The sequence below is a fragment of the Eretmochelys imbricata genome, chromosome 5, assembly GCF_965152235.1.
Source record: "Eretmochelys imbricata isolate rEreImb1 chromosome 5, rEreImb1.hap1, whole genome shotgun sequence".
NCBI classification, from domain to species: Eukaryota; Metazoa; Chordata; order Testudines; family Cheloniidae; genus Eretmochelys; species Eretmochelys imbricata.
The window spans coordinates 65,118,896-65,263,074 of NC_135576.1; the positions used below are offsets into that span (position 1 = coordinate 65,118,896).

The following is a 144,179-nucleotide window of genomic DNA, read 5'->3' on the forward strand; positions in this document are numbered from 1 at the left end:
TCACACAATGAGTATTCACAAATACATTTTCTTGTAAATAACTCCCACTTAGGTTTCTTAACATTCCAGGTGGGCATAGCAGGCTTCGCTCAGGGGCAGGCAGACCATAGCCAAACACTCTCCTCAAACCCTGAGGTGGCTCTTTGAGCAGCCCAGGGGCCTGGAAGGCAAGCCACAGTTCATTCCCCCATTTGGCTCTCAGGAGGCTGGAGAAGAGGGAACGGATAGTGAGACCTCAGCTCTCGCTCTCCACCAGCTCCTGCCCCAGGGCCCAAGGGGAGAAAAGTGAGAGGTAGTTCATTCACTGCTGGATACCACTTCAGATCAGACTCCCCTGGGCCACTTCCTATCTTCCCTGTTTCCCCTTCAGTTTGGGACATGGTCCCAGCCCTCTGTTTACATGGTCTCAATAGTTCAGGGCTTCAACTAAAGGTGTGGGGAGGTTTCCCAACTCACCTCAGAGTTTCCTTGTCCCTCTTTAGTCAGAGGGCTTCCAGCCAGGCCTTATTCATAGTCCTAGTCTTTTCCCTGTAGATTGCTCTGCCTCCGCAGCTGAAGCCTGTCTGCTTTCTTGCAGCTAGTCTCTCCTGCCAGAGCTTACTTTTAAGTAGGTGCTCCATGGGGAGCATGTCTAGTAGCTGCTAAGGGGTGGTGGTCTTCTTGTCCAAATAGTGTTTCTCTACTTCTTTTACCTTACTGTAGAGTCTGTAAACCCCATCACAGCAAGCAATTTTCCATTGCCTTAAAATAAGTTGCTAGCTACCAAAGGATTTAACTGAACTGATGGGCTTAATATATGGAGTGCTCTTAGAATTGACCCATGATGAGATAACCCAAAGCATAGGAGAAGCTAAAGTGTTAGCACATAGCAATTAATCAGCAGTGCTGTTGAAGGCTTGCTTTCTCTCCTCATTTACTAATTAAAGTTAAGGGAGGGACTCGACCTGAGAAAGTAACACTAGGGTTTCAGATATTCAAAACCAAGCCATATATCCTCTTCCCCTAAGGTGTAAAGTGCCAACACTATGGGCACATAACAACTGGGTTTTTTTCTGTTTGATTTTTTTTTTTGGCAAATAATTAAAATGTAAGAATTTCCCCCCATGCTGTAGATATTGCAACCATTTAAAATTCCTGATGGTGGTGCCCTATCCCACAAATTGAACAAGAGACTTTACAAATACTTCTAAATTTATTTCTCAGTTTTATTGTCCCTTCAAGTGTAACTTTGGATGCCAAACGAACACCATAAAAATGGAACATATTATTGTGGACACCAGCTGGATATTTTTTTAAATATTAAGTAATTTCAACAGGTACCAAGTTGCATTTTTGCAATACATTAAGTTCTATCTATTGTACAAAACAGTTTAGATTGGCTTTTGCAAGACTGAAAGGGTTTTTTTAAGTGATAAGGAGCCATAACAGGTAAAATCTCCACTGATTTTAATGAGGTTTTTCTTGAGCTAAGAGTGCAGAATTGTATGCTGTGAAGTACAAATTTATTTTCTGCTTTAGGGAAAGGAAGAACATTCCTTGTCCAAGACAGTGCTTACTTCACCAGAAAATACTATATGCCCCAAGAACTATTTCAAATGGTCTGTGCAGAATTTTAAGGTTTCAGTTTGGAGAAATTATAGCCACAGATTTAAGCAAATTTTGGACAATTTTTGAGAGCCCCTAAAAACATATCTACAGATAGTATAGATTTTTATTTCATTAAGAAATCTTATGTCAAGAACCCATATATCAAAAATTACGGGACTTTGAAGTTCCAGATACCAAAAAAAAGTAGTTGTTTTTGGCAGATTTCACCTTTCTCGGGGATCAAAGCAGCTTAACAAAAAGCACGATACATCAAGCAGCTTTTACAAGCCACACAACTGTGTCAATTGTCATATGGTATGATTAGGGAGTTCTGGCTGTACCACTTCTAAATTGTGGATGATTTGATGAAATTGAATAATGAAATTACTGTCATGGAAAGCATATATGTATGTAGATCCACCATGCATTTGCAGAGTTGTCCTATTTCTGCCAGGCCATTGACAAGGGTGAGTGAACAGTACTTGTCAATCCTCTCTCCATTCAAAGTAAAACACCTGAGGACAATGGGTTCACTCTAGATGGGAGAAGACACTTCCTCCTCTTGTCTGAAGGAGATGGGAGGAGTAATGCGAAGTTACCTAGAGCAGAAGAGAAGAAGCAGGTGACCACAGCAGACTCTATAAAGTGACTCCTAGGGAGGAACTGGGGAAGAGTGCCCTTTGCACCAGATTATGGTAAGTGTAGTAGCAGGGTAGGAAAGGGGGTGGAGGACTTTACTTGCCTGGCTGATGGAACACAGAGGGTTCCCCCAAGGACTCACAAGTGAAGGGTGAGCTAATGAGGAACTTTATGCTTAGGATGTTTTGTATAGCTTTGTGTGATCTGTAATTTCCTGTGCTTTACATGATTAAAACAACAGAGCATTAAGATGTTAGATGGGAAAAGTGCATGGGTGTTGATTGCTTCAGAACTACTGCATGCCTCGGAGAGCTAAACTGTAAACCAGAAGCCTCACACTTCTGGGATAGTGTTCTGGGAGAGGGATGTGTTTGTAGGGAATCTGAAGGGAGTGCTGAAGGGTCAGCACTGCGCCAAGTGGGGCTATGCAGTTTGACAGCAAGCTCCAACACTCAGAGGGTGGGGATGCCAGAAAAAAGGTCTGTGCCATGAGTGTGTGCCGAGGGTCCCTGAGATTAGGAGCTTGAAATATCCTGGGGTCCAGAGCACAGCGGTTTGTGTTCCCTTCATAACAATCCTAGTGGGTTACCAGGAGGGGATGCTTACTAAGATCTGTGACATGTTAAAAAATGAAATTTCGTGTTACATTTATCTAAAATGTTTGCTAGGTGACTTGTAGCACAGATAGCAAGAGTTAAGGTATTCCAAAGAGTTTACTAGCTACATTTAGATACAACAAATGGGGAGAGGGCAGATGGGAGTTACAGCAAGATATAAAAGAATGAATCAGCTCAAACAATGGATCATCCTTCCCCCTCCCTCACAAAAACACACAGAAAAGGAGGTTTTAGCAGGAAAGCTCCATTGCTTTTGGAGTGGTAACTTTACAGTCACCTCGAGAAGTGTGGAGCTGTAACTATGGAAGTGGGTCAGTGTAGAGAGGGCCTGGCCAAGGAAGCCAAGGTCAAAGGGAAAAGGACAGCTAAACCCGGGGGATCTCATGGAGTTTGGGTCTCCATGCTACTTCAGGCACTACTGCAGAACTGGAGGGCTGCTACTCATTCATCCTCTGTAGTGCATATGCACTGTCTCTGGCTGATCACATGACGTACTGGGAACTTACTACAGTGCAACTGATGATTAAATATTCAACAAGCTATACACTTTTGAGAAGAAAGAGTCTTTGTGCATCTGCAGTACAACTCCTTCCTTCTCTGCCTGGGCAACTCATCCCATGGCAACTGAAGGTGCAGGTAGCTTCCTCAGAAGGGGAACATAAGGTGTGATCCACTTTCTCCTCTATGCTTCATAGAATCATAGACATGTAGACCTGGAAGGGACCTTGATAAGTTTATCTAGTGCAGCCACCTGCACTTTTATCCTTTAGTTATTGTTAATTCCTTGTATTGCCATGTCCCCAATGTGCTAAGCAGTATGCACATCCATAGTAAGCATCAGCTCATGCCCCAAAAGAGCTCACAGTTTAAATAAACAAGACAAACAGGAGGGAGAGAGGTAGTATTATCCCTATTTTACTGATGAGGAACTGAGGCACATTCAGTGACTTTCCCAAGTTCACACAGGCAGTCCATAGCCGAGCTGGGAATTGAACTTGAGTCGCAGCCCACTGCCTTAACCACAAGCACATCCCTGCCTCTCCCTTTTCTGCTCAGAATTGGATTTGCTCCTTCACACACTATGTGCAAGGGAACATAGGGACCATATGGGATCACACTGATAATTATGCAAATCAAAAAGTTATGTAAACATTATCCTGTGGGCAAGTATTAGACCAAAAACACTCTCATCCCCGCAACAAAGACATTGGATGCTTGTGGCTAATAAATGGGGTGGAAGGTATCTTCTCCACATCCTGGTTGACAGGTTTCAGAGTGTAGCCGTGTTAGTCTGTACCAGCAAAAACTATGAGGAGTCCTTGTGGCACCTTAGAGACTAACAAATTTATTTGGGCATAAGCTTTCGTGGGCTAGAACCTACTTCATCAGATGTATGGAGTGGAAAATACAGGAGCACGTATAAGTACATGAGAAGGTGTGAGGTCAGTCTAACGAGACAATTCAATTGACAGCAGGATACCAAGGGAGGAAAAATAATATTTGAAGTGGTAATGAGAATGGCCCTTTTCAGACAGTTGACAAGAAGGTGTGAGTAACAGTAGGGGGAAATTAGTATTGGGGAAATTAGGTTTAGGTTTTGTAATGACCCAACCACTCCCAGTCTTTGTTCATACCTAATCTGATGGGGTCCAGTTTGCAAATTAATTCCAGTTCTGCAGTTTCACACTGGAGTCTGTTTTTGAAGTTTTTTTTGTTGAAGAATTGCCACTTTTAGGTCTGTTATTGAGTGACCAGAGAGATTGAAGTGTTCTCCTACTGGTTTTTGAATGTTATGATTCCTGTCAGATTTGTGTCCATTTATTCTTTCGCATAGAGACTGTCCCATTTGGCCAATGTACATGGCAGAGGGGCATTGCTGGCACATGATGGCATACCACATTCCTGGTTGCTGTGTTTATTTTATGTTAATAGAATAGTCCAACAGAAAACAGAGGGTCTCATGGTGGATCTTCTATCTTAGATTCCAGATTCCATTTCTGTGTCTTTAAGAGTTAGTCTAAAGCAAAGAATTATACTTTCCAGCTCTCTGAGCTACAGTCCTTAGTTGTGGATGCCTGGCTAGTCCCAGGTTACATGGTTACTCAGTGGCAGGTTAATAGGATCCATCTGCCAAACAAACCCTCTTATTTACCAACTAGTAGTGGTCTTTGATAAAGGCCCATAAGAAAGGGTAAGTGGGTTTCTTTCCCCAGGATCCAGCGCAGGGTGGCAGGGGCTGTTGACACAAAAGTGTTCCTCCTCTGATTCCCAAAGGGTCAGTGTACCCATCATAGTACCAAGGCACAGAAAGTACACAAACGCACATAGTTTAGGTAGAAGGAGGAGATGTAATTCATTATTGGTACTTCAAAGTTAAGCAGCAGCTTTGAAGCCAGCAAATAACATTTCATATGCATTTACAAAAAAAACAGCATTATATACCAGATTTAAAAATAGATTTTTCACAGCAGTTAAACAATATTTAAATAGAATAGATTTGCATGTAATAAAATTTTTAACACTAAAAAATTGTTTACTAAGACATGTACACCTTATTTTAAGTTTTCTACAGATACACATCCTATTATTTTAAAGGTTTATTCAAGGTTGCAAGCCTCAGCTGGATGTACTTTCTTCTATCAATGTGTTTGTATAGTCTTTCATTGTGCATTTGTATTCAACAAAAATAATTAAATCCCTTTTTTGGAAAATAATAAGTGCAGAAGCACTTAGGAGTAACCTCAAAATAATGAGCTAGCACACATCTAACAAGTAAAACATTTTAAGAAAACAGATTTCATTTTCAAAATTTCCAGAGTGTATATTATGAGAGATGAATCTTTCTAAAAAAAATGTAACAAGAATATTTTGACATCATCCTTTTGGATATAGTCTGAATTCAAATACTAAGGCACCCAGTTGAACAAATGTTTATTAATTACAAGTTTGTTAGTTTTCCTATAATGAAAACTATTCTTAAATATATTTGTAGGAAAAAAGTAAAGATTACAAATTTAATCACAATCGCAATTTAAACTTTTAACCTAACTTGTACAAAATAGATTTAGAAAACAGAAGTGCCTGTTTTTTTTATTTCTTCCTACTCAAGAAACTACAGAATAAATTTACATCAATCAAACCTTAAATGTTGTTTAGTAGCCCAAAACATTGGCGCATATTATTCCTACCATTTTAAAGTAAACATTGACAGCTCCCTTTAACACACCCATTTACTATTTTGTTGTCCTAAAGTCTGTCTTCTTAGGGTGTACCGTTGCCTTTATAGGCAGTAACAATTATTCACGTTTTTTTTGGTATTCCAGTTCAGCTTTTTATGTCCTCTTTCTTGTGTTCTACTGATAATATTGCAATTTGCTTAACTCAATGAATTGTAAGACATTTCCTCTATTTACAGTAGTTTTGATTGGGATACATTGTTGAAATATAAAATTTCCTCAGTTTGAATTAATGTTACACAAAATATCCACCAATATTTAAAATCATTTAAAGCTGTTTAAGATCTAAATCAAGTTCAGATAATGCTGCACTTGCAAATGAAGCTCTCGGACAGCTTATCTTTCAGTAGCTGTGTATATTCTTGGTTTCTTTTAAAGTTCCTGGTTTTCTCATAACAGTTTTACATGTGCATAGCAGACACCATTTCAGCATCCTTTTGCAAAGTCGCAGAGCTGTCTGGTGGCGGTTTATATAAGCAGAATGCAATGACAGTAAAAAGGATACTGATGACTTTACAAGCTGCACCTTTATGTGAAGAAAAGTGAAATTGTTTATTGTTGAAGATCAATTTTCAATAAATGTAGTTAATGTTACTTGACAGCGCTTGTGAAAGCTTTACATTCAACTTGATGGCATCTCTGTCTCTTATGCCATAACTTTTGAACATCTCATTTGATCAATTTCAAAATTATCTAGATATCAATGACTACAAAACTATTGACTTGGGGGGGAAAATCAGACAACCAAAAGGTGGGGACATCTGGAGACCCTGTCATCTGTTCAGCACAGCCTGAGCTTCAAGCACCTCTGCAACTGTCTACAGATCAAACACCTGGCCCACAGCACCCATTAATTCCTATAACAATACCTGTCTCATCACTGTTCATCCTCCCAATAGAATTTAATATGTTGAGACTTGAATGACTTATCTCCCAAACAAATAATAATGGGCGGTGAGGGGGCATACAGAGCCTCAGACACAGAGGAATGTAAGGGGAAATGCAGGGATGTAATGATCTCCTGATGAGTGCAATGAATTTGGCCTACGGAAGCTATAAATGTGTGACTCCATAGTTCATAAGAGTGCCACAAAGGTATAAAGCAAAGAACTAAAAATATTTACTTCTAAGTTAAGTCTTACTGTAAACTTGGCTGCATACTATGGTACCCTTGATGGCAGAAAGCATGCTAACCCACATAGCTAATCGAAAGACCCTTAAAAACAGCAGGAGTCTTTCCATTGACTTCCAGGAGCTTTGGATCAGGTCCCTCATCTGCCCTCTGGTCCTCGCTTGCTGTGAGAACTTTAATACTCATTGGAATTCTGTTCTCCTCCTCCACTCCAGATTGTTCAAGACAATAAAATCTTCCCTTCTTGCTTTAACTACAGTGCCCCAGATTATGTCCATTCATTGGTTTCCTGTCACCTGTTGCACTGTACTGAAACTCATTCTCATTTAAGATGGTCTGTATAATCTTCCTGAATACACATCCTCCTCTCAAGTACACTCTTCACAGGTCTTTTGACTTCCTGCTCACCATGTTTTCCAATTCTTAGCTTCATGTCCTCATTCATCAAGTGTCCTCTATTTCCTCCCTCAGTTCCCTCTTTAAAGGTGATGTGCAAAGGGAAAACTATTGCGTCAATGCTCTTTTTCTTTCCTCACTCCTCTTGATGTACAATGTAATCCAGATCGCAATCCAAATCATGAAGCAGAGAGCTTCAAATATTAGAACAATGGGGCACACAAAGTTGGCCAGCTATTCAGGAGAGAAAGTTGTCTAACTTATTTAGAGATCAAAACTAACTTTAACTGGCTCACTCTCCCATGATACCAGTACTGTCAAGTCAGGCTTTGTTTCTCAGCTTTATGTATAAAACAGGTTTTCTAAAAAGTGAGCTTTAGAAGCAATGGCATCTGGTCAATTAGGAAAATAAGATTAATTTATATTAATCTTTGCAGACAATTTTTCTAAGAAAAAAAGTCCATATTTGACACACTGGGGGGGGAAGCACCTGAACAGGGAAATTATCCCAGAGGAATGAGGTTTGATCTGGAAAAGAGGACCAGCAACCTCAGTCTGTAGCAAAATAAAAGAAAATTTCTTGAAGATACTGTTTCAATGGTACCTCACACCACTCAGGTTAAAAAATACAGACAGACTGAATAGGGATCAATGTCGAAGAAATTGTGGTGAAAGAGGAGATTTTATGCATCTATGGTGGGCATGTCCATTCATTAGAGAGTCCTGAGATATGATCCATAATCAAATATTAAATGTTGGATATTTATTACCAAATGATCTGTTAGTACCCCTCCTGCAGCTCTCTAGTGGGAATGGTCACACTAGAAGAAATGAAAAATTATTCTGTCATCTGTTGGTAGCTGGTTGGCTATTAGTACCATCTCATTGGAAAAGAAAAAAGGCCAAACCATAGAGGAATGGTTTTTAAAAATGGGAGGTGGAAGTCACAGAGACACACAGATTAACACACTAATCATATTCCCAGCAAAATAGACAGAGAACCGATAGATATTTAGATATTTGGTTACTTTTTATTCAATACTCAAAATTTATTCACCTGCCAAAAAAAACACTTAACATTTGATAGATATGCCTGATCTAAATGTCATAATGATGGTAATACCTTGTTAAATAGGAAGATCTGATGTTTAAAGAGACATTGTATAGACAAGACTTAGCTGATGTAATGATGGTTTTGTTTCTGTCATTTATAGGGCAAGGATTTGTAAACTTGATAAAACTTCCTAAATAAAATCAATAGCTTAAAAAGAAAATGCTTGAAAGGTATTAAGGTTGGTGGGGAGGGTTTGGTTTTTTGTTTTTGTTTCTTTAATTTTCAAATATTGGTAGTTAAACTTAAACACCTAAATAGGTAGCCTCATTGCCAAAGGGGATGGTCACCTGCAGCTATCATTGAAGTCAAAAGGTACCTGAGTACCTTTAAAAAAAAATCAGATGAAAAGCTTTTCATTGAGAGGTGAAATGACTTTTAGTCAGAATCTTCAAAGGTCTATTTTTGTTCTTCTTTGGAACTCTCATTCAACTGCAATGCCAAACTAACACTGGGGAGAAAATATATGTATTTGTTAAAAGTTTAATTATAACTACAGGGTGAGAAAATGCCAATATTTATCTGATGCCTCTAAAAATCGTCCAGCTAAACTAGGGAAGTCAGCAAGAGGAAACCCCCTCCTGCCCCCAAAAAATGGGGGAAGGTGGAGGGCAACCACACAAATCCTACTATATTTCAGGCTCTTGTTCATCCATAAGGAAGCTATAAAGGGCACAAACCACCTAAGAAAAAAATTCCATTTCAGGTTACCTTTAAAAACCTAACTCTTCAAACAATCCCTCCTCATTTATTTTAATTGTCAAGAATCCCCACAAACTTCCTACCAAATTGTTGTCCTGTGTCTTGCCTGGTTTTTGACTGTCATGTCTTATGTAAATAGTAGTTCCTTCAGAAGATGAAACTTGTCTTATCTATTTGCAAAGTGCTGAGTACTATGTAAACTTATTACATAGTCTTATTAGACTATTTTCTTACTCAGTTGTCACCTGGCAGTGAAATTCAAAATAGCTATGCCTTTTGCTATTAAAGATTTTAACACTCATTTGTGTAATGTACATATCAAATATGCAGTCACTTACTTATACCAATCAGCATGTAGGCCATTTTTGAGTTGTCATAGACCCAGCAGGCTCCTTTAATGTCACATTTATTAACATCCCACAGAGTGCAACTACTGTCTATTGCCACACCAAACAAAATTGGTCCAGGAATAGTGCCTAGAAGAGATATAAGTGTACAAAGATAATTGAAAGAGTCTTAACTGAATCAGCAGAATTCATAGAGTAAGATGGTGGGTCAAGTTGATGATTGAAGCATCAAGTGTAGTGTAGCTAAATTATAGAACCAGACATTCAAATCTCATCAGCTTGTTTTAGCCCTTTAGTCTTCTGAGATAGAGAGAGGACCATGCAACTTGCTGTACATTCTTGCAAAGAACACCTTAAAAACTAAGGTGCCATCTGCTCCGTGTGACTGCTAAAGATACTACAGTACTTTTTATAAGAACTGGAGTTTGTCATAGTGTCCTTGATCAATATTTACTCTTTCCCATTGCAATATTGTGTGCTCATTTGTTGTCCCCTCCCACCCAAGAGGTGGCTATACGTTAGGGATCCAATATGTACAGATTTTAAGCCCTTTGAGGTATTTCATTCATTATGTAAATTAGTATTTTAATTAAACAATCAATCCTGACAGTGCTCATGTAGAAACATAAGCTATCCCCTTTCACATGATAGACGTGGACAGGGTTTTTGGAAACAGATTTTCCTAAGTGACAACAAACTGTACAATATATAACTGAACACTGTATCACACATGTACTCTCAATCACTCCAGTTCCAAACGATCTGGTGTATTGATCTCAAGAAATGTAGCTCAGTAAACAGTTACCTGGTGGGGGGGAGGGAACCCCAATTCCTTGATGCTATTTTTACTAGCCATCTCCATTCTATCACATCTTTTCACGCCCCTATTCTCTGAGAAACACAGGTTTTTTTTTGGGGGGGGTGGAATTCCTTGGCAACAGTCTATTAGAAGTTATTAAAGATAACTGTCTATTGGGGGCGGGGAGAAAAGTTAGCTGAGCTTGGCTGGAGCAGTTGTTGTTCTGTTAAATTCTTATTTCATCTTATTCTAGGTAGCATTTCACATTTAGCTAGAGCTGGTAGCAGGAGCAATGTTATTTGGGAGGTGTTTTGGGAGGGGCTGGGCTGGTCAGGACATCTTTTCGGGATCAGAATGATGAAGGACCTGGATCCTAGGAGACATTGGGGGTGGCAGCCAGATGATGAAGCTTGCTCGAGTAGCCAATTTTTCTCCCCAAATCTTTTTTTTTTTTTTTTTTTTTTAGGACTCAAAAAGGAGTTGTGGATGGAACAGCCTATTCCCTCATTATTTTATCCATCAATTAGAACTAGTTTCCAACACACCAGTTTTGGTTCATTAACTCCCACTCCCACATGGTCTTGTTTACCAGACATGATTTTAACACAGTCCTTGAATTATATTAGTAGGTCTTTTTGTTTGCATTAATTTAGTTTTTCCATCTCCCTTTTGCAAATTTTCCCATCAACATTAATTTGAAAGGCTGTGACACTTTATGAACTTTCACTTACTTTTTACAGCTGAGTTTATAATTAAAGTAAATTTGTAGACTCAGTTATTACAACAGGTCCTGAGTACAACATCACATGGAAAGAGGCTATGCCTCCAAGTCTCATGCAGGGTAGAGCGCCCCTCATCTTATCTCTCCTACCTCCAGTGTTGATGAGGTAAATGGGTTGGGACATTGGCTTCCTGCCAGGGTCCTCATGCAAGCCTAGAGTATAGGGGAGCAATGCGCTCATACCCACCCTCAGGTTTGTAGAACTTGCTAGTACTTGGAGAGGTTCTTTGCTGTGTAATAGTTTGTAAAAGTTGCGTCTTCCACATTTAACCATACTCTGGCATGTCTCACTGTTTCTGCATTGACATCAATTACCCCCAAAAAATAACTTAATAAAGAAAATAGAAAGTCAGCAAAGACTATTTAAAAGGAGTTTGTAAATGAATGACTAAATTATGCAAATTATCTATCTGCCAGACTTCTAAAACGTACATACATGTCCTTTAGAAATAAGGACACAAAACACTGCAGCAGGTTTCATATATTCTTTACCATTTTACTTGTAACTTCTAAGGTGCTGTCATTTTCATCAGTGTTAAATTATGTAACAAACATGGCTAAAGGAACTCAATATCATCAAGTTAAGTGTTACAGAGTCACCGAATTTTTGACTGGTGGAGTCTTAAAATCCCTGAAAATTTTCAAAGAATGGAGTTGCATTTTTTTGGGGAGGAGTGGGGTTGCTTTTGTTAACAGGATGCAAGTTTAAATATTATTCTTCTGCAGCTGGGATTCATTTCCTTTGGCATACCCGTTTAGCCTCTTTGCACAACTATTTATAGAGAAGACAGCATTAATGCAAAAAATGAGTAAAGTACCACATTTGAATTCCTATGATGAATTCTAAGCTATTTTGAGATTGAGTTTGGCCTGATCTTTCAGACAGAGAGATTGCAACAAATTCATTCATACATATGTTCTTTAAAATTAGTCAATCTGAGTATTTGAAAAGGAAGTCTCCCAATTAGACATTTTATGCTGGGACAGGTATTTAAGCAACAGATAATAAATGTCATACCTACTAATCGTAGAAACACTGACTGCACTCCCAAAGCAAATGAACGCTGTTTATCTGGCACACACCTGCAAACAAAATTGCAGTTTAAGGGCTTTATCAAACATAAATTTAACTTAAACTGATGTTTTTCATCTTGGTGTGGGTTTTTTTTTTTTTTTTTGGTAAGTTACACTTGGACTTTTGAAAAAGTCAGTATTGACATTATCTATTAATACTTTTGGTCTATATCTGGAGTCTAAACAACCTAAAAACTTTAAATAGAATTTACCTGACAGAAGAGACAAAAATCAACTTGCATAATATATCATTATGCATTATATACTATACTAGTTTTCTGCAATAAAGTACAGAGAGCTTTGGCAGGAGAAATCATCATAGTCCTTTTCTCAATGTGTTTACACAAGATAATCAAAGCAAGGGGTTCAGCTCAAGATCACACACATTACTTATGTCCAGGTTAACCATTATGAAGTGGAGATGCGGCAGGGGACTATGCTTAAGTACATAGTATAGGGCAGTGTTTCCCAAACTTGGGATGCTGCTTGTTCAGGGAAAGCCCCTGACTCGCCGGGCCGGTTTGTTTACCTGCCATGGCCACAGGTTCAGCCAATTGCGGCTCCCACTGGCTGCGGTTCGCTGCTCCAGGCCAATGGGGGCTGTGGGAATCAGCACCTGGTACATCCCTTGGCCCATGCTGCTTCCCACAGCCCCCATTGACCTGGAGCGGCAAACCGCGGCCAGTGGGAGCCACGATCGGCTGAACCTGCAGACGCAGCAGGTAAACAAACTGGCCCAGCCCGCCAGGGGCTTTCCCTGAACGAGCGGCGTCCCAAGTTTGGGAAACACTGGTATAGGGGGTTTTTTAATGCTTAAATGTATAATCAGTAGATATTGCACTTATTTGTAGATTTTTGTCTTGCATCAGCATATTGCATTACGTAAGGTAACACAAAAAGCAGCAGCAAGCATAATAAATAAACCATTTTAATTGAACCTTACTGCTAACAGTCCAGCATCCCAGTAAAATCTATATCACTGACAACTGAAAGGGACAGGCTTTGAACAATCTCAAGTAATTTTTGAGAAGTATGATGCTACAAACACCAAATATTGCTTTCCCCTTATTCTCCCCAATCCAAACACAGCTGCCCTTTCTCTGCCTCCAGACTAACACAATCAAATTGTCAATGCAACTTCCATGTGGACTCACACTGGAGCATCAAGAACAGATGGTCAATGCAATGAAGCATGATAATACAGTGCAGTGTGTTAAACCACTATCTCAGCTTTACTATAGTACTTTTTCTGATATAAAAAGTTATTCTATAAGTAGGTGTGCTTTTAAAGTAACTTGTGAGCTTTAAATAGTAAAAATGTGAATGCACTGTTTCTAAATTTGGGCATGAGGCTTTAAAAGTTGTATAACAGGGATGCAATTATCATGCTCTGAATGTTATGACTTTTAGTAACATCCATATTGTAGCTCTGCATGGGTGAACAGCTGCTTTAACGAGATATTAATGAAGTCTCATTTCAATGGGAAGGTAAGCCCCATACATTTATAGGACTACATATTAATTTGGAATCTAGTGGGTCTCTAGCACAGTGTGTTCAGGATCAAAGACCATCTGAGTTTCAGAGACTGGCAAGACAACCGAGTTGTGGTTAACATGCACGTACCTATCTTAGAATTTTATACTGCCACTCATCATCACAGAATTAGAGCACCTTCCACATAAAAATCAATAGCAACACAAAGTCCTCAGAGGATTTCTAGGAGTCTTTAGCATATCTCCCTTTATGGGATCAGGAGTCTGCTTGGGGTAGGGTAGGAAGACTGTGTGTATGGCAGGGATTTGGGAACAAGAGGGATGTTCAAATTCTGAGTGTCACTTATGGTGGAAGACTTTCTCAAAAGAGGAAGTCTTTGAAATGTGGGCCCAGTTTAGTTCAGAATCATACACTCCATCACCTTGTAGCTGGTGCTCAAGAGGGAAATTGGCCTATAACTAGAAGGGTCATCCACAGATTTTCCAGGCTTTAGGAGTGTTTCTCTCCACAAGCAGCAAATTTTACCAGTCTCCAGGATGTTGGTGAAATTTTGCATCGGTCAATTCCATGCCACTGAACCCAGCTTACATAGGAACTTGTGGTAGATGTCCTCTTTTCCCACTGCTTTTCCCAGTTTCATGGCTGCAATGGCTGGATCAATCTCCTTCTTGCGAATAATCCAGACCATTGGGACAATGAAGCACATGTGAACACCTGCTAGAGTTGATGCCGGACTTGTCTGTAATACTGTTTATCCACTGGCTGTTCTGATGTCCACAAAAGTTTAGCAGCAATGGCATTGACTTTCAACTGTGACCTAGTGGCATGTGTGGGATTTGCAGCCCCCAGATGTCTCAACAGATTCCAGGCATGTTTGTTTGAGCCACAGTTTCCATCTTGCTACATCCAGTGATACCAGGAGAGATTTTACAATTTCTGGGTCCCTACACACGTCATATTTTCAGAAGAGATCTTGGATCTCTAAAGTCCAGAAAGGAGTGTACAAAAGTGATTCTCAACCTTTTTGATACCAGGGACCAGCTTGCTAAACTATATCAGGGTGATCTCAGGGACCAGCACCAGTCCATGGACCAGTTGCTGAGAAACACCGGTGTACAATGAGTGTCCATGGGAGGAGTTGTTCTTTGCAGGGGTGATTAGGTGCACAGTAAAATGGTCAAAAGTCTTCAGCATTGTGGGAATGTATCCTCTTTAGAAATGAACATCAGGTCAGGGCAGTATCCTCCGCCCCATCTTGCAGAGTGGAAAGTGACATACCGTTTCGCATCAAAAAGGTGGAGCATATCATTTGCCGATGCCCAGTGTGTCAGTTCTTCGTCTGCAACATTTTCTGCATAGATCCTATGCAGTTGGCAGAGCTGATGTATATATGTTAAGAACAGTAAGCTTGTCAATGTACATTGTACTCTGTAGGAGGTAGGACCAAATATTAATTGATCTCTTGCTTTACGTAGATTGCCAGCCCATATTTTGGGTGGTAATTGCTGGCTATAAATTTATAGCTCTTGATGTTATAGCAATGGTCTTTTTCTTCATTTGCAACATGGGTCTCCTGGAGGGAGAGGATGTTGGTGTTGTTCGTCTTCAGCACTTTCTCCAGGAAGCCACACATAGACTTTGAAAGGCCTTCAACATTCAATGGGCAGATCTCTACCCTAGAGCAATCTGCCTAGTACATTGGCCCTGAACGGGTAGGTGTATTTTGTTGGTCTTTCGATGGGGAAGTTGACAATCAACATTTGGTCACCAGTTTGATGACATAATAGGGTGGACAGCATGAATATCATCATCTTCCACTCCATCTTATCAATGAAGTATGTTGGCAGCTCTTCAAAGTGGTTGATGCTTGGGTCTGGTATTTGAGTTATGCAATCTGGGTTGATTAGCTGGTTCAATGAGAAATATGTGAGAACTATGAGAAATAGTTCTGCTGGCTACAATTCTGCCATGCTGATTGAAGAGAATGAGGCTCATTTTGCTTCCTTTGCTTCAGTGGTGAAGTTCGGCACAGTTTGCGTGCTAGCAGAGGGACTCAGTGTCTTTTGTACTACTGGTACTCTAACTTCACTGGCAGTAGTTCGCCTGTGAAGCATACTATTTTTCTTGGTCAGTTTGGGAAGGAGGAGGAGAGGCCAAAGCATTGATGGTAAAGGTCAACAGGTGATTTGTACTGTTGTACCAACTCATCAGCACCTTGGCCTTGTATTTGGGTTACTTGTTCTAAGGAGATTTGAAAACTTAGGGAGTTCAGAAGTCTTTGGGGGAAAATCAATTTTGATTGCTCTCTATCCTGATAGGAAAAAAGGAAAGCAGGAAGGCTTTGATCTCTGCCTGGAAGAGGTGGTGATCAGCTCAGGAGAGAGGTATGCTGGTGATATCTCCAATATGCAGTCCTAGCTGGAAGACAGGATTCAACATACATACCATATATGGTTACATATATAGGTCAGAGACTACCTGAAAGAATCTGATGGGTTCTGTATAGGTCATGAGATCAAAGTACTACTGTATCATTGAGATTGTCCATGTGAACATTGAGATAATTGAAGACAAGTAATCTGGGGATTCCAATACCATACTGGGCCGCATATCTGAGAGTTCATCCAGGAAGTTGATGAGGTTTTCACCTAGAGGACTGTAAACCAATATAATTCCTAAATTCCTTTTGTCCTTTTGCATCCTCACAGACCACATGAATGCACTTTTTGTTTCTGGTATGAAATGTCTTCACTATCAGAGGCTGGAGGGGAACAGGATTTACTCCACTTTCTCTTATCTGGTGCATTCTGGATACTGTCTTGGCTTGTAACGTACAGATGGGAAGATTAGCTGTGTTCAGATAGGGTTGGACACGGCACTGAACCATGTCTCAGTGAGGCAGGAAAAGCCAGGTGCTTCATCAAAAATGAGATTATGGATGGTGTAAGGATAAACAGACTTTAGCTTTCCTCTCATATTGGAGTGTGATCTGCCCTTTAAAAAGGAACCTTGTGCTACAAGTAGTGCCACCAAGTGGAAAGGAAGCTATTTCTATTTTTAGAAGAGAAAAGGTGTTGTGAAAAAGTAGAGAATCTACAGATGACAGTAATCTCTTCATCTAATGTTCAAAGGGCTTAACCTGCTTAAAACTGGTTATACACTACACGGTGATTATTAGAGTCTAGGGAGCAGCAGACGGGGGTGCAAAGCACTCCTTACATATTTTGATTATAGAGCTGATCCTGTATAAAAAGAATAAAAACGACTTAAAATCTTTATTTTGCAAGTTGTCAGAATAGTTACATTCCTTGCCACTGGGAGCAGCAATGTAGGTGACAGGTTTCAGAGTAACAGCCGTGTTAGTCTGTATTTGCAGAAAGAAAAGGAGTACTTGTGGCACCTTGGAGACTAACCAATTTATTTGAGCACAAGCTTTCGTGATCTACAGCTCACTTCATCAGATGCATGTAGGTGAGATATCTTTTACTGGATCAACTTCTGTTGGTAGAAGGTACAATCTTTTGAGCTACACAGAGCTCTTCTTCAGGTCTGGAGAAGAAAGCATGCCATGCTATGTTTATACTCTGCTGTGGAGCCAGGAATATGTTATTGAAAAGTATGAAAACCAAATACCTGAGGATGGCCACAGTAGTTGGAGTAACAGCCATAAAAGTGAAAACAACAGCAAAAAAGAAAAAGCCCAGGAATAGAGGCAAGAACGTGCATCGTGTTCGGCATTTCCCAGCCAGAGCCTCAAAAGGGACCTCTTCTGCGTCAAGTAATCTTTTTGGCATCCCAATACAGGAACAGTTTTGGTAAATCTACAAATAATGCACACAGCAAACAGTGTTATTTCAAAATATGTAAAATTGTAAATTATAGTAATTGATAGAGATTAAGTTGTGATCAGACATCCCACATTAACACATATTTCAAGGACAGTGCATGACCTAGTGAACCCTTAATTTATTTTGTGATATTTTCAGCCATACTATCCTGGTTATTCCACCTACTTTTGAAATAACTATGCTCACTTACATTCCTCCAACTGTAAAGACTAACTCTCTCCTGCACTTATTACTTTGCTTTCCTCCTGGGCTGGCAAGCTACCAAAAGAGGTCTCCTATTACCCGAACAGGAGTTACAAAATATCCCAAACAGAGTTCAGGGGTATTTAGACATTAAACCTTTTTTGCCAGACTAATTATTAGATTAAATTTAAATTTCCCCTTTTATTATTAACTAGGCATTACTTCATTTTGCACTAAATATAAGCTCAAGGAGAGACTAAGTAAACTGAGAACACTTGATTTATACACAAACTCCAGTTTAAAAAAAAAAACATGAAAAGTTGAATATTCTGCTGGTGTCCCTCAATTAATCAGTGGATAGTTTCAAGCACTTTATAGAAAAAAGTAAAGCTGAGAATAAACAACCCAAAATGGGAGAGTCCTGTACTCCCATAAATATACCTTCTTGTTACAAGTTATTCAAAATTCTGAAAGTATGAATGCTTTTTTGTCTGGACACCTTTCATGTGCTAGTCCTAATTTCTAAATAACCTTAACAGTTGCCTTAACAAACCCTTATTCCTAAATTGCAATTGTCTGGTTATAACCTGGAAGGTTTCCCACATATACACACTTTATCCAGCAAGATTCTCAAAGAGCCACTTGTTCTGTCAGCATTGGCTGATTTAGTATTAATATTTTCAATAAAATTCCTGATCAAACCTCTCCTCTTCCACTAATTAATTATATCTGTATAATTCCCAAGGGTACATTAGAGAAGAAGGACGGCCTTTTATGGTTAAGGCACTGCACTGGGACTCAGAATATCTGGGTTCACTTCCCAGCTCTGCCAAAAACTTCCCCCAATTTGTATTTTCTATTTGGACTGTAAGTCAAAAACTGTCTCTTATCTGCTTATATAGTGGCTGCTAGTGCAATGGGGTACTAAGCTCAGTTGGCACCTCCAGGCCATATTTTAAAGATAATGATGTATCACATATGGCACTTGAAGGATAGCATTATTGCAATAAAAAGAACGAGGAGTACTTGTGGCACCTCAGAGACTAACAAATTTATTTGAGCATAAGCTTTCGTGGGCTAAAACCCACTTCATCGGATACATGCAGTGGAAAATACAGTAGGAAGAGACATATATCACAGAGAACATGAAAAAATGGGTGTTGCCATACACACTATAACGAGAGTGATCAATTAAGGTGAGCTATTATCAGCAGGAGAAAAAAACCTTTCATAGTGATAAGCAGTGGTTACCTTCTTCTCCAGTGTTGTGCCTGTTCAGCTTTTGTCCTGTTTCAACTTAATCTAAATATCTTGTCTTTGTTCAAGTACAATACTCACTAAATTACTTCCATATTTCTCAGTCTCGACTTCCATATTCTCCACTCATTAGCAACAGAAGGGACTAGAAACTGTAGAATGCTCTTTCTAATTCTTCAGAAGAATGTTGGTAAATTCCTATTCTCCCTATTCTTCAGAAGAATGTTGGTAAATTCCAGTGCGGTCAACTATGAATTATGCTTTATATAGCACTATTATTGGGCATAGTGCATGACTTAAATGAAGGAAGGCAAAGCCTCTGAAAAACTTGCAATCTAAATACACAAAGAGTGTTTGTGTAGGGGAGGGGTGAATAGTGAGGGAAAGGTAGGATACAGAAGCAAAGGTACTGGGCATGTGTGTTTGGCACACACTATTTTAAGACCTTTTCCCCCACTTCCTTTTCATACTTTGTGGAGAGAGGAGGGTGCGGTGAATGGTGTTTGTTTAAAATATGTTTGTTACAAATACAAGCTAAACTGAAGGATCTGAGGGAAGCAGGTGAATTAGTGATGCCCTTGGCATAGAAATGGGTGGAGCTATTAGGAGATACAGATATGGCTTCTTGGCTCACAAGCTGCATTTGCTCCAGCATAAGTTACAGCAGCCTATAGATTGAAGAAGTAGTTGACAGAATGTGAAAATTATAATAAAACACACTGTGCTAACTGCATAACTCTAAAACACAGAAAACATGTAATGTAAAAAGAATTGTACACTCTTCTTTTGGAACAAAATGGAGAACAGATAATAGAAAAGAAAAGAGAATTTGTACTTTATGAAGATGAGATGAGATCCAGCCTTGTCATCACCATGGTCTTCCAGCCTCAAGGCCTGTCACTTACTCTGGCCCAAAGAGCAGTTTGAATTAACCTTTCCAGCCAGACATGTCCAACAAGTGCTTCATCTGTCATATAAACTTTAATCAAAACATGACATTCTTTTCCCTCATGACAGTTCTTGTCTACTTGCTTTATACCAGAGTAAAAAATAACTTGAATGTATGCCCTCCAGTAAAAACACTCGCACAGCTTTCCAATATTAGCTAGAATGAGTATATGACTACTACAATATCAAATGAAAAGCTGGAAGGCTTCCCTACTACAAAAGTTATCACTACATTAGCCAGCCTTTTCACTACCACTAGAGCAGCTTCATCATTGTTAGTCCTAGTGTACATATGGTACTGGTGAGTAGGGCTAGATGACTGGCAGTATCACAATAGCATCCTTTGCCTATGGTAGCACACACCATTTGCAGGAAGAGGTACAAGATTTCAACCTTCCTTCCCACCCCTTTGCAAAAAACAAAACAATAAAAACAGATGAAGGAAATGTGTCCCAGCACTGCCTATATAAGAAGAATTAGAGATATCCCACACTGCTACTTTGGTGATACTATGACCAACTGTTTTGTTCATGTCTGACAGCACTCCAACTCAGGCATAAACCCCTGAAAAGAGAGTCAAATAACCTTGAACTGGTGTCAAAGAGGTAATATGATTAACTTTCATGTGGACTCAATTAACTCACTCACTTTGAAGTCCGCTAACTATCCACATCAACCTTCCTGCTTTGGTAAGCACATTCTAATGTTTAATGAAGTAACGGGAGAATGAAATGTAATTAACAGTAAACTATCAGAGGCTTTTATAATCAAGTGAACAAATGGAGTGATTTTTAGTTGTATTTTATTTTAATAGAGCCTCCAGATTTTTTTTCAAAATCTTTCTTAAAAAAAAAAAAGATTAACATTCCTTCAACCAGGAATAGCCATAACCTCACATAGATCCGTGTGTGTAATGAGGTTATATGGCTGTGCAAATTCCTCTCTAATTTACCTTTTTACCCAGATTCTACATGGTCTCTCTGGGGTAGGTAAATCCATGAAAGAGGCTGTCATAAATATAAAGGGAAGCGTAAACACTTCTAAAATCCCTCCTGGTCAGAGGAAACCCTTTCACCTGTAAAGGGTTAAGAAGCTAGGATAACCTCGCTGGCACCTGACCAAAATGACCAATAAGGAGACAAGATACTTTCAAAGTTGGAGGTGGGAAGAAACAAAGGCTCTGTCTGTGTGATGCTTTTACCGGGAACAAATCAGGAATGGAGTCTTAGAACTTAGTAAGTAATCTAGCTAGCTATGCGTTAGATTCTGTTTTGTTTAAATGGCTGATAAAATAGTTGTGCTGAATGGAATGTACATTCCTGTTTGTGTCTTTTTGTAACTTAAGGTTTTGCCTAGAAGGATTCTCTGTTTTGAATCTGATTACCCTGTAAGGTATTTACCATCCTGATTTTAGAGGTGATTCTTTTACTTTTACTTCTATTAAAATTCTTCTTTTAAGAACCTGATTGCTCTTTCCTTGTTTTTAAGATCCAAGGGTTTGGGTCTGTGTTCACCTATGCAAACTGGTGAGGATTTTTATCAAGCCTTTCCCAGGAAAGGGGGTGTAAGGGTTTGGGGAGGATTTTGGGGGGAAAGATGTTTCCAAGCAGGCTCTTTCCCGGTTATATATCTGTTTATTGCTGCCACCACCAAGCATCTAAGTCCAAGGGAAAAAGGAAAATAGTTTGTACCTTGGGGAAGTTTTAACCTAAGCTGGTAAAAATAAGTTTAGGAGGTTTTCATGCAGGTCCCCACATCTGTACCCTAGAGTTCATAGTGGGAAAGGAACCTTGACAGAGGCCATCTTCTTGCCATCTTCTAGCTTACCTTGACTGACTGCTATTCTGCTTGCCTTCTCCCACTGTGCACTTTTCAGCATTTTCCACAGCAAGGGAATCTAAGAGTTTACTGTGCTGAGGGGACACGGCAAGGTGATGATACTTCTCAATTCAGGACAGCATGGACAAGAATGACCCGGTTCAGATTTAGGGGCAGAAGGGCCTGAAGCACTGTTTTGGGGAGATCAGGAGGAAGCAACTACCACCCAGAGTTGATAAACCAAACATGACCAGATTTCCATATGTATTGGTCTTAAAAGTTCCACACAACAGCTTCCTTCCTTCTCTTGCAGTGCAGTTCTTATACTTCTATGTGGCTAAGTGTAGCTGCCATCTCCTGCAGGCATCCTTTTGGTACAGAAGGAACTGAAGCACTGTATTCTCCCCATTGCCCAAGCTGCATGAATTTAGTGAAAGAAATTCAGCAAAGCAGGACTTAACTCTCAAAACCAGAACTGCTTTGGAGCAAGAGCAGCATGCCCCAGCACAACTCTCTCTCCCCTAAAATTCACCTTCTCTGGCTGTAACCATAGCATTATAATTGACTCTGAATTCTTCTCTACTTGCATGTCTATAAACCTGCTCAGAACCACTTCTGCAACACTGCCTATTAAAGGAAACAACTTCAATGCCACCTCTGCTGAAATCCCAAGTCCCTTCCTCTCATCTCATTGGAGTTGGTATGGCAATCCCCATTTTTTCACGTTCTCTGTGTGTTTGTGTGTGTGTATATAACATATATATATTTTTCTACTGCATGCATCTGATGAAATGGGTCTTAGTCCATGAAAGCTTATGCCCAAATAAATTTGTTAGTCTCTAAGGTGCCACAAGTACTCCTTAGTCTGTATCAGCAAAAAAAGAACAACACGGCTACCCCTCTGAAACCTGTCATCTCACCTTGACATTTGATTCATTCTCTAGGGGGTACCAAAATAATCACTCTTAAGACTCCACCACAAGCAAAATGTTTTTGCCCCCACCTTCCCAGACTGCGCTGGCACCCTTGCACAGAAAGCCAGCAGCTTTTGGAATTATTTTGATCCTAACAAATCTGCATGAACTGATGATGCATTTGGGGCCTTATTGTATAAAAATGGATAAGGATCCATTCATTAATTTAACACTGACTGAAGTGCTGCTTTTTTAGCCCACCATTTGAGTCCTATCATCATCTGAGCCCCAAATAAAGGAGTTTACATAATTTTAGAAAGATTAATCCATCCTGTTCAAAGTTCGAAAATTTACTTTATTGGAATATATTACAGGGATGAAGTTTATTAAAACAGCAGTAATTTATATTAAGGTATATGAGTCAATATCATGTAATCCTGTGCCGGAATTAATCTCTCAGTGATAGGTTTCAGAGTAGCAGCCATGTTAGTCTGTATTCGCAAAAAGTAAAGGAGGACTTGTGGCACCTTAAAGACTAACAAATTTATTTCTCTCATTTAGAGCCTGATTCAGAGACAAAACAAAATTATCTGACAAAATGTCAGCAAAGAAAATTCAAAATAATTTCTAGATACATAAGTAAATCCCAAAATCCAGGTGTGCATTTAAAGCCACTGGCTGTTTTGGACAGTAAAAATTAACAGTAGTAGCATCTTCTGTTTAGGCCACTTATCGTTTTACAGAATGAGTACAATGCTAGAATTGTCACAGAGAACTACATTTGCAACAAAACACTGCAGACATGTAACAACTACGAGACACTAGACCCCTCATTCCACTGACATTAATATTCACTTATAGGTTCAAAGGGGGGTTTTTGTTTGGGTTTGGTTTTCTTTTTTTTTTAGTTCACAATTATGTATTATAAAGCTAATGCTGATTCACTGTTTTGTTGTAATGGAAACAATTCTCTTACATTTTAATAATAATTGAAAATGGCATACAAATTTTGCTAAGAAACCAAGATACAGGATAAACTGTGCATTTATTTCCTGTTAAAGACATCGCATAAAAAAATACCTTTTTCCTTTTTTGAACAGTAAAAGATGTACATCCTGCAAAACAGGGAGAAAAATACTGGACTTCATCTCTGCCACAAACTGGGTAATAAAAGGAGCGTAAGCAGTTGCAGTTAGCATTACATGGTGCAGTCAAGTTCCTTAACTTGCCTGTTCTGTAAGGTAAAGATTAAACAGGCAATGAGTAAACAATAGATTTCATTAACTCGGTTTAAGAATAATTTACAATAGGGAATAGAGAAACATGAGTCAGTAATGGAATGCTCATATGTTCACTAATCTACAGTTCTACACAAACATACATTACTACCATTATAAAGTTCAAACTAATAACAAATGTAAAGATCACACTTCTCTTTGAAAATTTTATACTTATTGTAATACCTAAAATTGCTATACTGAAATATTATGGGGAAAATTCTAGTCTGTATACTCAGTGCATCTGACAGCACTTTGTCTAGTGATTTTTATTACATACTGTGTATATTCAGTTTTCCTAGGTGTTTTTGTGGATCATTAACACAGCTACAGATAAGAGAAAAAACACATTTTAAAGATAAGTGGAAATGATATTGTAAAATGAGCCATTTTAACTACTTTTATTGATCAAGTATTGATTTTATTCCTTTAACTCAATCTGACTCATGAGCCATCTCTCAGATATCTGCTGTTTTATTAGTCCCTTAGCCAGATGACATCTGGCTTCTTCAAACATCAAGAAGGCTACATGTGCTAACTACATAGTGACAAGATAACACCTAAGTCATGTCCCAGAGTAGCTTTGCAGCTCTGGGAATTGGTAACATAGATAACTGAGTTCTTTAACTCCTGTGTACTACAGCTGCATATCCTAGGTTTAGTCCTCTCACTTCCAGAGTGGCAAAGGTACTATAGATCTATAGCTGAAGTAACCATGCACAGCCTTATAACATTAAAATGTTAAGTTATATGAGAAGTAAATTAAAGAATTTCCCACAATGCACGAGGATGGAACAGGATGACAATGATTTTGAATTTCCTGATGGAAACAGCGCATTACACAACTTTTGCATCATAAGTTGTTTCAAAGCTAGTTCTACTGAAACTAGGGAATGCTGCAATTTTAGCAGTTTAAAAATCAAGCTATATTGTAAAGTGAGTGGTAGTATGTTAGTGTCCAAACTATCACTTAAACATCCTCCAATTTCAATTGGGAGAAATTTGGGTCAGTTTATAAACTTCTATTTTTATTATGTGCTCCTTTAAAGATATAAATTAATATCTTTAAAAGGGCAATTCACTTCTGCCAGTGACAGTTCAGTTAGCTGTAAAATGAAATTATTATGCACAACATTCAAAGTGCATGTGGAATGCTACATCAAAGTTACAAATCTAGAAGCATTCAGTCATTTTTACTGAGTGGTAAAATGCCTTTATTCTTTATTCATAGACACTAAGGTCAGAAGGGACCATTATGATCATCTAGTCTGACCTTCTGCACAACGCAGGCCACAGAATCTCACCCACCCACTCCTGTGAAAAACCTCACCTACGTCTGATCTGTTGAAGTCCTCAAATCGTGGTTTAAAGACTTCAAGGAGCGGAGAATCCTCCAGCAAGTGACCTGTGCCCCATGCTACAGAGGGAGGCGGAAAACCTCCAGGGCCTCTTCCAATCTGCCCTGGAGGAAAATTCCTTCCTGACCCCAAATATGGCGATCAGCTAAACCCTGAGCATATGGGCAAGATTCGCCAGCCAGATACTACAGAAAATTCTTTCCTGGGTAACTCAGATCTCAGAATCTTCTGCAGACATCTTACATTTTTCAAAAATATATTGAAAACTGAGTTTGCAATGCTTCTATCAAAGAGCAAATCCAGACACACAGAGAAAAGGCTATTGTGTTTGTTTGGTGCACATGGACTGTAATGCAACTGAAGCAAGGGGGGAAGCTTTCACAGCTGCTCCAAGACTTTTCCAGGGAAGCTTGACTGGTGGAACCAGCTGATACACCCTCACAATCGTCATAGGGAATATGACAGGTTTCAGAGAGTAACAGCCGTGTTAAGTCTGTATTCACAAAAAGCAAAGGAGTACTTGTGGCACCTTAGAGACTAACCAATTTATTTGAGCATAAGCTTTCATGAGCATAAGCTTTCATCGGATGAAGTGAGCTACAGCTCATGAAAGCTTATGCTCAAATAAATTGGTTAGTCTCTAAGGTGCCACAAGTACTCCTTTGCTTTTTTCATAGGAAATATGTAGTTTTTTGCAAAACAGAGACTGGCATTCAGCGTGCCAGCAGAATGGCAGTGATTTCACTGCATTCCTGCTCTTCAACTGCTCAAGGAGGTGAAGGGAATGTTGGTGGGAGAGGTTTTGCGCCTTAGATATTATCATAGATTCAAGAATGTACAGTGTATTACTTCCATCCATGTTCTCAAGTGAACCATTCTGACATTTCAACTGTACAAAATCACCACTATTGCTAATTAAGTTTTCTTGGTGAGAATCAGAGCACAAAATGATACCAGCACCATGTCAAGGATTGTTTCTTTGTGTCTGAACTCAAAAGTTTTACAATAAATGATTTTCAACATTAATAGGTGTAGAAAGGTTGGTACTATGCTGATACAAAGGAAAAGAGCATAAAAGTATCTTATCTTCTACAAAGATGTAGTGTTCATCATGATGGCTGCCTTCAAAATTTCCAAACAAAACAATAAACACCCACCTACTTCCCAACTTCATGGGACTATATTCAATTTCAACTCAAGCATCAATCAAACCACTCTTGTAAAGAGAGATTCTCAAAGAAATGAGTCATCAGTTCAGTACCTAGGAATTTAGCCACACCACATTCAAAGTGGGAGTCAGTCATGTGATTAAATTCCCACAAGCTCATAGAATCTCTACCAGTTACCATGTCTACAGATTTAGCTGTGCATTGTTCTAAAGTTTCCTGAAGAACCTATGGAGAAGTGCTATTTTATTAAATCCCCTTTTCTTTCCCAGTCATTTTGTATGTCAAACCCTCTGAGAGGTAACACGATGGACAAGATAAAAATGAACTGTTGCCAATGGATGCCAGAAATGAGAGTAGTTGAAATGGTGCTGATAAGTTTAGCTGTAAGGGTTGAGACAGACAAGAAGTCTTTGACATCATTGCAACAACTATGCGGGATTCAACCATGGTTGCAGAAATTATGCTGAAGAGAGCATGGATTTTTATAGACCTACTGCTAATCATTATCACCAATGGTTCAGCTGCATCTGTTGGTTCCACCTGTTCACTATCTTAGTGAAAAGATACTGCAGAGTTATGGATACAAAAGATTTTGCAGTACAGTTCTGTTTCACATGTTCAGTTTTCAACGAAATTCTCTTTTCCTTTTGGGATAGAGTTTTGCATGTATAATCTCTCCCCATAGTTAAGTGTGCACTTTCCAAATCCAGGTTTCTTATGTTAGATGTTCAAAATTTTAGAACTTCTGTACAAATTTTCCTTGAGGGTGGCTTCACTTTAGATCTTAGCAAAACCAGCAAAATGCCTTGTTTGAAGAAAAAGTTTTAAAGTTAGCTCACTGGAGCAATTTTCTTTAAACCTATGTGAATATAAAAAGATTTAATAATGAATATTCAAAAGAACTATTAACTTCAAATCTACTGTAAATTGATGCAGCACTAAGATTATATAATTAGGAATCGAAAGCTCAGAAAATGAGTTAGAATTTTTAAAACAGCCTTGTAGTGGACAGGACACTAGTCTGGGGCTTGGGAGAGCTAGCTTCAATTCCCTGCTCCTTCACAGACTTCCTGTGTGATCTTGGACAAGTCTTTCTCTGCCTCAGTTTCCCATCTGTAAAATGGAGATAGTAGTACTTCCTTACCTAACAGGGTGCTGAGGAGTAAAGATTGTGGGGCACTCAGACACTATGGTGATATGTGCAAGGAAGCAGGTTTTGTGAAATTTAAGGTTGTTTAACCTTAAACCCTAAAAGTCACTTCATGACTTTTAAGCCAGTGATTTTCAATGCAGTAAGATGGACTTAGGTGTCCAACTCTTTTGAATTTCAGTAGCAAGTGGGCAACAACTCCCTTCAGCTCCTTTGAAAATCCTAGCCCATGGCCTTACATGTGTGACTTTAAATTTGCATTATTGTGTTTTTGCATTTAACCATGTATGACATACCAATGTTTTGCTCTTATTCTCACATTTTTCTTTGGCAGTTTGTGGGCAGTCACCATTTCATGGTGTGTGTGTGTGTTTTGTTTTATGTTTTAATTTATTTTAAAAAAGTAAGAATATTTCACTAGACTACGGTATCCTGAAAATATCTGATTTATTCAGTTATGAATCTAGTATTGTTTCTACTTTGAAACAGCCTACCTGTCAAACTCCATGTTTTGTGTCATTTTCCTATTATATGTGTGAGAGAAAGAGTTTTGACTTTAATTCATGAATACTAATACAGATAGATTCATAGATGCCAAGGCCAGAAGGGACCATTGCAATCATCAGGTCTGACCTCATGTATACCACAGGCCAAAGAACTGCCCCAAAATAATTCATATAAAATGAACTCCATCTGATAATTCACATAAAGTGAATGAGGCATATCTGTCCTAGATTAATGTATCTCAGTTTCTCAGTTTCCAGCTTATGCTACAATTTCTGATGTTCTTCACTGTCCACTTTTTGCAGTTGCATGACATTGTTACTGGGCAGTCCTCAGCACATAAGAGGTGGCTAAATCTGATATTTAAGATCCCTGCTCTCCCAGACCATTTAGGACACAAATACCTCTTTCATGCACGTTGTAGGGAGCGCATGGGTTCACTTGTGTGTACTTGGTTTAGAGCCACTGGGGGCCACAAAAGAGTTCAATTTATGGCAGCAAGAGCAAAAGACAGAAAAGTTAGAACTGCACTTTCTAATCAAAATAAAGGTCCTATTTTTGTCACCATATTGTTCTGACAACATATTAAGTCCTTTTCTAAAATTAAAGAATGAGGACTGGGAGTGGAATATTGAGAAGTCATTTACCCAGTTGCACTGCATATCACTCATGTTTATGCTTATCTTTAAATGGAAGCTAGAATCCCTAGGTACCAGAGCATGGAATTTATTTTCCACAACACCATCTGGCTCTTTGGCAGACCCTCAAACAATTGGAGTTGCCTCTAGCTCTGTCACTGCATGATAGAATAACTGGCTGCTGTTGAGTTGTCTGAGTTTCAGGATAGCTGATATTTTCTTTTTTCATTCTGCTCGATTCACAGCAATGTGTGTCCTTTTATCTGTTTATGAAACAGGAGTAATTTAAATCTCTTCGGAGACTCTGTGTGACAGAAATGAGTGTTTTTACTACCACTTGAGCTTTCTGTGAAAGCCTGCAAATTTAAAAGGTCCCTTTGCTGGTACTGTCTTTAATCAAATAGGATTTTTTTGGCTAATCAGCAGTACCATATGCAGATTGCCACAAACATTTGTATAAACTGTTTCTTCCTACAGCAGGTCCTCAACTTCTCTCTTAAAACATGTGTCAATTCCAAATATTTTAAAAACTAGCAAAAAAATTGTAAAGAGTACTTATGTTCAAAGAAGCATTTCAAACCAAAAAATGTTTATCGTAATTAAACTGTAGCATCAAACATTGAATATCTGAATGTTGACAAGTGCAAAATAATGCACACTGGAAAACATAATCCCAACAGTACATACAAAATGATGAGTTATAAATTAGCTGTTACTCAAGAAAGAGATCTTGGAGTCATCATGGATGGTTTCTCTGAAATCATCTGCCCAATGTGCAGTGGCAGTCAAAAAACTAATGGAATGTTAGGAATCATTAGGAAAGGGATAGATAATAAGATAGTAAATATCATACTGCCACTATACAAATCCATGATACATCCACATCTGCAATACTGTATGAAGTTCTAGTCATCCCATCCCAAAAAAGATAATTTAGAATTGGGAGAAGGACAGAGATGGCCAACAAAAATGATGAGGGGTATGGAACAGCTTCCATCTGAGGCGAGATTTAAAATACTGGCACTGTTCAACTTAGAAAAGAGATGACTAAGGTGGGGGAGATATGATAGAGGTCTATAAATTCATGAATAGTGTGGTGAAAGTGAATAAGGAAGTGTTATTTACTCCTTCACATAAGAATGAGGGGTCACCCAATGAAATTAATAGGCAACAATTTTAAAACAAAGTATTTATTTGCACAATATACATGCAACATGGGAAACTCATTGCTAGGGGATGTTGTAAAGGCCAAAATTATAACTGGGTTCACAAAATAAAATGGATAAGTTCATGGAGGACAGATCCATCAACGGCTATTAGCCAATATGGTCAAGGATATAACCAGTGCTCTGAATGTCCCTAAATCTCAATGCCAGAAGATGGGACAGGACAACAGGAGATGGATCACTCAATAATTGCCCTGTTCTGTTCATTCCGTCTGAAGCATTTGGCACCAGCCACTATCAGAAGACAGGATACTGGGCCTGGACCATTGGTCTGACGCAGTATGGCCATTCTTATGTTCTCATCTCCTATTTGTGCCTTTGAAAATCTCTCATTAAATGGATAGCATTTTAAAAAATCTGCATTTTTAAAAGGGCTTTCTGAATAGAAAATTAAAATAATACTAAAACTATTCTTTTAAAGTATCATACATTATACGTTTGTAAAGACCAACAGAGTTAGAATATAAAGTTAGAAGGCTATTGAAACACCGAGTAATTTTCAAGTATAACAATGTAAGCTGTAACTTTTGTCTCCCTTATCCTAGGTTAGAATTTATTAAACTTGTTCACATTCAAATGTATCAATGACAAGATGGATAAAGTAGATATCACCAACGATGATCATTTTGAGGTGTTTTGCTTTGCACCAAAGTAGTTCGGCACACTAGGACACACCACTTGCTTTCTCTTCACTGCATGCAGCCACCTGCACGTACTAGTGTGTGTGTGTATATATACACACACACACACACACACACACACCACTGGTGTTCTGGAATGAAACAAAATTTTTTATACATTAAGGGCAAGCTGATTATCCTTATAGAAGGGCCGCATGGAGACTGGATGTCAGATGGAAATGCTGAAGTTGCTCAAGAAGTCAAAATCCATTAACAGAAAGAGACCAGAATCCTTATAGATACAAGCATAGAATCAGACTAATTGGAAGTTTCAAAAACAGCTAATGTAGTCCAGTAGATAGGACACTTGAGTTGGACTCTACTTAGACAAGTCACTCCACCTCTGTTCCACCCTCCCCCCACATTCAGAGTCAGTCTGATCTACTCAGTATGAAAGTTTTTTGGGTCAGGAGCTGTCACTTCCTATTGTGTTTGTAGCATAATGGGGCCCCATCCAAGCTGCAGTATCTAAGCACTACTGTGATAATAAGGAACAAAAATTCTTTACCTATTTGTGAACACACTCCCCAACCACAATTAAAAAGTGTTCTAAAATACTGCTATCACTATCTACCTGTGTAGATTTACTTACCCACTGGAATTTAAAACAACTCCTATAAGTACACTCTCTGGAACCCGTTGTTCTGAAAGTAAGGTTAAAATATAACTTTATGTATTTTTTAGTGTTTAACACTGTTCTGACTGATCCTTTTTCCTCCATATTTTTTTTCAGAAGAAGCCACATTAAGACTAGAATTCTATCCCATGTACGTCAGATTTTTGTCTAATTTGGATAGAAAAAAGGTAGCTCTCATTTGATTTGAATACAATTTAGCATTGTTGTACCTGGATTTTTTATTGACCATATTACAGGACAGTATCCAGTAGAGGATATGCAAGAATAAAAGAGGGGAAGAATAATTCAAGAGGAGCATCTGACCCAAGAGACCATGTTTCACTGATGCACCCATCCCAAAGTAAAGAAAAACAGTTGATAAAATTAGAAGCAAAATGTTAAGCTGCACAGGAGGTATGGACACTTCAGAAAAATGAAAGAATTCCTAAATCAGGGCCAGGAAGGCTGAATCAAGCTCTGTCTCCAGAAAGCAGTTCAGACAACTAAGGGAGCTACACAGAAGGAGTGACACCATCTACATAGCCCCTATGAGCAAGACTCCCTGCCAGGGTTAACAGAGTTGGGCTAGTAGGGCTTGTGCTAGTACTCTAAAAATAGCTGTGAAGACAGCACTTTTAAGTTGGTTCAGGCTGATGCTCAGGCTCTGAAACTAAGGAAGGGGGGATGGACTTTGGAGCCCAAGCTCCAGCCCAAACCACAAGTTCAAAGTGCTGTCTACACACATATTTTTAGAGCACTAACATGAGCCATGTTACCCCAAGTCTGTCAACCCAGGTTGGAAGGCTTGCTCCTGTGGCTGTGTAGATATACCCCAAGTAAGCAAAAACACCCTTGTCTAGATTTCAGCAACTAGGGTTATCCTGCTGCCTGGCCAAAAAGGCAAGACCGATGCAGCTCATGTTCTCTATCCAGGAAGGCCATGGCCCTTTGCATGACTGGCATATATGATTGACATGATGGTACTTGGTCTCAAATGAGGCCTACCTCACACCACCTAAAGCAAGATCAATTTACCAGTTAAGTTGCTGGGCTCAAAATGCCTTTCAGCTAAGAAGCAGGTATGCATGCAAAGGTAAAACTACAGGGCTAAGTTTCTCTCTACTCTGAGAGCTGAAGCCTCCCAGTCTTTTAAGAAAGAATGGTACACAACAGAACTGGAGGCCCACTGGTTGCAGACCATTTGCTGCCAAAGCAGCAAAGCTAGGACTTCAACCTCCGTGCCATCCTTCAATGTGCTTCAATAAAAGAGCAGGGGATAGGACTCTCTTATCAAGAAAGAAACCTGCATAAATTAATCAACCTCTAACAGAAATTGAAGAGGGTTGAGGGAAAACATTCTCCAAAGAAACACAGACATCTAACCTAAGGAACCACACCAGCTGCCCACATCTGCAAGAGACAGAGAAATAATAGCTGAGCATAGTCAGCCTGCCAGACCCTTTTACAGGACATATAACATCACAAGAACTTTCCTGTTTTCATCTACTGCTAGCAGGACTTAACTATGGAGAGGATTCTCTACTTTCTCGAAGTATGTTTTTCATACATTAAAGAAGATTAAACAAGACAATTTGAAAAGTGTATTTATGCACTGTAAAACAGTTTACTCATTTTGAACATTGTTACCAAACCCAAGAGTACGTTAAAATATATTTACCTGTTATATGTTTCAGAGACACCTGCGAATGGTTCATTCCCACATTTAGAAAACACAAACACTGTGTTTAATATTAGAGCCACTGAGCAAGTGCCTAATATGAACTTGATTATGTTTTTGCAATCCAGTTTGTACTTGGAAACCAAGATGCCACTTATGATTTGACCTAGTGCTGCTCCTGGAATTAATACAAGCCCTAGAGTAAAATGAGACACCATCAATTACACAAAAATGCAAGACATAATCAAAATTTAGGGTGTATCCTGATTTTTGTCATTTCCAAACTATATTACTGGAATTTCAAAAGGCATGAATGAACTTTTATAACAGTTCTCACAAAAAATAACGTAAATGATTCTCTTTAGATTTAGATGCATGCATCTGTGACCTCACATTATTTAGCTGTTGTTTCAAACTTCTTATTGCCAAAGGCACAGCCCAATCTTAGATTGTGTGGTAGACACATTAGATTAATATAGCACTCCTTTTAGGGCACCCTTCAGTCAGCTGGGAACCTTCCTCCACACAGTCTACTGCTACTTTAAGCACAAGATTTTCCATAATGAGTTCCAACGATGTGCAGATATTGGGCTTTTTTGGTCCTCCAAACCCCTTGTCAGACAATCTCCCTACCTCATTTTCTGAGCAATTTCTAGGGTTAAAAATAAACCCAGAAGAAATAAAAGGATGAGACCTTCCAGGAAGGCAAAGAAGCAGTAGAAGTAAGTACCTGCAGCAGTCATAGCTAAACTGGGATAAGTGGAATCACAGCAACAACTGAAATAGCAACTCCTGCAGGGAATTCCTTCACTGTCATCAAAGAAGCAATAGATTGAAAGGTTCCAAGGGCAGTAATTGTGGTGTGGGGTAGCTCACTGATAACCAAGAGGGTCCAATTCCCCTTTGCTCAGCCCATGATGCCAGTCACCATCACACACTTGTTAAATTTTCAAACAAGCACCTTTGTTCTTTCTCCCATTCTGCCCCTCATGTTTTATAAGAGCTTCCCATCAACATCTGCAAAACTCTCTTATTAACTGCCTTAAAACTCTGCTTTCCCAGAATACCAACAAAATCTTAACAATTAGGCAGTGGACTCAGCACACCAGAAGCCTAATGGTCTTTTTCAACCACACTGCTTTTCAGATTGTTCCATGCAATTGAATATCTGATTTCAATTAATTTATTGCATGGTATTTTAACTTTTATTCTTCTCAACATGTTCATTCATTGTTATTTTCCATCCCTTTCTAATCTGTATACCCAAGTTCTTCTACATTGTTTCAGTCCTCCCACTTTGATATCATCATTTCATTAAGATGCTGTTTACTCCCTTTTCTAGGCCATTAATAAACATACTGGTATTAAAGACCAAATTTAACACAGATCATTGTGGTGGCATAAAATAAGCCCAACACCAATTCCACTTCTCTTTTCTATCACAAAAAAATTCTACATCCCACAACTGCTGGCAGCACAGAAGATGAGAGTCCCATGGAAGGAGAGAGCCAATAACAGGAGTCAGGGAGCAGCCAGGCCAAGGGTCAAGGGCAGTTGGATCGGGAACAAAGTGGTAGTCATTGCAAACAAAATTCCCAATTGCCTTTTCTTCCCTTCTACCCTAAAATAACTTTGAAGTTAAGCAGACTTCAAGTGACATTCAGACTATATCTAAATTTCCTATGGATTAACACTTTAGCTGAGTCTATCCTAAGAAAACCATAAACGGTATTCACCAGAGGTAGCAAAGGTGGAAACTGTCATGTCAACAGGACTCGAGACATTTTTATTAATATATTGTCTGTTGAATTAAGTGAGATAGAATATATGGGGCCAAAGAATCAAAGGTGTTAATATAACCCAGTCACTGTTCAACATAAGTTTTAAACAAGGTTCAGAGTTTTGTATATGGAGACTTCAGCCTACTTAGTATGGAGGGGCATGGATCAGCGTTCACATCGCACTCCCTGTCAGTACCCGGCACAGGCCAGGGAAGCTAATGATCTAACCAGTTGACCAAATTTGGTGATAAATCCTGGTCACGTGCCAACTGAGGCCTTTAGAAAGAAAAAAAAAACCTTTTCTGACAGTGACTTAGATGGTATTAAAGATTTTTAGAGAAAAGAGATACAGTTAATTGAGATGGGCTGGAACTGTTGTTCTTGCTCATGTTGTTAAAGTGTGGTCCCAGTTCCTAGATGACAAAATAAGACAAACACACACAAAAAGGGAGAGAACAGAATAATAAAGATAGAAAATCTAATTGCCTTTCACTTGCAACCTCACAGCTGGAAAAACACAGGCAAGGCACACAGTCTTATCAGCTACTCTAAGACCTGTCAAACTTGTACCAGCATCAAGCTGTTAGGTTATTGCTTTTAGCTGCCTCTTTCTGGTCACAGGCTTGCAGCAGTGTGGCCAAATATGCAGTCTTGGCCAGGTAAGCCAGATTCTAATTAGACAGAAGTAAAAAGGAGAGAGATTGGAAAGAGAAGAAATATGGTAGAGAAGGAAAAAGTATACATTTGTGGAGAGGTGGGACAAACAAAGTCTCACATCCCAGGTGGTATTTAGAATTCAGCCACAGCTGGTGGAGGTAGTAGTGTCATCTCACTCCCTCCCTCCAGCCTGATCTGCTCAGGACATCATTCAGCATTAGGATGAAGATGGTCTAGGGTCGCTGGAGATGGTGGGGATGGCAACTATGCTGGTGAAGCTCAGGCCAGTGGCCAATTTTTCTTCCCAAAATCTTCCTTGAAGGAGCCAGAAATGGAGCGGTGGTTAACAATTCCCCCATTATTTTGGACACCAGTTAATTTCCAACATACCAATTTTGATTCACTGATTCCTGGTTCCATACTTTCCTTGTTCATCAAGCATGATCTTAATACAGTACTTGAGGATCAGCCTCACTTTTTGTTTTGACTAATTCAGTCTGTCTCTGTTTTGCACCATTTCCCATCAACATTTGTTGTTACAGGTTATTGTGACATTTATGAATTTACACTCTTTTTTTTTTACAATTGAGCTCTCAATTAGGGTAAATTTGTAGGCCAAATTATTACAACACTGTCTATCCCTACAATGAGTGATAAAAATGCCTGGAGTTCTGTTGATGCTACAGCTTCTTCTAGCAGAGTTGCACCACTAGTGAATCACAGGTGATAGTTTTCCTAGTGTAGGCAAGGCCACTGAGTGGAACGGTGTGGGAAAGAGTCCACTGCTGCTCTGAAGTTCACATTTTGTAATAAAAAGACCAATTTTTGCTAAAAATATTTATGTATTAAAGGTTACAGAAACTCTACAATTGCAAGTACATACCAATCCCAAATTAATTTCTCTCCTCTACCAGCTAATTAACATAGGCAGTACAATATATATATAGCACAAGATATTTTTATTTAAAGAGTTTAAAAAATTGAAACACCCTTTACCTCCTAGTGTAGCTGAATAACTGGATGACTGTCCAAACTGATTTTCTATAAATTTTGGCAGAAATGTTGCAAAGCCAGTGGCAACTAAAGCTTCTGTAGAAGCAGCTACTATTAAACACATCAACACAGGATTCTTCAGCAGTATCTAGGAGGGAAAAGCTTATTTAGTATTCTGTACATTACTTCATTATAATATTACTTTTACTGAATTTATTTAATACAAATAGAAACTACAGCGTGTTTAAAAATAACATTTTAAATGTGTGCTGATACCCAAGACTTTTAAACCAAAGTATTGCAAGCCCTGAAATCCTGAATATGATTTTCTACTCTTCCACAACTGAAATAGATTTATCAGAAATTAGCCTCAAAGGATTATTTTTCTCCAGTGCACATGTATTGTCCATTCTAGTTTTAGATGTTTGAGAGATACGTTTTCCATCTATTAGACTGTGCTAAAGCCTCCCAAAGAAAGAGATCATATTGTCAGGAGAGCTAAATAACAAGAGAAAGCAAAGACAAACACACACAAAAAGGGAGAGAACAGAATATTTTGCATCCTCTTATTTCTAACTATATTCTCTTGTGGGGGGAGGGAGGAAGTTTGGGGCCAAAAGTTAATGAGTGATTAGGGAGAAGCAAGGAGACAGGCTATGTCTACACTGCACTTTTGTTATTAAAACTTTTGTCGGTCAGGGTGTGAAAAAACAAACACACCTAACCGACAAAAGTTTTAACAAAAAGTATCAGTGTGAACAGCGCTTTGTTGGTGGGAGACATTCTCCCACCAACAAAGCTACCACCGCAATTGCGGGTGGTTTTATTTTGTTGGCAAGAGAACTCTGGCATATAGAGGATGCCATCCAGGAAGAAATTCTCTGGCTGGAAACTGATTGTCCTCCTATTTTGTCTGCCACTGCTATGAACAGCTGGGAGTATTTACAGAAGTGCCTGGGTCTGTTGAGGTAGAACAGTATAGTTCTTCTGACATCCAAGGTATGCAAGTGTTCTTCCTCCCTGCTTATATGAAGCTTCAGATAGAATATGGGCAAATAAATTGGGTGGTTTCTATGCTAATATTAAACCACCTTTAGGACGAACTTTGGATGAAGACACAGGTAAATCTTTTCCTTAAAAAAGATTGTATATGGAGGCTCCAGCATTAAGGCATGCAGGTCCCCTACTCTTTGGCCAAGGTAATGACCACCAAAAATGCCACCTTCATTGACAGGTGCAGTAGAGAGCAGGTAGCCAACAGTTCAAATGGGGAATTCATAGTCTCGACAATAGAGTGAAGAGTGGAAAATCAGTGTTGACAGGACTATGCTGGGGCTATAAGTATGATTCTGGCCTAGTCCTTTCTCATCTTTAATAATAACCTGTGAATGAGCAGGACTGATGACAAACTGTACATGAGTCTGCCTGACCACAGCCATTAAAAAGGTAATTGTCACAGAATTGTGACCCCATAGATAGCATAATTGCTGACAGTTTCTGTTGGACTTTTTCATAAATATGTCTACTTGGAGAAACCGCCACAACTGGAAGATGTATCTGGCCACATCTGGTTGAACAGACCACACATGGTGACTCATAAACAATCAGCTCAGGGGGTCTGCTAGGTTGTTTTGTACATCCAGCCGATAAAATGCTTCTAAGATCTATTGAGCTGGCAATACAGAGCTCCCAACATTGCCTCTTGACAGAGTGAAGAAGAGTGGGCTACCCCTGCTTGCTGAGTTATAACACTGCTGCCATGTTGTGTGTAAGGACTAATAGACTGCTTCCCCTAATCTGCAATAGAAATACTTGGCACGCCAGTCTGGCAACTTTCAGTTCTCTGACACTAATGTGTAAAGCTAAGTCTTCTGAGGTCAGTACAGAAATCATATTTGTTTTTATTTTTTGAAATCTCTCTGATGGAGGAATGCTCTTGATGCTACTGAGTCCAGAAGAACTCTGACGAACTCTGTAGATTGAGATGGAATCAGAGTTGACTTTTTAAAATTGATCCTCAAACCCAGGGATGAAACTAAATGAATCATTTTCTTTGCTGTGACTACGCTTGTGTTCATGAATTCCCGTGCACATCTATGTAAGGGTAAATGTAGAATCCTTGGCTGAGTAGATGGGCTGGTACTACTGATAGACACTTCGTGAATATGCTCAGTGCCAATAAAATTCCAGCACTCTCAATTGGTAATGACTCTCCAGAGCCAGAAAATGTACGTGCTTTCTGTGGTGGGGGGTATATTGACACATCAAATTAAGCATCCTGTAAGTTGAGGGTAATGAATCAATCCATGGGATCTACAGCAGGAATAACAAGAAACAAAAGTTACCATATGGAATTTGGCACATTGAATGTATTAACTGAGATTCCTGAGATCTAGTCAGGCCTAATATTTGGGGCAGAGGTCGAAGCCAGAGGTAAGGTCCGGACTGGGCCAAGGGTAGCACTGGAATCAAGATCTGGGGACAGGCCAAGGTCAGAACAAACATCAGAGTCTGTAGACAAGCCAGAATCAGTACTATAGCTGGAGTCAAGGTGTAAGCCAGGGATCAAAAATGGATAGTCAGAATCCAGGGACAAACCAAGTCAGTTCTGTAGACACGGTCCAGATACAAGGAGGGTCGAAGCCAAGGTCCAGGTCAAAGCCAGGCTCCAGGGAAGGTCAGAAAGCAGAGGCAAGGCTAAAGAGAGTCAGTAACAGCTCTTCAGCAAGGTCAGAGTAGAGCATGGACTAGACTGGAACAGGGCTCAGGCAAGGCTGGGGCAGGAACAGGATCAAGAGCAGGCTGGGAATCTCGAGAGTCTGATACAGTGCAAGGTAGCAGGAGGATTCCTGGCCAGGTAGTGCTGTTGCATAGATTGATCTGCAGCTCTAGTAGGGTTGGGGATATACCTGAGCCTGGGGGTCATCTGACCCCGTCTCGGCTTAGGGATAGGTTGCTGCCTCATGCCTGAGGGCTAAGTCACTGCAGGCTCTGTTGGAACGGTAAGTCAGTGAAACTGAATTGTTCCTGCATGCCTGAGCGGTTACTCACCTCAGGTCTGTTGGAGGGGCAGCTGAGCGAGCAGCCCTGGTTTGGCTGCAGGTTTGCCTCACAGCAGGGGTAGCCCAAAGATCTTTTGATGGCTGCAACATCCCTTCATTAATAGGTAGTTCAACCCTGCTTTGGGATGTTGGTTTTAGGATATCAAACAATTTATACACTTTCTCCTGAATAGTCTCCAAAGGAACTTTTGGTGTTTTTGCAATATGCTTCAATAATTCCTGTCTGGGTTTAAATCATCAGCTGAAAATTGTGGATCATGAAATAGTTTAATCAAGCAAGGGAGAAAGACCAAGTGATAAATTGGGAAGACTCTCTTGATGAGCAGATATTTCACGATTGCTTACAATTTGTTGTTCCTTCATTTCTTAAACATGACAAGGAGAATGATAAAACCATGAGAATTTGCCACAGGTGACTTATGTATAGATCCCGTATAGTGTGGGACAACATTTCATGAAAACTGTGATCCATGAAAGCCAATAAGACCACAGTTGCAGACCATTTGGGAAAGGGACATTTGGCCAATATGGAGGAAACCAAAGAGCATTGTGAGAATTAGCATCCTCAGATCTATTAAGAGGTCCTACCCCGTATGCCTCCTTAGATTATTTTCTTTCCATCAATAGGATTTGGGGGTTTTTTTGCAGAGAACTCCTATCAGTCTGAAGAGGAGTCAAAGTTTTTGGATGAAAAAGTTTCTAACACCGAAGGCACAACAGAAGATTGAAGGACCTGCATGGGACTCATATCCTTAATTGTATTTGTATGTTGGTTCAAAGAAATTTGCATTACAAGTATCCTTGCATCTTTTCATGGAGGGAATCTGTCTGGCACCAAAATTGGGGAAACCTTCAGGAAAGATGACTCAGGTTCTCGAGTGATGCTGATGTCTGGTGAAGGCACAAAGGAACCTTTTGGAGCTCAAATTTAATTGTAAAAGTTCCCATCGCTGAGGATGCTGTAGTTATGCTTTGAAGCTTGTCCTGTGGTTGAAACTGTCAGTGCAGGCTTTGATAAAAGCCATTGGTACCAACAAAGGAGTCACTGATGAAGACCATCCTGAGCGCTCCAGTACTGAGAGGAACAGCTTTTCTAAAGCTGGTTCTAAAAATAAATAAAGTAGATGATCTTCCCTAAAGATCTCCTTGCCGAAGACATAGAGACGGTGTCTGAACTGGCCTTCTGTTATAGTGTGGCACCACCTGCCCAAGTCCTGCTTTTTTCTCTCACTGGCTGCAAGGGCTCCTCAGAAGAGCTCCTCTGCACTCCTGAGTCCTGGTCCCAGAGACAGGACTCAGTACCAGGAAAAGGACAGAGTCAGAGCCACAAGCTTTCAGGTGTCACTCACCAACAGAAGGTAATTCAGAAGGTAATTCAACAGAAGGTAACTCACCAGTAAAACGTATTACCTCACCCACCCTGTCTCTCTAATATCCTGGGACCAACAAAGCTACAACAACTCTGCATAAAATCAGAGCCACTCAGTCCTCAGGCAGCAAGGATCCCTGACTGCTTTGGTGGATTCTTCTGAGTTCCTTTTGTCTTCTTAACTGCTCCTGAATCAGATGTCACATCTCTGGTCATAGGAGTGCTGGCAGAATGAGTTATGAAAAAAGAAGCCTCTGTTATCAGGTCTGTGACCTGAGTCCAACATAGCCCTCATGGACCTTTCTATAAGAAAAAGAGTCAGTTCAGGCTGCTTCTTGAAGGACTTTCAAATCGCTCACTTAGCAATGATATATTCCTTACCCAGGCAGTAATGTTATGGCTGTTAGTCAGAAGAAAAATCCCCCTAGAGGAGGGACATGGCTTGAAACCCAGAAATATATGTTCTGATATAAACTGTGCTCTTCACTCTTTCTATTTTTAATCTACTGCCTACAAGCTAAATAAAATAGTAATCAAAACACTAACTCCTATTTATAAAAAAAAGAATCACCAACGATCAGTTTAATTACTAAGTAGCAAGGTTCCTACAGACTAACACTATGTTGTTCCAACTCACTGCCTATGGCAGTTCAAAGGAACTGAGTGGCGATTGGGGTCACTGTGCCCTTTATGACCTCAAATGGGGGAAGCGGGGGGACATGTGGCAGAAGCAGAAGCATGCGCAATCCCTGCTAGATACTGCTAGAGTCAACATTCCAAACCGCTGTGCTGGGCACAATGGACACAATTAGTGGGAGCCACATGTGCAATAACGCAAAGAACTCAAGTTCTTTCACTAAATGAATTTATTAAATGAACTTTTTAAGTGAAATGATAGCCCTTCTAAGGCATACCTTTTTTGTTAAAGAAAACACATCACTAAAGGCAACTAGACAACAGCATCTTCTATGGTATTTTTTTAAAAACCCAGCATTTCATCAAATAATGCAATATTGAGAGATGCTTTATGAAATTGTCTTTAAAAATTCATTTTTTAATTATAGAAGAAAAGGTGTCTAACTAGTTCCATTTCTTATTTAACTTCTTGGAACTCATTAACATGTTTCCTCTCCCAGGCTGCATTTCAATCAAGAATGAGATTGTAAAATATAGGTATTAGTCTCAGGAAGGAGAAATTACATATCTGATGTTGTTGTCTAATGATTTATTACATGTCCAATATTGTTGTCTAATCTGCAAGAGAATTACAGATTTGGGATTATGCTTGGCTCAAGGGCAGTGAGAACTCAGATAACATTATATTTTACAAGATTATTTAAATCTCACTCTTACCACACACTATCATTGCTCTAGTCCATCAGTTCCTATTCTGAGCAAAAGGGGGAAAGCATTAAAAAAATTGTAAAGCTGTATCCACACCTCTGCACTGAAAGTGGATGGGAGAGTGTAAATCGATTACACCATTCATCCTCAGAGAACAAGTTATTAATAGTTGTATGTTTCCAAAAACAGACTAGTTGCAGTCTTCACTCTTGAGGACAAAAGATTCAGGTATGAGTCTCTAATGTGGTCAAGAATTAGCCAAAGGTCAGTTAAATGCAAAGATTCCTCATGGTGCAGTAGTAACAGGAGTGAACAGTAAAATGCTCTTTTGGCAACTCCAAAGCATAGTACATCCAAAATACGTATGTTGTATCTCGAGAGAGATCCCATAATTTAAGGTATATAGGTTGCTGTACATCTGTAACAGAAAAGTCAAACCTGGATTCATGCCCAATGTATGATGGAAGAGTAATGCTTTGAAAAAGTATAGTCAGTCTAACCTTAGAAGTCACATCACGTTAAAATTAGTCTCCTGAAGTAACCAGAGATATACAGGGATGGTTCATATAAGCCTGACTACTGACAGAAAAAAAAAAACTCTTTCAGCTCTTTTAACGCACTTTAGATAAAAAAGCCTACAAAGGCAGTTTGCTATCTGTATGTGTTGTGAAAGTCTTTCCATGATTTATCACCAGACATCCAAATCTCCCATGAGAAGGAGGAATGTCATAGTTCATTCAAGCTCTGTTGTAGCGAACATCTGAAGTTTGATTTTCTTTTCAACTGTTGACTGCCTCTCCTTCCCGACAAATTATTTTGACTGGAAGAAAGTTTTCAGAGTGAGGTTTTCTAAACATGACTCGAAGATTCCAGTCTCCTCCAAGAGTAAACCAGATACTTTGATTACATGGCTCAGTGACAGACTCAGAAGCTCATTCAAGACTCCATGTTTTGAAGGAGTGGAAGTGCCCTGAACACCACTTGACTGTGGTTAAAATTATACTCTATGTACAAATAGAAGATCACTATGTAACATGTATACTTTTGCCACTATCTAGTATCTATTCCTATAGTCTTGTCCCAAAACAGTACTGGAATTATTTCCCATGCAAGCCTCTGTGTAAAAGGAAGTGAGTTTTCTACATTTCTATGAAGCTGTTAGCTCATTTGTGAGTAGGTCAAAGTATCTCAAAATTATGTAAACTAACATGCAAAGAACAGCTAAAAATCTTGCATTGACTTTATTGTTTACCTTACCAAAAGAGCCACTGGAAAATCTTTAAAATTTTTCCCAATATTCCTGTCTTCAACAAATGCCTCACTTCCATCATGATGAGTTTCAGAAATTTTTTCAGATTGTACTTTTGCTGTACCTACAGAAGAATAAGTTTATTTTACACAATGAAAATAATGAGTAACTTAGTGCTTGTAACAAATTTATCTTTAACTAAAGTGCAGTATTACAACAAATGCTCCATTTCCCAAAAGAGGAGACATCATGCAGACTTTGCTAGACACTGCAACAATGCACAGTGAAAAAGCAGATCAATAATGCATTCCTATGGAAAGTAGAGCTCTGCTGAGAGCAAAAACACAGCAAAAATCACAGCAAAAACGTCAACAGCAAGCATGAGAGTTGTTGGTGTTATCAGGCCCAGCAAAAGAAATTTCAGACTCATTGAACCCCGTCCTGCCCATTTTACCCCATCTATATCTCCTTTCTGCCCCCATACTTATAACTCACCTCTTCCTTCTCTCCTTTTTTCTGTCATTCCCCACACAGACAGAATGTTTTTTTTAAAATATTTTGGGAAGAGCCTATCCTCTTTGTAATACTAGCTGTACTAACAGAAAAGGTTTTATAAGGTCCATAAGCCTGTCCTAGGATACTTGGATCCATGCCTCACTGCTCCACCCATAGAGCAAGGCAGGAGGTTGAATCTGAATCAAAGGCTACAATGCAAGACTGAATCAGTAGGAACTGTTGGGTGTTCAGCACTCAAAGTCAGGTCATTTATTTAAACACCTAACTATGGACTAACTATGGACTTGGGAGCCTAATGTGAGGCATATTTTCTTTTAAAAACTTTAGCCATCACATCTCTTACTTCCCCTGCCCTCAGCCTATTTCAACGAGACCCTCAATCCTCCCCCCCAGTCCTATTTCCCATTAAACCTTTCAAAAACCCTCCCATGGTCAATTGTCTTCCTCCTACCCAACAAGCCTTCTAGGATTTCACTGATTACCTGTTACGCAAGGCTTAATTAATACCCTAACTACAAGGCATTATGCCTGTTTTACAAATGGTACACTGAAAGTACAGAACAATTAAATTATTTGCTCAATGTCACTATGACAGGGCAGAGCGGCCCTGCACTGGTACCGCAGGAGTTAACCCTTCCTTCCTAGCAGAGACAGCCACGCCCCTGAGGCTCTGCTGGGCATGCCCCACCTGGAGAACAGGTATAAAAGCCTGCAGAGCTGCTCAGTTGGGGCTGACCACCAGAGGGGAAGGAGGCATTCTGCCAGCTCCTGAGGAGGGCCAGCCTGTGCTCTAGGATCCAGAGGCCAGCCAAGCTGGGATGCACCTTGGTGCCCAGATGGAGTACATTACAGGAGGCGAACTGACCAGAGGACCCACCCTGAATTGGAGAACCTGGAGGTTATGGTAGGAAGTGACCCGGGGAACTTTAGAGGAAAATGGTGTTTGAGTTGCACAGAGGCTTGCTGTGTTTTGGGCAGATCCCCCACCAAGATGGTGGCAAGGAGAACTTGCCACTACCAGGGACCTGGGTTGGGACCTGGTGAAGATAGTGGGACTGGGTCCCCCTACTACCTCCCCTAAAAACACACCATTGGAATCATAAGGATTCTGGCCATGCTATGCTGTCAGAAAGGGGTGATTATATGGATGTTGGCCATTGGGCCACACTTCCCTGACACTTGGGGCAAGTGTCTCCAGCTGCACTACCCCACTTCTGAGGGGAGAGCTGTATGGACCCTGGCCATTGGGCTGTACTGCTCCAATGCTGGGAGAGATTTATATGGACCCTGGCCATTGGGCCTCACTGCCCTGACACTTGGGGCAAGTTACATGGACTCTGGTGGCTAGGCCACACTACCCTGCCTGCGGAGAGGCTGTGGGAGTTATATGTACTCTGGCCATTGGGCCACACTGCTCCAATGCTGGGAGTGAGTTATATGGACTTGAGCTGTTAGGGCACACTACCCTGACCAAGGGGTGATTGTGTGGAGGGGGGCCATGAGGCTGCATCGGGCCACCCACAGAGAGGCGAGCATGTGCATTTGGGCATGGCAAGGTTCTGACACTCCACCCCACCCCTGCCACAAAGAGGTGGTGCAGTGCCAGGTCTGCCACTGTCACACAGTAAGCCAAGTGAGTGGCACAGAATCTCAGAGTGCCCACTCCACTGATCTAGCCACAAGCCCAATCTCCCTCCTAAGAGTTGATTGATAATTAATACTTACCTGGTAAGTGCTTTGGAAAACATGAAAAAGGTACTATCAGAAGCCATGCTGCAAAACAGCACAAGAGAAATGCTATCCACCAAGCCCCAAGCCACCGTGGGTCATCTGAATCAATCTCTGTGCTAGAAAAGATATTTGGAAAACGCAGATTTAATAATGACATAAACATTTTACTAGTCACACAGAATATTGCCCCAAATTATTGCGGCTTTAAAAGCTATGCACTCAGTTTCTCCCATGGCATTAGGAGAGAGCCTCCAAGTACTAGGTGTTTCCTAATTCTTTTCTAGACCTATTAAATTCACTATACTTTTTGTATAACAAAGTACTCAGCACATTATAAATATAATCAAGTCAAAATGGAGACCCTTGAACCAGAATGTACTGGACTGACTAATAAGGGAGTAATGAAAAATCAGGTCTTTGTAAGGTGCAATGTCACCACCACATCACTGATCACTAAATATATGTTAATACTAGTCAAAACAATTATGAATGTCTTTACCATCAGTGGATTTTTACACAAGGCAAATGTGAATTAGATACTAGTCCCATCACGTTGAAGTTGCAGAACTGAAGTCACGAAGTTGGGAAAATGCAAAAGCAAACCGCAACTATAACTCAGCCAAATCAGGATTGTAGGAATTGCTATATTGGATCAGTTCAATGATCATCTAGTCCTGTATCCTACTGTATTTCAGTAACAGATTCTTCAAAGAAATCCCCCCTGAAATGAAAAATTATGCAATGACATGCCCGTGGGAGAGGTTTCTTCCTAATCCCAAGAAGTTAGTAGTTTATGTCCTAAATCATTGAGGAATGATAATCCATATAGATTTTTTTATTGTATCTAATATTACTGTGGAAATCCTGCAACATAACCCCTGAAATGAAAGAAGATCCCATTCCTCATATTACCACTAAAGTCAGTCTCTGGACAGAAACTGTTCATGTGCTGAGAAGGCAGGTTTGGGCTTATTTTAAGGTTGATAAACAAAAGAAGTAGTAACCACCATCTCCAAAAGCTGGAACTAAACTCATGCTCCTGATTATGAAGGAGTAACTTTTCCTTGCAGAAAAGGTTAGAGTTTAGGTCTCTTTTCTTGGAAGTTCTCAGGGAAGACTAGATTATTGCCTAACAGGTCAGAGGGTTTCTCAAAAAAGTCCACAAAAACAACCTTTATGGTCTCTGAAACAGCTATTATATGGAGTGGAGCTGAGCTATTTCCCTCCTCATGGCAAAATTCATAACCCTCAACAAAGCCATAGGAAGTACCCAAAATATTTTAGAGATTACCATTGGGAACAAGGGATCAATAAAAATAGCACTGTTGATTGAACAGAAGAAAACAAGAACACTGTCTTGCCTTGTTTGAAGAGGGACATCAATATAGATATTAAGCAGCTGCCCTCCCAATACATAGCCAAGGGCAGGACCCAGCAATGACATGGCATAGCCAATTCCTAAAGGGAAATAAAAAAGAAATGTTTCATTTCATGTCTCAGCAGAACATACAGTTCTAAAATGTAAGGTTAAAGAAAAAATTAAGCCTGTTTCAGATAACAGTAAAAGTTCATATACACAATAAAATACAAAAGACTCCATGGCATTTGCAGGGGAAGGAAAAATTACATTTATACTTTCAGTGTAATGATTTATGCAGGATTTTTAGAAACCAAAATATACATTTGTTAATTATATTATTAATATATTTAACATGATCTCTTACAGCTATTAGTCACAAGACAAGGTGGGTGAAGTAATAGTTTTTATTGGATCAACTTCTGGGTATTTGAGTAGCCCATTCCATGATGCAATCTACTTCTCTATAGTGTCCTTGTCTGGTAAAGGTGGTTTTAAGTGTGTTAAGGTGTATATCCCAGACTTTCTCCTCAGAGCATATTCTGTGCTTGAGTGTAGATAAAAAAGTGTTTGGGGTGGTTATTAGATCAATGAAGGTAGGTGTGGTGACCTGTGGGATAATTGTATATGATGGTCAGTAGGGTTCACTGTTGAAGCTGATTTTGGTGTCCAGGAAGTTGATGCTAGTGTGGGAGTATTCTAGAGAAAGTTTGTTGAATGGATGGTGGTAGTTGAAGTTGGTGGAAATCTATGGGAGATTTTAAACCGTCTGTCCAGAGGATAAAAAGACATTGATGTATCTCAGGTACATGACTGGTTTCATGGTGCACTTATCCAGAAACTCTTCTTGAAGCTCATCCTTGAAGAGGTTGGCATATTGGGGAGCCATCCTGCACCCATGGCTATTCCCATGGTTTGGGTAAAGTGTATGTTAGTGAATGTAAAACTGTTAAGGGTGAGGATGAAATGTATGAGTTTGATAATGTGTTTGAGGTAGATATCTGAGGGTTGTCCATTGTCTTGGCATAGCTGCCTGGCTCAAATATTTACATCATTGTGAGACATGCTGGTGTAAAGGGAAGTGGCATCCATGCTGGCGAGGATGGTGTTCTGAGGGAGGCTGTTAATATTGCAGTTTGTGGAGGAAGACAGTTGTGTCCTGGAGGAAACTGGCCCTTGTGTGATGAGTAGTTTGAGGATGGTTTCTATGAGTCCCAATATTCCTTCAGTAAGAGTGCCATGGCCATATAGGATGGGTCTGCCTGGGTTCCCTTGTTTGTGCATGCTGGGAAACATATAGAAGGTCCCTGGGTTGGGTTGTGGGAGATGAGTTTGAGTAGTTTGGGGAAGAAGTGGATATCCTTAAATTCCTGGGTAAACTGATGTTGGAGTCATCTTTCTGTTCTTCACAGTTGGTGGTATGGAAGAGTAGTCTTTTGGCCTCATTAATGTAGTCATCATGGTTGAGGACTACAATGAGACTCCCACTGTAACTTGGGGCTTGGCTACACTTGCACGTTATATCGCAATAAAGCTGCCCAGAGTGCTCTACCTCACTCCCAGTCCACACTGGCAAGGCACATAGAGTGCTCTCTCCCTGGCTAGAGCGCTGCTGGTACTCCACCTCTCCGAGAGGGATAACATCTGCTGCATATTGGGTGAGACGCTGCAGCGTCACTGTGAATGAGGAGTTACATTACAGTGCTCTAACCTCCGGAAACTTCCCATAATCCCCTTAAATCAAGTGGCCTCTCTTCTCATTGCTGTGAAATCCTCAGAAATGAGGAAGTGCCCTTCCAAAGGTCTGTTTCATAGAATATCAGGGTTGGAAGGGACCTCAGGAGGTCATCTAGTCCAACCCCCTGCTCAAAGCAAGACCGATCCGCATTTAAATCAGCAGGCTGTTTATCTGGTCCCAGAAGAAACAGTTACTGTTGGCTTTGAGTGAGAGAGTCAGGGGGAGAAAGGGGTCTGAACTTACAAGACAGCATGCTGATGCACACTCAGCACCCCAAAAATCCACTCTCCCCCCCACATTCCATCCCACCCACTCCCCATTTGAAAAGCATGTTGCAGCCACTTGAACACTGGGATAGCTGCCCATAATGCACTGCTCCCAATGCCGCTGCAAATGTGGCCACGCCACTGCACAGTCAGCTGTCAGTGTGGACAGATTGCAGCACTTTCCCTACTGCGCTGTACAAAGGCTGGTTTAACCCAAAGTGCTCTACATCTGTAAGCATAGTCATACCCTTACTAACTTTCTCTTTTTGTTCTATGACTGCAGAGGTGTTAATGGGCCATCCTACCTTGAATTGTCCCTTACAATATGTGCTAGCTATCTATGCTAAACAATCTGTTATACCTTGCGTTTTGCTGTGATGCTCCAAGTACCTTTTCTAGACCTGAAGAAGAGCTCTGTGTGCCTCAAAAGTTTCTCTCACCAACAGAAGCTGATCCAGTAAAAGATATTTCTTCATCCACCTTGTCTCTCTAAAATCCTGGGACCGATACAGCTACAACTACGCTGCATGCACCTATTATTTAAGGCTTTCTTCTTCCTCAAAAGAGTTTCAAATCTGTAAAAGTAGGTTTGCCTTTACACAATACCAGATTTATATTACTGCATGCATTTTTGCCTACAAAGAGATTTGTGTTATATGGAATAGAAAGCTTGCATCCCAACTGTAAAAGAATTACACAGCAAATAGCTAAGTGTTTGAATTATATGGCCACTTCTCTCTGTGTGTTTCAAAGCACTTGAACCTTGCCATGCTAGGTAGCATGTCTACTATTTTTGGCCTTAAACATAAATGTTTTAAAGTAAAAAATACCAATCTGTTTGAGTGCCTAAATTATTAGAGAACATGTAGCCTGGAAATTCTAAATAAAAGCATTATAGAACTAAAACAAAGTACTTTTTAAAAACTACCATGACCAGAAGTCAGGTGTCTGTGTTAGCAGTAATATCCCAAACATTTGAAGCAGAGTAAAGACTACAGCTCCCTGTTTCCTTTGAATCTGATTGATTCAAGAGCAATGGCACTGTATGTTTTCAACACATCTTGCAAAGTCATTGGAGGGGGAGGGGGCAGGGGTAACTAGTCTCAGTGAAGACAGCTCTTTTGTCCACCCAGAGAAGCAATACAGATGGTTCTCTTTCCCTGCAAAGCTAGAGAGAAGCAGCAACAGGCTTTCTTGATTTTTGCCTTAGGGCATGTCTATACCGTAAAGAGATGCTTTCTTAACTCCGGTTGGCTAACCCATGTTGGTCAACTTGATTAAAATAGCAGTGAAGACAACTCCTCTTCTTCTAACTTGTGTCAGCAGCTTGAGTTCATCCCTATATACTTTAACTTGGGCTGTTATGTCACCAAGTTACTATGTCTTCACTGGTTTCAGAGTAACAGCCGTGTTAGTCTGTATTCACAAAAAGAAAAGGAGTACTTGTGCCACAAGTACTCCTTTTCTTTGTCTTCACTGCTATTTTACCCAAGTTAGCTAACCTGAGTTAACACTTTTTTTTCTCTCAGTATAAGCATACCCTTAGTTTTTTTAGGCCTAATAGCCACAATATCAGAGTATCATAGGCACAGGAGTACAGAGACAGACACTAATTTTCAACCAGATATTCATGACTGATTACGCAGAAAGGACTTGTCAAGGTTCCTCCCCCACTCTGAACTCTAGGGTACAGATGTGGGGACCTGCATGAAAACCTCCTAAGCTTATCTTTACCAGCTTAGGTCAAAAACTTCCCCAAGGTACAAAATATTCCCCCCGTTGTCCTTGGACTGGCCGCTACCACCACCAAACTAATACTGGTTACTGGGGAAGAGCTGTTTGGATGCGTCTTTCCCCCCAAAATACTTCCCAAAACCTTGCACCCCACTTCCTGGACAAGGTTTGGTAAAAAGCCTCACCAATTTGCCTAGGTGACTACAGACCCAGACCCTTGGATCTTAAGAACAATGAACAATCCTCCCAACACTTGCACCCCCCCTTTCCTGGGAAATGTTGGATAAAAAGCCTCACCAATTTGCATGGGTGACCACAGACCCAAACCCTTGGATCTGAGAACAATGAAAAAAGCATTCAGTTTTTTACAAGAAGACTTTTAATAAAAATAGAAGTAAATAGAAATAAAGAAATCCCCCCTGTAAAATCAGGATGGTAGATATCTTACAGGGTAATTAGATTCAAAAACATAGAGAACCCCTCTAGGCAAAACCTTAAGTTACAAAAAAGATACAGACAGAAATAGTTATTCTATTCAGCACAATTCTTTTCTCAGCCATTTAAAGAAATCATAATCTAACACATACCTAGCTAGATTCTTACTAAAAGTTCTAAGACTCCATTCCTGGTCTATCCCTGGCAAAGACCAGCATACAGACAGCCACAGACCCTTTGTTTCTCTCCCTCCTCCCAGCTTTTGAAAGTATCTTGTCTCCTCATTGGTCATTTTGGTCAGGTGCCAGCGAGGTTACCTTTAGCTTCTTAACCCTTTACAGGTGAGAGGAGCTTTCCCCTGGCCAGGAGGGATTTCAAAGGGGTTTACCCTTCCCTTTATATTTATGACAGGACTTTTGCTAAAATCTGTATAATTTTTTCCATTTTGCTGCATCGGTGATCTGGCCCAGCTGTGCAACTTCCCTGTAGGCTGAAATTTCTGGATTGAATTTGTTAGGGATAGGATTGGGTTTCTTAACTATTCAACACTATCTGAGTATCCCCTTAGATTCCAAGGGTGAAATATTGACCCTACTAAAGTCAGCTGCAAAACTTCCATTGACTTCAGTTGGGCCAGGATTTCTCCCTAATTTGGTAGGACCCTTAGGTCCAGGAGACTTAGGATAAAATTTTAAGGACCAATGATCATGAATGGGAACTCTCTCAACTCTGAGCATGTGGGGTGGGGAGTTTTACTTGCCTAATAACTGCTGGACTACATCCTAAAATGTCAGCGGAAATCAAGTTACTTTCCTTTTCATACTAGATTGAACTTTGGTTTTGCTGGTTTGGTATGCACTTAAAATGTGCAAATGGAAAGGAAAGAATGTAACTTAACTCTTAAAATAAATTTGGTAAATACCTAAAAAATCATGCTTGAGTGCCCTGCATTTTTTGTGCTGAACAAAAGTTTAACTAAAAACAGGTGCCTTAATTCAAAAACAAACACAATGTAAAACATACTCTAAATCTGTCAGGAATAGCAAAAATATCCTGCAGGCATCCTGTAATAAACTAATGCATCCCTGTGTAGAGTAATAAATTATCAGCTCAAACATGGAACGATTAACCTAGTTACTAAGCCATTTGTTACATTTCCCTTCTAGTTTTGTTGTGCTAAAATAGGCTGCTTTTTAAGATGACGCTACTTTTTTTCTTCAAGTACAGATGTTAATCTGAAGTCTTCTAGACCCATGTCACCAACTCTTCACACACACTGTTGGCACTTTAGATTTGGTTTTAGAGCTAGCGATGAGATTTAACAAGCAGGTATGTTTTGTTTTGATTTGAAAATAAACTACTTTAGAATATTTTTGCAACACTTTCCTGCCCTACAGAGATTTGTTAAATATTCTAGTGTGGGTCACATTTTCCCCCCCTTAATCACATGAGCAGCCCAATAGACTTTAACAGGTCTGACAAAAAATAGATAGGATTAGAGTACTCAATCGCTCTATAATTATGTAATCATCAACAATTCTGAACAACTTTCACTTTAAAGTTCAAGGTACAGTACAAGTTTAATTGACTGATTAGTTTTAAGGAAAATCAAGTAATTTTCAAAGGCTTGCCTAGAGCCTGTGGAATAAGGGTTACAGATTTAAGTATTCTGGATGGAAGTTTGGAGACAGAACTGAAACCTTAATTAAATCTAATTACAGAGTTACATGAACTGTGGTGTAGCAGATTAAGGAACCTTGGGCAATTTTTCAACACAATTAATATACTGCTTTTTTAACCTGAGGGAAAAAATGATTGCTGAATGCACAGAAAATATGGTGAATGAAAGAATTCTTTGGGCAAGTGTGGAGGAAGGCTTGAACCAGTGTGAAGTACAGAGAATATGTGAGTTGCCTTGTCATAAAGTACAGTCTGGAGCAGAGGTAGTCTCTTGATTACACTAAGCTGCTGAGGAGACACCAACACCCACAGAAGCACCCCTCACCATGGCACCACAACCCTAATCCCAGCATGATGCAGAGGGAAAATGTCTGGAGAGTGAGCCTACCCTGCATTCACCCTGAAGCAGCAGCTCCTGTTCCACAGGGCTGGTCCCAGATCCCTGCTCTGGGCATTGCAACCCTGTATATGGGGTAATAGCGCCACTCAGGTTTGATCCAACCCACCCCTCCAGCATGATGGAATGGTGGCTGGGCCAAATTGAGTAAGTGACATTACGGCCTTGTGTACAGGTCATAGCACCACACAGGTTTTGCCTGGCCATTCCTTATTCATAATGGGGGGGGGGGGGGGGGGGGGAGTCAAGCTAATCCTGACTGGTGCTACAATTCAGTGCACCAGGTTGCAACACCCAGAGCAGGGAGCTGGGCCCAGCCCTGAGGGACAGGAGCCACTGCAGCGTGAGTGCAGGGCAGTCTTGCTCTCAGGTCTCCTTCCCTACCCAGGGCTTCACTTCCACACTGGGCTGAGAAAAGTGCATGCTTGTTCCCTTGGTTTCCCATAGGTGCAGCTGAAACCACAAACCCATGCTAAAGCTGCCCTTTATCTGGAGAGAGACTAAAACCAGTAGGTGCATAAGAAATGCTATACAGAACACTAGACATGAGTTAAAAGGGAGGATGGTGAATACTGAAAGTGTGCATAAACCATCTTTGTTCTATGCCTGAAGTAAAGGCCTGCTCTGCCATAATCCCCATATAGAACCTTCACCTGAATAAACAATTGTAGAATGTTATGTTCAGGTGAAGCAATCCTTCCCACACTGACCAAATACTCACAGGGGAACATAATACAGCCATTAAACAATACAGTAAGAAGTGGCTGCTGAATTAAGTTTTAGCTCCTGACTTTTATTTGAGAGCAGATGCCAACTTTAGCTAAAGAGTTTAAACTTAAGCAGTTTAATACAATGTTAAAACCTCAGTTTCTCATCTCAAGTTGGTTACATATGAAAATAAAAGACGTACTTGTGGCACCTTAGAGACTAACCAATTTATTTGAGCATAAGCTTTCATGAGCTACAGATCACTTCATCGGATGCATACTGTGGAAAATACAAAAGATGTTTTTATATACACAAACCATGAAATAAAGAGTGTTTATCACTACAAAAGGTTTTCTCTCCCCGCACCCTACACTCCTGTTGTTAATAGCCCAGCAGAAGCAGCTGTCCTATCTCAGGGCCTCTCCTTCTGCCCCTCCACCCCACAAACATGATATAGTTCTGTGGTGACCTAGAATCCTCTTTTCAACATCTCCGACTCAAGGAATATTTCCAACACACCTCTTAACAACATACTAATCCACAGACCTCCCTACCAACGCTACAAAAAGGATTCTGGGTGGACTCCTCCTGAAGGTTGAAACAACAGACTGGACTTCTACATCGAGTGCTTCTGCCAACGTGCACAGGCTGAAATTGTGAAAAAGCAGCATCACTTGTCCCACAACCTCAGCTGTGCAGAACACAATGCCATCCACAGCCTCAGAAACAACACTGACATCCTAATCAAAAAGGCTGACAAAGGAGGTGCTGTTGTCATGAATAGGTCGGAATATGAACAAGAGGCTGCTAGGCAGCCCTCCAACACCACTTTCTACAAGCCATTACCCTCTGATCCCACTGAGAGTTACCAAAAGAAACTACAGCATTTGCTCAAACTCCCTGAAAAAGCACAAGAACAAATCCGCACAGACACACCCCTGGAACCCCAACCTGGGTTATTCTATCTGCTATCCAAGATCCATAAACCTGGGAATCCTGGGCGCCCCATCATCTCTGGCATTGGCACCCTGACAGCAGGATTGTCTGGCTATGTAGACTCCCTCCTCAGGCCCTATGCTACCAGCACTCCCAGCTACCTTCAAGACACCACTGACTTCCTGAGGAAACTACAATCAATCGGTGATCTTCCTGATAACACCATCCTGGCCACTATGGATATAGAAGCCCTCTACACCAACATTCCACACAAAGATGGACTACAAGCCATCAAGAACACTATCCCCAATAATGTCACAGCTAACCTGGTGGCTGAACTTTGTGACTTTGTCCTCACCCATAACTATTTTACATTTGGGGACAATGTATACCTTCAAATCAGCAGCACTGCTATGGGTACCCGCATGGCCCCACAGTATGTCAACATTTCTATGGCTGACTTAGAACAACGCTTCCTCAGGTCGTCCCCTAATGCCCCTACTCTACTTGCACTATATTGATGACATCTTCATCATCTGGACCCATAGAAAAAAAGCCCTTGAGGAATTCCACCATGATTTCAACAATTTCCATCCCACCATCAACCTCAGCCTGGTCCAGTCCACACAAGAGATCCACTTCCTGGACACTACAGTGCTAATAAGCGATGGTCACATAAACACCACCCTATACCGGAAACCTACTGACCGCTATTCCTACCTACATGCCTCCAGCTTTCACGCTGACCACACCACACGATCCATCGTCTACAGCCAAGCTCTGCGATACAACCACATTTGCTCCAACCCCTCAGACAGAGACAAACACCTACAAGATCTCTATCAAGCATTCTTAAAACTACAATACCCACCTGCGGAAGTGAAGAAACAGATTGATAGAGCCAGAAGAGTTCCCAGAAGTCACCTACTACAGGACAGGCCCAACAAAGAAAATAACAGAACACCACTAGCCGTCACCTTCAGGCCCCAACTAAAACCCCTCCAATGCATTATCAAGGATCTACAACCTATCCTGAAGGATGACCCAACACACTCTCAAATCTTGGGAGACAGGCCAGTCCTTGCCTACAGCCAGCCCCCCAACCTGAAGCAAATACTCACCAGCAACCACATACCACACAACAGAACCACTAACCCAGGAACCTATCCTTGCAACAAAGCCTGTTGCCAACTGTGCCCACATATCTATTCAGGGGACACCATCACAGGGCCTAATAACATCAGCCACACTATCAGAGGCTTGTTCACCTGCACATCCACCAATGTGATATATGCCATCATGTGCCAGCAATGCCCCTCTGCCATGTACATTGGCCAAACTGGACAGTCTCTACGTAAAAGAATAAATGGACACAAATCAGATGTCAAGAATAACATTCATAAACCAGTTGGAGAACACTTCAATCTCTCTGGTCACTCGATTTCTGATCTCAAAGTGACTATCCTTCAACAAAAAAACACTTTGAAAACAGACTCCAAAGAGACTGCTGAATTGGAATTAATTTGCAAATTGGATACAATTAACTTAAGCTTGAATAGAGACTGGGAGTGGTTGAGTCATTATAAAATGTAACACATTTCCCCTTGTTTGTTCCCCCCCCCCCCCCTGTTCCTCAGATGTTCTTGTTAAACCCTGGATTTGTGCTGGAAATGGCCCACCTTGATTATCATACACATTGTAAGGAGAGTGATCACTTTAGATAAGCTATTACCAGCAGAAGAGTAGGGTGGGGGAGAGAACCTTTTGTAGTGACAAACACCCATTTTTTTCATGGTTTGAGTGTATAAAAACATCTTCTGTATTTTCCACAGTATGCATCCAATGAAGTGAGCTACAGCACCCAGAAGCATATGCTCAAATAAATTGGTTAGTCTCTAAGGTGCCACAAGTACTCCTTTTCTTTTTGCGAATACAGACTAACGTGGCTGTTACTCTGAAATATGAAAATAAGAGGTTGGGTGAAGTGTTCAAGATACTGTGGGGTTCATCCTGACCCACCCTATTAAACACATAAAATAGCTATTCAGCAAATTTCCATCCTGCTGAAACAATAAGCATAGCCTTGTCTGTTTCCAAAACATCTACATGCCAACCATTACAGCAACCACTGCAGAAATGACTGCTATATAAAGTCATCAGCAAGCAAATCTGTTACTTCAACTCCTTAATGAGAAGTGTTGTGTTTACAACATTTATGATCCCTTTCTACTAGCAGATTTTTTAAATTACGATATTTATAAAGACAGGTTTCAGAGTAACAGCTGTGTTAGTCTGTATTCACAAAAAGAAAATGAATACTTGTGGCACCTCAGACTGACTAATTTTTGTATTAGTCTCGAAGGTGCCACAAATACTCATTTTCTTTATAAATATCAAAGTATTCATTCAATCTCTTGCTACCAAGTTAAATTTTAAAACAATATTACCTATGTAGAGAGAAGATTTGTATTTTGGGACACTATCATCAATGAAGGCGGTGCCCAAGGTGTACAGGGGAGTTCCTCCAACTCCCAGTAGCAGCTGTGCCAGGATGAAGACATAGAGGTAGTTGGAGAGTGAAGACTCTTTGGTATTGCAACTGAAGTTAGCAATGTTAGTTCCTGATAATTGACAGGTATCTAAAAAACACATTTATAGAGACATTAATAAAGTACAGTTGACTGACTCATCATATAGCTTGTTTATAAAGGTAAGGAAGCACCATGTATATAATGCATTCTGTAGTTAATAGCACAGGATTACTCTATTCCTAGTCTTCTAATTCCAGATCTTTTACAATTTCCTGTGAGACAGACATGTCACTGAGCATCTCTGTGCCACAATATTCCCATATGAAAAATGAGGATATTTCCCTACCAGACAAGGGAAAGTGGGGAAAATTGCTCATAAAAGTGGGCAGCTTTTTAATTTTTGATTGCCCAAATACCCTGAATTAATCCTCTTGTTTAGAGGATGAGTTCTGCATACAACAAGATATCAAACAGAATTCTCTGATACCATTGTAACTTGCAATGCTCCAAGTTAAAGAATATAGAGAAATGTATAATTTAAAATCGAGGTTGTTTAATCAGTGCTCCAACTGATATGGAGCAATACTGACAGGCACTAAAATGCCCTCCACTGCTTAACTAAGTCTTAGAAGATTGAGGAAAGGGGATAGAAGAAAAATATCTTTTTAAAAGATTCAACCACCTTCCTCTCCTGAAAAGAGGGGGGAAAAAATTACTTTTGTAAGAAAGTGTTCCTATTTAATAGGTTACACCCTAGCAATCTCCCCATGACAACAAATGTCATTGATTTTAATTCCTAGAATGAGGAAACTACATTACTGGAATTTCTTTTTTACATACACACACACACACACACACAGCAGAAGGAATTGTGTTAATGCACAACTTTTTTCAGATACTTAAGTTAGTTATATGTAATAGTTAGCTTTTCCTTGCTTACATGCATTCTCCCCTTTTCATCCCCTCTGGGGTATTACTGATTTTCCACAGACATCAAACAGCCTTAATCTTATTTGACAGAATAGAACAAGAGTATGTGCAGCATTCTTTGCAAATGTCTGTATATACACGTGCAATCCTGAAGAGGAAAAATCCCACTCCATTGACAGAATGGCTGTACTGGGTAATTCTCAGCTATTCTAAATGTTTTAAAATGCTTACAGTAAAGAGAAAGTGATAAGTAGGTTATGTTTATCCACAGAATGCAAAACAAACATTCAGAATCATCCCTCCAGGAGCATGACTAAATACCAGTTTCTACAGTGGTGTTTTATAAATTAAGCCAAAGGGTACTTTTTGACCCTACCAATGCTAGCAAAGGAGCAATGTAGCTGGCACAGTATTTCATTAGCAAGCAAGCCATAAATTCAGCATCAGAAGAGAATAGAAATTATCTAGTGATCATTCAGAACCAAACATGAATTCTTGAAGAGTTGGCAGAAAAAGCTACTATGATGAAGGCTGTCATCCTTTTCCATTATAAATGCCTTCTTTAAAGGAAAAAAAAAAAGTTTAAGATGCCATATAAATTCACTGCAGATTGAAACTTCATACACTAGTCTGGTCAATGAGCAGTATTTTCCTACTACTTTCCATTAAGTCAGGTGAGGCAATTTTTCAGTTTTTAGAGAATTTGTTACTAACAAACCTACACACACTTTGTACCCAATGCTACTTTCAATTTACACTGTAGGAGAGGGGCAGGAGCTCTTGGGGCATGGCAGGTTTCTGAGCAGAAACCCATGCAGAAGTTAACATTAATAAAAATGGTATGGGTATTACCATCCCTCTCTCCTTAGGGTAGAAGGTAGAGCGTGCAGTCATGGTGGAAGGATGTAGAGTACTCAATGGCAGTAAGGCTCTTAAGGAAGCTGCTGTAGGGGGAAGCTGCTGTAGAAAATAAGGCAACCTCAGGGGCAGCTGGGAATAACTGGTTCTTCCCTCTTTGAAAGGACAAATCCTTGCTCTTGGAGGGAAGAACTCAGCACCAATTCCTCTAAGGGCTTGTCTACGCTTACTGGGGGACCGACACATGGCGATCAATGCATTGGCAATCAATTTAGTGGGTCTAGTGAAGACCCGCTAAATCGACCACAGGTCTCCCATCGACTCCTGTACTCCACCTGAATGAGGAGCACCAGGGGAGTCAATAGGAGAGCATCTCCCGTCGACGTAGCATAGTGTGGACCCTGCGGTAAATAGATCTAAATACATCAACTTCAGCTACATTATTCACGAAGCTGAAGTTGTGTAATTTAGATTGATCTCCCCCCATAGTGTAGACCAGGCCTCAGTGAGCCTCCGTATTTGACGTTATCGTAGTAGTTTTGAACAGGAGCAGAGCATTAGAAACCTTTTTAGCCCTCTTAATTAACCCAAAATAACCCAGGTTTTTAGCAATAGATCTTGTGCTCTTTACCATGAAAAAAGATCTCTTGGCATTTGAAAAGATATTAGAAACAGCACATGAATACATTTCAATACTTTTTCAAAGCCTTTTTTATGAAAGTGTATATAGTTTTTCTATCTAAAGTCCAACTGACTTCTGGCTAACTTTAGACAAAATGAATACATACAATGTGTCAAACTTTATTCTATAGTACATGAAGTGTTTTTATGGCAGGATACATTGTAAAGATTTTACTTTTACAGTATGCATTAACAGCTCATAAGTACTGCAATATTTCCTCATATGTGATGACCCAGAAAACATTTGTAGTTGTACATTAATGCTAGATAAACACAGCAAATAGGTAAAGTTTATCTGAGTTCTAGCGAATTGAAAGATAATCTGTCACTGTTCCCTCTAAGATGTGTGCATGGGCACACAGATCCTAAACCCTGTACGCACGTCGGAATACCACATGCACAAAAATTTGCACAGAAGAAACTTTTGGGGCACACAGCCTGTCAAAAATGAGGGAACACTGATCTCAGTAGTATGCAAATTGAATTATTTTTTATATATGAACAGCAGATCGTGTCTGGCATTATTCAAGACCAATAATCAAGAGAGTCCTTGACTAAAAGCAAGCTAATAATCTAGGAGACAGACTTGAGACACAAGATGTCCTCTGAGATCCCCAAAAAAAAAAAACCACCTAAGATTACATTTAAAAAAAAATCCTCCTTTCCCCACCTCCACCATCCATGTGTGAATGTCATGGAGAAGTAGGTTTTTATGGAAGACTAGTGGAAAAAAATGGGGCCTGAGACAAACTAGATCATTCCACACACAGAGGCAAGATAGGAGAAAACCAAATAGACAGGAGTGGGCAAAGGACACAAAGGGATGTTGGAAACTGGCATCATTGTCGTATATAGTTAACATCAAAAAAGTAAATTAAACACAAGAGGATACTAAAATCATTAAATTTAGATTTTTTTGAAGGCACATTAAAGTGCACAATACATAATGCTGTGCACAAGAGATAAATGAAAGACACCAGATCATATGCAGTTTCCCATTACATGTACATAAATTTTGTCCAAAAAAAGTTAAACAGAGCTTTTATTACACCATGAACTAGCATTAGGAAACAAGTTTTCCCCTTTCAAAGATTCACATGCCTAAAGTTCCTAGCACCAGAATAGTTCTATGTGAACAGGGCAAAGGAATGTACACCAGTCTGTTCTTTGCTTTCTTTACTTTTGGGAGAACTGTCTATGTACTCAGTTCAGCCAAACAGGGATATCTAAATGTAATTTTCTGTCTTAAGTACATTGTTCTGTTTATCCATTACAGATGCTGTTTTGTGGTCAATTCTTTAAAGAACATCACAAGCTGTAAGAACAATTTCCATTTGAATACCCAGGATTCCAATAGCTTAAGCAATATATACATTTCACTACTTGGTAATGCACAATCATTGCCTTTAAATATTTTGATTGCAATAGTTAATTGGATATATTTAATCTATCAATAAAATCTACATTGATATTTATTAAAACATTTACAAAAGGGGAGCCAAGATCCTGGGGTTCTTTAGGAAAATATTTTGATTACTCTACTTATATCAAAAACTGCATTTTTATTTGCAACCATCTGCCATACAATGACCCACTTTTTATTTATGGGATACTGCTAAAAAAAAAAATTTAGTTTTGTGCCTAGCAGGTCCTGAAAATTCACCCAAATGAACATCAAGATGTTCACTGTAGTTATTTGGTTTTAAATAAATTTACTCTCAAGTCACTTTTTTAATGGAACTATTTTACAGAATTTGCAGCTTTTTTAATATCTTAAGGCACATTAATCATTTGCATGGGTGACTAACTCCTACATTTATTTCACACAATCAGGCTTTCATAATATTTAGCAATTTGACACTAAATCTAATTACATTTTCACTAACATTTGGTTTTGTTTTCTTCCTTTTTGTAAAAAACATGATTGTCAACATTGAGAGACCTAGAGAATGAAGCCCTCCCTTTCACACACAGCTTTGAGTAGGCAAAGCTAGTGCAAGCTCCTCCACAATCCTCAACAAATAGGATTCATCCATTTTCTACAAAGGCAATCATGAAGTTAAGAGGGAGTTCATTCTCCTGCTTCTATGAATTTGTGGCTTTTCTAATGACACTACTGAGAAGTGGAGAGGAGGCAGAAAGCAAGGGAAGGGGTTTAAATCCATGTGGTGGTGGTTTTGTTTATGATTTTAAAACCTTACTAAACTGATTTCACATAGGCCACTGAACAATCCAAAAATGAATTTTCACCCAGATCAGATTGGGAGGGACCATCAGGGGAGTTTACCTTCCTCTGAAGCACAGGACATGACATAAATAGGCCACTTGCTGGTTTCGACTAGAGTAAATGGATGCTCTGTAAATTTTGTCCCAAGTAATTGTTCCCTTATAATATGAAAGAGCTATACAATATTTAAGGCTATGGATAGATGTTCAACCAAGTACTATTCTAGGATTAGCATCCCTTTCACTATATACTTTTTTCTAGTGCTTAGGAGTAAAGCTCACATCTTTAAACCCATGATCTTCAGCTTCAAATGATTCCTTAGTAGGAAGCTGATGAAGCACAGTAGGACACAAGTCCATCAGCTGAGAGGATGAGTAGAGATCAGGAGATATTCAAACAGTGTGGGTGGCTTGAAGGTACTTAATGTAAACAAAATCAATAAGTATTTTGCCACTATATGACAAGGATGTAAGTTTCTTTTTCCATCTCCACCCTTGATAAGTAAAAATGCTGCAATCTAATGACATATGGTCTGTCATTGATTGTGAACTCAGTAGGAACATATCTCCTTCAGTCGGTTGGCTCTTCTGAACTTGCATGCTCCCAAGATGCTTTATCTTGACTAAAAACAGGAGTACTTTTGGCACCTTAGAGGCTAACCAATTTATTTGAGCATAAGCTTTCATGGGCTACAGCCCACTTCATCAGATGCATAGAATGGAACATATAGTAAGAAGATAGATATACATATAGAGAACATGAAAAGGTGGAAGTAACCATACCAACTGTAGGAGGCTAATTAAGTTGAGCTATTATCAGCAGGAGAAAACTTTTGTAGTGATAGAGATGGCCCATTTAGACAGTTGACAAGAAGGTGTGAGGATACTTAACATGGGGAAATAGATTCAATATGTGTAATAGCCCAACCACTCCCAGTCTCTATTCAAACCAAGTTAATGGTATCTAGTTAGCATATTAATTGAAGCTCAGCAGTTTCTCATTGGTCTAGGCTGAGGTTGATGGTGGGATGCCTCAGCCTAGACCAATCCACACAAGCGGTCCATTTCCTAGACACTACATTGCTAATAAGCAATGGTCACATAAACACCACCCTACACCAGAAACCTACTGACTGCTAAACTTACCTAGATTCATAGATATTTAAGTCTGACCTCCTGCACAATGCAGGCCACAGAATTCCACCCACCACTCCTGCAAAAGAACCTCACACCTATATCTGTGCTATTGAAGTCCTCAAATCTTAGTTTAAGGAGCAGAGAATCCTCCAGCAAGTGACCTGTGCCCCATCCTACAGAGGAAGGCAAAAAACCTCCAGGGCCTTTTCCAATCTGCCCTGGAAGAAAATTCCTTCCCAACCCCAAATATGGCGATCAGCTAAACCCTGAGTATATGGGCAAGATTCATCAGCCAGACAGTACAGAAAATTCTTTCCTGGGTAACTCGGATCCCACCCCATCTAATATTCCATCACAGGCCATCGGGCCTATTTACCATAAATATTTAATTACCAAAACCATGTTATCCCATCATATCTCCTCCATAAACTTATCGAGTTTCATCTTAAAGCCAGATAGATCTTTTGCCCTCACTGCTTCCCTTGGAAGGCTATTCCAAAACTTCACTCCTCTGATGGTTAGAAACCTTTGTCTAATTTCTAGTCTAAATTTCCTGGTGGCCAGTGTATATCCATTTGTTCTTGTGTCCACATTGGTACTGAGCTTAAATAATTCCTCTCCCTCTCCAGTATTTATCCCTCTGATATATTTATAGAGAGCAATCATATCTCCCCTCAACCTTCTTTTAGTTAGGCTAAACAAGCCAAGCTCCTTGAGTCTCCTTTCATAAGACAAGTTTTCCTTTCCTCAGATCATCCTAGTAGCCCTTCTCTGTACCTATTCCAGTTTGAATTCATACTTAAACATGGGAGACCAGAACTGCACACAGTATTCCAGGTGAGGTCTCACCAGTGCATTGTATAACAGTACTAAAACCTCCTTATCCCTACTAGAAATACCTCTCCTGATGCATCCCAAGACCGCATTAGCTTTTTTCACGACCATATCACATTAGCATAGTCCTCATAGTCCTCCTATGATCAACCAATACTCCAAGGTCCTTCTCCTCTGTTACTTCTAATTGATATGTCCCTAGCTTATAACTAAAATTCTTGTTGTTAATCCCTGAATGCATGACCTTACATTTTAATTAAATTTCATCCTATTACCATTACTCCAGTTTACAAGGTCATCCAGATCCTCCCGTAGGATATCCCTGTCCTTCTCTAAATTGGCAATACCTCCCAGCTTTGTATCATCTGCAAACTTTATTAGCACACTCCCACTTTTTGTGCCAAGGTTAGTAATAAAAAGATTGGTCCCAAAACCGATCCTTGAGGAACTCCACTGGTAACCTCCCTCCAGCCTGACAGTTCACCTTTCAGTAGGACCTGTTGTAGTCTCCCTGTTAACCAATTCCTTATCCACCTTTCAATTTTCATATTGATCCCAATTGATCCCCCATCTTATCCAATTTAACTAATAATTCCCCATGTGGCACAGTATCAGACACCTTACTGAAATCTAGGTAAATTAGATACACTGCATTTCCTTTGTCTAAAAAATCTACTTTCTCAAAGAAGGAGATCAGGTTGGTTTGGCACAATCTACCTTTTGTAAAACCATGTTGTATTTTGTTCCATTTACCATTGACCTCAATGTCCTTAACTACCTTCTCCTTCAAAATTTTTTCCAAGACCTTGCATGCTACAGATGTCAAACTAACAGGCCTATAACTACCCAGATCACTTTTTTCCTTTGTTAAAAATAGGAACTATGTTAGCAATTCTCCAATCATACGGTACAACCCCTGAGTTTACAGATTCATTAAAAATTCTTGCTAACGGACTTGCAATTTCATGTGCCAGTTCCTTTAATATTCTTGGATGAAGATTATCTGGGCCCCCCGATTTAGTCCCATTAAGCTGTCTGTGTTTTGCTTCTACCTCAAATATGGTAATGTCTACCTCCATATCCTCATTCCCATTTGTCATGCTACCATTATCCCCAAGATCCTCTTTAGTCTTAAAGACTGAGGCAAAGTATTTGTTTAGATTATCCTTGACCTCCACTCCATCCTCAGTGTTTAGCAGTCCCACTTCTTTCTATATGCCTCCAGCTTCCATCCAGGACACACCACATTATCCATTGTCTACAGCCAAGCTCTAAGACTGGTTCTCAAAGCTTGTTCAGGGAAAGCCCCTAGCACACAGGACTGGTTTGTTTACCTGTCGCATCCACATGTTCAGCTGATTGCGGCTCCCACTGACCACGGTTGCCGCTCCAGGCCACCAGGGGCTGCGGAAATGGGGGCCAGCATGTCACTTGGCCCACGCCGCTTCCCACAGCCCCATTGGCCTGGAGCAGTGAGCTGCGGCCAGTGGGAGCTGAAATCGGCCAAATCTGGGGATGCAGCAGGTAAACAAACCGGTAGGGCGCACCAGGGGCTTTCCCTGAACAAGCGGCAGACCGGCTTTGAGAACCACTGATCTAAGATACAACTGACAATCCCTCAGACAGACAAACACCTGAAAGATCTCCATCAAGCATTCTTACAACTACAATACCCACCTGATGAAGTGAAGAAACAGACTGACAGACAGAAGAGTACCCAGAAGTCACCGACTACAAGACAGGCCCAACAAAGAAAATAACAGAATGCCACTAGCTGTCACCTTCAGCCCCCAACTAAAACCTCTCCAGCGCATCATCAAAAATCTACAACCTATCCTGAAAAATGATCCCTCGCTCTCACAGATCTTGGGAGACAGACCAGTCCTTGCTTATAGACAGCCCCCAACCTGAAGCAAATACTCTCCAGCAACCACACAACAAAAACACTAACCCAGGAACCTATCCTTGTAACAAAACCCAATGCCAACTCTGTCCACATATTTATTCAAGTGACACCATCATAGGACCTAATCATATTAGCCATGCCATCAGGAGCTTGTTCACCTGCACATCTACCAATGTGATATGTGCCAGCAATGCCCCTCTGCCATGTATATTGGCCAAACCAGACAGTCTCTATACAAAAGAATAAATGGACACAAATCTGATATCAGGAATCATAACATTCAAAAACCAGTCGGAGAACACTTCAACCTCTCTGACCACTCAGTAACAGACTTAAAGGTGGCAATTTTGCAACAGAAAAGCTTCAAAAACCAAATCCAACGAGAAACTGCTGAGCTTGAATTAATACACAAACTAGATACCATTAACTTGGGTCTGACTAGAGACTGGGAGTGGCTGGGTCATTACACATATTGAGTCTATTTCCCCACGTTAAGTATCCTCACACCTTCTTGACAACTGTCTAAAGGGGCCATCTTGATTATCACAAGTTTTTTTCTTCCTGCTGATGATAGCTCAACTTAATTAATTAGCCTCTTACAGTTGGTATGGCTACTTCCATCTTTTCATGTTGTGTGTGTTATATATAGTCTTACTATATATTCCATTCTATGCATCCAATGAAGTGGACTGTAGCCCACAAAAGCTTATGCTCAAATTTGCTAGTCTAAGGTGCCACAAGTACTCCTGTTCTTTTTGCAGATATAGACTAACACTGCTGCTACTCTGAAATTTATCTTGACTGTTAGTCTCAGTGCTCCAGTTTTGTATCTTCAGAACCACAGGAGTAGACTATGTTGTAATTATATTATTTATATATATTTAAGGTTATCAGCATTTCTAATAGGAGTCATTTTTCAGGAATTTGTGACTCAACCATCAAAGTTTCACTCAGATCACTGGCAAGGTCTGTACTAAAAATCTGCAAGAGGGTATGAGTGCTGGAAGTGCTTGTATATTTATTCAGTCAGGAATGTCACATGGCACTCCTTATCAGTAAATCATTGAGTTAACACACACACCTTGAATAGTTAATGAGTACATCTTATAGATTGTATTCTGAAGAGAGATTTTAAAAATTGAGACTAAACCAAGATAATTACTTATTTTAAGTAATCAGCCAACCTTTTTGAAAATCGTACAGCTAGTTTTACTTGCCAGTTTTCACTGCCTTTTCTCCATCACATCTCTTTTCCGCCCTCATAATTCAAAAGCAGCACCATCACCACTGCACTAAATCTATATCTTGAAGAGGCAGACTCTTGAGATTACAGTGCTGCCCCATGCAATAGTTCAATATATGCTTTCTTTACGTTTAAACCCATGATATCCCCTTGGAAGGTCATCCAGAATTCTAAATTACTTACAGAAGCAAAATGAAATTTCTGATAACAGAGCTACCATAGCATTTCATTACAAAACAAAAAGGAAAAAAAAACCTACAGAGCACCTGCCACAATATGGTCCAAGTAATTTCTTTTATATAAAACACTGATCAGAAAGAGTTGAAATCATTCCTCCTCCTCAGTCCCATCTTTTATTTTATTTTATTAGATTGGTTAGGTTTGTTACATATCTGTGAATTTATTTTGAAAGGCATTTATAATACAGAGCACAGAAATGTGAAGACTCACAGCCATAGAAAAGATACACCACTCCAAAGTATCCCAGCTGTAAACTGGGATACCCAACATAGTATCTGAGGTAAGAAAAGGTGAGGGACAAGAGGAGTTCATTCTCTATTCCCCTTCAGTTCTTGGTGTCCTTGTTGAGTCTTCTAAAAAAGTAATCAACTGACAGTTTTTGGAAGTAGTTTTTTTGGATTAAGAGATTTGTCCACTAGAAAGAGATCTGAGAAATTTGACTTAAGCCACATAGTATTTAATTACTATTAATATAGTATTTTAAATTGACAATCCTGAAGATGGATAACTTAGTTCATTTGAAGTTATACTCTTTGATTCAACATGCACATATTTAATAACAAAGAAAAGCTATCCTATAATTTTCTAGTTTCAATTATAGGAATTCTAAAGTACTTATATTGCCCCCATCAGTCTGTCTCAATTTTTAAGTTCAGCTATTGTCACAACACTCCTGTGAAGTACGGAAGCATCATTGTCCATTTTACAGATGGAGAATTAATGCACAGAGAGGCTAAGTGACTTGTCCATGGTTACAGAGGAAATCTGTGGCAGAGCTGGAACCTGACCCCTCATCTCCCATGGTCCTAGCTAGTACCCTCACCACTGAACTCCTTTATCACACTAGTGCACACACAATTAATTGGGAAGACTAGAGATTGGGAAGATTGCATCAGTGATTATTTTTAAACTGACCAGAACAGACCATTAAATACATTACCTAAAATGCCAATATTTTAAATTTCTCAGATGACAAGGGAGACATCTGACAAAGTTTTAGAAGGATATTTAATCCTCTGTTTAAATTTGTGTATATTAACATTGCAATGTTTTCATTAATCAGGGAATGACATGATGCAAACCATGGGAATCTCATTAACTGTAAAATGAAACTGCTTACAATAAGATGACAGGCCACTAGAGGGAGTTTAGAGTAGCAGCCATGTTAGTCTGTATCCACAAAAAGAAAAGGAGTACTTAATTTGTTAGTCTCTAAGGTGCCACAAGTACTCCTTTTTTGGTTTTTTTTTTTGGTTTTTTTTTTTTTTTAGAGGGAGCTCCTAACTTAATCTATCAATACTTGTAACATTGTTCAGGTACTTCAGCTCTACCACCCCATCCCACCGCCCCTCCTCTCTTTTTATGCTTCAGACCCAGGTAACTTAAACCAGCAATTCCAATGAATAAGTGATTACCCTAGATCATTTTAAAGCTTATGTGTTTGAAAACGTCTAGACAAGGTCACAGATTCTGGATTTTATCTAGAAATTCCTTTCTTGTGCCTTTTGTACAAGCTGAAATTTATAATTTTAGTTTCACTTAAGTTAAGAACTTGTTTTAATCCATTTCCATATACAATATGTAGGTATGAAGGATAGAATATCCAATGGATCACAAGGCAAGGAGCACTCAAACTTCTGATTGTCTAATATCAAATCTGAGGTAGTCTGCAAACTTAGCAACAGGAATTTTAGAGTGGGTGTTGGATGCTGGTTTTAGTTTGTTTCCTGATTTGATTAAGAAAATCACCACTATATCAATAGCCATAAAAATATACTATGTATATTACTATGACATGCTGCCACTTGCAATATTACAAAAGTTTCACATACTTTACTGTATACATGTATTTTTAGATATGTACTCATTCACAAGTTAGCAGATGATGCCATAACATAAGTGCCTGACTGAAAATTGTTGGAATGAGATTTTAGGAGCTGGTCCTTGTTAGCAAGTCTCTATGGGAATTTGAGATTAAGAAATGCATCCAAACAAAATTCTCATTCCAAATACTTTAGAGGTGGGCAACAAACATTCAAGTTTATCTGGGCAATTACATGTGACTATTTTTACATTCAAGTTATGTTCCCACACATGAGAACTTACGTTTCTGAATTGACACCTGATTCGACTTACGACAATTGGTTTTGACTTTAGAATGCTTGGTCCCACAATGGAGTGGATTGCAGTTCCAAGTTACGACGTTTTGATTCACAATACAAATTTCAGGAACCAATTGTGTCGTAAGTCCGAAGACTGCCTTTAAAGCAAATTATGTTTGTGGCCATGGCCATTATTATTCGCTACTTAAAATTAACACACTGCACTACCATCAAGATCAGAATTTGAACTGATCATCAATCTTTTGATTCCGCTGGCCTCAAGGAGTTGGGAGAATCCCAGAAGTGATGTTATCAGCCCATCTGAGAGCATGTTTTGTTGCTACTATGGTATCCCTAATTTAGAGTAGGTAAAGACAATTTCCAATTCATGAAAGGGAGTTTGTTCCTAATTTTTGCTGGAAGATAGCAATAAAACATAAGCTTATAGCAAGAGAAAGGAATGCTTGTAATGGAAGTCTGGTAATGTGATCCTGTATCAGACTGGGGAGTAAAGAGTTTAAATGAATCCCGTTTACCTGCCCTCTAAAATTCCAGAAGAACTTCAGGTGATGTAATTTTCTTAGTGTTAGCGATAGGGAGGAAAGAGGCCTAGTTGACCGTAGGGATACTTTATATTAGGAGTTTGTCAGCATTTGATTATTTACATAAAATGGTGAATTATGTCAAATTCAGAAGTTTGGAGGCACCAAGAGACTGGTGTGATATGTTCATGGTGGCAGATTTCAGATTGGGGCAAAATAGCCTTGGAGGGGGAAAAACATGCATCCAAAATATGAAATCCCCACAGTTATTTAGCATGACTTGGAAAGAACAGAAAATTTGATTTTTTTTTTTTTTTTTTTGTTTCAGACATCTGCCTCCTCCTGTGCTGCAGCAGGTAGACTAGGCTATTTGTCTAGACAAATGGTCAGAAGAATTTGTGGTTTAGGTTTCATAATCTAATAATTTAAGTTGACACCTTTTGCAGAACATGGGAGAAAGTGTGTGTGTGTGTTGGAGGGGGATGTCACATTTTTGGAATCTTCAGGCATCAGCCATGGGGATTTGCTCAGAGGATGAATAATACACTGGTGGGAGGGAAGGGGGAGAGTTCCCAGAATATTCCTTGTTGGCCTAACTTTGCTCCCACTAAAGCCAATAGGCATTTTCCCATTGATTTTAATACTAACAAATTAAGTCAATGCTAAATGCTTTTGGCAATCTCACCCTGTATATACTACACAATAATTTGCATTTCTACTGCATCTTCCACTTTACCAACACGAATTAACCTTTATAGTACACCTATGAGATACTGTGGTTAATAGCTCTGTTTTGCAAGGCAAAAGAACCATGGATGGAGAAACTAAGGGCTTTCTCTTCCAAGGTATTCTGATGACCAGCTGCTCCATTCTCTTCATTTGGAGTTGCCAGTACTCATTTTGTGGGGGTAAGGGAAAATAGAGACCCAAATGATGTGCACAAGATCAGTGAAAGACTGGGACCAAGCTGGAAATAGAGTCCAAATCTTCCAACTCTTGTGCTTTAAACATTAGATGACCACGTTTCCTGTTACTAAGCCCAAAATAACCTCTTCTAAGGTGTTACAGTAGGGATCGGCAACCTTTGGCACACACAGCCTATCAGGGAAATCTGCTGGCAGGCCAGGATGGTTTGTTTACCTACAGCGTCCACAACTTCGGCCAACTGCAGCTCCCACTGGCTGCGGTCCCCCATTCCAGGCCAATGGGGGCTGCAGGAAGCAGTGAGGGCTGAGGGATGTGCTGGCGGCTGCTTCCCATGGCCCCCATTGGGCTCCAGGCCAGTGGGAGCTATGATCGGCTGAACCTGCGGACGCTGCAGGTAAACAAACCATCCCGGCCCACCAGCGGATTTCCCTGAGGGGCCACGTCCCAAAGGTTGCTAATCCCTGTTATAGGATTCCAGTCATTAAAAATACCATTTGTAAGGTTCATATTTGAACAACCTGTGAGACCACTGTGAACATGTACTCTTCCTTCTTCCCTCTCCATGTCCTTTGCTTTTTCCAGAATTCTTAAGAATAAGAAGCTTCACTTTTTTAATAAGAACTGACAGTTGGAGAAAGGAATGAGAGTTAAGACCCTATTTGGATCTCACACTCAATTCTATTTTCAAATGCAGTGAAATTTTATATGTAGAGTCTCGTTTACACAAGTAGCTTTTTGGCTACTAGATACGTACCATATTATACTACATTTTTAGTAACCTCAGCTTTACAAGATTTTATATAAGAATACTATTTTCTCATAAGAACATGAGAATACTGGGTCAGACCAATGGTCCATCTAGCCCAGTATCCTGTCTTCTGATGGTGGCCACTGCCAGATGCTTCTGAGGGAGTGAACAAAACAGGGCAATTACTTAGTGATCCATCCCCTGTTTAGTCTTAGTTTCCAGCAGTCAGAGGCTTAGGTCCATCAGTGGCTATTAGCTAAGATGCAACCTCATGCTCGATCTTCCATGAACTTATCTAATTCTTATTTTTTAACCCAATTATAGTTTTGGCCTTCACAACATCCCCTGGCAACAAGTTGCACAGGTTGACTGTGTTGTGTGAAGAAATACTATGTGTTGTTTTAAACCTGCTGCCTATTAATTTCATTGGGTGACCCTTAGTTCTTGTGTTATGTGAAGCAGTAAATAACACTTTCCTATTCCATTTCTCCACACCATTCATAATTTTATAGACCTCTATCATAACCCCATTTAGTCATCTCTTTTTTCCAAGCTGAACAGTCCCAGTCTTTTTAATCTCTCCTCAGATGGAAGCTGTTCCATACCCTTATAATTTTTGTTGCCCTTCTCTGTACCTTTACCAGTTCAAATATATATTTTTGAGATGAGGCGACCAGAACTGCAAGCAGTATTCGAGTGGGCACAAAATGGATTTATATAGTGGCATTATGATATTTACTGTCGTATTATCTATCCCTTTCCTAATGGTTCCTAAATTGTTAGCTTTTTTGACTGACATTGAACATTAAGCAGATGCTTTAAGAGAACTATCCACGACTCCAAGATCTGTTTCTTCAGTAACTGGAGCTATTTTAGACCCCATCATTTTGTATATACAGTTGGAATTATGTTTTCCAATGTGCATTACTTTGCATTTATCAACACTGAATTTCATTTGCCATTTTGTTACCCAGTTTTGTGAGATCCTTTTGTAACATTTCAGTCTGCTTTACACTTTACTATCTTCTGTAGAATTACAGAATCATATGACTTAAAGGGACTTTGGGAATAATTTTGTATTATCCTTTTTCACAGATGGTTTATGAACATCACTGATCCCAGTACAGATCTTCAAGGGTTCCCACTACTTACCTCTCTCCCCTGAGAAAACTAACCATTTATTCCTACCCTTTGCTTCCTATCTTTTAACCAGGTTTCAGAGTAGCAGCTGTGTTAGTCTGTATTCACAAAAAGAAAAGGAGTACTTGTGGCACCCTAGAGACTAACCAATTTATTTGAGCATAAGCTTTTGTGACCTACACCTCACTTCATCTGATGCATGCAGTGAAAAATACAGTGGGGAGATCTATATACACAGAATATGAAACAATGGGTGTTACCATACACACTGTAACGAGTGATGGTAACACCAATTGTTTCATGTTCTCTGTGTATATAAATCTCAAACTGCCGAACCACCTGATCAACATCCTCTACAGCAAAAAGGGAAAAATTAAGAATGAGCTCTCAAAACTGGATACTCTCATTTAAAAAAACCAGCCTTCCACACACACTTCCTCGTGGCTGGACTTTACAAAAACTAGACACGCCATTTACAACACACTTTGCTTCTCTACAAAAGAAAAAGGACCCTAAACTACTACATGCCACAAGGGGTCACAACAGTGGTTCCCTTAACCCACCCAGCAATATTGTTAATCTACCCAACTATACTCTTAGGACAGATTCTTCTGCTGGGCTATCTCAGGGCCTCTCCTTCTGCCCCTCACCCCCACGAACATGATACAGTTCTGTGGTGACCTAGAATCCTATCTTCGACTTCTCCGACTCAAGGAATATTTCCAACACACCTCTGAACAACATACTAACCCACAGAGACCTTCCTACCAACACTACAAAAAGGATTCTGGGTGGACTCCTGAAGGTTGAAATAACAGACTGGACTTCTACATAGAGTGCTTCCGCTGACATGCACGGACTGAAATTGTGGAAAAGCAGCATCACTTGCCCCATAACCTCGGCCGTGCAGAACACAATGCCATCCACAGCCTCAGAAACAACTCTGAAATCCTAATCAAAAAGGCTGACAAAGGAGGTGCTGTCATCCTCATGAATAGGTCTGAATATGAACAAGAGGCAGCTCTCCAACAACACTTTCTACAAGCCATTACCCTCTGATCCCACTGAGGGTTACCAAAAGAAACTACACCATCTGCTCAAGAAACTCCTTGAAAAAGCAGAAGAACAAATCCGCACAGACACACCCCTAGAACTCTGAGCAGGGGTATTCTGTCTGCTTCCCAAGATCCATAAACCTGGAAATCCTGGGCACCCCATCATCTCAGGCATTGGCATCCTGATAGCAGGATTGTCTGGCTATGTAGACTCCCTCCTCAGGCCCTATGCTACCAGCACTCCCAGCTATCTTTGAGACACCACTGACTTCCTGAGGAAACTTCAATCCATCAGTAATCTTCCTGAAAACACCATCCTGGCCACTATGGATGTAGAAGCCCTCTGCACCAACATTCTACACCAAGATGGACTACAAGCCGTCAGGAACACTATCCCCGATAGTGTCACAGCAAACCTGGTGGCAGAACTTTGTGATTTTGTCCTCACCCATAACTATTTCACATTTGGGGACAATGTAGACCTTCAAATCAGCAGCACTGCCATGGGTACCCACATGGCCACACAGTATGCCAACATTTTTATGGCTGACTTAGAACAACGCTTCCTCAGCTCTCGTCCCTTAATACCCCTACTCTACTTGCACTGCATTGATGACTTCATCATCTGGACCCATGGAAAAGAAGCCCTTGAGGAATTCCACCATGATTTCAACAAAGAAAATAACAAAACGCCACTAGCCATCACCTTCAGCCCCGAACTAAAACCTCTCCAACGCATCACCAAGGATCTACAACCTATCCTGAAGGACAACCCATCACTCTCTCATATCTTGGGAGACAGGCCAGTCCTTGCTTACAGACAGCTCCCCCCCACCCCAACCTGACGCAAATACTCACCAGCTACCACACGCCACACAACAAAACCACCAACCCAGAAACCTAGCCAACTATCATAGGGCCTAATCACATCAGCCACACTATCAGAGGCTCATTCACCTGCACATCTACCAATGTGATATATGCCATCATGTGCCAGCAATGCTCCTCTGCCATGTACATTGGCCAAACTGGACTGTCTCTACATAAAAGAAAATAAATGGACACAGATCAGACGCCAAGAATTATAACATTCAAAAACCAGTTGGATAACACTTAAATCTCTTTGGTCACTATTTCCCCATGTTTATTTCCTCCCCCTCCCCCACTGTTCCTCACATGTTCTTGTGAACTGCTAGAAATGGCCCACCTTGATTATCACTAAAGATTTTTTTTCCCCCTGCTCTCCTGCTGGTAATAGCTCACCTTACCTGATCACTCTTGTTAAAGTGTGTATGGTAATACCCATTGTTTATGTTCTGTGTATATAAGTCTCCCCACTGTATTTTTCCACTGAACGCATCTGATGAAGTGAGCTGTAGGTCACGAAAGCTTATGCTCAAATATATTTGTTAGTCTCCTAAGGTGCCACAAGTACTCCTTTTCTTTTTATCTTTTAACCAGTTACTGATCAACTGACAGTCGATTTAGTGGTCTAGTAAAGCTCCACCAAATCAACTGCAGATCGCTCTCCAGTCAATCCCTGTACTCTACCCCTGCTGAGAAGAGTAAGGTAAGTCAATGGGAGATTTTCTCCCATCAGCCCCCTGTGGTGTAGACCCTGCAGTGACCTAAGGTACATTGACTCCAGCTACATTATTCACATAGCTGGAGTTGTATAACGTAGGTCGACTTAGCCTAAGAATTGCCTCTCCCCTAGTGGGTTCTAGGACTAGCTGCTCCAAGCAGCAGTCATTAATGGTGTCTAGAAATTTTACCACAGGACAGGATGCAGAGATGACTTGTACCACTCAATATGGGGATAGTTGAAGGGTTAAGTAGTGACTCCTCTTTGATCTGGAGAACTCCCTCTCAAAACTCCCCTTATGATTTTTCTAGTATCGTTCAAAATTTGTTCTTTATTTTGGGATAGGGAGCATAGTATGGGTTTGCTTCATGAGGCAGCATTGGTTAGTATATCAAAACACACAAGATTTTGCAAAAGCTTACATGCAAGCAACTGAAAAAATACATTCTACACTTAATTGAACACGTAAGTTTAGTTCAGTGTAAATACATCAGCATGACTAGTATTCTGAAAGCACTAGAGTAGGAAATTCTAGTTTCTAGTTGTTAGTGTATGTTGTGGTCTGGATTGGACTAAGAATGAGTAACAATAAATATTGCCTGTTTAAGGATGAGAGGTGTCAGATATAACATCTCTTTATGTGGGTGTTTAGATACAGAAATTCTTTCTGCTTGGTTTCAAAGCTAACAAATGTTAAAGTATATCGTATCAGATGGTTATATGCTTAGTTTTTGTCTGATCATCTTTAATGCTCCCTTAGTTTTTGCACTGCCATCTCCATTGTTTAGTCTTCACTTTTCCTTTCTTTTCCTATGCCTGTTTCTCAGGAAAGTTAGTCACAGAAATCAGTAGCTCTGGAAGAAACATATAGAGATTTCACTCAGGTCACTTAAGGGTTTTTAAAAGGTCTCCTTTTTTTAAAAAAAAGCCCTTTTTTTAAGGGATCCATCTTCAGTTAGTATATTCTATAAGAAAATGGGAGACTAGAGTCAGCAGATCTACTTTTGAAATAATTTTGAAGCTAATCACTGGGTATGTGTACACACATTTTTATCTGTAGAACATGTATGTGTGACTTCTAAACAAAACTCTTAATAATTTGGACTTTGTATTCTCAGAATTAGAAAACCCACAAAAGGATTACTATTTTTAGCTAACATCTAATTAAAATTTTGCATAAGGCTGCATACGGCTGCATACTTTAACTTTAATGCTTGCCTGACTACATATCCTCATTAATCTTAGTGTGAAACGAAACACTGAGCAGGTGAAAAGTTTTCTTGGAGATGGAGTAACCTCCAAACACACACACATCACTTCAAAACTAATTATATTTCTTCACTCTCTGAAAGCCCAACAGAACTGGGAAAGTACCAGGGAAAGTTGTTCATTAACAGTTTGATTTGGCATGTTCACACACCTCTTTTGTATGAGGCTTCACATGACTGCATCCTTCACAGCTAGGGCCACACAAAATTCCTGCCTCTGTCAGATCTGGTCAATTCAATAAATCAAAAATTTACAACACACCTCATTGCACTGCAGGAGCTGGAATGGTTAAAGGTTCCAGAGAATGAGCGCCTCTTATCTCCCCACAACAGGTAAAGAATTTGGGCAGGACGTTCTGGGATGGGGGGAAAAGAGTTATTTGACAACTATTGCAGTATAACAAGGAAATTGACCTTAAGAAGGAAGAGGGTGGGGATAGAGGTTAGAAAGGTCAATTGTTCTCTCAGAATCTGGTGTAGCAGCTTCCTCTCCTGAACCCCATAATAGGCTCATTTTTAAAAATATCCCTTTTACTGGCTTATTAGAATATTTCTCTCATTATGTAGTTTTACAATAAACTGGAGTTAAAGTTCAAAAACAGGATTCACTGACTTCAAATAATTGACCAAATTACCTCACCCCCACCATCACTAAGAATACTGAAAGCTGGCATGTAGTGAAAACCATTCAAATACATTCCCACAGCGACCAATGTTCACAAAAGCTGTCAAGCAGAGCTCATGGAACACAAAGTTTAGCTGCCATGGGGAAGCTTATGATTAGTAAAGGCCATCCCCCAGAGAGAACAGGTACCTTTAACTGCAAGTACTAACTCATGTAGTACAGAGAACATATTTTACTGTAATGTAATAAGAGCCCCTTGGGTTAAAATAACTCACCACAACGGGTGTGGGAACTGATTCAGTAAAAAACTGAGGTCCTAATCTCATCCTCCAAATCCAGGGATAGTGCAAATACAATTCACTACCCAAAAACTTCATTAAGATAGAGTTAAAGTTGACAATCGGTGCTTTGTATCCTTTCAGAATCTCAAATGTACCTCTATTTAGTTTGCTGAAAACCAAAAAATTGAGCAAAGGTAATGTCACTCTACATCTCCAGAAAACCTTAACTCTGCCTTCTCTGAGTGAAGCCCAGAGCCCATAAGAGACATCTGTACCCTTAAGAAATTGGAGGGAAGTGTGAAAATTGTACAAGAGTCCCTACACACATCCACTAGTCTTAGGCCTTGTCTTTACTAGGATAAAAGGTAGAACTGACATCACCCATAGCAAACAGGATTTAGCTATGCACAACCTACATACAACCACTTTATCTACACCAGACTGGCCAAAGAGTTGCTAGATCCTAACACCTATTCACAACCATGTCCTAAGAATTTCCCCTAGAGTGTCACCTTCTGTTAGCCCCAACTTAGCCTTGTGTGGTATTGCGATGCAATAGAACTCACCAGGGCAGTGTTTCTGCCCAGCAGATAGAGGGTACATAGCACTGTGTGGATGCTGGTGCAGAGAAGTTCTGAAGGGCACTGAGATTTTGCAAGTGTTTGAAGAGGATGAAACTTGTGTTGTCCCATCTTCCTGACATACCTAGTGGAATGTCTGGTTGCTATTTCCAGAGGCTTTCTAGCAGGCCTAAAACTCCACAGGCATTTTGAAAAGCCTTTCATACTTCTGGATTTTGGAGCCAAGAAGGCTCCTGTGATCATCTACTTGGAGCTCCTGCATGCCAAAGGCTAGCGAGATCTCTAATTCTTTTATTGAAAGCTTCATCCCTCATCAGATGACATTGCAAGCACTAGCATCTTGCTGCAGCTAACCCTATGATCATTTTTCAGAGTAACAGCCGTGTTAGTCTGTATTCGCAAAAAGAAAAGGAGTACTTGTGGCACCTTAGAGACTAACCAATTTATTTGAGCATGAGCTTTCGTGAGCTACAGCTCACTTCATCAGATGCATACCGTGGAAACTGCAGCAGACTTTATATATACACAGAGAATATGAAACAATACCTCCTCCCACCCCACTGTCCTGCTGGTAATAGCTTATCTAAAGTAAGCTTACTTTAGATAAGCTATTACCAGCAGGACAGTGGGGTGGGAGGAGGTTTACTTTAGATAAGCTATTACCAGCAGGACAGTGGGGTGGGAGGAGGTTTACTTTAGATAAGCTATTACCAGCAGGACAGTGGGGTGGGAGGAGGTATTGTTTCATATTCTCTGTGTATATATAAAGTCTGCTGCAGTTTCCACGGTATGCATCTGATGAAGTGAGCTGTAGCTCACGAAAGCTCATGCTCAAATAAATTGGTTAGTCTCTAAGGTGCCACAAGTACTCCTTTTCTTCCTATGATCATTGTAGCTTCTCCTGATACAGTGAGGGTCAAAAGGCATGTATGAAGCAGAAGCATGGTGTTGAATTTTGCTAGTCACACCCCAGAAGATGGTAGAGTTTGATTTTTGCACCAGTGCTTACTGTTAATTGCAGGTGGGGAGGCGCACCATTTAAGGGTAAATGCATTTGACATTTTGGAAGGGTACAAAGCACAGTCAGCAAATTTTAACTATTAATGGAGTTTGGTATAGTGAATGTCCCTTTTTTTTGTTTTTATATTTTAGGATATGGTGGTAGTGATACTGGAGCATGATTGAGGGAATATTCCTGTGAAGACCCTACTGCCACTCCATTATGACCTTTGCCCTCCTCCTGACCCCTTAATAACCCCAGTAGGGCTGCAGCAGCCATGGGGAAGACGTAAAGTGATAACAGAAGTACTCCTCACAGTCAGCTTAAGGCACCAAGGGGTAGGACAGGGGAACCTTAGACTCCATAGTCCATTTTAGGAAAGGGCTCTACAGAGGAGGATCACAGAGGTGTTCATTGCCTCATTCATCAGTGAGTGTTCTCACTAAATCTACTGCAATCCTGTTGTGGCACCCCAATTTTCAGGGCAGAATCCCAATACAGATGGATTTTAGATCACTTTTAAAGTTAAAAGCAGTTCCTTGGTGGTACACATCTGAGATCCTGTGACTCTACCAATGGCCCTGATATGGCATAGAAATTTGAGACAATTCGAGTATTCAGATGCATTGTGGAGCCCCTTGAAATACTGTTCCTTAAACAAAAAGCTCTGCCCTTGGGGAAAACTTCCAGATGGAGCTCCTTTGCAGTTGCTTCAGGGCAGAGGCTAAAGGCAGAGAGTAATGTGCACAACAGACCCTAAAAAGTCTACCAGGGGTGTGATATGAACTCACAATCAGTATGGATACAGCACATTTCCCTGAGCTACTCAGACACTCTTTCTTACTTCCCACAAAGCATTAGCAGATCACTGTCTGTAGCACATCAGTCAGGCTCTATACTAACATTTTGGTTATTGCTCCAGTTGTAGATAGAGTTCAAACTCAATCAAGTGTTATCAGTTTGGGCAAAGCAGTGCAATAATTTGACCCTCATGTTATGGGAGGATGTTAAATCAGAAAATTTTACTAAGGTCTTTCTACTGGTGTGTTATATCTCAGGAGCCCCTTTGCTAAGTGACTAAAACTGCACCACTGAACTTACCCCAGCCTCCCATGTGAAAAAGCAATTTTCAAGATGTATTTGAACTGATTTTAGAGCACCAAGAAAAACTTATTTCAACCCTAACTATGGTGATACTACCAACCCCCTGTGTAAGGAGCACTTTGTCTCCTAATTTCTGAACCATCTCTGAAGGATATTTTAACTGCAGTCCCAGAAGGAGTAATATGGTTTGTAATATGAAGCTGTTGGTTTTGTTCAGACACTATTCTCACAAGCATAAATACTTAGTGATTTACCCAGAAAACTAAATCAAGAAGAAACATGTCTAAATTGAGTAAGTATACAAGCATGATAAAGCCATTTGCAATGTAGGCCCTCCTGCAGAACCATTGGACTGGATTTCCCAACAATAAGCCCCACATTTCATTGTGCAACTTACTTTCATCCCTGGACTCCCGATTTCCCCAAACTCATATGCTATGTCACCTCAGGAGAGAATTCAATAGTGTGTTCAAAACTAGTGGGGTTGTGAAAGGAAAGTAATTGGTTAAGGAACGCTTTTCATGTGCCCCACTCAGGGCTATAATAATGAAAGCAAGATCTTAACCTCAATAGGCCCCTCACAGCCAACACAATGTATTTTGATGCTGCACTACTCAGAGTGAGAAAAATTTTCACAGGTGAGATACCATGACTCTCTGTAGGGTTTGTAGATGATTGAGGCCTGAAGGTTGCTTTGCCAGACAGAGGGGAAGAATAGTGGCATTAGAATGGGCATAGATTATCTGGGCTCCGGCACAGACTTCTTGTGTAGCCTGGGACAAGTTTTCTTTTCTGGCCCAGATCTACACAGGGACTTAGGCTTTGCAATGCTGAGCACCTACAAAATCACAGGAATACCACTGTGATCCACAAAGCCTGAATTAAGCACCTGGGCTCCCTATAGAATGAATGGGGAGAAACAGGTGCCTAGGAAAGTGATTCACAAAAGTCAACATGGTAGGTGGGGGCTAACGAATGAAAATACTACTGACAGGGGTGTGTCTTCAGCCTACCCCTCTCACAGAGATAGGAGCCTATGTCCGCCTGCAAGAACGCACCTACCCCTGCTTAGCAATGAGAACTCATCTTCTGGAGTCAGGTGGCTTAGGTACGAAGGTGTTTCTTACATGAATGAGGGCTTGTCTACACTTAAAACACTAAAGTGGCACAGCTGCACCTCCGTAGCACTTCAGTGTAGAAACTAAATATGCCGATAGGAGGGATTTTCCCATCAGTGTTGATAATCCACCTCCCCAAGAGGCAACAGTGAGGTTGACAGAAGAATTCTTTCATCGACCTAGCACCGTCTGCACTGGGGATTAGGTCAGCATGGCTACATCTCACAGGGGTATTGATTTTTCACACCCTTGAAAGATGTAACTATGCTGAAGTAAATTCCCAATGCAGACTAGGCCTGAAATTAGGCTCCTGCCTTGCTCTACACAAAACAGCTAGAGGAAAACTAACTGGTATAGCTGCCACCTTACAATACTTAGCCTGGTGGTTAGCATGCATACTTGGGATGTGGAAGACATTAGGTTCAATTCCCCTAGCTGCAAAGGGAAGAATTTGAACAATGACCTCCCATTTCTCAGGAGCATGCTCTAACCACTGAGTTATGATATAGTCTGATACAGAGCTCCTGAAATCATCCAATGAGTATTAAATATTTATAGTTAGAGAGAAAGACTGACTCTATAGCCCAGTGGTTTAGAGACTTAGGGTCCAGTCCCCCCTGCTCCAATCCACTCTTCTGCTAGATATCCACAGAGGAACAGCTTCAATAGGAGAGACTGAGGGAGCATCACATTGGACTATCCCATAGCCCAGTGAACACTACCTCCTCCTCCAGACTGATTTTGAATATGATCTGCTCCAGTAGGCAACCTCTGAGCATGCCTATCTAATTAGCCTTACCTGAGACTTAGGCAGACTAATGCCTATCTTCCCCTGGTTCATGAAAACATCCAGGGGCTTAGGCTGGAAATGATATCTAGAGGCAGTAGTGCACTTGTCCAGAGGCAAAAACTTAGGCACAGCAGCTACCTTTATCCTGAAAATGTAATTGTTCAGTGTATCTAGGTGCTTATGTAACCCTCACACTCCCTGGGTGTGGTGTTCTGTCCCATCGACTGTGGGTGGGAGGAGAAAGAGATGCTTATACATTGAGCTCCAGAGATTCCAGGTTGGATGATGACCAGGGTCTGTTGGTGTTACACTTAAAGGATTCAGCAAGAGTTTGGTAGATAGCAGTGGAGCCAAACCTGTAACTTAGGCACTTAATTCTGGGTTTGAGGTGCCTAAATACCTTTGCAGATCTGGGTGTCTCTCTTCCCTTCCTCCACTAGCAAATTGAGAAAGTGATGCAAAATCACTGGGAGATAAAGTCTGCTTAATTTTATCACCATGGTATGTATTGGCAACAAAGGATAATATCCTGGGGTACATTAACAGGAGTGTTGTATTTGCAGAATAGAAGGTAACTGTTCTACTCTATTCGGCCCTGGGAGCCCTACATTTCTATGACAGCATCTAAGTGTTTGTGCTTGTAGTCCGCACAAGTCTATTAAAACCCAAAGTGTAGTTATAACCACTCTGAAACTGTAAGGGTAAATGTAAATAGGTCTAGAGCACAATAAGCAATATTCTTTGTATAGATATGCATACATGAAGAATACTTAAAGTTAATGCAAATTAATTAATCCATTTTCTTTTTATATCACACTGATGTGCTCTGGGTAGTATGTGAATTACACATGCAAAAAAAAAAAAAAGCTACATTAAGAAATCATTACAGTTGCAAAGTCAAACATTCAAACGTTAGGAAATGTGAGACCAGTTTTAGTTTAGCATAATACATATGCAAAAGGGAGCCAGTCTTTAATTACACGATCACCACGGGAGTCCCCGCTTCATTCAGTGCACAGGCTCACCCTGCTCTAGGGATAAATCAGATTCGTGTAATAACAGTGACTACTGGCTGAATGACCACTACCACATTTGTTGAAGAAGTTGGAAGGTCTTCAGTGACTAGGCAGGGGAGTATAGGAAAAAAAAAATAGTCTCATGAGTAGGGCAGATAAATGCACCTCTGGAGAACAGATCATCCATTCCCCATTTTCAAGTTAAGCGACTATTATGATACCCTACAGTTTCATTTGAAGACATGCTGAGCTGCACCTGAAGTCAATGGAAGCTGTGATTTGAACATATAAAGTGCTATATAATGCTAGCCATTTCAAATTGGGCACTGTGAGAATTAGTTAATATTTCTGCTTTTAAGCTCAAGCCTCACTTCCCTATCTGTAAAATAGAGGTAATACCCCCTCATGTCACAAGGATGTTACAAAACTTAGTTTGTACTACAGGGAGGAGCCCAAAAACCCCATGAAGAAGTTAATATTGTAGTCAGAGCAGGGTTTGAATAGTGTGCTGTAAATTAGGCATGGAACCAAATAGTGAACCAGGAGAAAACAAGGAGTGAACACCATTCACTCCATATACTGAAAAGTTGGTGGGGGTTGTTTATTTTGGGGGGGGGGCACGCACAGGGGAAGGAGAAGAACCACCCCAGTGTCATCATTGTGTATACCTTATGAAACAGCCTTTAAGCACAAGGTGACTGAATTAGGTTGCCCAAGCAAGCATATATTAGCATTTTCCAACTTTGTGTTTTACTTTTCAGCCTTAATATTCTTTAGATGTATTTTGTGTGTGTGGGTGATTTTGTATTTGTTTTTAAAAAAGGAGCAAACAAATTCCATCATGATGATATACTGACACTCACATGGTTCACTGGCAACGTAGGAACCTTTTGTATCTACTACACAAACCTCTGCCACTTAAGGTAATAAAGCAAGTTAGCACAATAGTAGCTTTGCTGTAGGCCAGAAGGGGGATGAAACACTTTGCCACATGATTTCACAGCTATTTTCTGACCAAGGAATGGTGACAGTCAGGAATCTTGGAGTCCATTCTAGGCTATGGCTGACAGCATGTTCTAGTGGGCAACACTAACCATTCCCCATTTCAGAAGGGCCCTTTCTACCACATCTCATCCCAGCTGTCACTGGGCTCTCTCTCCTTCCCCACCCACCCCCAGCTCCTCCTTACAGTACAATTCCCCTCACCTTCCCAAACCAGTTTCCTGGAAGTGAATGCCTGGCTGCGAGGATGACGTTGCCAGGAAGGGCTTCAGCTTCCTTGAATATGGGATGCTGTTCCAGGAAGAAGGACTGCTAAACAGAGATTGGGTCCACCTAGCGAGGAAGGGGAAGAGCATATTTGGCTAAGGACTAGCTAACCTAGTGAGGAGGGCTTTAAGCTAGGTTCGACGTGGGCAGGTGACCAAAGTCTACAGGTAAGTCAAAAACATTGAGAGCTGGGAAAAGGGTCAGAGGGAAAGCATAAGCTGTTATAGCAGAAATAAGGAAGAGACAAGACAGAAGGGGGGGGCAGGGGAGAAAAGAGTGTGAAGAAAATCAAATTAGTATCTTAGATGTCTGTATACTAATGCAAGAAGAATGGGGAATAAGCAGGAAAAACTCAAAAACCTAGTAAATAAACACAACTATGACATAGTTGACATCACAGAGACTTGGTTGGATAATACGCATGACTGGAATATTTGGACAGAAGGATAGAACTTGCTCAGGACGGACAGGCAGGGGAAAAAAAAAGGGACTGAGGTGGAGAGGATAAAAGGGGTAAAAAAAGAGTGATATCATAGGGGTCTACTACAGATCACTTAACCAGGAAGAAGAGGTGGATGAGGCTTTTTTTAAAACAACTAACAAAACCATCCAAAGCACAGGTCTTGGTGGTGATGAGGAAACTTCAACTACCCAGACATCTGTTGGGAAAACAAGAGCAGGGCACAGATTATCCAACAAGTTCTTGGAATGTATTTGAGACAATTTATTTCAGAAGGTGGAAAAAGCTACTGGGGGGGAAGCTGTTCTCAATTGGATTTTGACAAAATAGGGAGGAACCAACTGAGAATTTGAAAGTGATAATGAAATGGTAGAGTTCCTACCATTCCTTAGAATCATGAAGTCCAACTGTCATCAGGACAGCAAAAAGTACATCCTTGGAGCAATGTCAAAGCCTTTGAACAGCAAGAGGATCTTAGTGTGTTAGGTGTGCCTCCACTATGCACACATAATACCCAGAAAGCTCCCCTTATGCAAGTTATCCCTGTATTATACAAAGTTTTCTTCCTTGGAGTGATGTCCTTTCTTTCAAGTAGTATTTCTTCTTGTCACAAACCAATAGCCTGGAGCATTCTCAAAGTCTTGTATGCATTCCCATTATCCCCTTTTCTGCATTAAACACTTTAGAACACTGAGGCAAGGCTTAACAGGTTTATTCTTCTGTGCATCCCATCTGACTCCCAACTTCAAGAGCAAGTTTTTTCAGGCAAATATGGACTAACAAAAACTTGAAAATTTGTCACAGTAACTACAACAACAGTATCACATTTGAATGAGTCATTTTTGTTAGTCTTCTGCATTGGACCATCCGTGTTAAGCTGGTTTGGCAGTGTACAAAGTAGAAGATTTAACTTGCCTGTAAAACTTGGATCCAGGTGTTGCTGTATGAAGTTTTACACTGACAGGTGATGGAGGCAAGTATCTGCCCCCATTTTAGTCCATTTTACAATGCAACCTTAACTACTGTGTGTTATCAGGTGCCCTCATTGTACGGTCATTATAGATGTATACATGGTTATGACAGTGACATTCAAGTATTATGGAAGAGGTGGAAACTACCTCAGTGTGTCCTCTGTTCCTCCCAGCCCCCGTACCCTATTTGTTCTATTCCAAGTTGGACACTTGAGTAAATCTGACAAATTGCTGAAAAATAAATTGCTGCTGTGTATCTATAGCAGCAAAACAAATTGTACTCTTACTTTTCAGCAAGTCAGATCTGACTGAGTGATTTCTGAAGCACTTCTAAAAATTCAGTTTTTCAGATGCTTTATCTTCCCACCCTGCCCTCCTTGTTCACACCCCTATATTTCTAAAAGCAGCATGATCTAGTGAGCTCAGGGGGCAATTAATATTCTAGTCCAAACTTTGCCACTGCCTTGCTCTTTGGCCTTGGCAATCTATTTAATTTATCTCAGATTCTTAGGAAAGATATTTAAGGATTAGTCAGTGTCTTTACCATGCTCTGAAAAATGTGAAATGATCAATATTGTAACACAAGCCCTTCCATTGGGAGATGCTCCTACTGAAACATTACTAATCCTCCTGGAATCAAACTGCTTTTAGGTAATAATTTTGGTTTTAGAGAACTCATTTAATATGCACACTTTAAGGCAACAGACTTTATCCATACTTGATGTGATGTTGCACTCCATATTTTTTATAAAAGTATGTTTAGGAATGTGGCTATGATGTAACTGGAATACACTTTATGCAAAAGGTCTCATTACAAAGCTTATAATCTACTGAGGTCATCCTATTTGTATGAATGTATCATTCTTGTATCTGAAACTAGGAATATGAAATATAACTGAGGTCCTACTGTAATTATGCAAAGTGTGGGTCATTAATAGTGGTTTGGAATCTGGATGGCTCCCATTAACTAGGACACTTGGTTGTAAATGGCTCTGTTTACTTGTAAGACTTCCTGTATAGGTGTGTGCACCAGAGAGTGGGTAATAAAGTCTCACAGGACATGTGATCATGTCACCTGAACTGGAATCCATCTTTCACCTGGTGCTTTTCCATTTAAAATGAGGGATGGAAACCCAGAGAGAGATAAAGAGATTTCTGCCTTAGACCAAAGCTAATAAAGGGGGTAGAACTGAATAAAGGGGGCTATAGTCATGAGAAATCCCCTAGTTAGCACCTGATCTGGAACTAACAAGAACTGTACCAGGGAAAAGGATTAGGCCCAGACTAAAAAGGAGTCTAGTCTGTGAAAAAAGTTTATTGGAAGATCTGAGGGTGAGATTTACCTGTATTCAGTTTCTTAATATAGTAGGCTTAGATGTTCATGTTTTTGCTTTAGTTCACTTGTTGACTTACTTTGTTCTGTCTAGTACTTAGAACCACTAAAATCCTACTTTTTATTTTTAATAAGATCACTTTTGTTTATTATTGAACCCAGAGTAAGTGATTAGTACCTGAAGGAAGTAAACAGCTGTGCATCTCTCTCTATCAGTGTTATAGAGGGCAAACAATTTATGAGTTTACCCTGTATAAGCTTTATACAGGGTATAACATTTATTTGGGGTTTAGATCCTATTGGGAGCTGGATGCTGGAGACAGGAGCACTTGTTAAGTGGTTTTCAGTTAAGGCTGCAGCTTTGCTGGGGGACGGTAGTTCAGACCCTGGGTTGGTGTTGCAGCAGGCTTGTGTGTCTAGCTCAACAAGGCAGGGTTCTAGAGGCCCAAACTGGCAGAGAAAATGAGCTCAGAGGTAGTCTCAACACACCAGCTGACAGTCCCAAGGGGGTCTCTATGACTGAATCTATCACACTTGACCTATGTATGGTTTATGAAATACTGTAATAAAAGCTAAGATAGCCCTGAAAGATCCAACCGTTTGACAGACAGTTGTCTTCATGCCCATACAATGTACACTGTGATGTGTAGTTTGTAAGTATTCAAAAGTATAGTGGTTAGAAGGGGTATATGCAGGAATTTAAATATGGCCCCTCCCCAGGGAAGGAGGTCACTGCCCCACTGCCCTCCCCAGCAGGAGGCTACCCTTCCCTGCCTCTGTGACCCCAGCGCCAGAGAAGTTCTATACCCCCCCCATGATTATTAGGGAGCATGCCCCTACTTGCCCCCCCCCCCACACACACACACACAGGTTAGCCTTGTGCTTCATACTGAAGAGCACTAAGTTAAATGCTGCCACAGAGCTGAATATGTACTTAGAGTTCTCAGCCCTGTGTACTCCAAGAAAGAAGAAGTTCTGTTTCCTCTTTGTACAAACCACATTTCTAATCAACATTTTAGAGGAACTTAATTACTTAACACCCTTTAAAAGTTTCATTAAGAATGTTCACTCAACCCGGTAATCATTTAAATACAAATATAAATAAAATACTATACAGTGACTTCATAAAAGTATGGTTCTACTTTGAAAAGAAACTAAGTCTAGCCCCTTTTCTCAAATATGGATGTTCTTATTGAATCAGTGACCACATTTCTAGATATGGTGTATTTATGAACACGAAAGTAACTCACTTTCTTTACATGATTCTGTAGGAAGTTTCTTTTTTCAAAAGAAGTGATTTTGGTAGTATTCTTAAGCAAAACCCAGATGTAAAGATGGTCACTTTTGAGCAAAATGTCAACTATGAACATCAAGACCTTCACATCTTTCAGAGGAAAGTTCCACAGCTCTGGGCCAGAAAGCACTTTTAATAGCCATTCCATTTTTTCCAGAAGAACATAGTTATTACAAGAGATTATATGAACTCAAATCCGACCATCTTGGACAAAAAAGAGGTTTACTGCTTTTACGCCTGTGATCTCTGTAGTGCTAACAAAACAATGAGGGAAGGTGCTAGATTCTATTCCCTGTGTTTTAAAGATCTGTTTACCAAGTGGAGAGGCAGTATCTAAGAGAGGTTTAGCAAGAGAACTGGATTCCATTCCCTGCTCTGATGTTTAGCAAGTCATTTCTCCCATATCTTCTGTCTTTTCTAATTAGATGGTAAACACTTTTGGAGCAGGAACTCTTAGTATGCATTTGTATTGTATTATAATATCTTGTATGGTAGTGCCCCCCCAGCCCCACCTCAGTTGGAGTCCTCCAGAATCTACTGTAATAAATTTTAGTTGTAGTTTTGCAACCCCAATTAAGGCAATGGAATTACACACCCATCTCTAGAGGTACAATTTTGCTCACAGACCTATGAAGGAGAGAAAGCCTAGCCCAACTTTGACACCATATAGTTTCCAAAACCAGAAATTAGAATGAACATTAGTATAGCTATTTCTTAGTACAGATGTCAAAGGCTAGTAAGGAACTGGAGTCGTATGTTCGTCCCCTTTGAGTAGGGCAGGATTGCTCTTCCATTAACCCAGTGTTTCTCCTTACCAGTTTTTGGTGATATCTTGCTGAGACATGATCACAGCATTTTCTGGCAAGTTCATGTCTAACTGATTTCACTCAATGCTTTAACATCTCTCCTACTTCCCTTTTCTATTTTAGTTTCAGAAGGTATCCAAACACTTTTATATATTACCTAAATTATTTACACATCACTATCACATTTAGTTTCTTGGCTTTAAGTGTTGGATTTCTTGAGTAAACGTGTATACAATCCTTTGTTTTTAAAATCACACTTCTTTAGAATCCCTCCAATTTATCAATTTGGGTTTGTTTGAATCAATGTTTACTAAAAACATGAATGGAACAAAGAAGAGGCTTAAGTAGAATCCTAAACAAGATGTAAGCACTGTGGCAGTGAGTCAACTCAAACCAGGTCTTGTATATGTTGCCTCAACCCAGATGCTGAAGGTGCATTGAGAAAAGATAGTTTCCTGAGCAAACAAGCTATGAGCACTGGCTTGCATGTGAAATTAGAATCACTCTTAATATCAGCCCAATTCCTTAATCAAGGGGTGGATGATTGTATTGGCTTAAAGAAATCTTTTCCCCCCTCCCTTTATAAGAATAATATTTTATATATGCGCATTTCAAAACCTGGTGATCTTATAACATATCTGCTGTCTATATACAATGAATATTTAGCAGTAGTATGGATATACAAGTTGATTTCAGTACTCTATAGTAAAAATTCCAAATATTAATAAAACAAATATTTAACAACTGAGTTATTAGAAACCGAAACATTGAATTTTTGTCCTTTAAACAAAGAGGCCATCAAGACATCAACAGTTCTGGTGCACACAAGTCAAAGCATGCATAGGAGAAAAAAAGATTTAGAAAGATGGAAAACAAAATTTTTCAAGAAAAAATAAATACCACATTCCTACTACCTTTCTCCCTTCCAAAACATCAATAGGAGACTGTACAAGTCAGCAGTAAGTATGCACAGACTAATGATGAACAACTATTTCTGGGGGCTGATCTACCCACAGAGGTAGTTGATATGTGGCTTTAGGGTCCTCACATACTAGGTTCTCTACCTTGGAGTATGGCACACCAAAAACAGAGGCAGGTTACTAGAAATGTAGCATGGAAAAAAAGTCAAAGGAGAGGTACTGTGCTTATATTTTTGGCAACAAGATCTTCTAAATACAAGTTTAAAAATAGGTCTACAATTTCATGCTAATGTGCAATAGCCTTCAGTCTGACCCATGAATCATGATGAATGTCACCATCAGTGAAAGTTTTTCAACAACTTTGCATAGCCACACTTTAATGTTAATCTCACTGTTATGTTTACCTTAGTACTTTGCTTTCCTGAGTCAAATCATTTAGAGTGAAGACATGCCAGCACATGTCCCTACAAAAATCTCACTCAAAGCCAATAGGTGATGGGGGCACTGTGGAGGAAGCATGGTCAGCCCCGAAGGCAAGAAGCACCATTTGTTCCTACACATAACATTTTTGCCTGGTCTTTCCAGAGTACTGGGCAAATGATGGGGGACTTCAGCCCTTTGTTACTAACTGGGAGGGGTGGAGGGTAGAGAGTTAAGGACACATGCACCAGGAAATAGAAATACAGAATTTGCAAAACGTTTGCTTAGCCTGAATTAAGGAATTCATAGCCTGTGTACAGCATCTGCAGCCATTTCACCTTGCAATATAGGACATGCTAGACAACAGCACAGAGTTGTAAATGGTAACTATTTAGTATAGACTTTAAGTGAAAAAACTAGGCCTACAGCATATTTTAAAGGAATCAACAGTATAGTCCAGCAAGCCCACTAGACTCCACTACAAAGTAATAAGAATTGAAGGAAGCGGGAATTCAGCCATGAAGGTTTTCTTGCCACTTCACAGTGCTAGGTATTCCGACACTGAAAGTGTCATATGCATCTCCAGCAAGCACTGAGAAAGCATCAAGTGTAGAATCTTGATTTAATGAGGTGACAGAAGTGTATCACATATACACAGAATAGGAACTTCAGCACTGATGGACACTTTGAAAGAAGTTTCCCAGCATTACCTGCTAGAAGCAAAGAGCAGGGTTGAAGGGATAAAAAGTCACACAGAGAAGGTCAATATCACCTCCAGAGCAGTAGTGTCAAAGCCAGAGCCAATTACAAATCCACACATGCATGCACATACACAAAATAGTTTGCCTTTTCCCTCCTCAATATTGTAAGGACAACCCATCCCAGGTCAATGTCCAATACTTCGTTAGAAGCCCAATTTTCCTAAATTTTGGTTCTACTAACATAGCACCTGGCCATGGTCCAGGACCCTGTTGTGCTATGTGCTGTAAAGACACAGAACAGAGACAGTCCTGCCCCAGAGAGACTGCAATTTAAGTACTCCCAAACAGGCTGAATAAGTGTTGCATATCTGGCACATAAATATCTTGCAATGCCAGCTACAAAAGCGCCATGTGAACGCCTCTTCTCCTTTCTGGAGACATTGTAAATAAGTGGGCAGTATTATCTCCCATAAATGTAAACAAACTTGTTTCTCTTTGCAATTGGCTGAAGAAGAAGTAGGACTGAGCTGACTTATAGGCTCAAGTTTTGCATTGTTTTGCTTTTGAGTGCAGTTATGTAACAAAAAACCCACATACACCACCTACATATTGTGAAAATACAACTTACAAAAAGAGATTGTACTATAGTATGTGTCTGAGGTGACCTGAAAAATATTTGCAGTGTAAGAGTGACAGTATTTGTAATCAAAAATATCAAGTGAGCAGTGTACACTTTGTATTGTGTTAAAACTGAAATCCCTACATTTGAAAATGTAGAACATCCAAAAATATTTAATACATTTCAATTTGTATTCTATTGTTTAACAGTGCAATTAATTGTTATTAACTCAAAAAAGCCCAATCACTTGAGTTATCTGTGATCAACAGCCCTTCTAAAAAACAGAAAATTGAGACAAGGTAGCAGTTAGTGAAATTTAACATCAAGATGGGACCTTAATGAAGAAGGCACCACCAGCAATTTAACAGTGCCTAGTACTTTGCAGCACATAAAGGCAGCATTGATCTACGCCAGTAGGGAGCCCAAGAGTCTGCCCAAAGCCCTTAATAAGCCACACACACACACTGAGATGGGTACAACTGGAAGCACACCCAAAACCCCAGTAAGCAATACTATGTGGATACAAAACAAAAAAGGGAACATATCCCACATCTTCCTCTGCCCTTGATACACTTTCATATACAAATACATAGGGATCTATTTAGACACAACTCTGTGCATATTCAGTTACCCTATTCATTTTGTTAGAAAAATACCAAAAATACTGAAGTATGAGCTTACCTTCAAGTTTAGATCCATATTGGTATATTCCACTGGCAAAGTGTGGAAAGGCAAACACAAGTGATCCCAATCCTATCATAAATGATGAAAAGGCAAGCCATCTTGGTTTGTGCCCTCTTTCTCCAAAGAAAGATACAAACAGCGACAATACACAAAAAGCAATGTCATAGCTTGCAGAGATGACACCAGTGAGGGAACTGCTCAGCTCAAAACGCTTTTCAATTGTGGAAATACTAACATTTACTAGGCCATTCACCACAATACCTATAAAAAAACACAACAACAATTAGACAAACCAAGTAAGTATTATTTTCTGGAAAAACTACAATGCAATCTTACCACTGGATCATGTGCAAGTTCAAACTCAGTCTTGCCATTCAATCACCACAACTAGCATAAAAGGACTGGAGAAGGGCTCACCCTGTGAACTGTAATATCAAACCTAAAACATATGAATTAAGTGTAGGAGTACTGGGGGGGGGGGAGGGGGGCGAAAGCAGGGAGAAGAGGCATTCCAGTATTCAATGCCACTATGACAGACTTGCATGACAGGTTGTTTTTTTCACTTAGGGGAACACACACACACACACACACACACACACACACACACACACACACACACGCGAGTAGAGGCCTTAATGACCTAAAGGAATGAGCAAATATCAAGCTGGTTTTCTGCTTGTCATTTTTTTGGCGTATGTATAGCACTTCAAACATCTACTTAGGTCCCTGAGCACCCATATGAAGTAGGTAAGCCTTTTTATATTTTAAAAATGGGAAACTGGCTCACAAGAGTTAAATAAATATCTCTATACCACAAAAGCAAAGTAGGTCAGTAATGGATTACGGGGAAAAAAAAAAAAGTTAAATATTCTTATTGTAATTGGTCATTGATTTAGTTATCAGTGTTCAATTCACAGACTAAAATGACAAGCAAATTCATTACAATTCAATTTGTAGATGAACTTCCTTTATAAGATAATAATTTAATACTAAATGCAATTTCTGGCTAGATAATTGTCAGCGGCTTATTACAAAAGGAGAAACAGTTGCTTTAGCAGAGATGAAACTGCTGATCCAGACACTATACTGTGGGCAACTCCCAGGTCTTACTCAAAGAATTCTTAGCAGCCAAGTAAATATTAGCTAAAGAACAGTGTTTCAGCTACTTGCTTTTCTACAGTATGTGAAGGCTAGTCCATAGTGTGGTCCACAGTAGGTACTGCACCAAAGAACTAGGATGTTAGTTAGCAAGTCATTAATCTTTGACTTACTTTCCTAAAGCTAGGTCACTACTATTTTACCTTTTTACTAGGATTGTCAATCAGTTAACTCATGCGATTAACTCAAAAAAACCAATCTCAATTAATTGCACTGTTAAATAGCATACCAATTGAAATTTGTTACTGTCAAGGTTCCTCCCCCACTCTGAACTCTAGGGTACAGATGTGGGGACCTGCATGAAAAACCTCCTAAGCCTATCTTTACCAGCTTAGGTCAAAACTTCCCCAAGGTACAAAATATTCCACCCTTTGTCCTTGGATTGGCCACTACCAAACTAATACTGGTTACTGGGGAAAAGCTGTTTGGATGCGTCTTTCCCCCCAAAATACTTCCCAAAACCTTGCACCCCACTTCCTGGGCAAGGTTTGGTAAAAAGCCTCACCAATTTGCCTAGGTGACTACAGACCCAGACCCTTGGATCTTAAGAACAATGAACAATCCTCCCAACACTTGCACCCCCCCTTTCCTGGGAAATGTTGGATAAAAAGCCTCACCAATTTGCATAGGTGACCACAGACCCAAACCCTTGGATCTGAGAACAATGAAAAAGCATTCAGTTTTCTTACAAGAAGACTTTTAATAGAAATAGGAGTAAATAGAAGTAAAGAAATCCCCTCTGTAAAATCAGGATGGTAGATACCTTACAGGGTAATTAGATTCAAAAACAGAGAACCCCTCTAGGCAAAACCTTAAGTTACAAAAAAGATACATAGACAGAAATAGTCATTCTATTCAGTACAGTTCTTTTCTCAGCCATTTAAAGAAATCATAATCTAACACGTACCTAGCTAGATTACTTACTAAAAGTTCTAAGACTCCATTCCTGGTCTATCCCCGGCAGAAACCAGCATATAGACAGACACACAGACCCTTTGTTTCTCTCCCTCCTCCCAGCTTTTGAAAGTATCTTGTCTCCTCATTGGTCATTTTGGTCAGGTGCCAGCGAGGTTACCTTTAGCTTCTTAACCCTTTACAGGTGAGAGGAGCTTTCCCCTGGCCAGGAGGGATTTCAAAGGGGTTTACCCTTCCCTTTATATTTATGACAGTTACATTTTTGTATGTTTTCTACATTTTCAAATATATCGATTTCAATTACAACACAGAATACAGTGTATAGTGCTCACTTTATTTTTTATTAAAAATATTTGCACTGTGAAAATAATAGTATTTTTCAATTCACCTCATACAAGTTGTCATAAATATATACCTGTAAGGTATCTACCATCCTGATTTTACAGAGGTGATTCCTTTACTTTATTAAAAAAAAAAGTCTTCTTGTAAGAAAACTGAATGCTTTTTCATTGTTCTCAGATCCAAGGGTTTGGGTCTGTGGTCACCTATGCAAATTGGTGAGGATTTTTACCAAACCTTTCCCAGGAAGTGGGGTGCAAGGGTTGGGAGGATTTTGAGGGGGAAAGACGTGTCCAAATTATGTTTCCCAGTAAACCCAGATAAAGTTTGGTGGTGGCAGTGGAAATCCAGGGTCAAAGGATAAAATTAATTTGTACTTGGGGAAGTTTTAACTTAAGCTGGTAAAAGTAAGCTTAGGAGGTTTTCATGCAGGTCCCCACATCTGTATCCTAGAGTTCAGAGTGGGGGAGGAACCTTGACACAAGTACTGTAGTACAGTCAGTCATGAGTGTGCAACTTACAAATGTAGTTTTGTTACATAACTGCACTCAAAAACAATGCAAAAAACTTGAGCCTACAAGTCCACTCAGTCCAACTTCTTGTTCAGCCAATCGCTCAAAAACAAGTTTGTCTACATTTGCAGAAGATAATGCTGCCTGCTTCTTGTTTACCATTTCACATGAAAGTGAGAACAGGAATTTGCATGGCACTGTTGTAGCTGGCGTTGCAAGGTATTTGCATGCAAGATGCACTAAAGATTCATATATCCCTTGATGCTTCAACCACCATTCCAGAGGACATGTGTCCATGCTGATGATGGGTTCCGTTCAATAACTATCCAAAGCACTGTTCATTTTCATCTGAGTCAGATGCCATGAGCTGAAAGTTGGGGGGGGGGGGGGGGTGTGTGTGTGTGTGTGTGTGTGTGTGTGTGTGTGTGTGTGTGTTCTGTAATTTCAGCATCAGGGGGCTGGTCTTTTAAGACTTCTGAAAGCATGATGCATACCTCATCCCTGTCAGATTTTGGAAGGCACTTCAGATTCTTAAATCTTGGTTTGAGTGCTGTAGCATCTTTAGAAATGTCATGTTAGTGTACATTTTCATTGTCAAATCTGCAGTGAAAGTGTTCTTAAAAAGAGGACGTGCTGGGTCATCATCTGAGACTACTAGAACACAGAATATATGGCAGAATGTGGGTAAAACAGTAGGAAACAGAATTCTCCCCCAAGGAGTTCAGTCACAAATTTAATTAACACATTTTTTAATGAACATCATCAGCATGGAAGCATGTCTTCTGGAATGGTGGCTGAAGCAGGAAGGGGCATATGAATGTTTAGCATATCTGGCACATAAATGCCTTGCAATGCCAGCTACAAGAGTGCCTGTTCTCACTTTCTGGTGACATAAATAAGAAGCAGGCAGCATTATCTCCCATAAATGTAAACAAACTTGTTTCTCTTAGCGATTGACTGGACAAGAAGTAGGACTGAGTGGACTTGTAGACTCTAAAGTTTTAGACTGTTTTATTTTTGAATGCAGGGTTTTTTGTACCTAATTCTACATTTGTAAGGTCAACTTTCATGATAAAGAGATTGCTCTACAGTATTGTATTTGGTGAATTGAAAAATAGCTCTTGTTTTTTAGTGCAAATATTTGTAATCAAAAATATAAAGTGAGCATTGTACACTTTGTATTCTGTGTTGTAACTGAAATCAATATTTGAATTGTAGAAAACATCCAAAAATGTTTAAACTGAGCAATTTTTTTTTAATCATGCAACAGCCATTTTACCCATTCATATAGCATAGTGGCCAAAGATTCCACCCCCCCCCCCCCCCCCACTGCTAAGGGTTTTAGCTGTGCATTGGTATCATGTCACTGTCTGCTTGAACCTTTACAATTGGTATGTGGCTTTGACAATTTTTATGACCAACTATAGTTTAATAAAAATATTATCTTGAAATTTAATCACTCATCCAAGTACCTCAAAACAATTTACAAACAAACAATGCAGTATAATATTTTTATTAAGTTATGTCTGGTCACAAAGCTTGTCAAAGCCACACACGGATTGGCTGTATCTATTTTATCCTTCTCAGCTTACTCCTGGTGTCAATAATAGTCCTACCCAAAGTGTGAAAATAGCCATTCCTCCATTTGTCCAGGGAAAGAAGTGACTCAGAAGTGGCAGCCATTTATTTGGCAACAATAATGAAGACATTGTTGTCACATTCTGTCACTCAACTTGAAAAGCTATTACTAGTCCCTCCCACAGTTGTGAACTGCAGCATCTCTTGTTGTTATAATTTATGGTGACTCAGACATGCATCCTAGGATGCAATTATGCACTTTTATATTGATCAAAGGGCACAAATTAACTATATACAATACATAAATGACTATACTATAGAAATATAGGCCTCATCTGAACTTGGAAGATAGCGGGTTAAAAAAAAAAAGTCAGTTTTTCCAGACAGCTCCACTTGAAATGTAGGAGAATCTATCAATTGCAATATCATCTTTTTAAGGCCAGCTATTTGACTACAAAATTTTCATAAGTTGGAGTCTTAAGTGTGCCCAACGTTGCCTTCAGTTAAAACAGTGATACATATGCACACCAGTCCTTTACAATTTGCTATTTATTTTTGGTTTTATTCTGCATGTAAAAATGTTATATGCTTAGATGAGATGAAAGTTGAGAATTACTGTATCTAGAAGAAGGTTTAGAGCAGCAATGCTCATCACTAGTCAGTCACAAGTTCCATAAAAGATATAAAACTATGTTGGATAATTAGGCAGATACTTTAGTATTGGGGGGGGCGGGGGGGGGGGGAGGGGGACATTTCTACAATTATTACCTTCTCTGATGTTTCTGAAATTTGAAAACTAAAATACTTAACTGTAACTACATTAAAGTAATTGTTCCCATAGGAGAATGGGGCAAGGTAGTTACAGTAGTTTGGACTGCATTAACTAAGCATCTACATATTCCTAATGTATGAGGGAGTATTTGTAAAATGCAAGATTATATTTCCTGGCTCTGATACTTTTTAGTATTCTTGGAAGTGTGGGCCATTCCTGCCTGAACACACACACACACACACACACACACACACACACACCACTTTACAACCTAAATTTCAAGATATACCCTTTATCTAGATTAGTCTTCTCTTCCTTCCCTTTCTACCCTCATCCAATTTCAAAAAGGACATCATGAGCTTCCTGCTTTTGATATGTCATTAACAGCTGAAGGTAGAAGGAGACCTATTCTAATTAAGACATTTAGCATCCCACTACTGTAAAAAAAAAGGGAATCATTCAAAATGCTGGCTGTAAGTCTCATTGAGATACTGTATTTGATTATGCATATTTATTTATTTGATTTACTAGGACAGTCACTGTAGTACCTAAGCATTTCACAGGTATTAATGGCTGTATCCTCACAATACCCATGTAAAGATAGGAGAAATGTTATCCTTATTTTACATATGGGGGCCCAAGCCACTTAATTTTGTCTGCACAAAGGAAGTTTTCTAAAGAGAGTTTCCATTTGTATTAGCTACATTGGGATTCCTCGTGTAAACAAGGTTTCATATTGCAGAAATTCAGTCATTTACTTGTGTAGTCAAATCAAATGGACACAAGATTAATGAACTACTGAAAACACAGAAACCTTATCTACATCAGTATTCCCAACCTGCAATATTGGCAAATTTAGGAGGTTCTCTTAATGGAACCATAGCTTGCAAGATAAAGGCCCAATCATGCAGTCAGATCGGTGTAGGCAAAAACAGAGGTCCAGGTGGGTGGAAGTGTGCAGAGCTGATACCAGGATCCAGACCTTAATGAATTACCAAAGGTGGTCTGTTGCAAAGCCAGAAAACTTCTGAGTCCTAATCCTGTAACGAAGGCACTGGACTACCTCAGGCCCCAATGAGCAACACACTTAAATATGTGCTTAATTTTAAGTATGTACTAAATTATTTGATGGATGGTGACCTCAGTTCAGATACAAGTTTAATATGTAATTAGAAATTGTTGAAGTGTTCCTCCCTGATATTCTGTATTTACATTTTTATTTTCTGATGTTCAGCAAAATGTATCCATTTTCAATTTTTATTTGAAAGACCCATTATCAACTTAAGTTTGGCCTGATTTAGGAAGTTTTGAGCCTTTGTGAACAGATAATTTTTCTACTCTTTACAATTCAAATGGAAGACATTTTATGCATACCTTTGCAGTGTTTCAAAATAAATAAAAACAAACCATAATAGCACTATGAAACTGACTAGAAACACATGCCACTGAATTCATACTCCAAGATGAGAAATGCCAGTAAACAAATACCATAGTGATATATTTAGAAAGACTTTAAAATCTAGTGTAAAGCACATGTACTAAAACCACCTTACCCATTACTGTATTTGTGAACCTTGACTAGTCTTCTTTCAAATCCAAAGTTTATTTTGAGCAGTGGGGGCTAGATTCATAGCGGGCATTAAGGCAACTTTCAGGTGCCATGCTGCCAAGTGACATTCACAATCACCAAGTTCAGCACCTAGGCTCCCTATACAATGCATAGAGTTGGACACCTAAAAAGGGAATTCACTGAAGCCAGCACACTGAGGGGGGTGCTCCTGAAGCTAGCAAGTAGGAAATGTTGAGAAGACGAAGTTAAGCGCCCAAGTCCAGGAGAAGAGACACCTCCCTCTGCTCAGGATTCATCCAGAAACCCTCTCTTAGAGTTAGGACCACTGTGCTTAAATGCCTTTTTACCCAGTAGCTAAAGCACTCACTGAAGATGTGGGAGTCTTTTGGAGTGTGTTTCTTTTGACTGCTTTTGTTGAAGCTGTTCCACTTTGTATAAAATAATTGTTAATTCATTGGACCACAAAGAGTCTGTATAGCCCAGTATTTAGGACACTCACCTGGGATATGAAAGACCTGAGTTCAAGTCCCTATTCCACATTATGAAGAGCATAGATTTTAACCCAGGCCTTTCACATACCCCATGACAGTGGTTTTCAACCTTCCGCCCCACCCCCATTTGCAGACCCCTAAAAAATTCTGAAGTGGAAGTGCAGACCCCTTTGGAAATCTTAGGCATTGTCTCTGGTCCCCAAGGCGTCTGCAGACCACAGGTGGAAAACTACTGCCCTATGAATGCTCTAATCCAGTGGCTCTCAACCTTTCCAGACAACTGTATCCCTTTCAGGAAGTTGATTTGTCTTGCATAACCAAGTTTCACCGCACTTAAAAACTACTTGCTTACAAAATCAGACGTAAAAATATCAAGTGTTACCGCACACTATTACTGAAAAGTTGCTTACTTTCTCACGGGGCATGAGTCCCAGGGTTGAGAAACACTGCTTTGGTATATAGAGTAGTATAAACTTATTGTCTGTATGAAATTTTAGTTGGTACTGACTTGGCTAGTGCTTTTCACGTAGCCTGTTATAAAACTAGGCAAATATCTAGATGAGTTACTGGTTTCAGAGTAACAGCCGTGTTAGTCTGTATTCGCAAAAAGAAAAGGAGTACTTGTGGCACCTTAGAGACTAACCAATTTATTTGAGCATAAGCTTTCGTGAGCTACAGCTCACTTCATCGGACGCATACTGTGGAAAGTGTAGAAGATCTTTTTATACACACAAAGCATGAAAAAATACCTCCTCCCACCCCACTCTCCTGCTGGTAATAGCTTATCTAAAGTGATCACTCTCCTTACAATGTATATGATAATCAAGTTGGGCCATTTCCAGCACAAATCCAGGGTTTAACAAGAACGTCGGGGGGGAGGGGGGGGGGGAGGAAAAAACAAGGGGAAATAGGTTACCTTGCATAATGACTTAGCCATTCCCAGTCTCTATTCAAGCCTAAGTTAATTGTATCCAATTTGCAAATGAATTCCAATTCAACAGTTTCTCGCGGGAGTCTGGATTTGAAGTTTTTTTGTTATAATATTGCAACTTTCATGTCTGTAATCGCGTGACCAGAGAGATTGAAGTGTTCTCCGACTGGTTTATGAATGTTATAATTCTTGACATCTGATTTGTGTCCATTTATTCTTTTACGTAGAGACTGCCCAGTTTGACCAATGTACATGGCAGAGGGGCATTGCTGGCACATGATGGCATATATCACATTGATGGATGTGCAGGTGAACGAGCCTCTGATAGTGTGGCTGATGTTATTAGGCCCTGTGATGGTGTCCCCTGAATAGATATGTGGGCACAGTTGGCAACGGGCTTTGTTGCAAGGATAGGTTCATAAACCAGTCGGAGAACACTTCAATCTCTCTGGTCACGTGATTACAGACATGAAAGTTGCGATATTATAACAAAAAAAACTTCAAATCCAGACTCCCGCGAGAAACTGTTGAATTGGAATTCATTTGCAAATTGGATACAATTAACTTAGGCTTGAATACAGACTGGGAGTGGCTAAGTCATTATGCAAGGTAACCTATTTCCCCTTGTTTTTTCTTCCCCTCCCCCCCCCCCAGATGTTCTTGTTAAACCCTGGATTTGTGCTGGAAATGGCCCAACTTGATTATCATATACATTGTAAGGAGAGTGATCACTTTAGATAAGCTATTACCAGCAGGAGAGTGGGGTGGGGGGAGGTATTTTTTCATGCTTTGTGTGTATAAAAAGATCTTCTACACTTTCCACAGTATGCGTCCGATGAAGTGAGCTGTAGCTCACGAAAGCTTATGCTCAAATAAATTGGTTAGTCTCTAAGGTGCCACAAGTACTCCTTTTCTTTTTTAGATGAGTTACTGTATCTCCTGGAAGACCTCTGTGTACCAGTTGAAAACCACTGCTCAAACCACTGAAATATTGGGCAAGAGGCTGGGGCCCCCTCCTGCTTTCTTTTTGGTGGATGGGGGAGGGTGCAATCTGGTAAGCATGCAAAAGAAGTCAAGGGGGCTTTCTTCAGGCAGCCATCTGGCAAGGCTCTTTGCAGGATCAAGGCTAAATTATCATTAATGCCACAGATGTGTTTTAAGAAAAATATAATACTAACTGAAAGTACATGTCCCAGCCCAAAGATCAAACGTTATGCAGAAGTAAGGGTGGCATGGTATGGTATTGCCAACCTTACTTATGCACTGCTGCTGGCGGCAAAGAATTGCAGAAGCGTGACCAGTGCCCACAAAATGTATAGCATGCAGAGCCCAATTTCCTGGCTATCCCGCCTCAGCCCTCCTTCCCCAATTGGGAAGAGGCTGATACCACCCCTGAAGGCGATCCTTGATCTCCAGAACTGTACTGTGAATGTTACAAGTAAAGCTTGTATGTTGCAAGTTTTTCAGCTATTGTTTTGTTTTATGATTTAGGCCTAGAACTCAGTGATTAATGTTACACTTGACTCAAGCACCAGGAAAAAGTGTTTCACTAGAATCCATGACTCCTAGAAAAAAACCTGTTAAGTTATCCTGACTATGGTCCCAACCCTGCAGAAGTTTACACATATGCTTAACTTCAATACATAAAGGTAAGTACGTGCTTAACAGTTTCCAGGATCAGGGCCTGTATGTAGTCATAACTGCACACCCACTGATGCACCAGGCTCTCAGGTTTGACTGCTGGAGGTTTTCAGTACCAAGCCATTGTTAAAACAACAAATACAAGTGGCTAAAAATATACTTTAAGTTTGTAGATAGGTTAATTTAGCTGATGGAAAAAACAGTGGACTTGCTTGGAACACCAACTCATGTTTATTATTTTGTTAACATTTGATTTGTTTGTAAAGTCATATAAAGTAAGAGTTGTACCTCTTATTTGCCATATTTAAAAAAAAAAGGGGGAAGCATTTCCCCTATATTATAAGTAGTAGTGAAATGGTACAGGAAAGGGTATGAAACCTATTGATCAGAGAGGCACTCAGGGATTCAGACAAGTTTAAGAGCAAGTAAAAAAAGAGAAAAAAAAAGTGGGGGGGGAGGGGTAGTGGGAAAGCACCTGAGAGTCTGGCATTATCTAGGTCACTTTGGGTAGGAGCCTGAATATGCATAACATGGAGCCTGACGAAGTCACAAGATTGCCACATTTTACACTAACACCAACCCTGCTGGAGCTCACACCCCCGGTTCCTCTCTCATCCCAAGAGAGAGAGTCCCTTCCATAGCCTCCCTGGCCCATGATCCCATCCCACCCTTCTCCTCCACCTTCCCCACAAGGGGCACGGTACGGCTGCCCTTTCCCCAGGGATCGCCCCCGACCCCCTCAGGCGAGGGTTACCTTGGAAGACGGCCAGCAGGCTGTAGGCGCTCAGGTAGCCCTCGGGGTTGTTGCACAGCTGCAGAGCCCTAGGAGTGAAGCTGCCCCACCCGCAGGGCCCCTCCTCACACACCGACGGGGGGCGGCCGGGGACCGGGCGGGAGCGGCTGGCGCTCGCCCTGGGGTGGAGACGGAGGTCGGGGCTGGAGGGCTCGAAAGCCGGGTTCACGATACCTTCCCGCGCCATGGCGCTGCCAGCCGCGCTCGGCCCCTAGCCCCGCTCCAGCCAGACACAGCCTCACCCGGGACCGGCCCTTCTAAATGCTCGGGACAGGGGGCTGCTGCCTCCCGTTGGGCCGCCCCCGCGCAGCCCCGCCCTGCTTGCGACTGGGGAGCTGGCTCCGGCGGTTTCGAAGAGCGGAGGCGGCGACTGCTGCTGCCCGGCACCTGCCGCCTTTCCCAACACAGCCCTGGCTAAGGGGAGGCTGCGGCGTCTCTGCCTCCAAGAGCTGCCCCTGCCCGAGGGCGGGCCGTTCGCCGGCAGCCCTCTCGCCTTCCAAAGAAAACGTGTTAAAGCTGCCTTTTCTCGGTCTGCCTTCTGCCCCCTCCCCCCCCCCCCCCCCCCGCTGCACGGCGGCTTTTCGCCCTACCAAGGCATCATCACCCAAGGAACATGCAAAATGACACCGCACCACCACTGGAAGCTTTTTGCAATTTCCATGGTTATGCCTCAATACCCAGTTCTCCTTTACGTTACCGGAGTCAGGTTTCAGAGTAACAGCCGTGTTAGTCTGTATTCGCAAAAAGAAAAGGAGTCCTTGTGGCACCTTAGAGACTAACCAATTTATTTGAGCATGAGCTTTCGTGAGCTACAGCTCACTTCATCAGATGCATACCGTGGAAAACGGTATCATGATTGTTTACGGTAATTAAGCATGTTAGGGTGCATGAAGTCAGGAAAAAACAGCCGGTGGAGATGGGACTAGCCTGAGCTCCCAGCTAGGATGACTGATTTAAGCTCCACAACCACTGAATCTCCAGGGGGTGTGGATGTGAGTGACTGGCTTTGTTGCAAAGAGCAATGAAATCGGACTTTAGGTAGATAGATAGAAACCTCATTGTATTTTAAAAAATCAAGTACCTGAAAGAATCCCCTGCTGCAAGTCTCTGGCTAGACCCGAAACTTTCAAAACACCAAATGCTACTGATGGAAAAAGCTAGAGGGTAGTTATTCCAGGTGCTGTCCTTCCTCACACCCAGAAAGTTAGATGGGATGAAACCCATCCTGAATCACTAATCTAATTTTTGACCAAAAACATTTTCCAAATGTTGTCTCTGAGAACGGTTTTTCCTGTGTTGACTCACAGACACTAGTTGTGTTGGGGATCTGATAGATGCTGGCATCTCATAAGCCTATAAATATATTCCTGACACAGAACAAGGAAGAGGTATTAAAACTTTTGTGGAGGCATGTTCAAGTGTGGGTGTTCATCAAGTGTTTAGTGGTAGTACCAGTTTGTTTACAAAGAACAGGAGTTAATCATCTTACCCCTCTGAACAAGAACATTTTGGAAGGAGTCCAGGGATTATTTAATATCACCAGCAGGTGCTCATCACAGGGCAGTACAAATTTGTCTTATGGGATCCTCCATCCCCTTTCATGAGTCCAAAACAGTTTAGACTCACAGGAAAGAAAAAAAATTGAGCCAGCAGGTGTTAGAAAAGGCCTTGGTTAAGTCTCAGGACATATGTCTGACTCCCCAACCAGGATTTCTTTCCCTTAAGCAAGCAGCCTGGCATTTCAAGTAGTCCTAGCAACTCAAGGGAGCACATAGCAAGAGGACAGACAATTTAAAATAGAGAAGGTTTGTGAAAATTCAAAGCAGTGAAAGAACAGAATTCTTTTTGCTTTAAAAGACAACCTAGCTATTCTAGAGCAGTGGATTGTGAAACAGAAAGAAAATACTTTTTTAGAGCAAGGACTGTTTTTAGAAGTCAGATGGAACCTTGGAGTCAAACTGTTCCATAGCAGTTGAGAGTGACAGTTGGTGGATGATGTCACCATACCATTACCAGACCAAGGCAGAGTATGATACTATGAAAGTAAATCCCTTTACCTTCCTCACACAGGCTCAGCAAAACATCCCTCTGCATTTGTGCCTGTTTGTTAAATATCACTTAGGGCCTGATTCTGCTGCCCTTAGTCACTGAATAGTCCCTCTGATTTCAATTGGACTGACTGAAACCTAAGTGACTACTTGAGAGCTGGTTGACTATCGGATAGTATGGGGTGTAGTTAAGGAAGACAAGACAATTGCAGAGAAGCTACACCACTACTTTGTATTGGCCTTTAGCAAATAGGATTTGGGGGAAGACACCTACCCTTTTTAGATAAGATGAGATCCTGTCAGACTGAACAAATACACTTCTCAATACCACTCCCTCATCCGTCTAGAGCCAAATGGAATACTGATCTCAATCTCACCCTAACCTGAAGCTGACTAAGCATTTTGCACAATTTATTGTTAACACCATCTTCATCCTCTCTCCATTCCTGAAAAAATATTACTGGATTCCTGCAAGACACTTTTCAGGCAGGCTTTCAATTTCTGCTGGGTTTCAGATGTCAACATTCCTCTATGTATTTATCTCCTATACTTTGGCACTATGATAAAATCACTCCTCTGTGGATAGAGATGTTCTATGTAATATTTATCTCTACTGCAGTACATTTCTCTACATCATTTTCAGTTTCTGGATTGAGATATGCATACGCCCATTCCAAATTATCTTTCAAAGCCAGTTTTAACAGTGCTACATCTTTTAAAAAGAATCCTCCTTTGTTACTGCTCTTTTCACAGTGAATGGAAATATTGGATCACTATAATGTTTACAATAGAAAAAGCTACATCAGCTAGAAACGATACCCTGAATTTATTCTATTTTACCTGGAATCTCATACCAAATATTACACAGCTACTGCTGCCTCTTCCAGATTTAGCTCCTTACCTCCTTACATGCGTGTAGAGTCCCATTGGTTTCAATGGAACTCCTCATGGGAGAAGAGATTGGCCTGCCTGGATTGCTTTGCAGTACTGGCAACTTAGTGATATTACCTCACCCACCTTGTCTCTCTTATCCGGGGACCAACAGGGCGACAACAGCATCACATACAACTTAGTAACATCTCAGTCATGCCTTCTCTTGATTCCCATATTCTTCCACTTATCCTGTCACAATTATTCTCTTCCTTTTCTATTTCCCTTCTTTTCCTCCACTTAGTTCTTCATGTCAGTTTTTTTTGTTTTGTTTTTGTTTGTTTTGTTTTATTACTTATATTTTGGATTGTTTAACATTTTTGGTAAATCTTTTAATTTATTTATGTATTTTCAAATTTTTCATGGAGGAAACACAACAAAGCTTGTAAAACTGACTTACTGTTGTGTTTTGAGTAATAAGTTTCTTGTGGATAGTTTTCCAGGAATTGTACGCAGGAATGAATTGTTGCTTGTTTTCTCAAACGTTTTTCCTGGGTTTTAGAATATAAAAAATGTTAATTTACGTTTTTAAAAACCCATGAAGCTAATTTAGCTGAAAATTTAGGTGAGTTTATTGTGTTCACATTTATTTTATATTTTATACTTAATGGGTAGAATGTTGTCAGAATGGTTTGTGTACTTTTCATATAAATGGATGCTGTCTGTAGTTAATATAGAATGCTACACCTGTGTATCTAAGACTAGAAAAAAATCTATTATTTGAGAAATAGTATGTGATTGTGTAATTAAAAACTGTCAGTCAAACTGCACTAAGGCAAAGACTGGAGGACAGGTATCTTCTGCCTCACCTTTTTAGGCCCTGCTGGGGCCCAAATGGATCTTGTGGCAGCAGAGGATCAACAGGTATGACAGTCCCAGACGTGCCTCCTCCCTTCTCCATCCTTCCCACCTCAGAATAATCCCTGCACCAGGTACACAGAGCTGGCTGCATGTCTAGTGTAGAGGCCTCGTGTACCCGTGCTATTCACCAGTGAGGTGAGGGCCTTACACTGCCCTACAACCTAATTGTGCTAGCTATGCTGATCCGAAGCAGCAGTGCTGAATCTGGTTCTGTATGCACAGTGGGATAGAAGTTACGTTTTTTCAACAGTTAACCATAGTGATGTAATTATTTTTAGTTTATCCTTCTATTTCAAGATAGTAGTGTTGAATACTCTCTTCTTTCTCTTTATGTGCTCTTCCCGTCTGTGTAGGAAATATAGGTTTCTCTTTAAAATAGCATACTTCCTGCTACCACAACATTTACTTGTTTGTTTTTTATGTGTGAAATTTAGTACTTACAAAATGAAAAATGAAGTCTTGCATTTATTCACAGAACAGGTACAGCATGAGTAGCAGGTGTACAAGCTTCTTCACAAGTGTGCTTCAACTCTGACCTTGAGCACAGTCCCACTTTTCTGGGTGAGTATCCATCTCCATGCCATTCAGCTTTTAGCTTCTCAGCCAAGTCTGCCAGTATTTCCATTTATGTAAAGTTTGGTGGTCTTTTCTGTGATCTATATACCAGTTCATTGCTAACTAGACAGAACCAAATTCATTTAACATAGTCCTTGATTTTTCATTTATAGAAAAAGTTCAACAGCATATTTATTTGTCTTTGAGATTGTGAATCTATTAAACAAGTCTGTAGAGAAGAGCTAATTACCTTCACTTCTTGTTGAAGGTGATAGTTACTATATTGTAGATCAGGGTAGGCAATCTATGGCACGCGTGCCAAAGGCAGCACACAAGCTGATTTTCAGTGGCACTTTTACTGCCTGGGTCCTGGCCACCAGTCCGGGGGGCTCTGCATTTTAATTTAATTTTAAATGAAGCTTCTTAAACATTTTTAAAACCTTATTTACTTTACATACAACAATAGTTTAGTTATATACTATAGACTTATAGAAAGAGACCTTCTAAAAACATTAAAATGTATTACTGGCACGTGAAACCTTAAATTAGAGTGAATAAGTGAAGACTTGGCACACCACTTCTGAAAGGTTGCCGACCCCTGTTGTAGATATACACTCACTGTCTTCACTCGAGGTAGGCAGTATTTATTATTTTGTTTATTTCTTTCTGTTCATAGTCTGACCAAACAGTAACTGATGGGTGAGGGCAATAGTAATTTGTTTCACCTGCAGATACATGACATCTAGTGGTTGACTGTGAAACAGCTGTAGAATTCTACACTATGGAGCACTCTAATCCTCATTAGACAGAAGCACAGACCTAAGAATGTGGCTATTTTATAACTGCTACCTTCAGAATTACAGGACCTATGAATAGGTTTCTCTTAATTTACAGACCTGGGCCTTGCAAAGCAGAGCATTGGCTTGGTGAGTTTGGAAAAAAAATAATTTCAAAATAGAAACAATCCATTCAACTAAAGCCACGTCTATACTATAAATGCTATAGCAGCACAGCTACAGCTCTGTACTTTCTACAGCAACAGAAGGGATTTTTCCATTGCTGTAGATAATCCACCTCTCCAAGCGGTGGTAGTGAGATCCATGGAAGCATGCTTCCATCAACCTAGCTGTGTCTACACCAGCGGTTAGGTCCGCTTAACTATGTCATTCAGGATCGTGAATTTTTCACACTCCTGAATGACACAGCTAGGTTGATGTAAATATTAAGTGTAGACCAAATCTAAGAATGGAAAGATTATATGGTGATTTCTGTACCAATCCTGCAAGTTACCTGACTTCTTATTTCCTTGCAACCCCTTAGCATGCTCAAGGATATTCTGGATAGTTACATATACTCACATTTATAGCCGTCATATGTTGAATGTTTCGTTGTACATGGAAATTTATTCAGATAAAATTGAAAAAACTGAATTTATTGCTGGGTTTGTGCTATGTTTCTTTGAGAAGATATATCGTTTGACCAGTTCTAACTGCAACTTCATTCCCATATTAGATGTTTTTCACTCAATATGTTCAGGCTTTTAGAGTTAATTTGTTGCCCTATAACTAACTAATAAGATGAAATTCACAGTGGTTCTTATTTTTCATCATGGGGAGGGATAGCTCAGTGGTTTGAACATTGGCCTGCTAAACCCAGGGTAGTGAGTTCAATCCTTGAGGGGGCCATTTAGGGATCTGGGGTAAAAATTGGGGATTGATCCTGCTTTGAGGAGGGGGTTGGACTAGATGACCTCCTGAGGTCCCTTCCAACCCTGATATTTTATGATTCTATGAATCACTGTGGGAGTAACTGGGGGTTTTGAGGGATTTTCCAGCTTTCCTAATATATGCAAATCTAGTATTTGTGTAAGTGATGTAGGTCTGACGTTCACTAACTGTTACTCTCCCTGTCCAAAAAAATCATTTCTTCCCACTAAATAACTTTTGCTTTTGCTGAATCATGGTGCTGCATGTATATGAAACAAAATGAGTTAGAAACTGTTTGTATGGGAGAATTTTGGCTTCCAGAAGCCAGTCAAAGACAGAGAAAACCATATGCACTACAGCTATCAACATTGCTTAAACTGGTGTAGCTGAACCTGTGTTAGCAACAATGGGAATTTTTTGGAAGAATCCTTAGTGTTTAAGCAATTGTTTATAAAGTAGGTAAAGAAACAGATTGTTTTTAACCTGAGAGTCTACCTTTAATAAGAAACTATGAAGAAAATTATCCTAGCAGGAGACCTAGAATGTATGACTTTATATCACTCTTACTTAATACATAGTATCACAAAATAAAGGGCTTGAGATATGAGAAAGTTGCATGGGCATTTCTTATTTTTTGAATGATTGACTTTGCAACATTAATAATGTTTTTTAACAGGGGGGGTGATTATGTAGTTTCATTTATGCTTTGTATTTGTGTTGTTTAGATTCTTGTTTTGCACTAGAAGGGAAGGACTTCTGCTTTGGTTAGGAGGCCAAAGCACTGGGATTATCCTGTTAACCTAAGGAAGATGCCTCCAATGTGGAAACAAAGGCCCTGATGCACAAGAAATGAGTCAAAGCTGATGGCCTTCTATAGAGGAGACTGCATCCATATTTTTCACACAGTGAAGTTAAGATATTACAGATCTGAATAATATCAATATTACAAAAAAATTTCTATGTGGCAAAACTTCATGTCATTATAAGAGATGCTAGATACATGTGTCCAAACTCTGCTAATGACTTCTACAGGCTTACTATTTGGCTCTGTCAGATGGGGACAGATTTTGGCTCTGTCACCTGGCCCTTAAAGAACGTTGGGGCTCAACTTGAACGTTGGGGCTCAACTGCTACACTTAGCTCACCACGGCCATGTGGAGAAAATAAGCAAAGTCAAATGATAGGTCATGTGACTTAATCAGGCCTTCTGCAGGGAATAAGAGCAGCATGTGTGTAAGATGTTGTCACAGGGTAGCTCAGAAAAGCAGTGGTGTGTAGTGAACATGAGGTCCAGAAGATAACAATAAGACTATGTAGGAACTGTAACTGTTGTGCTTGACTCCTAAGTATGTGACCCTGGCCTGCACTGCATGAAATGCAAGGTGACTGGGACTGAGAGTTTGCACTTGAGGGGACCCTGGCTATTGTCTCTAGGACTCAGAGAATTGGGTGGGACTTGTGGAAAATGATGTTATTATGTTTTGCACTGAGAGGGGTAAGAGTAGCCCTGGGAGGCACCTCATAGGAGGAATAAAATATATTTTTTTTTCTCCTGGAAATGTGAGGGGAGACTATGTGACAGGATAATTGGTCCTTGTGGATACACTGAACCCAGCTCTCCTGGATCAGAGCAGGTGAATCCAATCCAGCCAATTAAAGATCTGCTAATGGGCAGTTGCGGGAGGGGTTGACATAGACTGTGCCATGGGGAGTGAAAAATACAGAGGAGTGGTGTTAACTCCTGTGGTGGGTCTCTGGAGTAAGGGACCAGGGGCTCAGGGAAGTAGCCCTGGGGCTATTGCTTCAAGAAGGGAGCAGAGCTGACTGAGACTAGGAGCTGTGGTGCCAGAGACTCTGGGAGGGGTGGCCCAGAAACCTGAGGCTAAAGAATGAGTTAAGACTGTTTTGCTGTTTGTATGCTTACCTCAGTCAAGGAAACAAACCTCCTTGTAAAGACTGGGCATGGCATCACATGCTTTGTAGCTGGGGAGAAGTCTCACATGGTGCTAGGTGTTGCACAGACACAACTATTTCTGTGTGAAGGAACACAGCTACGCACCAAACAAAGAGGAGCCAAAGACTGATCAGAGTCTAGGGGAAGACTTTTGTCCTAGCCCTCTGAACAAGGGTGTATTTAAGCCTAAATGAATAGGTTTTCCATAGTATTAGGTCCCTAGACTGGAGAAATATCAAATCAATTCCAGCCAGAGTATATTTTCCCATGGAAAATTAGTAGCCCTTCTGAGGGAAAGTTTGAAAAGGAACTAAACAGAATGGAAAGCATTCTAAATAAGTGGAAGAATCTTTGAAAGGGATCCAAGATATACAACAGCTCATAAAATGGGCAAACTGGCTTGTCACTAATGGGATGCAAGAAATGTGAAGGTCAATTTAAATCCCACAGGTAAATCTTCTGCTTTGCAAAGACAACATGACTGCTGAGGAAATTACTAGCAAATGTTCCAGGGTTATTTTATGCTTCCTTGCTGAGAGCTCATGAATTTGGCAGCTGACATTAAGTGACAATTTCAAAAATGTTTATACAGTTCAACTTCAACTGCCCTTTGGAATAATGTGGCAACACAAGTTTTCCATAGAACATTCATTCAACTTTTTGAAGGCATCAGAAAAATTTAAATCAAATTCTGCAGCATATAGATGATGTGTCTGGGAAGTAAATCCACTTCTGGTAAGAGTCATGAATCTGAAAGTGTACAGTTATATTTACCTAAGATTTAAGCATACTGTGCTCCCAGAGCGGGGTTGAAATGAGACAATCCAAATATGCAAAAACAAGAGGGTGAAGGGGGCTACCTAGGTTCTTGGGTACAATTACAAACCGTAATCCTCACTTTAAATAAGGCAGAACTAAGTACCATTGAAGGAACTTATTTAAAAAGACAGGGAATTAAAACAAAGCTTAGAACATAGGGTGAAATCCTGGCCCTACTGATATTAATGGCAGTTCTGCAACTGACATTACTGAGCCAGGATTTCCACTCTTAATCCAATCATCTTTGAGCACAATGACTCTGAGCTCAGATAGTTCCATGCTTTTCAATAGAACTATCCAGGTTAGGCCTCAGTGGTCTGGCTCAAAAGGAATATCACCAATAGTATACACCTGAAAAGCAATAACAGACAGAGATATATAGATGACTATAGAGAGTAGATTAGGGAAACAGATTACAATAGAGCCAGTTGGAAATATTTTGAAGCTTTTTCATCCAAAAAATCCAGCATGTCAAAACCAAGACTTTTTGGAAATCTATTTGTTTTAATGGTTCAGGATGGAATTTCTTGTCAAACCCAAGGAGAGAGGGGCCCATACCAAAGTAGTTAAGGCCTAGGATGTGGGAGATGCAGCTTCAAGTCCCTCTTCCTGATTTAGAACAGAGATTGGAACCTGGGTCTCCCACCTTCAAGGTGAGAGGCTATTCTGAAATATGTTGCTTTCTCTTATTTTCATGAAAAATTTTGAAAGGTTCTAGTTTTGTTCTGATGTGGATTGATAACAAATATCAAAACTGCAATTTTTTTGCAATCTGGAATTCTTGCTTTCCTCCCAGACCTAATTACAACATTAGTCAAGACACTTCTAGTCCACATCAAGAATGTACAAATTCTTGCATTTAAAAAGTATTCCATATATGTGGAGTATAAACCTGTTAAATATATATATATATAGTTTTGAAACATTGTCACCACTTTCCCATAAGATGTAAATAAAGAAATAAATGCTGACAAACTTACCAAATGCAAATAAGAACTGAAGCATCTATAATGAACTGCAAGTATAGATAGATTCTTTTTAAAGGAGTTGAAATCATAATGTTGAGTTCTGAGATTAGAAAACCCTACTTATTTTGGATTGGAGACAAGGGAGTCTCGAGCAAGCTTTGTATTATAAACTAGTCAAGAGGACTGGAAAATAAGGACAGCTCTGAAAGATGAGAAGGAAGTGATGTATTAATGAACAGATTATAGGAGTAGGTGGGTGAGGTTCTGTGGCCTGCAGTGTGCAGGTGCTCAAACGAGATGATCATGATGACCCCTCTGGCCTTAAAGCCTATGAGACTTAAAAATCACCATTTAAAATGTCTAAACAAAGAATAAGGTAAATGCCAAAGTTCTGGAATGTATTAATTTTTCAGAAATTAAAGTGTTTTGTGGTTCAAAAATAATAGCTAATGGCCTTGAATTTGGCTCAGTTTCACAAAAAAAAAATCACAGTTTTGATATTTTGTTCTGTTCCAATGTGGAACAAAACCCAAACCTTCAAAAAAAATTTCATGAAAAAGCAGAGACGCACAACCTTTCAGCCCAGAATAGCCAATAGCTCAGTGATTAGGTCACTCACATGGGATATGGGGAATTTAGACTACTATATTAAATCCATGGAATTGTTATACAATTACTTAGTAAGACATTGGTCATCAAATTCTGAGAGGTGCTGAGCACCCACACCTCACATTGATGCCAATGTAAATTGCAGATGCTCAGAATCTCCTGGGATCAGGCCTTTAATTTGAAAGCAAAGCAGATAGTGATGAAGCAGTATTGTCAGGTGACTTTGTCTAATCTGTCTAAAGCTTCAGCTACAAGTGACATTTTTAAAAGGTAATAAAATGTTGGCATTATTCCTTGATGCACATCAAGGACAGAATTTAAATCCTATATCCAACCAATACAAATATCTGCAGCAAAAAGTGCATTTTCATTTGCAAAGTTCTGTAAGCCAACTGTCATAATCTAACATAGCGCCAGCAGTATTATGAATGACAAGAGTTTAAAAAAATCATGTGATTGGGTCAAATCAGAAAGTTTTTGATCTCTTCTCTGCTTTTTGAATTTCCCGTGTGTGGGGAGTTCCAAAATTAGAACACAGATCAAAACCCATACCTTCCAACCTCTTGTGACACAAAATATACATAAAGTGCTCCCTAATGGCGCAGAGGTCTCTCACCTTCTCCCAAAATGCCAATATCTTCCTGTCTCAGTGACCACATCAGTTATCTATGAACCATGCTAGTAGCCCCATGTTAACTCTGCACCCCAGCCCCATATCAATTAATCTTGTGCACTTCAGCTCCATATCAACACTGAACATTAAGCCAAGCATCAGTTCCGCACACCTCTGCTCCTCTTGCAGCTGCGGAGGTCCTTCATCCTTCTCCTAGGATTGTGGAGTGCAAGTTCAGGGCCTCCTCACCCCAGTCTACCAGGCCTGGTGAGGTAGGACTCCAGGAATTCTTCACCATGCACTCTTTCATACTTAGCAGGAGGGGGCAATTCTAGTGGGGGTCCTCTTCTCCTCCTTCCTTGACCTGGTGTTACATAGATAGAGGGGAGGAGCTGACCCATTTTTCAATGGAGGAATGCTCTAAGCTGATGGGCTCTTTTTGCTTCCACCGCTGTGTGAAAATGACATGGGATACTCCCTCTCCCTTACCCAAAAACCTCTTTCCTTTCTTGAGGGGAGAGAGAGAACTCTGCCCACTACCTGCTACAAATGTGAGTGGCTGTTCTTCCCCAAGTGACAGGAAAATGGGGAAGGCAGCCAATCACAGTAGATTTCTCTGGAGCAGGTCTGAACTTTGTGAAGGCCTGGGATTCTCCATGATGGTAGGAGGGGCCAAAATCCTATTACTGGAGAGTGTTCACAACAACTGCACCAGCAGCAGCCAATGAATTTTTGGGAACCATTTTGGAGTGAAACTGACCAAATACACAGGTTTCAGAGTAGCAGCAGTGTTAGTCTGTATCCGCAAAAAGAAAAGGAGTACTTGTGGCACCTTAGAGACTAACAAACTTATTTGAGCATAAGCTTTCATGAGCTCACGAAAGCTTATGCTCAAATAAATTTGTTAGTCTCTAAGATGCCACAAGTACTCCTTTTTCTTTTTGACCAAATAGAGCTATCTTTGATTCTCAAGCTGTTGTAGCCTCACCACTGGGGTTAGAGTAATTCTTAGTCCAGCTAGCTGTGGTCCCTAAAGAAGCACATCAGCTGATAATTACCAAGGGGAGCTCCATTCCACTTCCATATTCCCTTTAACTTCCCTGATGCATCTTCTATGCTGATGGAAGGGAGAAAGTATGTGTGTGGATGGCTGGGTGGGGTGGGAGTGGTTTGTGTAGGAGCTAGCTCTACCACCTTTAAGCCACTTGAGAAGTCCCCTCTGCTGGGGATTTCATCTGCTATTGCACTGCAGTGTAAAGGGAATGGAAATAGGGATGAGACTATGACCAAGAAAATATATTCCTGAGAATCTGTTCAAATTCTAAAATGCTTAATCTCCCACTGCTCAAGCAAGTAGTCCCACTCAATGAGTAAATGTCAGTCAGTATAAGGGTTGCAGAAAAGAAAATAATTCTCAAAATAGTTTAATTTTGAACAAATTAATAGTTTAAAATCTTTTGCATGTTGAATTTGAAGCCATTTAAAACTTAAATATTTACCTATTCATATTTAACTCCTTCCCACGAGAGAGAGGAAAAACAAAGGAATAGGCCTATTTCAGATCCCATCTAAATCTATGGCACAACTCCCATTCACTTCAGTGGGAGTTGGACTGGCCCAGTATTTTTGTGTTACTGTTTAGCTTCAATCTGTTTAAACATTAGGTGTCTTGCAATTTTTTCAAGAACATCACAAAGCCATTTCATTAACAAAATGCAAGCATATATCACAAGACAATCTATTTCCGTGCAATACATCACATTTCTGATATATCAAAAATTATATAAGAATCTGAAAAGAGGGCTGTTCTGCTGTTTTGTCCATGAAAATATTTCAAAAAATAACAAAATTAAAATTTAGATAAATGTTGGCACTAAGAGCACAAATGTCAGGATATATAAAATAACAGGAAATCTCTAATGAGCAATTTTGTCTTATTAGAAACGTGCTTTTTAAAAACTGGGCCTCTGTGGTCTTTTTCTAGCTGTCTTTCTTAGTAACACAGCACCTGTTGTGAACATTGCTGTGCACTGGAGATGGGAGAGCCACAATAGAAATATAGTTGGCAAGAATAAAGGAAGAAAGTGAAACTGACTGATTTACTACTGTATTTTGACAGAGTGCAGGGGCACTATGTTGCCCCCATTACACAAGGGCTAACTGCAGCTTCCTTTGTTCTTCCTAATATACAAGGGATCAGGGGAAGGGCTGTAAGAAAGGTTTGGTGGGAAAAGGAAAATGCTGTGGGAAGGCAGGGCTTCCTACTCAAACTCCGAGTGTTAGGGTGAGCCTCTAATTTAAAAAGTCTGTTTTATTCCTTTTTATTCTATATAACCTTGGTTTATGTTTATAAAGATTCTGTCAACACAGACTGGACAGTGTGTTGCTGTGTTTTGTTTCTGCACCTGCTTACAAGACTCCATTTGATTATCTACTTGAAGGCAGATGGACTAAATCAAATGAGGTTACAAAAAATCATTAATAAACTGTTTTTCAAAACAATATACTTGTCTCAACTGATGTATTCTTTCTTACTTATTGAAATAAGTGACAAGAAGTTTTTCTTTAAAAAAGTTAGCAATTAAATTCAGGCAAAATAGATAACCAGAAGATCTATTTGGATTAAACTATGTTCCTCTTATTTTTAGGTGGCCCAGGAAAAGCAGGTGAGAAAGAATGCAGTGCTTTCACATCTTACTCTGCATTCTTTTTTTCTTTTTTTTATACAGGCAAACTCAAATTGAAATCAAGGACTGCAGAATTAGGCCATATAAGGTGCAATCATAGAATCATAGAATATCAGGGTTGGAAGGGACCTCAGGAGGTCATCTAGTCCAACCCCCTGCTCAAAGCAGGACCTAATCCCCAACTAAATCATCCCAGCCAGGGCTTTGTCAAGCCTGACCTTCAAAGCCTCTAAGGAAGGAGATTCTACCACCTCTCTAGGTAACCCATTCCAGTGCTTCACCACCCTCCTAGTGAAATAGTTTTTTCCTAATATCCAACCTAAACCTCCCCCATTGCAACTTGAGACCATTACTCATTGTTCTATCATATGGTTCCACTGAGAACAGTCTAGATCCATCCTCTCTGGAACCCTCTTTCAGGTAGTTGAAAGCAGCTATCAAATCCCCCCTCATTCTTTTCTTCTGCAGACTAAATAATCCCAGTTCCCTCAGCCTCTCCTCATAAGTCATGTGCTCCAGCCCCCTAATCATTTTTGTTGCCCACCTCTGGACTCTTTCCAATTTTTCCACATCCTTCTTGTAGTGTGGGGCCCAAAACTGGACACAGTACTCCAGATAAGGCCTCACCAATGCTGAATAGAGGGGACTGATCATGTCCCTCGATCTGCTGGCAATGCTCCTACTTATACAGTCCAAAATGCCGTTAGCCTTCTTGGCAACAAGGGCACACTCTTGACTTATATCCAGTTTGTCATCCACTTTAACCCCTAGGTCCGCTTCTGCAGAACTGCTGCCTAGCCATTCAGTCCCTAGTTTGTAGCAGCGCATGGGATTCTTCCTTCCTAAATGCTGGACTCTGCATTTGTCCTTGTTAAACAGTGGCCAGCACCAGGTGCCCCAGAGGGAATGAACAGAACAGGTAATCATCAAGTGATCCAGCTTCTGGCAAACAGAGGCTAGGGACACCATCCCTGTCCATCATAGATAATAGCCATTGATGGACCTATCCTCCATGAACTTATCTAGTTCTTTTTTGAACCCTGGTATTGTCTTGGCCTTGTCAACATCCTCTGGCAAGGCGTTCCACAGGTTGACTGTGCGTTGTGTGAAAAAATACTTCCTTTTGTTTGTTTTAAACCTACTGCCTATTAATTTTATTTGGTGACCTGTAGTTCTTGTGTTATGAAAATGAGTAAATAACACTTCCTTATTTACCTTCTCCACACCAGTAATGATTTTATAGACCTCTATCATATCCGCCCTTAGTCATCTTTTTTTCTAAGCTGAAAAGTCCCAGTCTTATTAATATCTCCTCATATGACAGCTGTTCCATATCCTTAATCATTTTGTTGCCCTATTCTGAACCTTTTCCAATATATCTTTTTTGAGGTGGGGCAACCACATCTGCTCACAGTATTCAAAATGTGGACGTACTATGGATTTATATAGAGGCAATATGATATTTTCTGTCTTCTTATCTATCCCTTAATGATTTCCAACATTCTGTTTGCTTTTTTGACTGCCGCTGCACAATGAGTGGATGTTTCCAGAGAACTATCCACAATGACTCCAAGATCTTTCCTGAGTGGTAACAGCTAATTTAGACCCCATTATTTTATATGTATAGTTAGGATTATGTTTTCCATTGTGCATTACTATGCATTTATCAACATTAAATTTCATCTTCTATTTTGTTGCCCAGTCACCCAGTTTTGAGAGATCCTTTTGTAGCTCTTTGCAGTCTGCCTGGGACTTAACTATATTGAGTAGTTTTGTATCATCTGCAGATTTTGCCTCCTCGCTGTTCACCCCTTTTTCCAGATCATTTTGGAGCAGCCACACCCCAGATCATCAGCAGTGCTATGAAAGCTGGTCTTGTCTCCAGAGCCCAGATTGGCAGGGAGATAAGCAAACAAGAGAAACTGCTTTGTACACCACCACAGATCTCTGTTTGGCTGAGAGATGTCAGAAAATCCAGCGCCCAACTTCCTATTACAAGCTCTCCTGGGAAGAAGGGATGGTATGGGCAGCAAGAGAGGATGTGTTGCAGTAGTGACATAGCAGGCCAAGAGTGCGCACTTGGGTTTGGGACACAGGCCCAGAAAAAAGCATAGGCATGTGGACCCATTCAGCCCACACCACACTGTACATGAAGATCAGTCAGAGCCCAAAGGAAGTTGTCATGGTCCTGTATCAGATATGGACTGGCTTCGGAGTTTGCTTATATACACCAGATGTGTTCATTGTAAGATCATTTAATGCTCTGCCAGGTATAGCTGAGGTAAGACCCCTGGCAGGCCTCAGGACAAAGGTTCCCGATCCCTGGTTTAGCATGTCATTAATGAAGGAGGCCCATGTTTGATGAGTAATGCTGAGGAGGCACTCCTTGTCGGCTGGTCAAAATAACTGTTGCTGATAAAGCTGCGTGTTTGTTACTAATAATGGCGTTGGGATGATTTCTGGGTGAATTCCTTCCTCCCCAAAGGCAGTAGGAGTGATCTCCACCTCAAGGTAAGGGTTGGAATTTGGAAACCTCTATGGACAATTTCTGCTTAACCACTTCGTCAATGCAGCACACGTAGTTCAGTAGTATAAATAGTGAATTTATGAATATTGTTCTATTTGTAAACTGTAGCTCTGCTTCTCAGTCATCAGAAGTAAAATATTAAGTCCTTAATAACAGAAGATGGATTTTTTATTTCCCACTGCTGGCAATATTATATAAGAGGCTATGCTGCATATCTCCAGAAAAATCAATTCATATAGGAAAGGGAAGGGAAAGGGAAGTGTCAGATTAAACTCCTTCAAGGAGATGATTATCAGGAAAGAAACACTTCTGCTCCTTTCCTGACGCTGTCTTTTTCTGGTAGATTTCCTGCTTAGGGGCACCATGTCCCAATTACAGTTTCAGAAGACATTGTGCCTTGGGAAATAACAATGTTTCCCAGATTTCTCTGGAGTATAGGCAGTGTAATGTCCTCGGTTTGGTATTGGACACAGGCAGAATACACAGAGACATAACCAAGGAGGTTTCAATAGCCCTCTACTGGAGCTATTTTAGAATACATTGCATGGACCACACCCAGATGCAGCCAACTGTACTTCCTGGTATAGGCCTCTATCATGTCTCTTGAAAGCATAGTCCATAGGCTCCCTGGAATGACTGCTGCATTCCCACTTTCTAGGTAGGCACTATCTTGCTCCCTTGTGTGCTTAGCAAGCTGCACTGGTAGATAAGGAAAAGGAGGGGCAATGGTCTCACTCTTTATCCATCATTCCATGCCCTTGTAGCAGAAGCTGTGGACTAGGGGACACAAGGATGGCCATTTTGTCAGGGTTCAGGTGCAGGTGTGCTGTGCGGGGAGGCTCATTGCATCCTTTTCTTCACTATTATACCACTCACTTCTCAATCCCCTGGTAGGTCCAGACAGAATCTTGGTCTTAGTCAGTTTTCAGATATGATGGTGGCAACTTCTCTCTTAAGAGCTGCATTGGGAAATGACTACAATTTTCTGTAAAGCAGAGCAACAGCAGCCACCTAAAGACGAATTTCTTCAAAGTTTTACACAATGCCATAACTTTTACTTTCTAAACATGAAAGTTCATGTGTCTGGTTGTTTATCTATGCTCTTTTAGTAACTCTTCAGAAACTCTGAAATGTGCTATTTTTATTTTCATAGTAATGTAATTCTAATAGTGTTTATAAGTTTCAGTGTTAAAAAATTTTGTTATAGAAAATATCATGGGTTTTTTAAATAAAAATGGCATTTTTACTGGTACTGTAAAATATAAATTCAGTTTCCCTAACATGAAATTTTCAACAACTATCTCTCATATTATATTTTTTGAAGATAGAATATTTATTCTAGATTTTTTTTAAATTTTTTAAACCAAACAGCAAACTGTGAAGCATTTACTACAGTTTCTCCCATTATTCTGGATTTGGCTCACATTAAATCCTCTAGAGCCCAAGCAAGTCACTTGCTCCTCCTCCTCAATTCCACAGCTGCTCTTAGAGATATCTTCTGGTTTATGTTGGCTTTAAACTACAGGTAATGCTGTATATCTCTGCTCCAATTTACCCAATGCTACTTCACAGGAACCTTCTTGGATAGCAGCCAGAAACAGAGCTAGTAAATATCAAAAATTCAATACCACTGTTTGGACTACTGTTTTAAAACTAAGTTACTAATGATTGCTAACCACTTAAAATAATTATTTTAAGATTTAAAGGTAATGAACCAGATACTCTGCTGACATAAACCAGCATAGTTCAATCAAGGCATAATATTTACATCAGCTGCTTATCTGTCCCATGGTGTTCTAAAAACATAGATAAATAAGTCCAACTCCTCAATTCACAAGGCTGGAAATTTTTTTTTTTAAAGTGCGTTTATTGTGACATCTGTTTTCTTAATGATACACAAACTACGTAATACATCAACTGAGTTCTTAAAGGGTGTGCTTAAAACCTACAAGAAACTCTTATTATATGATGTTACTGTGAATATATTAAACTGGCCTATAAACTTTATTTGACCCTTAATTTAATTTAACAAGTAAAATAAAGTGCAGCAGTTTAATGTAATCATTTCCATGTGGTCTACCACATACTTTCTTTTCTTTTATTTATTTATTTTAAGTAAACTTATTGCTGACAAAAGATTCCAGTGACAACTCCAAAGAACGGGATTCTGTATCCATAGAAAAAATACAATAGAGGTAGAATCAGTAAAAGCTAGCCACCAATATGCCTCAACCCTGACTTCAAAAGAACACTTCTGTAGGTGAGAAGGCAAATTAGTTGCCATGACTGCTCAGTCCTTAGCCTCTCCTTTGAGATGATTAACTAGTGCCAGCTGTGACCATTGATGTACATGGTTGTACTGAGACATCAACTCCTTCACATAGGCTGTTAACCTGAGGTAGAGCTGAACCATTGGCACAGAGGTGGAACTCTCTGTTTCCCGTTACCTGTCTATCATCTGTAATATCATACAAGTTCAGAAGAAAAAATAACTCGATTCTTCATGCAAATAACTAGAGAAACCTTACTTTCTATCCTGACATTTGGTAAAGTTGTTGGTTTCCACTCATAAACTCTTACAGTGGAAACTGGGTGGGGAAAGATGAAAATAGAATGTAACATCAACAGCAGTGTAGGCACTGAAAAAACATTCACACATTTCACAATCTGAACTCTTCCATCTAGCTGCTACTTCCTTTTAAAGAGTCTTTTATTAAAATAAAAAGTGAAAAATATTAATGTTCTGCTAATTAATGATTCATCAAGGAAGTTTTCTTGACATCACAAACTGCTCGTTTTTGGTTGCGAGGAGGATTATCTCTGAAGCAATTCAATCCACTGTAAAATAAAGTTATTCCCAAGTAAAAACAAGCATTAAAGGCCGAAACAGGTTGCATCTTAAACAACATTTTATCTTCAGAATTTAAAAACAATATTCTGTTCCTGCATTTCAACCAAAATCAAACTTCTTGTCTTCCTTCCTAAACCCTCTCTTCTCTCTCCATTTCTGGTTACTGATAACTCCACCATCCACCCAGTCATTCAGGTCTGTGACCAGAGGGTCATCTTTGTTTCTTCCTTCCTCTTTGACAAACATAGCTGGGGTATTTCCAAATCCATTCAGTTCTTCTTCTTCTTCCAAGATGAGTCTGAATTCCTCTAACCCTACAACTCAAACTTTCAGTCAGGCCTTTATTCCCATTACAATTATTGTAACCTCCTCCTGGCCCCACTGACCTCTAGTACTTACCAAATGCTCTCACCGGGATCACCTTACTTACCTATCAGTCTCACCACATCACCCTTCTTTTAATCTCTCCACTGGTTCCCTCTTCTCTATCCCATCACGTTCCAGCTCTTTATTTTGCTTTCATCTTTGCCCCCCCCCCGCCACATGTATTTGTCCTCGTCTCTTATCAAGTCACTCCGCAGCCATCTGTCAATGACCCCAGTCTCACTGAGCCATATTTTAATCAACATACACATTTTATTAAGTATACATGGTGCTTTTCTTCGATAAAAATATAAAGTTCCATGTATCCTCAATATATTTTGTACATTTCAACATAAAAGGAGTAACATACACTTCTAGCTAATTTGTTTGTATTTTTTAAACTTTGTTCATTTTTAAAAGATTGCTGATATTTTCTTTGTATGGCCCAGCAGGTCTCAAACCCTAGCCTTCAGAGCTGCTACCCAGCATCAGTTGTAACCAGCTTGTGCACTCCTACCCATGACCTGCTGTGGACACAGACCATTGGGAAATCCCTCCTCAAGAGGTCTGACAGAAAGAGCCTCCTGGCTCATGATTGGCTCCCTACCCTATAAAAACCCAAGGGGCATTCCAGAAATTCTCAAGGCAACAGTGTGAATCTCCTATAACTACCATAACCATTCCTGCTCTTGACTTCCTGGCTTTGACCTTGGCTTAATCTGGACTTCACCTTCTGATCCAGACTCTGACCCTTGGTATCAGCCTTGACCTGGAACCTGACTAGAAACTCCTCTGCTACTCCCAGCCTCAGGTTTGACCCTGCTCTGACCTTTGGTTCTGATGGCTCTTATCAAGATCCTGCTAGTGTTCCTACAAAACATCATTTAAATCAAGCTAAATTTGGAAATGTTAACTATGTGATCAGTAAATAAATGAATATTTTGGCCAATAGAATAGTTTTACACAATGTTAGAATTAAAAATCAGTAATACGTAATCTGTTACATCCATGCTCTGTTAGTACATTTCTGCTGTCCTACTCGTAGTATTGGTTTGTGTTTATCTTATGCAACTAGAGAACAGTTTGTGATGGGAAAAGAAGAGTGCCCCACAGATATCATTGCAGTATAATTTCCCCTTTGCCATTCCATGTCTTGAAGCATAAACAGGGTCACTTCTTACAAAGCCCACCAATATTGGCATTTCAGGATATGAACTTTGCAAAGATATTTTTGCTGTTGGTGAAACCAGCAAAGAAAGTTGATGATTCATGGAAAAAATGAAACTCTTTTTTTCAGTTTTACTGTCCAGTTTTTGATAAATGAGCCAGCGTTAGAGGTACAAATGAATCATTAGGTACAAAAATATCGTTTTGCTTTGAAAAAATATAGAGAATGCCCTGTTCTAGAAGATTTGTTAGACATCAACCAGAGAAGAGAACACTTAAATAAGAAATAGCAATGCTGGAATAGTGGTGATCACTGCTGTAGAGCTGGACTTCCAAAGTAAAGGTTTTATTGGTGCTTAAGAAGATTATGTGCTAAAAGATAATAGCCAATGGCTCTGCAACCACATCAGCCAACTCCCTCAGCACCCTTGGATGCATTAGATCTGGACCCATGGACTTGTGCACCCAATCCCTAAGTCCCTTTGAATCATTCCCCTGTAATATCCAGTCCCTGACACTGGCTGCTCACAGAAAACCCAGAACATCTGTCCCTAAAGGAGGAATACACACCAGTTTACTAGTTTTACCTTAAATCATTTGTCCTGTAAAATCACACAGCACTGGTGAGCATTTAGAATAAAAGAAAAACAGGTTTATTTAAGAAAGAATAGAGAGTTCTCTAGAAATAAGAGAGAATGATGAAAACAAGTGGTTACAATACAAAACCATAAAATGCAAACCTGGGTCTTATCTTTCCAATCTAATAAAGTGAGTTTTCTTCAGAAAGTTGAGCCTGTTGCAAACCTGGCTGGCTTCATGTGAACCAAGATCCAATTTTTCTTGAGAACCTCCCTGCTCCCCAAGATGTCTCAGTGAAAGGGTTCAGAGTGCCTTTTCCAAGTCTCTGTTATACTGAAACAATCTTTTGTCTTTATTCATAGGTAGGGCAAACCTCTATTTGTTGTAATATTCCTTTTTTACCTCCAAGTGGCTTCCGTTGTTTGCAGTTGTCTCTGACGTTTTTCCACTGAAAGCCTTGACATGGAGTAAGGTTAGATGATTGAGCCTGGTGTTAGTTAACCATCCTGTATGATTGGGCCATCAGCAAGACATATTAGCCCCTCGTGAATGACTTTACTCCAAGTCCATAAAGCATATGTTCAATATAAATACAATATTCCTTAAATATTACCCATACATAATCTCACAATGATTATGAGTCTTAATAAGTTATGAGCTTTCTGTAGACACCTTACATGTTACCATGTATGGATAAATATTCTTCAAGATATGTTTGGTATAGTGAGTTTGTCAGGTCTGAGATGAGAGGTTTTTTTACAGAGAACAGGGGAGCCTTTGCCAGGGATCTTCAGTGTCACAGTCACTCCTCTTGTTTAATGTACACAGGAATCTGTTAGAGTTAATGAGACCTGGTGGTATTGTCTTTATCAGGCTGATGACATTCTGCTCTATATCTCTGGCTCATCTGATCTGTGTCTCTCTGGGATTAGGGCTTGGATGATGGTTAGCTGGTGGAGGTCCAATCCAAACAAGATGGAGATAAATATGATAGGCTGAGGCAACCACCAGTAGAAAAGTCAGAGAATTCATCACCCTCTTTGATTGTGGTTCATGTCAAGTACTAAGCTGCATCTGTATATGAAGATAGCAGCCATGGACGGGGTTGCTTTTTCCCATGTGCACTTGGTGAAAAGGGTGCGTTTTCTTTTCAAATCAATCTTGTTGCAGTTATCAGTGCCACCATTGCCTGGAGAATTAGCTATATGTGTGCACATTACATGGAACTGTCAGAAACTTGAATTACATGCAGAATGTGGCTGCCATTTTACTAATTGGGATTTCTCACTGACAACATATTTCATCAGGTTTCCATGGTCTGCATTAGTTGGGTTTCGAGTTTCAGGTGAAATTTAAGGTATGGCTACTGATCTATGAAGTCCTACTGTAAAACTTTAAATAAACTGTCTCTTTCACTATATAGAACTACTGCAGTTGCAGTCACTGGAAGTGCCCATCGTGATTGTCCCTGGATTGAGAAAGGATTAGCAGCAGGCCTTCTTCTGTGAAGGGCCTCATCGGGGCTTGAAAAAGGCTGGTACATGCTCATAGTCTATACCATACTCTGAAGCTGCTCTGAAGCTGTAAAGAAAACCAAAAAATGTAAACCAAGGGTGTAACTAATGCAGGGATGTCTATATGAATTTGAAAAGAGCTCAATGGTGATAATTTAAATGTCAGTATTAACTATTTTTCTCCTCAAGTGAGAAAGGAGAGGGTCACAGATCAGCACAATTTACTGTGAGTGATGTCCCACGCAGTTGCCTCAAGTGGATGGTATTTGGGAGATGTCACCACTCTTTTTCCCCTCCTATCAAGAAAGAGTGAGCCCAGAAAAGCCCACAAGTACGCTCAAGAAAGACCCACTGAAAAGGAATCAAGCTCAGGGAGCCCAAGGGATCTCAGAGCTGTACAATCATATTTTGATCATCTACACAGTCTACTGTGAAAGGTATCTTGTTTTGGTAACTGACATGAGCAAAGTTAATTTTATGGGCAGAGCTTGAAAGAGTATCACCACCTGATCCTTTTCTGAATTAAACCAGGGCCTCAGTACTGAAACTGACTATTCCACCTCCCCCTGGTCCATCAGACCTCCAATTTGTTCACCTTCTCAGCATGCAGTGAGGCTATTTATTTGCATGGTCATTAGGAGAGGGATTCTCAAAGAGAGATGATGGTTGGATGAGAAATGTTGCTGTTTTGTAAGGGGGTTTGGAGGGAAAGATTTCATTAAATGGGGTGTGACTTTCTACTTTAATCCTTTGATTTTAAATTTTGAGGTATGGATTTGCAGTGTCTAATTTAAGTGGGTTTTTTTAAAAGATGATTTTAGAAAAAAGAAAATATTTTTATGTGAATAGCAATTTTTTGCCTGAGATAATTCATGAAATTACACAGCTTTTCCAAGCAGTGGAATTACGCAAGCTGGGGAGGTCATACGTCTACTTCTATGAAAAATAGAGACATAAAAAAAGTTGGAAAGAATGAAAGTCCCTCAGTGTCTGCCCCTGCAACGAAATGAAATTGTTTGTGTTGGACTCCTCTGTGTGATTCTAGCAGATGATCTCTGCTTTGTGAGCTAGAAGAAGGTGGATCCCACTCCAAACTGCTTGCACAAGAATCCTTTCAGACTCTGGAGTTCTGTGAACCCAGTGCATGAGAAAAAAATCTTTATAATTAAACATTAATTCAATTTTAATCTTAAAATACTGTTAGAACTCAAGTGCTTGGTCTTGTTCCCATTTAATTCAATGGGATCTTGTTCCCATTTAATTCAATTTTGCTACAGCTGTTCAAAAATAATTATTTTCCCCACAACAATTTTCAAGTTTTTGGTCAAAATATATCAATGAAAAAATGAAAATTTCCAGCAAAAGCAGGCACTTTTCTTGAAAAAAATGTGTTTAGTCAAAAACTCCTTTTTCTATCAAAAAACAGCTTCAACGGAAATTTTTTGACCAGTCCTGATTTTTGCCATTGTCTTTAATGGGAGAAGGATCAGATCCCATTAAATTCCCCCTCTTTTTTTCTTGAATGCTAGTAATGTGGAGTCTGTGTGGCTTTTGTTTAAATAATCTTTAAATATTGCAAATGAACTGTGTATTGATTTGGTCATGTGTTTCATTAATCTTTCACGATATGGCTGCAGTACTAGTGAATTAATAATGTTGACAAAAGCTCTGTCACATATACTTCATAGCAACCATATTCCTTATTAGCTAGCAAGAATGTTTGTCACAGCGGCTGGTGGCTTCAAACTGCTTGATCTTTGAAACAAGAATCCTATGGGGGGAATAGTGAGACATGAGAGGGATAAGAGATGCATCTTATGTGCTGGGTACACATTTGAATATAGACAATGACTGTAAGAAAGCAAAGTTAGAATGATGGAAAAGAATGTAGTTGTAAAATTTCTGGAAATCTTTTTTGCTGAAATGCCATTATAGATCATCATTCCCATGAGAGTGAAGTGATTGACTTTATATAGTCTTATTGTCAGTGGTAATGGAATAAATGTCAGCCTCTCTGCTGAAAGGTATCTTTTGACTCACAGGATTCACAAGAATGCTGTTGCTGTGGCATCCTTCCTGAATTGTCAGTGAATTGCTGAATTACTTTGCTGCTGAGTTTTTGAAACTATAACACACTTAGGGGTGAGAAACGGAGGATGTCCCAGGTCAGGGCCACTGCACCTATAAGCTCCCTTTCTGGCCCAACAAGGGAATGCACTTTTAGGGTTCTCACACCCCAGCCATCAACTCTTTGTGGCCCACATCTCTCTCCCTTCTGACCAGGGTTTTTCAAGGCTGCACAGTTCCCTGCCTACACGGAGTTCCCCAGCAAGGCTATCTGCAAAAGGAGACCTGCTTTGCTTTCTCCCCAGAGGCTAGAAACAGCTTAATTGCCGACAGTTAGCAGTTACCACACAGCCCATTCTAAGCAAGCACATTTATTCTTAAGGTGAAAGCATTACAGAGAAAACAATTTAAAAACAATAAAAGAATTTGAACGCATACTAATAAGCTTACCAAAAATCACCCCCAACACCAACAAAGGCTCCGGCATGTGATCAGTCCCTCAAATCCCACCAAGGGGACCAGAGTAACCTTTTGTGGGTCCAGCGCCAAACATAGTTGTGGGCTCTGATGGGGAACGAACATGGTTCTTGGATCCCACCTCCAACCCTGCCCGCTGTGGTGGGGTGATCACATGTCCTCCAGTCGCAGGGCCATGGCAGGAGTTGACAGGTGCTCCAACCCAGGACTGTAGCTGGGGCACAGTGCTTCTCTGGCTCCGGGGCCATGGCGGGGAGACGAAGCTCCTACAGCTCCAGGGCCATGGTGGGCTTTCTGCTGCATGCCACAGAGCCAAAGAAGATATCTGCCCCCCATCCTGGCCATGGAGCCAGAGACATTAGGGTCCCCTTCCCAGTGCAGGCCTGGCACGATAGCACCATTAGTGCCCTAATAAATCCAGTACTGCCCACCAAGGGGCTTTTCTGTGGTTACAAGTTCATTATAGCTGTTAGCTCAGAACAAGCACACCCATGAATCATTCAGTCTTTCCTTTATACAGTTTGGGCCTTTGAACTTCTCCACATGTAATAGGTGATCAGCAGACAGAGGTCCCCTCCTCAGGGTGAAGTTTCAAAAGGCTGAGTTCTTGCATAACCAGAGGTAGTATGTTTGAGATTTCTTGGGAACCCCCTTTGAATTTTGTCCCAGAAGTTCATTCTTGTCTCGCACTTTGTGTAAAATAGTCCTTGGAAGCTTGTTATACTCCTCAGGGCTTACGTTGGCCATGTCTCCTCCTAGACAAGCTAAATAAAATCCTGCAATAATCTATAACTTTTTCATTGTTAATACAGTGGACTCTACAGCTCTTTAAACTTAATGCAATAAGATCTCCTTGCCATATCTCTCACAGAAGGGACATTCACTAAATATCAAAAAAGAAATAAAAGACTTTTATCCCCCATGGATACTCCACTATGTTCTAATGGAACAGTGATAACTGCTACTATTATCAAAACAACGCTGCTGGCGTTCGGATGCACAAAATGTTACCTCTCTTCTATGGGGCTCAAACGCTGACTCTGCTAACAAGGGGCTCACACAAGCCCTTTCCATCTGTGGTTTCTAGAGAAATTTATAGCTGCCTACCCATCTGAAATGCAGAAGAGGTGTTGAAGTAATACCACTTTCTGCTTTCCCTCAGTGTAAATCCCCCCCTTCATCCCCCTTCTCCTTGGTGGAGAGAGATAAGTGAATGCAGAGAAGTGTAAATTCACCTCCATATGCCAGAATGAATTAATCCAACCCCAAGGATCAATAGTGTAGTGTTTGTAATCATCATGTGTTAACCATGACATGTTTATATGTTCAGTATGTAATTGTTTCTGGTTTATCTTACTCTGCTGATTGTCTTTTTCCTAAAATAAAGGTGGGAAGATGGGTAGAGGAAATATCTTTATGACAGAGTGAGCTTTCAAACCTTTGATCATTTTTAGGGTCATTAAATGTTTAGAAATCATTTCAGTGGGGTGTTATGCTCTTGTAACAGTTTCTTCAATATTTGCCCAGACAATACTTGGATTTTTCTCTTTTGAAAGACATGAATGGGAGCACAGTTTTAAAAAAAAAAAAACAGCACTTTCATATAGGCAAATCTACTTGGAAAAATTTATATATCTTCTTGGACTTTTTCATTTTATTCTGTGATAGGTGAGACCAACAGGGATGCAATTTTTACTTTTTGTTCTACACAATGAATCATATATATATATATATACATACACACTGAAATTTCACAACGTATCTATATATATATCTATTTAGATAGATAAAGATATGTTGTGAAAATTCAGTGAGTGCTTCAGCAATGGTTTTATCTGATCAGCAACAATTCTTTATAATCATACCCATTTCATTGACTCTTTGAAAGTTCTCATTGTCTCATATGCATCTACATTTTGATAGCTGCAAGAGAGACGTAGATTCCCAGCAAATTCCAGTGTAATAAATCATACAGCTAGGAGAGGTGGTGGGTGTATTCTGGGAGTCTGTTTCTCTGAAGTGAATAGTAAAGGTTACAATGTTTATATGCAGAAATGGAACACCATTCTTTCAGATCCTGATTAAATATTTCAGAGCCAGATAAAAGTTAGCTACAAAGCATTTTAGACTTTTCCCAGATAGCACTTAAATTATTTTTCTAATCCAGACCACAAAGAAATCTATATGCAAATAATCTTCCATTTAGATCAATGTCTACATTAAAACTGCCTGTTCTACCTGGGTATCTAGCTAAACTATTCAAATAAATAAACTCTATAAGATCTAGCAGAAGAGTTTTTATGCACATAGGTCCCAATCCAACTCCTACTGACTTCAGTAAGACCTAATAAGACTGCAACTTTTGGGGTGTGTCATGTTTGTTTACAGGCTTCTGGTATAACTCTATTTATTTCTCTCTCAAAAAAAATATTTTAACACACTGAGCAATCTTTGACATCACAGTCACAAGACTACTGAGTGAAATGAATATCTGGAAAAGGAAACAGAGTGCACTAAAATAACCTCCAGCAGTGAAGTGTAGCTGTTCCTGAACCACAGAACAATTATATAAAGACAGACAATAAGGATAGTCATATAAATAACAGGCACAAAAAAGGAACAAAGCAATGCAATTTCCAAACACATTACTTTAACTAAAACAATATCATACAAATTTAGCTCAAGTTAGGGTTTCCAATGAGGAAGTAGAAAAAGAAGAAGCAGAGCTTAAGAATGGTTTCAGTAACTAAGAAGACTCTATGTGTCACAGGTAGAACTGTTGTGGAAGATTTCAACAAAACATTTTTGGTCAGAAAAATACCAGTTTGTCAAAATGGACATTTTTTCAGATTCAATTAAAACATTTTTTCAGGCTCATGATGGAACTTCTGGAGGGAGGGCAGGGCCAGCTCCAGCGTTTCTGTTGTCCCAAGCGGCAAAAAACAAAACAAAAAAAACCACCCTTGCCGAAACACAGCGGTGGAGTGATGGGGCGGCCGCCGAATTCCCGCCCCTGCCGAGGGTGGATTGCCACCCTAGAGCCCGACCTCCTGCCGCCCCTTTGCATTTTCCGCCCCAGGCACCTGCTTGGTTCGCTGGTGCCTGGAGCTGGCCCTGAGGTAGGGAGCAGGGAAAGAGAGAGACACACACACCTGCCCCCCTCCCCAAAATAGGTAATAGCCCGCTGGTTAAGACAGTTTGCTTAACTCTGAGCAGGAACTTCAAGCTGGGCCCCAGCATCCCAGATGAAACCCAAGAGCCTGGTGGTTAGGGAAGTTTGGGGGTGGGGGTGCTCTCAATGTCTCCTGTTGGAGCTGTTCCATTTCACATAAATAATTAAATGTTCAGTGGGCCAAAAAGAGACTGATTCTATAGCCCAGGGGTTAGGGCTTTGCCTGGGATGTATGAGATGCAGGCACAAAAAGGCCAGAACAGTGGTGAATCTCTCACTGAGACTAAAATACTCCATCTCTAGCATGTCCAAAGCTCTCCTTACAAGGCCCAGCATTATATTATTTATATCAGTGGCTCTCAACCTTTCCAGGCTACTGTACCCTTTCAGGAGTCTGATTTCTCTTGCTTATCCCCCTAGTTTCACCTCACTTAAAAACTACTTGCTTATAAAATCAGACATAAAAATACAAAAGTGTCACTGCACACTGTTGCTGGAAAATTGCTTACTTTTTTATTTTTTACCATGTAATTACAAATCAATTGGAATATAAGTATTGTACTTACATTTCAGTGTATGGTATATAGAACAGTATAAACAAGTCGTCTGTATGAAATTTTAGTTTGTACTGACTTCGCTAGTACTTTTATGTAGCCTGTTGTAAAACAAGCAAATATATAGATGAGTTGATGTACCCACTGGAAGACCTTTGCATACCCCCAGGGATACACGTACATCTGTTTGAGAACTACTGATTTATATAGTGTTGCAGGTGTATTTTATGGGCAAAAATGAAACATCAATGTCCCTTCCTTGAGGCACTTACAGTTTAAAACTAGATCAAAACCTGACAACAGATATGGAGAGTGTAAGTCTGCAGTAAACTAGGGGAGACATAATTCTTGGAGGTGTAGTTATCTACAATGGGCAGGATGCAGAAGCTGAATGCATTGTGGATTTCAAGTTAGTTACTTTGTTTTGTATATTTAGAACGTAGTAAGGAATAGGCTATATTACGACAGAATTGGGAGGCCTGCCAGCAGTGGATAATTTTGAATCTACCTCTCAAGTAATTATGTGGCTGCCATTATCATAGTGTCGGAGCAGCTCACAATTTTTAATGCCTCTGTCCTCACAATACCCCTATGAGGTAAGGAAATGCTATTATTCCCATTTTACAGTGTGTGTGTATATATATATGTACAGCACCTAGCACAATGAGTCCCTGATATCAATTGGGGGATGTTAGGCACTACTGTAATAAAAATAATGAATAAAAAAGACAGTAAACAAGTCAGAGGTGGACCCCCTCAGAATCAGCCTTTAAGACTCTTGTCATCTGAAACTTTTTGCGAATACAGACTAACACGGCTGCTACTCTGAAACCTGTCATTTGGCATAAGCAAAGTTGACGGGCCAGAGCCAGATATGTTCATTAATGAATCATCCTGATCAGAGTCATATTGAATGCAACCTCCTCCCATCCCCTCACACTCCAGTTCTGTACATAGACCACATCAGATAAAGAATAGGGTAGTTCACAGTTCCAGAACAGAGGTATTCTATCTTCCTTGAAATTTCACAGCCTCTATAGTGGTGGTGTCAGTCTCCTAAGAACATAGGAATAGCCATACCAGATCAGACTAGTCTCTAAAGGTATCCAGTACCAGATACTTCAGAGGAAGGTATAAAGCCCCCACAATGGACAATTTTGAAAGACCATGCCTATAGGGGAAATGTTATCTTAACCCCAGGCAGCTAGGGGTTGGTTATGGTTTTCCTGATCAGGAAAAGCCTGTTTCCAGTATAAGATAAGGTCACAATATTTCACCTCAAACCATGGGCTTAGCCCACGCAGGATTAAAATTTGTGATTTCTTGGAAAAATAAACTCTCTTCTTTCATGTAGCCATTAGGTTATTATATTCTTTGTTGCACACATCAGATTCTGGTCTCTTCCAGTATGGTAGTTCCTATGTTCCCATACTATAATTATTTTATATTTTTTTCTGAGAATTTGTAGCACTCCCCCTATGCTGACTAGTGAGGCAACAACTATATATAAAATAAAAGTAGGTAATGTTTAAAAAAACACAACACTTCAAGTCCACCTGTGACTTTACCAGTATGTCCTGGACTTCAGAGCAAGAACTTGCTTTGTTTTACGTCTTCACGTGTCCTACCTGTATATAGTAAATTCAGGTTCATATTTCTGTGCCTTATTAAATTTCACAGTCCCATGAAAAGAGAAATCATAGAAGTTAGTGATGGAAAAGACCTACTAGATCATACCGTCCAATTGATTACTTTTGTTCTCTTGATGGTACATGTCTTTCCCTCTCCATCCTGACTTTATCATCAGGAGTATTCATGTGCTATTGGAAACACGAATCTGCTAGACTTTCTGGGTTTTGATTTTTTTTCTGCAAGTTCCATTGTTCTTGCTACACAATCATTTTACATTTTCAAGTTTTAAAAAAAGAAGGTGAGCTACAATTTTACATGCAACTTGTAGATATATTTTCAGTACATTATTATTACACAGGGAGTCATTGATGAACATATCGTAGATGGTATGGGATATATAGGACATGCAGCCCATACTTCAATAAAACATATATTGCTACTGTTTTCATTAGGACAAATCTACCCTGTCCTCCTATTGCAAGAGGACCCTCTGTTCACATGAAGTGCTGTGGTTCTGCTTCATAAAGGGGATGGGAGGTGTTAACAGAAGCATAATGCTTCTGTGGATGAGAGGTCCTTGTACAACGGCATGCAACGCTGGGGAGCAGTGCTGGACAGGAAATCTGCCACCGTGCAGATCTTTTTATCCTTCTTCCTCCATAGTGCCTAGGTACTAGAGCAATGGTAGCTACTCCAGCCATTAGGCATTCCCCACAGAATTTCGTCATGCCCTGCCAAGATACTGAGGCTGAGTTCTGAGCAGATGATTTGAGGTTTAAATGCTAAACACAGAAAAAGGCAAAAGTCAGACACCAGTTTCTGCAGCATAGGAAATCGATTTTAAAATTACTGAACACAGGACAATGTATGTTTCCTGTTGCACAGTCGTATGTTCACAGGTGCAGAAACCTGATTGGAAAATTGCTTATTGACATTTTCAGGCATATAATCAACTGTTTAGACCACATTTACAATGTGCAAATCAGTGACCAAAAAGATCTGAAATATTATTTTAATTAGCTGTTGTGGATTGCATGTACTTTCAGGCCACAATTTCATGCCATGGCATTTGTCTTTCTTTACAGAAAATGGTAATGAACAGGAACAATGGTTCTCACATTCACAGAATGGTGGATGGAATTACAGGGTGGGGAAGGGTTGTGCCCCCCATATCTACACACAAAGGAGACCCAGCACATACAGATATCCCCTCTTCTTCACAGAATTGTCAGGTGTAGAGTACAGCTGTCTCTGCAGCATCACCCCCCATCTAATCTTGGGCCTCACAGAAACTTCTCCTTTGGTCTAGGGATCTGCAGGGAGGAGTGGGTGGGAACAGTGAGCCAGAAGAGGAGTAAGGGATCAGGACATTTCAGTTGGAAGAGACAGAGGAAGAGAAAGACCTGGGTGTTTTTGTTGATCACAGGATGACTATGAGATGCCAATGTGATGCGGCCGTGAAAAAGACTACTGCTGTCCTAGCATTCATCAGGCGAGGTATTTCCAGTAGAGACAGGGAAGTGTTAGTAGTATTAGATAAGGCACTGGTGAGACCTCACCTGGAATACTGTGTGCAATTCTGATCTCCCATGTTTAAGAAAGATGGATTCAAACTGGAACAGGTGCAGAGAAGGGCTACTAAATGATCTGAGAAATGGAAAATGTGCCTTATGAGAAGAGACTGTTTAGTCTAACCAAAAGAAGACCTGAGAGGAGGTATGATAACTCTCAAAAAATACATCAGAGGGATAAATACCAGAGAGGGAGAAGAGTTATTTAAGTTAAGCACCAATGTGGACACAAGAACAAACGGATATAATCTGGCCATCAACAAGTTTAGGCTTGAAAGGTGAAGGTTTCTAACCACCAGAGGAATGAAGTTCTGGAACAGCCTTACAAGAGAAGCAGTGGGAGCAAAAAACCTAACTGGCTTGATAGACTAAGCTTGATAATTTTATGGAGGAGATGATATGATAACACTGCTTACAATGGCTTGAAGCCGATCTGTGACTGCTAGCATTCACAGATCTCCAATGGCCAGTGATAGGACACTAGATAGGGAGAGCTCCGAGTTACTACAGAGAATTCTTTCCTGGGTGACTGGTTGGTGGGTCTTGCCCACATGATCAGAGTCTAACTAATCACTATATTTGGGGTCAGGAATGAATTTTCCCCCTGGTCATATTGGCAGAGACCCTGAGGGTTTTTCACGTTCCTCTGCAGCATGGGGCCCAGGTCACTTGCAGGTTTAAATTAGTGTAAATGGTGGATTTTCTGTAACTTGGAGTCTTTAAATCATGATTTGAGGACTTAAGTAACTCCGCCAGAGGTTAGGGGTCTATTACAGGAGCGGGTAGGTGAGGTTCTGTGGCCTGCAATGTGCAGGAGGTCAGACTAGATCAGCATGATGGTCCCTTCTGGCCTTAAAGTCTATGAGGAAGATGCATATTATCCCCATCTCTCCATCCAGCAGAGCTTACAAAGCTTCCTTTTAAAGGTAATATTGCTTAGGGCAGTATTACCTTTCTGACAAACTAACCACATCTGTGGTAGGGATACCTCTTTAAAGGGAGATCCCGGGGGCAGTTGTAGCAACAGGAGAACCTGGCAGTGCAACAGCACCGAAGCTGAACAGTCAGAGCAAGAGGTTTTGGGAGCACAGATTCAGCAGGGAGGGACAAACCTGAATGCAGTCAGGTCTGACTTCCTGCTGCTCCCCAGGAGGATCCCTTGGGTTGAGGAATGGTTCCTGCAGCCTGTTCTGTGGATGGGCAAATCCTTTCCCTGCAGACACATTCATTGGAATAAAATTCCGCAAGGTTCCCTGAGTTATTCTGCACCTGACGCTCTCTTGTGGGTTTTATTGTGAGGATGAGAGAGCCCATCCCAGAATTAGGGTCTTGGTAACATTTCTGTATTCTTCAGTATCTAAGCTTCCTTTTAAAGGAAAGGTGCATTTGATGTGATACTGTATATATGATGGTATAATGACATCAAAATCACTAAAATATATGAAAAATAACCACCTTAAATACAATGAAAAATATGAGGAAGCTACCAATTTGATAGTCTGATGACGTAGTTGGAGAACTGTGAAAACTAACTCAGCTTTTGAATGCCTGAGAAAGAGAGGAAAATTTCAAAAGCTAATGTAAGGTAAATTTTATGATTCTTTAGAAATGTATCCTGGTTCATCTAATGGTGACAGTCAGCGAGATGACACAGGTAAAACTGAGACAAGCAGACTAACACACAAAAAGATAGTTTCAGAATATCACCCTTTCCCCCCCAGGTCATCGGGGTATGTGCCTGGAGCACTTGAACTTCAATCTGATATCAAGATTGTTTACAATATTTGACATTGAAAAATTACTCCCAATGTCACTTTGCCAACCTTTCTACTATCCTAATGATTAAACAGTATATTTCCATAATGTTATGTTTGCTTTTAATTTATACATGTTGGATTCAATATGTTGTTCAGTCTGGCTTCAGTAAATTGAATGACCTGCTATACATGTGTCCAATTTTAATTTGATTGACTATTGTAGATTGTTGATTTAGTCACTTGTGCATGTTTTTTTTCCTCTTGCTATCTGAGTATTTTTACAGAATCTTACTAGACTCTGAACTATAGAAACATTATTGTCCCATTCTAAATAACCACCACATTTATTTAGCATATCATCTGTTTAGGATGTGACTAGAGGGTTCTGATTAACTTTTGTATTTTCTTTACTCACCACAAGATGGCATCATTTAGTTTTAATAATTTGGAAATGCTCATCTAGCAAAACATCAACCTCAAAACTATTCCTTTAGTCCACAGATTTGAGAAATTAATTCAAACATGTTTATTTAAAAATAAAAAAGCATACAAGCTTTCAAAGCAAATCATTGGTAAAGCAGGGACTTTGAAAACAGTAAGTTTCATTAAAGCAATGACTCTAAATACCGGATAAGTAAACTGGTTCCAAAAACATAAGAACTTGCAACAACCTTGAACTCAAACCTCTTTTAGTTAAGTAAGGTCACATGTGATATTTAATGTGGAAAAAAGGAAACATCAGCACTAGAAGATGTTATTATATGACTGTGATGGGGTGTACTCCCCGCACTAGCCCTGAGAGAGTTGAATTAGGCCAGGTGGGCCCAATCAGCCAATTAAGCTGCAAATGGGGGAGATTTAAGCTGAGTGGAAGGCATTGGTTAGGAGGCAGCTTACCTGTGAGGGAATAGATGTGATTTGTATAAAGCCAGAAGACTGGCCACAGTGAACAGGGAGGAAGATATTGGTCTTTCTTCCCCCCTGATGTAAGGGAGAAGGAAAGAGAGGAAAGAATTCCTTAAGACAGAATTTCAGCAAGTCTGGCAAGGATTACTTTGGGCCACAGATATGGATACATTTGGAGCACCTCTCCCCTAAGGATGTCTCAGAGTCAGAGATTTAGGGAGAACAGTAAGTCTCTGAGACTTATAAACCTTCTGAGATAGTAGCAAATATATAGGAAAATAGGAGACCTGTTCTGAGTCAGAAGGAAAGAAAGAGAGAGAGAAAAGTACTGTTAGAGGTCAGGGAAAGGGAAGGAAGTGGTTACATAAAAAGAAAGAGGGAGGAAGACAGGATGCCGAAAAGGAGCTGATGGGGAAACAAGGAAGATCCTATGGCATGGGTTGAACAGTCCTCAAGGAGGAGCCAAATGTGGAAAGAAAGCTTGTGCAAAGTATCTTATTGTTGAGCTCTTTGTTAATAAAGCCAAGCCCCAGAAAAGGGATGAGTTTAGATACTTCTTAGAGTAGACTGTGAAAGGAGCCTGCTCCTCCCTGCCCCCTCTATTATTACAGCATTAGCAGTAATAATGAACTGTCTAGTGTGTATGTGCACCATTGCCTGCTACTAGTCTGCACAGCTGTGTTCAATAGAATATAGGGGTATCATTCTCCTGACAGCTATACTGATGCAAACTAGGAGTAGCCCCACTTGAAGTCAGTGGGTATATCTACATTTAGTGTAAACCCAAGGTCCATCTCAGATTTGAGCCCTAGCCTCACTACTGTTCACACACACATCTGTGTGACTTGGCTTAGCAAGCACTCAGGTCACAGCTCCTAGGACCCATTTGTGTGGGTGGTTCTAAGCCAGTTCCCGCTGACACTTGACACGTCCTCTTGTTTTGCAATGTGGATGCAGCTCAGGTCATAGACCTGAGTCAGAAGGATGGATGAGTTAGTATAGTTGTGAGACCTGGGTCCAGCAAAAACAAAGTCTAGGTTTACAAGGCACTGTGAATGCTCAAGGATGGGCTTGGAAACAGAGCCCATAAGCATGGGTCCCGCAGACCTGGGTTTACAATGTAGGGTAGATATACCCAATGGGATTTTAGTGATGTAAAACTGGTGTACGAGAAAAATCAGGTTACATTGCTGTTAACAGATAACATTTAAACACAATGTTTTCTAAAGGCTTTTCAGAGAAATCTAGGATTTATCAAAGAACATCCCCTGGAGCAGTTTCCCTAGTTCATAGGTGGTATTTTCAGAAAGATTTTTAGTGATTCCAGGAGTGAGAAATTTTGTTTAACCTCAAATTAAAACCTGTGAGGAGCATCTTTTATTCTTTTAGCTACAGACTAGCTCCTTTTTTCAGGAAGTGCAGTTCAGCAATCCGGCTCCTCCTCTTCTATACTACATTGCAGTAGAATGGGGGGAAATTTCAGATAAATATGTTTATTCACTGAAAAATGCAATCTAGGATTGACCTGAAACTATATATGAATTGACACACTGAATAGTTTTAGCAAAAAAAAATTGAGGAGGCTCGATTCACAAGGTGACTTAGACACTATTCACGATGGTGGTACTACGATTGTTGTCCTTGTACCTTATAGCCCCATAATTAGGGTCCTTACCTAGATGTGGGAGACCAAGGATTCAAGTCCCAACTCTGCTTATGTCGGAGCAAGGACTTGAACTTGTGTCTCCCATGTCCCAGGGGAGTGCCCTAAACACTGGAGTTTAAGGTAATATAGGGTACATCTTTCTCAATCTCTCCTACTGAAACTGTTCAAGTTTGTATAAATAATGACAGGTTTCAGAGTAGCAGCCGTGTTAATCTGTATCCGCAAAAAGAAAAGGAGGACTTGTGGCACCTTAGAGACTAACAAATTTAGTGGAGCATAAGCTTTTGTGGGCTACAGCCCGCTTCATCAGATGCATGGAATGGAACATATAGTAAGATATATACATAGAGAGAGAGAGATACACATACAGATAAGTTGGAAGTTACCAACTTATCTGTATGTCTATATATATCTTACTATATGTTCCATTCTATGCATCCGATAAAGTGGGCTGTAGCCCACAAAAGCTTATGCTCTAATAAATGTGTTAGTCTCTAAGGTGCCACAAGTACTCCTGTTCTTTTTATAAATAATGAAATATTCATTGGGCCAGACAGAAGAAGCACCAGAATGACAATAACATGGTGGTTAGGTGGCTTATCTGGTTCCAGTCCCTGCTCCAATGAATATGTAATTATTTATACAAAGTGGAACAGCTTCCACTGGAGACACTGAGAAGGCATCCTAATGTGCCCTCTCACTCAGTAGTTAATGCACTCACTTGCAATGTAGGAGACTTAAGTTTAAGTCCCTCCTCTGAATCACAGAGTGGGGACTTGAAGCCAGGTTAGAGCACTAACTACAGGACAAGGGGACGACCTCCTCCTGTTTTGTGAATAGCATTTTCAGATTTCTGTTCCTTCTAACAAAGAAGCGAGGAAATGCCTGAAATCAAAATGAAACATTTTGCTTTGAGTTGACCTAAAACAGTTTTTTTTTTTACTTTGGCCAGCCAACCAAAAAAGCCAATTATCCATAGGGTGACCATATTTCCCAAAGAGAAAATGGGACACTGTGTGGGGATAGCCTGAGTCCCCATCCCCACAGGGCGAGAGGTGGGAGGCAGGGCTTGGGGGAGCAGTGATGCACACACTAGCTAGGGTGACCAAAGGCTGGGGCTGGCATCGCTGCTTGCACCATTGCATGTTCCTCTGCACCTCACTTTTTTGACAAAAGTGGCCACTTGCCAGCAGATCAAGAGCAAATGGGACAAATGCCCACTTTTGCCAAAAAAAGTCAGGATGACTAGCACAAGGCTTAAAAAAGGGACTGCCCAGCCAAAATGGGACTTATGGTCACCCTAATTATGCACACCGCTTTATATTACAGATTAAGCTCAGACAAGGCCCTAAAAGTATAGGTCTACATGAAATAAAGTGGCTCCAAGGAGGCCCTCCAAATTGGTATCCTGGATAAGATGATAGAATGACTCTCACTGGAAAAGGGAATATTTGTAGCTGATCTTCCAACTAGCTTTTGGGAAACAGTGTGAAGTAGGAAAGAACAGTAAAAGCCAAGAGATTCTCAGAAGATTCAAAAGGCTTTAGATGTCTGACAAGTTTTACCATGTCATTCTCTGCTGATGTAATGCAGGTATTATCTTTAGGCAGCAGATAGCCATAAGTACTAAGCAAAATAATACAGAAATATTACAGCACTTTAACAACCATTAGTGTGGGTGCAAGTAGTCATTTGCATGAGTAAACAAATGTTTCTCAAAGATACTGTGGGATATCTATATTTAAGGCAAAGGCAAATGCAATACATAGTTGTATCTTGCATTTCTTTCAGCATATGACAGTGGGTTCTAAAGTGTAAGAGTGAGAAAACAAGAGAGTGGGATTTATCTGATTTACATCTAATTTTTGAATAGAAAAACACCACTTTTCTTATAGGTTTCTTGTGACATTTGTCAGTTCTTAAAAGCTCTGTAAGAGTGGCCTTTGTCTAAAATTGCTTTGAACTCATCTTGGAGGATAATGCTTTGTGTGATAGCATTAGGTTAAAATGCAATAAAGAAAATTTATATTGCCAATGAGACCATTTTTAATCTAGTGGGTCAAGCAAGATGCGATGATGCAATCGTTTTAGATAATGCAATCTCCCTTGTCACTGAATCCACAATAAATATTGTATTGCTTGGTTTGCTTAACATAACAGGAACATAATTCTCGCTATTTAAAGTCCCACTGGGAACGAAAAAGCTAATTGCAATTCTCATAATCAAATAGCTGGTAGAATGCAGTGTTTTTATTCCATCCAGATAAAAAAGATCAATAGACTGATTGTTATTTCTCTGCCAGAATGCTATATATTATCCAAAACAGTATAAAAAAAGTGCAAAAGAAATCATTCAATACCCTTCACTGAATTTTTAGTTCTTATATTAGGCTTAATTCTGCTTCTATTGAAATCAATAAGAGCTTTGCCATTGCCTTCAATTAGAACAGGATTGGATCCATTGTGTCTTAGTGAGTTATAAAATGTCAGGGAAGGAACAGATTGCAGTGGTGATCTGCAATAGCTGCTGTTTTGAATTACAGAGTCAGCCATACAGTTCAGCTTGGAAATAAGACAGACACAATGTTTACCATTAGAATCCATCCACTATTTTAATTAAGAGATAATGTCACTGGAATATAATTCTGTTCCAGGATAAGTCTCTTGTTGCTGGATAGATGCCAAAAAGCCAAAGACATTTACTGAACATAAACACTGAGAAGCAAACATTTCCAAACTGGGAGACATTTATCCTTAGGATATCAGTCCACTTCAATTTTTCTGTTACAGCAGGTGCTCAAAAATAGAATAGATCAGTGGACTTGGATGCATCATAGTGACAGTTGTTTATCATGGACCAGACTGCCTGTTCCCATGGTAAAATCCACAGGAGGAGAATTCCTCCACATTCTTTCATAGGAGAGGTGTGGAACTGACTCCAGACCTCATGGTCTGCTAAAGGCCAGGTCCATTTGCACAAAGAACTCTGAAGTTCTGGATCCCTTCAAGAATGATTCCACTATGTAGAAAGGGTCCACTGAAAAGGTGGTAGGACCTGGGTTGTTTTTATCTCAGCAGCAGAATTTCTGAGTTCCTGCTGTGTGTCAAGTGATTGACAATGTCTGTGCACTTCTGTCCCACCCCGGTCCTCCTCCCTTCCACTCATTCCTCACACACAAAGATTCCAATTCAGGACAGCACTTAAGTGTGTGCTTAACTTTAAGCTTTTTTAACTTTGCGGGGACTTGAGGATGTGCTCAAGTGCTGCCCAGAATAGGGGATGCTTTCCAGAATTGGGGCCAAATCCCTGGAACCATGGAAGATCTTATGCAGGGATCTGAGTAGTAAGGACTGGTGTCACAAATGTTCAACAGCTATCTCTATACATGGAACTAGGGGAAACAATCCCCTACTAATATTAAGAAACTTCATTCTAACTTGTTTAAAGAACGAACAGATTTCAAGGCCAGAAGGGATCACTGTGATCATCTAATCTGACTGCCTGCATAACAGACCATAGAATTTTCCCAAAATAATTCCCAGAGCAGATCTTTTAGAAAGACAGCCAATTTTGATTTTTAAAATTGTCACTGATGGAGAATCTATCATGACCCTTGGTAAGTTGTTCCAATAGTTAATTATTCTCACTGTTAAATATTTATACCTTATTTGCCGTCTGAATTTGTCGAGCTTCAACTTCCAGCCATTAGATCACGTTATAGCTGCTAGACTGGAGAGTCCATTGTCAAATATTTGTTCCCCATGTACATACTTATAGATTATAATCAAGTCACTCCTTAGCCTTCTCTTTGTTAAGGTAAATAGATTGAGCTCCAGTCTATCACTAT

The 144,179-nt window shown here is 40.1% G+C and overlaps 1 protein-coding gene across 1 annotated transcript; it reads right to left on the reverse strand.

Moving 5' to 3' along the window:
* Positions 1–5,184: 5,184 nt before the first annotated feature.
* SLCO4C1 (solute carrier organic anion transporter family member 4C1) lies at positions 5,185–104,090 on the reverse strand. Its single transcript, XM_077816335.1, has 13 exons — positions 103,740–104,090; positions 93,076–93,339; positions 57,581–57,772; positions 47,244–47,340; positions 45,877–45,998; positions 43,644–43,759; positions 36,615–36,759; positions 33,181–33,376; positions 23,965–24,118; positions 17,550–17,737; positions 12,366–12,430; positions 9,759–9,896; positions 5,185–6,605 (listed from the first exon to the last, which is right to left on the reverse strand). Exons 1-13 carry the CDS (start codon positions 103,963–103,965, stop codon positions 6,481–6,483), a joined length of 2,028 nt encoding a protein of 675 aa, XP_077672461.1. The 5' UTR covers positions 103,966–104,090; the 3' UTR covers positions 5,185–6,480.
* Positions 104,091–144,179: the final 40,089 nt, after the last annotated feature.

Coding starts and splice junctions, on each gene's coding strand:
- SLCO4C1 (XM_077816335.1), bottom strand. CDS start 103,965: ATGGCGCGGGAAGGTATCGTGAACCCGGCTTTCGAGCCCTCCAGCCCC. Junction 24,119..33,180: donor GTCTCTGAAACATATAACAG/GTAAATATATTT, acceptor TTTACCTTACAG/AACAGGCAAGTTAAGGAACT. Junction 6,606..9,758: donor CTACATGCTGATTGGTATAA/GTAAGTGACTGC, acceptor CTTCACATAAAG/GTGCAGCTTGTAAAGTCATC.